This window comes from Mustela putorius, unplaced genomic scaffold (assembly GCF_011764305.1).
Source record: "Mustela putorius furo isolate JIRA1106 unplaced genomic scaffold, ASM1176430v1.1 tig00000874_pilon_pilon_pilon, whole genome shotgun sequence".
Classification (NCBI taxonomy): domain Eukaryota; kingdom Metazoa; phylum Chordata; class Mammalia; order Carnivora; family Mustelidae; genus Mustela; species Mustela putorius.
Genome location: NW_025421505.1, coordinates 7,461,897 through 7,603,797, shown reverse-complemented (window position 1 = coordinate 7,603,797; position 141,901 = coordinate 7,461,897). Strand labels below are relative to the sequence as shown.

The window sequence follows — 141,901 nt, the reverse complement described above, 5'->3', positions numbered from 1 at the left end:
ACCGCGCTGTGCCTAGCACCTTGGTTATGACGGCAAAGGGAGCCGTTGACGTGCTCCTGGGGTTTCCCTTTCCCTCGGTCCCTGCTTCCCCATCCCAGCCCAAACCTGGGCCTCCTCTTTCTCAATTCCACTTCCTCCCCGGGTTGGGAGCCAGAGAAAGGATGGCAGCCGGTCCGTTGGCTCTCTTTTGCCCCCTCGTGGATCTGGTGAGAACTATGGTGACTCCCAGATCTTTTGCCGCCACCACTCCCCACCCCGCCCCCAGCCCCCAGCCTACTTGTTTTTCCAGAAGTGGACCGCTGGGATTGAGGAGAGCTGGGATTGGGGTCTGGTAAACACTTGTAGCTGGCAAAGTTGAGGGTAGTTTTCCCAGCAAAGGCCATGGTAGGCTTATTGTGGGGAAATGTATGGTAATTTGGCTCAGAAAACCTTGAGGTTCGTGAGGACCAGGCACGGAAGGTGGGGTAAGGAGCTGGTTGATTCCGTGAGTGATTTCTGTGGCCTTGAGCCAAATATCCCCTATTTGGATCACAAATTCTTCTTATGACAAGTGGAGAGAATCAGACCAAATCCTGTAATCTGCGGTCATTGGTGGATTTGGTGTACTTGCAGATAAAAACAAAACAACAGGGACGCCTGGGTGGCTCAGTTGGTTGAGCAGCTGCCTTCGGCTCAGGTCATGGTCCCAGCGTCCTGGGATCGAGTCCCACATCGGGCTCCTTGATCAGCGGGGAGCCTGTTTCTCCCTCTGCCTTGCCTGCCATTCTGTCTGCCTGTGCTCTCTCTCTCTGATAAATAAATAAAATCTTTAAAAAAAAAAAACAAAAAACCAAAACAACAACAACAAAAAAGATTTATTTTAGAGAGAAAGAAAGAATATGAATGAGTGGGGGGAAGGGGCAGGAGAGAATCCTCAGGCAGACTCCCCGCCGAGTGCGGAGCTCCTGAGGCTGGATCTCACCACCCTGAGATCATGACCTGAGCCAAAACCAAGAGTCTGAACTTCACAGACTGAGCCACTAAGGTGTCCCAATGTAATTACAGATCTGAGAGCTTTGGTGTCTCAAGCTCTACTGATCTTGTTGCTGTGAATTTCCATCATATGTTCCATCTTAGCTATGCAACTTTATGTGTGATTATCTATTTTATTTCTACCGCGTAATGCAACCTCTTCCTGCTGGTCTTCCAGTGTCCACATTGCATACAGCAACTAGAAGTCTCTTACTTAACACCATGTGGGTATGACACAAAACCCTTCAAGACTTCCCTGTTGCACCTAAACACCCAGTTACGTCCTGTGGCCCCCTCAAACCCTTCATGATCTGGAGCTTGCCTCTTTCCTCAGCTTCACCCTTACACTCTCTTCATGCTTCCTCTGGTCCCACGCCTTTCTTCAGTCCTGTCACCAGCTCTTTTCCATCCCAGAATGTTTTCACTTGCTATTCCCTCTGCCTGGAAAATCCTTTTCTTGTGTGTGTGTGTGTGTGTGTGTGTGTGTCCAGCTCCTTTTCAATTCTTTACAGCTTAGTTTAACTATCATATCACAAAGCAGCTGTACCCAGTTCCCTCTATTTATTTTTCTTCATAGTAATTACCACAGTCTTACATTATCTTGTTTACATGTTATACCATCATCCCTTACCCCTTTAAAATGAGTCTTCCCGGGCTGCCTGGGTGGCTCAGTTGGTTTAGTGTCTGCCTTTGGCTCAAGTCATGATCTCAGGGTCCTGGGATCAGCAGGGAGTCTGCTTTTCCCTTTGCCTCTCCCCCTGCTCACACTCTCCTCTTGCTCTCGCTCTCTCTTTGTCTCTCAAAGAAATAAAATCTTTAAAAATAAACAAATAAAATGAGTCTTCCCATCCCAAGGTCATTGTAATCCCTAATGCCTAAAATAGTGCCCCCTATTCTTCTAATACCAATTAGGAATATGTTTGGCTGCAAGTAACAACAACAACATGTGACAGTGAACTTAATGAGGGTTTATTTTAACCACCTAGGAAGAAATCCAAAGGCAAGCCGATTGCCGTTATTGTTTTAGTGACCCAAAATACCACTGGCCCCACAGGCTCTTTCCATATTTCTCCTTCATTGTCCTTAGCATGTTGATGTTTCTCCCCTCATTTGTTATAAGATGGCTACTCCAGATATAGGCGTCACATCCACATGTAAGCTGGGGAGACACGAAGAAGGTGCTAATCATGTCCCCTTCTATGAGGGCAAAAGTTTTCCTAGGACTCCCTGAGCAGATTTTCCTTCACATCTCATTACCCATAACTGGGTCGCTGGTTCTGGCTTTGAGGGAGGCTGGAAAATGGATCATATGATGCTTAATTTTATGTGTCAACTTGACTGGGCCACAGGGTGCCCAGATATTTTGGTCAAGTATTATTCCAGGTGCTTCTGTGAGGGTATTTTTGGATGAGATTGACATTAAATTGGTTGACCCAGTGGAGCACACTGCCCTCCCTAATGTAGGTTTCACTCTGTTGCAGATATGAATAGAATAGAAAGGCTGACTCTCTCCCAAGTAAGACAGCATTCTTCCTAGCTGACTTCTTTCAAACTGGGACATTGACTTTTCCCCTGCTTTCAGGTTTGAACCAGGACATCAGCTCTTCTTGGGTCTGGAGCCTGCCAGCCTTTGGATGGGAACCACACCAACACAATCCTGGTTATCAGGCCTTTGGACTTAGACTGGAACAAAACCACCAGCTCTTTTGGGTCTCTACCTTGCTGACTCACCCTGTAGCAGTTGCAACTTGCCTTCTTCCATAATCACATAAGCCAATTCCTTAAAATCAATCGATCGATCAATCAATCAATTCTATTTATTTATTTCCACAGAGAACCCTAATATAGAATATTGTTATGATTGGTTCAAAGTGCTGTGCAACAGAAATATTTTTTTTATATATAATTTTTTATTTTTTATAAACATATATTTTTATCCCCAGGGGTACAGGTCTGTGAATCACCAGGTTTACACACTTCACAGCACTCACCAAAGCACATACCCTCCCCAATGTCCATAATACCACCCCCTTCTCCCAAACCCCCTCCCCCCAGCAACCCTCAGTTTGTTTTGTGAGATTAAGAGTCACTTATGGTTTGTCTCCCTCCCAATCCCATCTTCTTTCATTTATTCTTCTTGTACCCACTTAAGCCCCCATGTTGCAACACCACTTCCTCATATTAGGGAGATCATATGATAGTTGTCTTTCTCCGCTTGACTTATTTCGCTAAGTATGATATGCTCTAGTTCCATCCATGTTGTCGCAAATGGCAAGATTTCATTTCTTTTGATGGCTGCATAGTATTCCATTGTGTATATATACCACATCTTCTTGATCCATTCATCTGTTGATGGACATCTAGGTTCTTTCCATAGTTTGGCTATTGTGGACATTGCTGCTATAAACATTCGGGTGCACGTGCCCCTTTGGATCACTACGTTTGTATCTTTAGGGTAAATACCCAATAGTGCAATTGCTGGGTCATAGGGCAGTTCTATTTTCAACATTTTGAGGAACCTCCATGCTGTTTTCCAGAGCGGTTGCATCAGCTTGCATTCCCACCAACAGTGTAGGAGGGTTCCCCTTTCTCCGCATCCTCGCCAGCATCTGTCATTTCCTGACTTGTTGATTTTAGCCATTCTGACTGGTGTGAGGTGATATCGCATTGTGGTTTTGATTTGTATTTCCCTGATGCCGAGTGATATGGAGCACTTTTTCATGTGTCTGTTGGCCATCTGGATGTCTTCTTTGCAGAAATGTCTGTTCATGTCCTCTGCCCATTTCTTGATTGGATTATTTGTTCTTTGGGTGTTGAGTTTGCTAAGTTCTTTATAGATTCTGGACACTAGTCCTTTATCTGATATGTCGTTTGCAAATATCTTCTCCCATTCTGTCAGTTGTCTTTTGATTTTGTTAACTGTTTCCTTTGCTGTGCAAAAGCTTTTGATCTTGATGAAATCCCAATAGTTCATTTTTGCCCTTGCTTCCCTTGCCTTTTGCGTTGTTCCTAGGAAGATGTTGCTGCGGCTGAGGTCGAAGAGGTTGCTGCCTGTGTTCTCCTCAAGGATTTTGATGGATTCCTTTCACACATTGAGGTCCTTCATCCATTTTGAGTCTATTTTCGTGTGTGGTGTAAGGAAATGGTCCAATTTCATTTTTCTGCATGTGGCTGTCCAATTTTCCCAGCACCATTTATTGAAGAGGCTGTCTTTTTTCCATTGGACATTCTTTCCTGCTTTGTCGAAGATTAGTTGACCATAGAGTTGAGAGTCTATTTCTGGGCTCTCTATTCTGTTCCATTGATCTATGGGTCTGTTTTTGTGCCAGTACCATGCTGTCTTGATGATGACAGCTTTGTAATAGAGCTTGAAGTCGGGGATTGTGATGCCACCAACGTTGGCTTTCTTTTTCAATATCCTTTTAGCTATTCGAGGTCTTTTCTGGTTCCATATAAATTTTAGAATTATTTGTTCCATTTCTTTGAAAAAGATGGATGGTACTTTGATAGGAATTGCATTAAATGTGTAGATTGCTTTAGGTAGCATAGACATTTTCACAATATTTATTCTTCCAATCCAGGAGCATGGAACATTTTTCCATTTCTTTGTGTCTTCCTCAATTTCTTTCATGAGTACTTTATAGTTTTCTGAGTATAGATTCTGTGTCTCTTTGGTTAGGTTTATTCCTAGGTATCTTATGGTTTTGGGTGCAATTGTAAATGGGATTGCCTCCTTAATTTCCCTTTCTTCTGTCTTGCTGTTGGTGTAGAGAAATGCAACTGATTTCTGTGCATTGATTTTATATCCTGACACTTTACTGAATTCCTGTATAAGTTCTAGCAGTTTTGGAGTGGAGTCTTTTGGGTTTTCCACATATAGTATCATATCATCTGTGAAGAGTGATAATTTGACTTCTTCTTTGCCGATTTGGATGCCTTTAATTTCCTTTTGTTGTCTGATTGCTGAGGCTAGGACCTCTAGTACTATGTTGAATAGCAGTGGTGATAATGGACATCCCTGCCATGTTCCTGACCTTAGTAGAAAAGCTTTCAGTTGTTCTCCATTGAGAATGATATTTGCGGTGGGTTTTTCATAGATGGCTTTGATGATATTGAGGTATGTGCCCTCTATCCCTACACTTTGAAGAGTTTTGATCAGGAAGGGATGCTGTACTTTGTCAAATGCTTTTTCAGCATCTATTGAGAGTATCATATGGTTCTTGTTCTTACTTTTATTGATGTGTTGTATCACATTGACTGATTTGCGGATGTTGAACCAACCTTGCAGCCCTGGAATAAATCCCACTTGGTCGTGGTGAATAATCCTTTTAATGTACTGTTGAATCCTATTGGCTAGTATTTTGTTGAGTATTTTCGCATCTGTGTTCATCAAGGATATTAGTCTATAGCTCTCTTTTTTGGTGGGATCCTTGTCTGGTTTTGGGATCAAGGTGATGCTGGCCTCATAAAATGAGTTTGGAAGTTTTCCTTCCATTTCTATTTTTTGGAACAGTTTTAGGAGAATAGGAATTAGTTCTTCTTTAAATGTTTGGTAGAATTCCCCCGGGAAGCCGTCTGGCCCTGGGCTTTTGTTTGTTTGGAGATTTTTAATGACTGTTTCAATCTCCTTACTGGTTATGGGTCTGTTCAGGCTTTCTATTTCTTCCTGGTTCAGTTGTGGTAGTTTATATGTTTCTAGGAATGCATCCATTTCTTCCAGATTGTCAAATTTATTGCCGTAGAGTTGCTCATAGTATGTTCTTATAATAGTTTGTATTTCTTTGGTGTTAGTTGTGATCTCTCCTCTTTCATTCATGATTTTATTTATTTGGGTCCTTTCTCTTTTCTTTTTGATAAGTCGGGCCAGGGGTTTATCAATTTTATTAATTCTTTCAAAGAACCAGCTCCTACTTTCGTTGATTTGTTCTATTGTTTTTTTGGTTTCTATTTCATTGATTTCTGCTCTGATCTTTATGATTTCTCTTCTCCTGCTGGGCTTAGGGTTTCTTTCTTGTTCTTTCTCCAGCTCCTTTAGGTGTAGGGTTAGGTTGTGTACCTGAGACCTTTCTTGTTTCTTGAGAAAGGCTTGTACCGCTATATATTTTCCTCTCAGGACTGCCTTTGTTGTGTCCCACAGATTTTGAACCGTTGTATTTTCATTATCATTTGTTTCCATGATTTTTTTCCATTCTTCTTTAATTTCCCGGTTGACCCATTCATTCTTTAGAAGGATGCTGTTTAGTCTCCATGTATTTTGGTTCTTTTCAAACTTCCTTTTGTGGTTGAGTTCTAGCTTTAGAGCATTGTGGTCTGAAAATATGCAGGGAATGATCCCAATCTTTTGATACCGGTTGAGTCCTGATTTAGGACCGAGGATGTGATCTATTCTGGAGAATGTTCCATGTGCACTAGAGAAGAATGTGTATTCTTGTACAACAGAAATATAATGTGAGTCATTTGTGTAATTCCAAGTCTTCTAGTAGCCACGTTAAATCAAAGATGAAATAACTTGTGGTAATGTATTTTATTTAACCCAAGCTATTCAAAACTTTTACTGTGACCCAAGATCAATGTACAAATTAATAAGGAGATATTTTATAAATTGGAGAATTTTATAATTCAAAATCTGCCATGCATTCTATACTTACAACAAATCTCAATTCAGACCAGCCACATTTCAAGCGTCCAATAGCTGCCTATGGCTAAGGTCTACCATATTGGCCAATGTAGGTGTAGACCATCAAGATATATTATTTGTATTCAGAATATATAGAGAACTCTTAAAACTCAACAGTAAGAAAACCAACAACTCAACAAGATATGGGGAAAGATTTGAACTGATACTTCACCAAAGAAGAGATACAGATAGCAAATAAATGCACAAAAAGATGTTCAGCACTCAACCTAGCTAGTCATTAGGGAGATGTAAATTAAACCACAATAAAAATCTTACTACACACCTACGAGAATAACTGAAATAAAGAGAAAGACCACAACAAGTGTCATTGAGGGTGAAGGTCAACTGGAACTCTCACTCAGGGCTGTTGGGAATGAAAGTGGTACAACCACTTTGAAAAAGAGCTTGGTATTCCTTAAAAAGTTAGACATACACCTATGATACAACCAAGCCATTTCCTTCCTGTGTATTTACCCAAGAGAAAGAAAATGTTCATACAAAGACCTGTACGTGAATGTTCATAGCAGCTTTGTTTGTTTGTGAACAACCCAAATGTTCATCAACAGATGATTGGGTGAACAAATCATGGCATATAAGGGAACACTGCCCAGGAATAAAAGTAAACTATTGATACCTGTAACAACATAGATGAAACTCAAATAATTATGAAAAAAGTCATATTAAGAAGGTCATGGTAACTGGGTTCCAAGGTGGCAGGGCTACATTAGGTGAAGAAGGAGGTGAAGCATGTGTTTTGAAGGAATAGCCTTGGGTCTGTGCCATTTTGGGACCATGGCGTCTTTTTCTTTTAAGGCTCATAGGCTTCAGTGGAGCCATCTGCTTTTTAGAAGTGTGAACCTCAGCAGGCCACAGGATGACTGCTCTCTGCCATATGAGGGCATCAGTCACATACCCAGTGGTCACACAGTAAGGGTCATTCCTCTGAGCCTGGCATCGGTCATGGCTTATGCTGAAATTGACATACGGTGCAATGAGACATACAGGTAGGTCCAGGCCAAGATACATGACCCAAGGCCACATTAAGGAGGGCCTCAATCCCATACTCCTGTTCCTAAATGCCAACTATTGAAAATTCCAGTGTTGGCTGGAAAAATCTATTATTGATGATCTATTACTGATGCTTCAGTAGAACTCAGCATAGGCAGCATAAACCAGCACAGCTCATAACACAAGCACAAGCAGAACCAGTTAATAAGCCAAAGCAAGAGAAGAGAGACCTCCAGTGGTTGTGGTCATCACCTAAATACCCACTTGGCATGCCCGTTGTTGGGGTCCATCCTGCCTCTCTGGGGAGACAACATGTGTCGAACTGTTGCGGGGTGGTATGTCATGATGGCCACAACTGGCTTTGAAAAGCTGTATCCTTTTCAGTGGGGAGCCACTGAGGGCTTTAGACAGAATAGGGACAACATTGATTTGGGTCAGAGAAAAATCCCTGGGGTGAAGAGGGATGGTATGCTGCAGTGGGGAAGAAGGGTTGGAAGTGGGAGGAGCGTGGCAAGATGTGTTTTAGGTGACCATATTAGCAGTCCAATGAGAGTTGCAAAAATGTTCACTCTGTAGTTGGGGGAGGGCATGAGGGCAGGTAAGCAGAGTGCCTAGTGGCTTGGAAAGAAAAGGACATGGCTAGGAGGGCTCAGGTAGCTGTTGGCACATTCATTAACCTTGGCGTGCCTCAGTTTCTCTATCTGTACATTAAAAATGCATTAGTCTGCAAGGACCGCCATAACTCACTATCACAAGCTGGTTGGCTTGGACAACAGAAATTTGTTTTCTCAAAGTTCTGGGTCCAAGATCAAGGTTTTGGCAGGTCTGATTTCTTCCCAGGCCTCTGCTTCTAGATGATCCTCCCTCCCTCCACCTGGGACTATTCTAATTTCCTCCTCTTATAAAGACAGTGGTTATATTGGCTTCAGGCCCACCCAAATGACCTCGTTTGAACTTAGTTACATCTTTAAAGACATATCTCCAAATGCAGCCACACTCAGGTTTTGGCAGTTAGGACATCAAATATCAATTCTGGAGGGGAGGTAGGCTACAACTCTGCTCATACAGGAGGCTAATGAGAGAATTTACTTCACAGATTTGTGAGGATTAATTGAATTAGGATGTGTAGAATGCTTAGAACAGTGATAAAAAATATTTTTCTGTCATTAAAAAGGACATAGGAAAACGAGGCAGCCATTTCACAGATGTCTCCAAACTCCTGCCTCCTCCAGGAGGGGGATCCTTTGAATCCTAGCTGTTCTCTGAGCCCAGTACTCTCAGAAGCCCTCTTCACCTGCTTCTGGTGTCTCCCGTCTGAGACATCTGAGGTCACAGTTTTTCTTTCTTCTTTTTAAAAATTTTATTTATTTATTAAACACACACACACACACACACACACACACACACACACACACCACAAGCATGGAGGAGGGTCAGAGGGAAAGGAAGAAGCAAACTCCCCACTGAGCAGGGAGCCCTAGGCAGTGCTCTATCCCAGGACCCTGAGATCATGACCTGAGCGGAAGGCAAACGCTCAACTAGTTGAGCCACCCAGGTGCCCCCAAGGTCAACAGTTCTTTTTTTTTTTTTTTTTTAGGATTTTATTTATCCATTGACAGAGAAAGAAGGCATTAGCAGGGGGAGTGGCAGGCAGAGAGAGAAGCAGGCTCCCCAGAGCAGGGAGCCTGATGCGGGACTTGATCCTAGGGCCCGAGGATCATGACCTGAGCCAAAGGCAGACACTTAACGACTGAGCCACCCAGACGTCCCAAGGTCACGGTTCTTAAAGTCAGGATCCTCTTTAATCCCCTTCTCCTCACAGGACAGCTTGACCAGAGGGTGCCTTGAAAATAGCGAAGCCTGTGGTTCTCAAAGTGTGGTCTCTAGATCATGAGCATCACCGGGGAACTTGCTGGAAGGCAAAGGAAGCAATTCTGTGGGACTATCACCTGGGGGCAGCACAGGACCACTGGTAAGCATGGGCTAGGCCAAGTGCCCACAAATGCAAAAACATTCATGGCCTTTTCTGCCTCCAGTCTGGCCCCAAATCTCTCTGCTCTCCCCATAGTGCTGGAAGAACCTCTTGAGAGCCCCTAACCCGACTGTGTTACTGGTTCAGAAATCTTCCGCGGCTCCCTAGGGCAAGAAAGTCTGTCTCCTCCCTCTTGCATCTTCCATGTTGCCCCATGCTCTTTGTACGTTCCCTGGCCTCAAACTGACCTGGGTTTGAATTTCAGCTCTGCCATTTTGGGTGTGACCCGGGCAACACAACATCATTCTGAGCTTTGGTTTCCTTGTCCCTGAAGTGGGGGCAATTAATAAGAGCTTTTCTCATGGGTTATTAGAAGAGAGAGCTGGTTGATAAAGGGCTTTTAGCCCAGGGTCTCGCAGACTGTGTACTCCGTGCCCAGCAACGCCGCTTCCCTTTCTGCACTGCAGTCAGGGCGCCGAGGCCCACACCCTTGCCAGGGCCAGAGGGTGCTGTTGAGCTCCACCCATCTCCGCAAGGTCATGACTTCCAGCAGTCGGCTCCTCCCTCTCTTTGCCAGGGGCTTCCTCTGGCTGCTGGTACCCTGTGTGCGTCAAACTCTGTGCGATGAGGATAATACTTGTGTCTATTTCATGGCACTTCTGGAAGGGCCTGGTTATTGCCCCATGGAGAAGGGGGTCCTCAGATTTCTGCCGTCAGGGTGTAGACCTAGCGCTCGCCCTTCTTTAGCCCATCTCTGTGACTCCCCGTACCTACAGGAATGGCCTTGTCAGAATATCCGAGGATGAGGGATAGAGGAGACTCAAAGGGGCTTGGAGCTCTGGTGGCTTCCTGCCCCACCACTCCTGACCTCCTGCCCTTGGGCCACATGGGCTGGCTCAGGCTCCTCTTCCCAACCCACCCCCGCCCCGCCCCGCCCCAGACATCTAAGATGCCCCTGTTGATGTCATAGGGTGTAAGAGGACACCAGGCACCAGGGACTGCCAGATGACCCTGGCACCTTGGCCAGGGCAGCTGGTGCTCTCAGAACCTGGACTGTCTTGGGCTGAGGACCTGGAAGTGATGTGGCCCTTCCGCCTGCAGCCTGCCAGGGCTGGGGGCACAGGCCTTGTCCGATAGTCAGTGTCAGCAGAATTCCACAGTCCTCTATGGCTGTCTCCTGGGGATGGTTTGCCCTTGATCTCCCCGTTCTGTGGGGGGCTGCTCCTGCCCCCGGAAGCAGTAGACTTTCCTCTGCATGGCTGGATGTAAGGGACCCCAAAGTCACGCTCCTCACCCCACAGCTGAACTCTCTCCCCCAACCCTGGCAATCCGTGCTGTCTCTGCAGGAGGTCTGTGGCTGGGCACATCGCCCTCTTCCAGGTAGGCTTTGCAAAAGTTAGCAAACTGTAGCCAGGATCAGCTACGCAATCTGGGGCACTCTGCGCAACGCGAAAATGCAGGTTATGAGGGTTAGGAAATGCAGGTTATGAAATTATACAGAATTGCCAGACAATGACAAGGCAGAAGTAAGCCACGTGTAGGGCCCTGCGTGGAGGCCCCGGTGGCACTTGCCTACAGCCCGTCTCTGATGTGATCCTTCTTTCAGCACGCTCAAGTTAGTCAGAACTTCTCTTGCACTAAGGTGTGGCCCTGGAGCTGCTCAGAGAGGATACAAGAACATGGGGTCAAAATGTACCCCTTCCCCAGCTCAGAACATCTGTTGTCCCAATATGCAAGTATCCAAGAGATACTTGGAGCCAGTGTTCTCTGGGCAGGTGGCCTTTCTCACTGGTCCCCTGCCCCTGCTTCAGGGTCCTAGAGTTCTGACAGCCTGAGGGGCAGTTTCTGCCTCCCACCCAGTGGGTCCCAGCCCCGCCTACAGGGGCTGCTGTGTAGGTTGTGTCTGCTCTGGGGTATGGGGAGGATCCGTTGAGGCCCCTTTCCTTTTCCGTGGGCAATCATTAGACCCTTGGGTTTAGGTTTCAGCAGCCCCTGGAGAGCCTCCAGATGTATTCCTTGCACTCAGGGGTGCTCCCAGCTCTCTCTGGGCCCACCCTCCCAGCTTCTCCTCCTAGCTCTGTGCCCTAGGACCCTGGGCTGCATGATTGCCCCAGTGGACTACAGGCATTCTGGCTTCCCCTTGGAGTGGAACCAATGGGAGCAGTAGCAGGAAATTGAAGGGAAGGGGGAATGAAAGGGGTGGGGCACTTATTCCACCAGCTCCCTTCCAGAACCTCCTATCCTGACTGGCTCCCTGTCCCAGGTTCCAGCTTCTAGTGAGGCAGCTTCCTCCACAGAGCCATCCCTGCCTTTAGGGTCTGACTCTCCTAGCTGATAGCCCTCTGCCCTTGGCTGGCCAGGCCCTGGGCTCATCATAGAGTCCAGTTGTCACTACTGTTACCTCTCACATTCTGCCTCCCCCACCCCCAGATGTCCTGATACTCCACCCAAGGCTCTCTGTAAATACTCCCTTTATCAAACTCTCCCAGGATTTTCCTGAATTGAATTTGCATCTATTTCCTTCTGGGATCCTGACTGGTATAAGAATCTTTGTTCTCTGTTGTACTCCCAAATCTGACTTTGTAGCTCCCAGTCCCTTGGGACAGCTAGGTCAGGAGGTTAGTATCCAGGAACTCCAGTCAGGGCCCACTCTCTGGCTTCTTGCAGAAGTCGGACCCTCCCTCATGTTTTCCCAAAGATGTCCACTGGAGCCTCTGTTTACAGCTAACTGGGAAACAGGGACCTAGATGTTGTATCTTTTCCTTTCAGCTTCAGGGCCTGATGGAGGCAAGCTGGTTTCCTCAGTCAGCACCTCAGCGCCAGAGAGATCCCCTTTGATCAGGTGACTAGGTAATCAGATAAGCAGAGAATCAGATAACTAGGCAACCAGGTGAGTAGACAGCAAGGCAGATAGACCTGTGGACAGCACTTGCTGAAGAGCTCTTCCATTTCTAGTATTCTCATCCTATCTGCTCCTCTTCCTGTTAGTCCCCTAGCTTACCATTGACCTAAACCAATCAGCCAATCAGTCTTAATCAAAGCTGATCTCAGGACCTTTCTTACCAAGAAGAGATTCTTTCTTGCTGGACCTGCTGAGGGATAATGAGGTCTGGACCTCCTGACCTTAAATCCAGGACAGAGGCCAACCAGGAAGACAGCAGGGCTGAAAAGTAGATATTGAGCCCCATTCCTGAAGCTGGTTACTCTAGAAACTTTAAATTATATGAACAAAGAGGATTCCCTTTTTGCTTAAAGTCAGTTTATGTGGAGTGTAATAATAAGAAATACACGTATTTCGTGTTTGTCTCCATTCTTGGCACAGAGTATCTCGAAACCCTTCAAATTTCTTAGGTGATAGGAGTGTCTTTTGTTATTTGTAATGAGTCCTACTGATCATACTTGCGTGTATGCTAATGAGGTGATTTGGGGGGCTGGTCCCTATATAGTCTCTGGATGGGCTTCCCAAACTCCTAGGAGTTTCTTCATCTGGTTGCTAATCTGTATCTCTTCTATTAACCTGGTAATGAAAGTATAAATAAATATTTCCCTGAATCTGTGAGGCACCCTAGCAAATTACTGGAGCTGAGGAGGGGGTGTGGAGAGCCCTGATTTATAGCTGGTCAGTCTGAAGTAGGGGTGGCCTGGACTTGTGATTGGCCCTTGAGGTGAGGAGCAGTCTATTTGCCCCTAGCTTTATCGGGATGTAATTGACATATAACATTGTTTAAGTGGTATACATTGTGTTCATTTGATACACTTATATACAGCAAAATGATTATCACCCTAGTTGGTTTCTACTGCCATCTTGCTACAGAATTACCTTTTTTTTTTTTTTTTTTTTTTTTGGTGATCAGGACTTTTAAGGTTTACTTTCTTAGCTCCATAAGTGAGATCATACAGTATTTGCTTTTGTAGGGCTTATTTCACTTAGCGTGATGTCCTCAAGTTTCAACCAAGTTGTTGCAAATGGCAGGATTTCCTTCTTTCTCATGAGCTGAGCAGTATTCCATTTTACACACACACACACACACACACACACACACACACATCCCACATCTTCCTTATCCATTCATCTGTTAACAGACACTCCTGTTCTTTCCATATCTTGGCTATTGTGAATCATAGTGAAGTCAGAGGTGCAGATAATCTCTTGGAGATCCTATTTGCATTTTGTTTGGATACTTCCCCAGAAGTGGCCTTACTGGATCAGGTGATAGTTCCCTTTTAATATTTTTATTAATTAAATATGTTTTATTAATTTAATTTGCATATTAAAATTATTTATAAATAATTAATGATAATTATTATGAATATTTATATATATCATGTATAAATATAAATGATTTAGAAATAAAAGTTATTTATACATAATTAAGTAGAATTATGTATAAATAATTAAATATAAATAAATAAGATTTAATTTATAAATTAAAATTATAAATATAAAATGATAAAATAATAAATTAATAAATTATTAATTTTGTGTTGATAAAAATGAAATTTTAATAATTAACATTGTGAATTGGGTACTAGTTTTTACCTGTGGGGTCTGAGGCTACCCCCAGGTAGAGAGGATCAGAATGGAGTTAAATTTTAGGACAACCCAGTTGGAGGCCACTGGAGAAATTAATTGCATTGCCCTGGGGGCAACCCCATGCATCTGGTTTGTGAAGTGTTTTGTGTGAGAGTGTCCAGAGGGCTTCCCAGACCCTGCAAAGGCTAAGAGCACTGGCTGGGGTGGGGGATCCACAGATGCTTTGCGTCACTGGCCTGCCATTGAGTGTGAGAGGGATCAGGAGAGAACGGCCCACACAACAGGCCTCTCTTTGCTTGTGAGAGTCACTCGGGAGGCCTGGGATCAAACCTGAGTTTCCTTCTTGCGAGCTGGGTCCATGGATATGTCCCTTCTGCTCTCAGGTCCTGGCTTCTCATGGGTAGCTGTGGGAAGAACTTCTTGGCCTGCTTTGCCGCTGAAGGAGAGCACCATTCCCTGGGGGCCATTGGTGGGATGTGAAGGCCTGGAAGCTGCTCTCAGAGCCCAAGTCCTCGTGGCCTTCAGGAGAGAAGCCAGGGCTCCCTGTCCCTATTCTTCATTCAGAAAGCTCAGGCTCCCAGCCAGGGTAAGAGCCTCCTGCCGTGGCAGCTAAGCCTTCTCCACTGGGGACCTCTCCCGCTTTCTCTTTGTGCTTCCCTCAAACCCTGCCCGGAACTGGTGTAGCACAGGGAGCTGAACACATGTTAATGCCATTTTATCAGGAAAGCCCATCTGTTCTCACAACTCAGCCTTTAAGGGCTTGGGATCACTTGTCCTGAATGCTTAGAGCTGTGCTTCTCAAAGAATGGACTTCAGACCGGAAGGGAACTTGTTAAAATGCACATTCTCAGGCCCCACACCATACTTGGGTGGGGGGCAGCAATGTGTGTTTGCAGGAGACCCCCCCCAGCCCCGCCCTCTCCCCTGCCCCCAGAATGCTTGCTCAAGTGTGAGAAGCTCTTGGAGCTGCAGTGAAAACAGCATGCAGCCATTGCTGGTCCCCAAGGGGTAGGAGGGGAGGATCTGGTACCTGCTTAGATCTCTTGGATGTGCAGGTAACCCATCGCCTCCCCTGCCCCCTACCAGTGGGCCGCAGCCAAGGACTGATGGTTGAGATGTTACAGCCTGACCCTTTATCTCAAGGTGGGACATACTGGTGGGAATTACTCTCCAGATCCCCTCTGTGAATTGGGTCAAGGCTTTAATGGTTAGACTTTAATCGCACCAAGTTGCTACTTATCCCAAATGCCTAGAGCTGTCATTGTCATTGGTGCAACAGGTATGAGTGACCCCGTGACACTCTGATGTAGAAAGAAAATGTCTGTTGACTTGCTTTGGAAAAATAAAAATAAACTTGGCTCCAAGGCCTTGCCTACCAAGATGACTATGCTGGGTTCCTGTCCCCTGCAAGCTGGTTCCAAGTCAGTCAGGAGGGCCTTCTGCAGTCCTAGGAGCTGCCCTTCCCCACCCCCCTACCCACATCTCAAGTGCTGCTGAGCACCACTGCGGGGAGGGGGCCATTTTCCTCCTGGTCTCAAAGACTCAGCTTGATTGCAAAGAATCTGTCCTCAGTCAAGACATCACAGGGACATGTTTCCCAGGGAAATTAAAAACAACGACAACAACAACAACAACAAAAATGGCGATTATTCTCTTCCCCCACTGCCCTTCCTGAGAGGAGGGAGAAGAAAATGTTTACTTGCTGTCTTCAATGAGGGAAAACTAAACCAAACCAAACCAAACCAAACCAAACCAAACCAAACCAAAGGCAGGGCATGAATTAGCTTCCCCAGTGGGTATCAGAGCAGAAGGCGTGCGTGCATGTGTGCGAGTGTGCATGCAGAGGTGCGTGTGTATGTGTGTGTGTGCAGGGATGTGTTTTCAGGTGTGTACTTAGAGGTGCATTTACATGCTTGAGCCTGGGACTCGGGTTCCATTACAGAAAGATAGTAACCAAGGCCAGAAGTCCCATCACGACCCATCACCCACTCTACTAAACCCCCAGAAGGTGTCAGTCATGCCCTCCGTGTCGTGTTGTTTCTTCCCAGGGCCTCCCGACTGCTGACTGCTACCGCTCTCACCTGCTACCCTGTAGGAGCCCCCTGGGAGCATGGCAGCTGTTGCTGGACAGGACAGTGCGATGACCTGTCTGGGCTCCAGCACCTCTCTGCTTTGGGACGGCAGGGGTCTAACATCCTGAGTTGGGAGTAAAACCAGCAAAACCTGGGTTATTTTCACCCTAAACATATCCAGAGGCCTGGGGGTGACAGAGAAAAGGAATTTAGTTGAACAAAAATAAAAAAGATCAGACAGAAATATAGGAAAACATTTAGAGTCTCTTTTTCCCTGGGATCGGGGCTTCTGGGTGCTGTCTAGTCATGGCTTTGCTTTTATTTGCATTTAGACTTTCTAAAACCAGGATGAATTATGTGTACAATTAAAAATGAAACCACAAAATAATGACAAACACCCCCACCTCCCTTCCTTGAGTGCCAGCTTCCTTTCCTACCCCCCCATTATCAGAGGAAAGCTTTTACTTCCTCAACTTGGTCTTACACAAACCTCTCCGTACACAGAAAGAAATGGGAAGACTAGTATAGCAAACACCCATCCAGTGTGCAATATACCCCTCCACCTAAGTTCAAAAGTGCTAATTTTTTAAATCTTTGCTTTATTTGTACGTAGATACGTTTTTCTGAAACATTTGTAAGTAAATTGTGATGTGTTTCAACTCTGAACACATCTGAATACATCATCTACATTTCAAGATTCCAAAGACTCTAGGCACCAGTTTCATGTGGAATGTCCCACAATCTGGTTCAGCGACTGTCACCCTCCATCCTCAGCCTATTTGGCTCCACAGGATGTTTCTCTGGACTGCTTCCCCTGTCCAGATTGGCTGCAGATTCAGGGTCTATTGGAAGCCCACCTCCTCCACAAAGCCTTCCCTGGAGTTACCAAATAGACCCTGTTCTGTTATTGAGCTCTTCGTCCAACATTTCACGAGTAGAACAGTTCAGCCCGAGACCCAGTCCTGTTCTCTGGGAGCCTGCGGTCCCAAGCAAAGGGCAGGTAACAGGCAATTAGGCAGTGGGTGCTGTGGGACGCTCTAGGACTTGGTGCTGGGGGAGGAGTCCAGGGAGGGGAGCCTCCCAGAGGCTGGGAGTGGTCAGAGAGGGTATTTCAGAGAGATGGAGGGCATCCAAGCTGAGCCCTGAAAGATCCGTGGGGAGGATGGGGAGCCAGGCACAGGTCAGGATAGGCAGAAGTCGTCTTGGTTAGATGCTCACATTAGAAAAATTCCTCTGCCCACCTAGTCAAAAATACTGTTTGAATACACGAGCCACAGAAGAGAGAATGGGTTGGAGAAGGACAGAACTGGAAGTATTACAGTCATCCAGGGCTTAGTCGAAGAGTGGACCTGAGTAGATGGATATGAGGGTGTTGGAGAGGTCCACGCGGCAGGGGCTGGGTTTGAGTAGATGTGGGAGGGTGAGCAGGGAGATAAGTCAAACTGGATAAAGCATCCACACTTCTGGCTTGAGCAGCTGCACCGATATTATGCCTTTGATGAGTCAGGTAATTTAAAAAAAGAAATAGGATTTTATGGGTGGGTGGGTGGGGAAATGAGCTTCCTTTCGCGTGTGTTTTGTTTGAAGTTCCTGAGGCTCATCCAAGCGGAGATATCTGATAGTCGGGAGTTTATATGAAAGGTCAGGGGACTCATCTAGACGGCGGGTACAGATTTGTGGGGCTCCAGCAAATGCATGGCTAGTGAAGCATGCTTAGGAAGAAAGGGCATCTGCAGAGAAGTGGGCTGAGCCCTGCACTCAGAGGAACTGCCACATTTAAGAGTTAGAAGGAAGGGACTGAAAAGGAGTGGCCAGAAAGGTAAAGAGGAAAGCCAGACCCTGGTGCCAAGGAACCCAAGAGGGCTGCCAAGGAAGGAGGAAGTGGCTAGTGGGTCGGATGATCCTGAGGGTAAGTCAGACGAGGATGTGCAAAGGTCCTCTGAGGATGTTATCAATGAAGAACAGTTTCCACCAAGCAATAGGGGCAGAAGTAAGAGCTCTAGGGGCTGGAGTGCTAAGGACAATTAAGGCAGGGAGATGCCTTAATTAAGGCAGGGAAATGTAGGGTTTGCTCCTTGAGTGATAGGGAGGAGTTGAGAGTGGGGCTGGATGGGTAGAGAGGAAGGGCTAGAGATCCCTTGAAAGGGGTCTTCTGTTCTCCACTGTCCCTTAGTAAGTGGCTGGGGAGAAGGGAAGCTCTGATGGGACATGGAGGGGGGAGGATGTGGCAATTGCCAAATAAACACACCATCCAGGGAAGCCAGCCAAGGCTGGGCCCAGAATATCTGGAACGGAACCCATCTTCCTTCAGAAGCAGGAAGTGGTGCTGGGAGCCGAGTTGACCGTGGAATTTCCGAGCTGTGAGGATATTACCGGTGAATGCTTTTTATTTATTTATTTTTTCATTCATGAAAAAGAGTTGGAATTAAGTGACACCCCCCCCCCAACATTCCCTCCCACAGAGGAAGCGCTTAATTTAGCCTAATGTTCCCAGTTGAAAAATATCCTTGAGGTCTGGAGACGTTTGCTGGCTTGTTTGTCACCCTTGAATATGGCAGGATGTTAATGCCTATGGTAGGATCGGTCTCTTTGTGTCTCGATTTTAGCGGAGAGAATAGGTGGCACCATCCCAACGTCAGTGCCAAGGGGAAGTCCTGTGAGACCACCCACACAGGATGTGGGGAGAGGTGTCAAACACCAGCTTTGGGAACCTTAGATGACCCTCCCCATGCTGGCCCATCGAAAAGGGTTGGTGAGGCAGAGAGAGAGAGAGTAGAAGATTAGAATTTCTTTGCAGGCGCTCGTGCTAGGGGTTCTATCTCCCTTGGGATGAGGGAGAGTGGCGTTTCCCTTTATCTAGGGTCAGATGACAGGGGCCTGAATGATACTACTCAGAGAGCTTAATATATGCTCTTGGAACTTGTAGAGCACGGTAGACTGGCCTTCGCACCACCCAAGAGATTTGATTTGTAAAAGGACTGTGCCTAGAACTGATTATCTGTGATCTAAATGGGAATGTGCTTGTATGGGGAGTAGCTGTAGCCCCAGGGGTGGTGGGTTAAAGGAGCTAGGTGGGTTAAAGGAAGCAAAGAGGATTGTTTGGATCCCTCCCCAAGGGGTCACCTGGCATGAGGGGTGACACCAGCATGAGGACCCTGGAGGTGGGCCATCCCAGATACCTATTAAAAGGGTTTATAAGAGATGTATCCTTGAGAGGCGGTTTTTAAAAGGCATCCTAAGGAAGAGATAGGCCAGGATCCAAGGCTTTCTCAAGCATATATGGGAAGGGTGTTGGCTGTCCAATGGGCATCTGTCCAACAGTGAAGATCAGAATACAGCTATTGCTCTCCTATCTGTGATACTGTAATTTATCTTAGGAAATATATATTTAGTCTTTGTTCCTGGTTTCTGGCACAAAGCTCCTGAAATCCTTGGGATTTCTTAAGTGATAAGAGTAATACAGGCATCTTGATATTCTTAATAAAGCCATTTCAATCTCACCTGAGTTTATGTTAAGTGAGGTTTGGAAAGGCCCAAGGGTGGGAGCTGGTTGCCAGGGAACCTACCGTGAGATTAGAGGACAGGAACTTTCAGTTCCTGCTCCCCACCACACCCCACCCACCAAGTATTTCCAGGGAGAGGAGAGGGACTGCAGATGGAGTTCAATCACCAATGGCCAATGATTTATTCAATCAGGTCTACGTAACAAAGCCTCCATAAACCCCCAAAAGGACAGGGGTGGGAGGATTTCTGGGTTGATTAACACACGGAGGTGTTGGGAGAATTCGTACTTGAAGAGGGCTTGGAAGCTTCACACTCTTTCCTCCATACCTTATCTATGCATGCCTCTCTTCCATCTGATTGTTCCTGAGTATATCCTTTTTTAATAAGCTGGTAATATAGTGAGTAAAATGTTTCTCTGAGTTCTGTGAGTTGTCCTAGCAGACTAATCAAACCCAAGGAGGGGGCCATAGAACCCCCAATCTATATATTTCCACAGAAGGGGCACTTGGGTGACTCAGTTAAGTGTCCCAACTCTTGATTTTTGGCTCAGGTCATGATCTCAGGGCGTTGGACTCCATGCTAAGTGTAGAGCCTGCTTAGGATTCTTTCTCTCCCTCCTCTCTGCCCCTCTCCCAAGACATTCTCGCTCTTTCTTTTCAAAAAAAAAAAAAAAAAAAAGACACACAGAGGACAACCTGGAAGAGAGAGCAAGAGAGCACAAGCAGGGGGAGCAGTAGAGGGAAAGGGAGAAGCAGGCTCCTCGCTGAGCAGGGAGCCCGACATGGGGCTCCATCCCAGGACACTGGGATTATGACCTGAGCTGAAGGCAGACACTTACCGGACTGAGCCACCAGGTGCCCCACAGAGAGGACAACCTGGACTCTTAGTTGGCATTGGTATCTGAAGTGGCCAGTGGGATGGGGTGGGGAGGTCAGTCTTGTGGGGGTTGAGCCTTTAACATGTGGGATCTGATGCTATTTCCAGGTAGATAGTGTCAGAATTGAGTTGAATTGTGGGACACCTGGTCAGCGTCCTCTAAGAATTGGAGAATTCATTGGTAGTGTTGGGAAAAAACACACATTGGAACATCGAAGTCTATTATTTCATTTGCCCTTAAGGCAGTTACCATCAAATTGAATAAAAAGTTACGAGTTTTCAATTGTAAAAACAAAACAAGAACAAAAACAAAAACAAAACATAACAAAAAAAGATGGGGGCACCTGGGTGGCTCAGTTGATTAAGCATCTGCCTTTGGCTCAGGTCATGATCTCAGGGTCCTAGGATGGAGCCTCATGTTGGGCTCCTGGCTCACTGGGAAGCCTAGTTCTCCCTTTCCCTCTGCTGCTCCCCCTGTTTGTGCTCTCTCTCAAATAAATAAAATCTTTAAAAAATATATGTTCTTTAGGTAAGGTTACTTGAGCATCAAAATGGATGTGGATAAATACAGCTGAAGCCTTCTCGGGGTTTGAAGAGGCTGGACTACGAAAGAAACTCCAAGCCTGTTCTAAAACCCTTAAAACAACCTGAACCAGGTTTGTGACAAAACAAACAAACAAACCTGAAGCCAGCTTTGAAAGCTCTGTAGAGCCCTGGTCTTCGTGCAAATGCTTGAAAGTCCACTTTTTAACTGAAAAGAACTGATCTCCAAGGGGGCAATGTCAGGACCAAGGAGGAAATAGACCAGAACCAAATAAGCCAACCAAAAATCTCATGTCATTGTCAGGGCAGCGAGTCTCATGACTCTTCCCCTTGAGCTCCCCACTCTGTGAGGCTTGATCATAGCTTGAATCATTGACTACTGGGCAGGTTCCCTACTCTCCCATTTTTCAAAGGAGAGCTTTTGTCATCATTACCCCGTTTCCACTCCAGCATTGTCTATAGCCCCATGTGTGTTGGGGAACAGATAACATTTGTTTTATCAGCCACTGAACACAGAGAAGTGTATCAAGGCCTGATGGAGAAAGCAGGACATCTTGTAGGGTTCCTGACTTTTGAGCTGGAGTCATTCATTGGATAGGGTTTGGGGGTCATCTCCCTTGGGGTAGGGCAAGAGATTTTCTATGTGTGGATACAAGGGTTTGCATGGCAGAAGTGGTGGACTGTTAAAAAGATTACTAGATATATCCCATCTTCTCTATTTTCCTTTTATTTTATGGCAGTGGAAGGTTTTGCTAGGTACTTGGTTACTGGCCAGGACCCCATTTCCCAGATTCCTCTGTAGCTGGATGTAGCTATGTAGCTGAGCCTATGAAATACAAATGGAAGTGATGTATACAATTCCCTGGTTGTACTCTTAAAAGGACATCTGCTTAGTCTTCATTTCTGAAATGACTTTTTATTTTTACTCAAAATTCTCTAAGTGCTGCACCTTATTTCTAATTTTTTCTATTGTGATTTATGTAGCTATTTCATATCTTATAAAATCTCATTATCTTTTAGCTCATTTTGGTATAGAAGATTACATTTTATTTTTAAATTTATTTATTTGACAGACAGAGATCACAGAGAAGCAGGCAGAGAGAGAGGAGGAAGCAGGCTCCCTGCTGAGCAGAGAGCCCTATGCGGGGCTTGATCCCAGGATCATGACCTGAGCCGAAGGCAAAGGCTTTAGCCCACTGAGCCACCCAGGCACCCCTAGAAGATTACATTTTAAAATTTGTTTTGTGGGCACAGCTTTCTGGCTCATGTTCATTGTCTATGAAGACGTTATTTTGCTCCTTATCTCCTTCTTTCTTATAATAACATCATATGGGATTTGGCCTTGATATTTTTCTATTGGTTATTTCTATGTCAAGTTAGTTTTCCTGAACTTTTAGAAGAAGGTTAGCCAGGACTTCCAGTACAAATAAGAGCAAATGACAGTGGGTTTCCTTGTCTTATTATAGCATTTTTAGAGTAAAAATGTAACACTTCTCTCTTTGGTATTTTTTCTTTTTTTAAATTTAAATGCAATTAGTCAACATATAGTACATCATTAGTTTTTGATGCAGTGTTCAATGATTCATGAGTTGTGTATAAGTATGTTCTTTATTCTATTTTTTAATTTAATTTAATTTTAAAAAATATTTTATTTATTTATTTGTGAGAGAGAGAGAGAGAGAATGCATGAGCATGAGCAGAGGGAGGGGCAGAGGGAGAGGCAGGCTCTCGCTGAGCAAGGAGCCCAATGCAGGACTCAATCCCAGGACCCTGGGATCATGATCTGAACCGAAGGCAGATGCTTAACTGACTGAGCCACCCAGGTGTCCCTAAGTATGTTTTTTAAAAAGGATGTTGGTGGATATCATTTAGCAGGTTTAGGAAGTTCCATTCTGTTTCTAGACATTTAAGAATTTTAATTTTTAATGGACATGATTTAAAAAATTACTTTTCCATTTGAGATCATCTTGTGTATTTTTGAAATTTAATATTGAGGTGAGCAATATATATTAATGTTGAACTGTTTCTGAATTCTGGAGGTAAATCTAATGAGGGTACAATGTGTTGTTGTCTTAAATACATTCTTGTACATGGTTTGTAGAATTTTGTTTTGAACTCTTATATCTATGCTTATAAGTGATACTGGTCTGTGATACTTCTTTCTCATTTTATTCTTGTTTGGTTTGGGTATCAAACCCAAAAAGGTTTTTCTGACTTCATAAAATGATTTGGGACATGTTCTTTTTTATTTTCTGGAAGAGTTTGCTTGTGATTGGAATGATCTATTCCTTGAATGCTTTGAAGAAACTGCCTATAAAACCATCAGAGCTCCTTTTTAAGGGGATAGGTTTTCAAACATTTGATTATATTTTTCAAGTGTTTATGGAATTATTTATCTTTTCTATTTATCCTTGAGTCAGTTTTGGATACATGTATTTTCTAGGGAGTTATGCATTTCATCTAAGTTTTTAAGTTTAGTAGCAAAAAACTTCACAGTTTATAGCTGTTTACAGTTTAAATATTTGTATTTTCTATTATTATGCATCTTTTTAAATTTTTAATATTTTTAGGTTGTACCTTCTTATATGTTAAAAATATTCTTGTGATATAAAATATATTCTTATAATATAGATGATATATATCATAAAAGACTATCATATATATATTTTATACATATAAAATATATTTTATTTACATATCATATATATATGTGTACTTAATTCCCAAATTTTATTATTTCATTCCTTCTGTTTTTCCAGATTTATTCTATTATTTTCCCCTCATGTTTACTGTTGACTGATAAGCTCAATAATTTTCAGCCTTTCTTCTTTTCTAATATTATCCTTTATTGTTATATGCCAATCAAATGTCATGTTTCCTAGAAGTAGAGCCTGAGAAGGGAATTCTTGCATGTATGATTTATTGAGAGAGGAGAGGGCTTTCAGAATAAGGGAGCTGAGGGAAGCTGGCTATGGTAGAGGGAGGAGCTAAGCAAGAATATGATCTCAGCTGGAGCCCATCCAGGTCTGATCCATGGGGAGCTCTGAAGCATGAATGGACACAGAATTGGTCCCACTCTGAGGCAAGTGGGCTGAACTTTTATACTCTTACCCAATCAGTAATTGACTAAGACTGCTGTTAGGAGTGGGAGGGAGGGCAAATCTTCCACGTGGAGATGGCTCCCATCAACTGAGGGCAATTCTCTATAGAAGGGGCAGCCATGAGCTGCTGACAGGCACATTTACCATTAAGTGTGAAAAAGCATTATGTCTAAAAAACATACATATCTTAATTAAAAAGCAGTTTATTGCTAAAAATGCTAACCATCATCTGAGCTTTCAGTGAGTTATAATCTTTGCTGGTAGAGGGTTTTGCCTCAGTAAATGGCTACTGACTGATGAGGATGGTGGTTGCTGACGTTTGGGGTGGGTGTGGCAATTTCTTTCTGTTTTTATTGAAGTACAGTTGACATACAATGTTGTATTTGTTTCAGGTGTATGACATAGTGATTTGACATTTTATACTCACCGTAATAAGTGTAGGCAATTTCTTAAAATAAGACAACATTGAAGTTTGCTACTTGATTGACTCTTCCTTTCATGAAGGTCATGAGCCATGTTTTTTGATACAATTCACACACAGTAGAACTTCTTTCAAAATTGGAGTCAATCTTCTCAAACCCAGATGCTGCTTTATCAACTAAGTTTATGTAATATTGTAAACTCTTTGCTGTCATTTCAACAATCTTCACAGCATCTTCACCAGGAGTAGCTTCCTTCTCGTGAAACCACTTTCTTTGCTCATCCATAAGAAGCAACTCTTCATCCATTAAAGTTTTATCATGAGATGGCAGCAATTCAGTCACATCTCCAGGTTTCACTCTAATTCTAGTTCGCTAGCTAATTTTACTATCTCTGCAGCTACTTTCTCCACTGAAGTCTTGAGTCCCTCAAAGTTGTCCATAACGGTTGGAATCAACTTCTTCCTAACTTCCATTAACATTGATATTTTGACCTCTTTCTATGAATCATGAATGTTCTTAATGGTACCTTGAATGGTAAATCCTTCCCAGAATGTTTTCAATTTACTTTGTCTGGATCCATCAGATTGATCATTATCTATGGTGGTTATGGTCTTACAAAATGTATTTCTTTTTTTCTTTTTTTAGAGAAAGAGAGAGAGAAAGTGGCAGGGGGCAGGGGGAGAGTGAGAGAATCTTTTTTTTTTTTTTTTTTTTTAAAGAGCTGAGAGGGAGAAGAGGGCAGAGGGACTATTTATTTATTTATTTTAAAGGTTTTATTATTTATTTGACAGACAGAGATCACAAGGAGGCAGAGAGGCAGGCAGAGAGAGAAGAGGAAGCAGGCTCCCCGCCGAGCAGAGAGCCTGATGCGGGACTCGATCCCAGGACCCTGAGATCATGACCTGAACTGAAGGCAGAGGCTTTAAACCACTGAGCCATCTGGGCGCCCTGAGAGTGAGAGAATCTTAAGAAGACTCCATGCTGAGCTCAGAGACCAATGTGGGGCTTGATCTCACAATCCTAAGATTATGACCTTAGCCAAAATCAAGAGTCAGATGCTTATTGAACTGAGCTACCCAGGCGCCCCCAAAATGTATTTCTTAAATCTAAGACTTAGAAGTCAAAATTACTCCCCAATCTATGGGCTGCAGAAGGATGCTGTGTTAGCAGGCATGAAAACAACATACATCTTGAGTATCTCCATCAGAATTCTTGGGTGACCAGGTGCATTTTCAATGAGCAGTAATATTTTGAAAGATATACATCTTTCAAAAAAGAAAAAATATATATATTTTCTTTTTTCCCCTTAACAGTGGTTCTCAACAGTTGATGTAAAATATCCAGTATACCATGTTGTAAACAGATTTGCTGTCATCTAGGCTTTGATATTCCATTTATAGAGCACAGGCAGAGTAGATTTAGTGTAATTCTTAGGGGCCCTAGGATTTTGGGGATGTTCATGACTATTGGCTTTAACTTCAAGCCACCTGATGCATCAGCCTGTAACAAGAGAGTCAGCCTGTCCTTTGAAACTTGGAAGCCAGGCATCGCCTTCTCTTCTTCAGCTATGAAAGTCCTAGATGGCATCTTCTTCCAGTAGAAGGCTGTTTCATCTACATTGAAAGTCTGGTGTTTAGTGCAACCACCTTCATTCTTAGCAAGGTCTTCTGGATAACTTGCTACAGCTTCTACATCTGCACTTGACACATCACCTTGCACTTCGATGTTGTCGGGTGCTTTTTTCTTAAACCTCATGAACCAACCTCTGATAGTTTCATTCTTTTCTTCTGCAGCTTTCTTACCTCTCTCAGCCTTCACAGAATTGAAGAGAGTCAGGACCTTGCCCTAGAGTAGGCTTCGGCTTCAGGGAATGTTGCGGCTGTTTTGATTTTCCATATGGACCACTCAAATGTTCTTAATAACAGCATCAAGGCTGTTTCCCTTTCTGATCATTTGTGTGTCACTGGAGGTAGCACTTTTAATTTCCTTTGGGAACTTTTCTTTTGTGCTCATGACTTGGCTAACTCTTTGGCACAAGTGACCCAGCTTCCAGCCTATCTTGGCTCTTGACCTACCTTCCTCACTGAGCTTAATCATTTCTGGTTTTTGATTTAAAATGAGACATGTGCTATTCTTCCTTTCATTTGAGCACTTGGAGGCCATTTCGGAGTTAGTAATTGGCCTACTTTCAATATTGTTGTGTTTCAGGGAATAGGGAGGCCTGAGGAGAGGAAGAGAGATAGGGGAATGACTGGTGGGTGGAGCAGTCAGAACTCACAACATTTATTAAGCTTGTTGTCTTAAGTGGGGCATGGTTTGTGGTGTTCCTAAACAGTTACAGTAGTTAACATCAAAGAGAACTGATCATATCATATCATATTGTATTACATTATACATATGATAATTAAAAAGTGAGATATTGCAGGAATTACCAAAATGTGACACAGAGACATGAAGTAAGCAAATGTTGGGAAAATGGTGCTGATAGACCTGTCCAGTGGAGGGTTGTCACAAACCTTCAATTTTTAAAAGACACAATATCTATGAAGTGTAATTAAATGAAATCTGTCTGTACATGATGTTGGAGGAATTTCTGTAATTTTATTTTTTCTCACAAATCAACAAGGAGGGACTTTATGAAATAAAATAAAGATACCCATAAGTAGGTAAAGCCGTGTCATGGCCCAAAAGCTTGCCTGTCACTCACCATGCAATGCAACTCAAAGCAGGAGAAAATCCCAAACCCCTCAAATTGAACAAAAGACATTTCAAAAACAAGAGGCTGGTGTGATGGGTGGATCATGTGGGAGCTATTGCTGAAGCTCTGAAAATCAGTTTCCCCAAAGCTTTTTGCTGATTTTGAACAGAAGCAGTTTAATTTCTAGTGATGTGATTCAATCAGGGAAAAATGAAACAGTGATTTTAGGCAAGTAGGGAATGATGACAATATCACACATTCTTTAAAAACCTCAAAATCATACTGTCCATTCTAAAAGCACTAAAGAAATTAATATCATAAGCACAGGTTTCCAAAATAATGTAATCACTTTGATGATATATGTGGCTGCCACTAACCCCAAAGAGGCCATAATATTTAATGGGAATAAGGTGTTCATATTTTAATTTTCAAACCAGAATACTTATGAGAGTAAAAGAGGGGGTGTGGATATGGATAACAGAGACTGTCCCAAGTAAATTGGGTCACCCTGATTTTAAATTATAAAGCAATTTCTAAGAGTGGTATTTTCCCCAGAGATGTTATTGTGGCTGCATACTATAATGGGTAGATTCTGGCTGAACCAATGGAGGATTACCTAGTAGGCATTTAGAATAGACCTCAGGAGCCATTGGCAACCAGTCTACCCAGTGCAATACCCTTTTTTTTTAAAGTAATTTTTTAAAAAGATTTTATTTATTTATTTGACAGAGAGAGACACAGTGTGAGTGGGAACACAAACAGAGAGAGAAGGAGAAGGAGGCTTCCCACTGAGCAGAGAGCCTGATGTGAGACTCAACCCCAGGACACTGGGATCATGACCCGAGCTGAAGGCAGACGCTTAATGACTGAGCCACCTGGGCGCCCCAATACATTACTCTTGATACATGTTTTGGGCATTTATTTGAACGGTGAGATAATAAGTCAAGAGACAAAAAGAGGGAAAATACAAAGAGAGGTCCAGAAAGTGAGAGTACACAGTGAGAAGTTCTAATATATATTTAATCAAAGTTTCAGAAGTTGAAGAGCAAGAGAGACAAGGACAGAGGCAATGCTTGAAGAGATAATAGCTGAAAAATTTCTGAAACAATTGAAAGATACCAACCCACAGATTCAAGAAGATAAATTCTAGACTTGACATAAAAAGAAATCTACACTTAGCTACAGAGGGCCAAAGATACAGAGAAAAATCTAAAAAGCAGCCAAAGAGGGCAGAAAAGGACATAAATTTTAGTTAGCTGGTAATGGAAATGAGAAGAAAGTGAAACGGTATTTTCACTGTGTTGGGGAAAAAAAAAATCCATGTAATTCTATACCCAGATAAAACATCTTTTAAGAAAGGTGAAATAAAGGCATTTCCATTAAATGTAAAGTCTAAATTCTGAGTTTATCCCCAGCCAAACTTATTAACAATTGTTCAGTAAGTGCTTTAGGTAGAAGGAAAATGAACTCAGATGAAAGGGCTGAGAAGCAAAAATAGGCAAAGAGCAAAAGAAAGAAAATAAATAAAGAAAGAAAGAAAGAAAGAAAGAAAGAAAGAAAAAGAAAAGTAAACAAGTTTATGTATTTTTCCACTATATTCACTTTCCAACACCAGACACATTCCCTTTTCCTGGCTCCGCCATTTGCCCAATTCTCAAGAGCTTCTGAGTGGAAAATAAAACCCTGCTACCAAATGCTTTAGGAGGTTGAGAAAAAGTAATTTCAATGCCAGAGTATTTGGTACCATTAGAAAGACCATGACAACCTTTATTTTGAAATATGTGATGGAAGCCATGAGAGAAAAATACAGCTTAAAGGAAACACATGAATGGATCATTTCAAGGCTCTTCTCCTGATCAAAAAGTGGAATATAAAGAGAAGTCTCAATTCAATGATAAAACAAACAACTCAATAAAAAACAGGCAAGGATTTGAACAGATGCTTCACAAAAGAAGATATACAGGTGATAAAAAAGCACATGACAAGATGCTCAACATCATTAGCCATTGTGGAAGAGTAGATTAAAACTACTATTGAGATGTTATGACGCTATAGTCATATGATCCAGTGATCCAACTTCTAAGTATTTATGCAAATGAAATAAAAACTTATGTCCACATATAAATCTATATGCAAATGTTTATAACAGTTTTATTCATAGTCTCCCAATAAGTAATAACCCATATGTCCTTCAACTAGTGAACAATAAAATCTGGTATATCCATATAATGGAATACTACTCAGCAATGAAAAGGAATGAAGTACTAATATACACAACATAGATGAATTTCAGATGCATTAGGCTAAATGAAAGAAGCCAGACTCAAAAAGCTACATACTGTGTGATTCCATTTATTCCAGAAGAGGCAAAATTGTGGGGACAGAAAACAAACAAATGGTTTTCAGAGGCTGGAGAAGGGGGAGGGATTAACTATCAAGGGACATGAGGGAATATTTTGGGGTAATAGAACTGTTTTATATATCAACTGTGGTGCCAATAACATAACTTACATATGTCTCAAAACTTGCAGAACTGTATCTAACAAGGGTAAGCATTCCTGGATGTATTTTATACCTTACAAAAAACCAAAAGAAAAAATTGAGACATCCTCAGGGTATTTGATAATCTCATTTACTTTGACATGGAAGTAGATACGCTCATTATACACTTGTGTGCAATCCCCCACCCCCAACACACACCAAAAACATTCGTTGTTGTCATGTCAAATTTCCAGAACCATTTCCCCAGCCTTCTCTCTCCTTTTTGGCAGATGACTTTTTCACCTACTTTACCAAGAAGGACTGGATTAGGTGAATACATCTAACCTTTCTCTCCTCCTCCTCAAATGTTCTCTCCTTATTCATATGATGAAACAGACAGCCTCTAAACATCTCAGGGCATTTGCATTTTAGTATGGAAAGTAATTTTCAAATTGTTAAAAAGTACAGGGGCACCAATGTGTCTCAGTTAGTTAAGCATCAGACTTTTGATCTCAGCTCCGGTCATGATCTCAGGGTCATGAGTTCAAGCCCTGCACTAGGCTCCATGTTGGGTATGGAGCCTACTTAAGAAAGAAAGAAAGAAAGAAAGATAGAATAAACTTACCAAAAAATAGAATAAGCTCACCAAAGAGTATAATGATTTGGTGGTATGATGAGACACTGACACCCCTTTTTGTTTTGAGATGGTTTGAAGACCAATTAACCATTTAGGTTGAGTGAAAGAAGCCAATCTTAATACTATACTATTGTATACTAATATGATCTATATGCTGTATGATTCCCACTATATGACATTCTAAAAAAGGCAAAACTATAGAGACAGTAAAAAGATCAGTGGTTTCCAGGAGCTTGTGGGGAAAGAGAGGGGAAGAAGTTGGAGCATAGGGAATTTTTAGGACAGTGAGACTGTTATTCTGTATGATACCACAATGGTGGATACGTGTCATTATACATTTGTCAAACCATAAAATGTACAACACCAGGAGTGAATCTTAATGTAAACTATAGATTTAGTTAATAGTAATGCATCAATATTGGCTCATCAATGAAAACAAATGTACCACATTGAAGACAATGAAAACAAATGTACCACAATAATGCAAAATGTTCAAAATTGGGACAATTTTGGGAAAAATTGGGAGGAAGGGTGAAAGGGTATATGGAAACTGTATGTTTTGCTCAATTTTTCCTTTAAATCTAAAACTGTTAAAAAGTCCACTAATTTTTTATTTTTATTTTTTTAAACTTATTTATTCATTTATTTGACAGACTGAGATCACAAGTAGGCAGAGAGGCAGGCAGATAGAGAGGAGGAAGCAGGCTCCCTGCTGAGCAGAGAGCCTGATGTGAGGCTCGATCCCAGGACCCTGAGATCATGACCTGAGCCGAAGGCAGAGGCTTTAACCCCCTGAGCCACCCAGGCGCCCCTCCACTAATTTTTTAAGAAGTGATGCAGGAGAGTGAACTTTAGATGTGAAAATTTAGGAATACTTAACCAATTTTATGTTCCTTGATATGTCCTTCTTATTTATGCACAAGAATCATAAGCCATAATCCTTTGACCCCAAGATAGTTTTAAAAAGTCTCTGAATCAGGTTGCATCTTAAAATTGATGATATTTTAAATTCCAGGAAATATGGTATGACAAAATATACATCTAAAGAGGTCTCAAGGAGGCCTTTTAATAAGTATTAAATAAAAATCTAATGCTCAACGTCTCGGGAAATACAAATCAAAACCACCATAAGATACCACCTCATACCTGTCAGAATGGCAAAAATAAACACAGGAAACAACAGATGTTGGTGAGGATGTGGAGAAAGAGGAACTCTCTTACACCATTGGTGAGAATGCAAACTGGTGCAGCCACTCTGGAGAATAGTATAGAGGTTCCTCAAAAAGTTAAAAATAGAGCTGTCCTACTATCTAGCAATTGCACTACTAGGTATTCACCCAAAGGATACAAAAATACAGATTGGAAGTCGTATATGTACCCTGAAATTTATAGCAGCCTTATCAATAATAGCCACGTTATGGAAAGATCCCCAGTGTCTATTGACTGATAAATGGATAAAGAAGATGTGATCTCTATCTCTATCTATATCTATATCTACGTTACTCAGCCATCCAAAAGATGAAATCTTGCCATTTGCAATGATATGGATGAGCTAGAGTGTATGATGCTAAGTGAAATAAGTCAGTTGGAGAAAGATAAATATTATATGATTTCACTTGTATATGGAATTTAGGAAACAAAACAGATGAATATAGAGGAAGGGAAAAAAAAAGAGGGAAACAAGCCATTAGAGAGAGAGAGAGAGCGGGCGCGGGCGTGGGGGAGGGGCAGAGGGAGAGGGAGAGGGAGAGAGAGAATCTTAGCAGACTCCACTTTCAGCTCGGGGTCTGACATGGGGCTGAATCCCACGACCCTGAGATCACAACTGAGCCAAACTCAAGAGTCCAATGCTTAATGAACTGAGCCACCCTGGTGCCCCTATAAGAGACTCTTAAGGTCAGAGAGCAAACTGAGGGTTGATGGAGGGAGGTGGGTGGGTGATGGGCTATATCGGCAATGGGTATTAAGGAGGGTACTTGTTATGAGCAATGGGTGTTATATGTAAGTGACGAATAATTAAAAAATAAAAATAGATTAGGAGAAATAAAAATCCAAGATTAGAAAGTGTTGCATCGTAGTCTAATTGTCAGTGTTTTTCTTTTTAAGTGGGGCTTAAAATAATAGTGCATCTTACAACGGATGGTGTCTCAGGTTAGACGAGATATAGATTAAGTGAGCACTGTAAAAATTGGCTAGATGATGTATATTTAATTTATCTATTGTTGCCTCTGAAGGTGGGCATTAAAAGGAGATTACAATTTGAATTCTAGTGCTTTATTTCTTGTATTTGAAAATGACAAAGCAACTGACATGAAATGTTAACAAAGATAAATCTGAGAACTAGGAGCATAGCCTTACGTCTTTTTCAGCTATTTTATTTTATATATTTAAAAATTTTATACAGCAAAACAAATCGCTGAAAAAAAAAAATCAAAGAACACCTCAGAAACCTTCTCAGAGCTGGCCAACTGCCAATTTATTTGTTGGGGAGTTTTCTTGGGGCATTGGGGGATAGTAGAAACAGAGGGAAGAAATTGTCAGCAGGCAGACACCAAAAGACAAATATTCCACTTACATGAGGTACATTCCATAGTCAAATTCATAGAGACAGAAAGAATAGTGGTTACCACTGGCTGAGTGTGGTGGGGGAATAATATTAAATAATATTATTTAATGGGTACAGAGTTGCAGTTTGGAATGATGGAAAAGTTCTGGAAATGAATAGTGGTGATGGTTGCACAACACTGGGAACATACTTAAAACCACCAAATGGTACACTTAAAGATGATGAATTTTCTGCTATATACCCCCTCCTCCAACCAGGGTAGGGGAAAACAAGAGTTTTGTTTGGGCATGTTGGGTTTGAGATGCTAAAGGTAGTTGGATAAAATCCAAGCTCAAGGGAGGGACTGATCATGAGCTGTAGACACAGACTCAGCAGACAGCATGTTGACACCACGAGGCTAGAGAAAGGGGGGGGGGAGACCAGGGCCCTCCAACCCTCCAAGAAGTGGGGCCAAAGAAGCCATGAGCAAAAGGTCTTCCCAGTAAGAGGCAGCAGTCAGTGGTCTCAAAGGTTTCTGAGAGACCGACTGAGGTGAGGCCTGGGATTTGGTAATGTGGGAGTGCTGGGTTCCAGTGGAGTACTAAGTACTAAGTATTAAGTACTAAGTAAGGGGGAGAGACTCAAGTGGGTCAGGAAGGAGAAAGTGGCTATGGGAACTATCCCCAATATTTTGAAGAAATTTTGCTGTGAATATTAGGGAGATGGGGGATAGTTAGAGGCAGATGAGGTGGCCTAGGGTAGCTCACTCCCTGTTTAAAAAAAAAAATTGTATTTATTTTAGAGAGAGAGAGAGTGAGATTAGGGGGAGGAGCAGAAGGAGAGGGAGAGAACCTCAAGCTGACTCTGCTAAGTATGGAGCCTGACACAGGGCTTGATCTCATGACATCCAGATCATGACCAGACCCGAAACCAAGAGCTGGACGTTCAGCCCACTGAGCCACCCAGGTGCCCCTCACCCACCACCCCGAGCCCCCATTTTTAATAGATGAGAGATTCTAGAAAATGTTTGTATGCTTATGGGAATGATCCACTCTTCCCATTAGAGGGGGTAAGGAAAGGCATAGGAGAGGATAGAGAACTGAAGGAGGAGGGACACGGGTGGCATGAATGGCCTGAGGTGGGAGCAGACACTCCATTCTTGAGGAGCATGGGTGAGAGAGTGGGCGGTGGGGCTGAAGTTTGGTGGTGGGAAGGCGATGGGGTCAGCTTTCTGAGCTGAGCTGGGCCCACGCGGGGCTGCTAGAAGTCTGGGCACAGAGAACTTGTGAACAAGTCGTGGCAGAGGTGGGAAAGGCAACACCCTCCCTCAGGAAGTGCCATGGATCTACCCGGCAAGGCAGAGTGCCCTGTGGAGCCCTGAGGTCCAGACATCAGTGGAAACCAGTGACAAGGAGGTGTGGAGTGACTTTCCCTGGCAGGGAGCTCAGGCAGGTGGGCCTCACACACTCCTGGACCAGCAGCAGGAGCATCACCTGGGAACCTGTTAAAATGCAAATGACCTGACCCACCCCCAAATGCAAATAACCACCCCAACCCCACTGAGTCAAACACACGGGGGTGGGGCCCTACCCACCTTTGTACCCACCTGTGTTTGTCACAAGCTCTCCAGGTGATTCTGAGAGTTTGAGAAGCTCAGAACTAGCGTAAAGGAGCCAAGGGGACCTGGGGATGACCTGCCACTCGGAGGTGATGGCGGGCAAACATTTCTAGTGCTGTGAGCTCCCTGATGGATCTGGAAGCAAGCCCTGGAGACTGACAGGACTGGAAGGCCCTTTAAAGGAACTCTGGGCTTTCTAATGGGTGATTATTTCACAAGACAAACATCTTTCAAGTGTACTTTTTTTGGAGTCTATATTTGAATATTGAGTTTCCTGTCCACGGTGGTTTGAAAGGACCCCGGACTCTCTCTCTCTCTCTCCAGAACCTTCTTGGGGCCTGCTCCATCTTTCCACATGGCTCCATTGCAGTTTTCAGTTCCGTGGGGAAAACAACAGCCATTCCCCCATATGTGAGGCCTCTTCCTTTCCTGACGAAATAGAGACAAGGATGAGTCAGCCTCTCCCAACCTCCAGGATCTCCAGTCGTCCAGTGACTCAGAGGATGGTCTGTTTCGTGGGTAAGTGCTCCTCCCAGGAAGTTGGCAGCCCTAGCCACCCCCTACCTCAGTCACCCCCCCTCCCCCCAGGGCTTCCATCAAGACACATTACTAGCGAGACCCGGTGGGGGTTGGGGCAGGCCAAGAAAGGTCAGCCATAAGTGGACCAGGAAAGAGGGTGGGAGCTGAAAGGCTACGATGCAGGAGGCTAAATTTGTTTCTCATTTGGGGGTGACCTTGGATGGATCCATAAAGGGCTCAGTGTTTCTTTTCTTTTCTTTTTTTTAAAAGATTTTATTTGTTATTTGACAGAGACAGAGATCACAAGTAGGCAGAGCAGCAGGCAGAGAGAGAGAGAGGGGGAAGCAGGCTCCCTGCTGAGCAGAGAGCCTGATGCGGGGCTTGATTCCAGGACCTTGAGATCATGACCTGAGCCGAAGGCAGAGGCTTAACCCACTGAGCCACCCAAGCGCTCCAAGGGCTCAGTGTTTCTATTTGAAAATGGGAAAAATCGTACATCCTACGATGTGGGACTTGGTAGTGGCCCAAAAAGAGAGAAGATGAGCCTCTTGGAATATATCTGACTGGAGACATACTTTGGAACTTTTTTGTGCAAAAGAGAGGGAGCCCTGGGGATGGTTTATCCTTGAGGATGTCTTAGGACAAGCTACCATCTGAGCAGGGCCTGTAGGAGGGTGCGGAGGCCTCCATGGGAGGAGGACGGGAGGTCAGAGTTGGGGTGACTAGTCCAAGGCAGGGGAACTTGGCAAGTAGGGGCACCTTGGGGGTCACAAAGCAGCTGATAGAAACAGCAATCCCCAAACTGTGGGTTTGGTGATGCCCGTGTTGCTGGGTCTGTGACTCTTCTCCTTCACCCCTGTGTCCATCAGTGTCTCTCTCTCTCTGTCTCCTTCCCCTTCTCTCCTACGTCACAGAGAATAGTGAAGCCTCCTCTTCCCACGGGTTCTGTGTTTTCTTTCCTGTTTAGATGGTGACTGGCATCTATCTGTTTATGGAGTCAGCAATCAATCCATCCTGTTTACTTGTCGCTGACACAGTGCGTTGTGGTCAGTGAGGCTGTCCACAGCCCCCCAGGGTGGGGTGGGGACCAGGATGTTGACACATACACACACACACACACACACACACAGGCACACACATTCAACCATGACCAGGTCAGTTGGCTTCACCAGAACCAGGAGGTCCTGGTCTGTTCTGCTCCGATGTCTGGGATGCTGTGGGCAGTCAGCTGGGCCAAGGTCATCTCCCCCTGCTGCTGAGCTCCATGGCCAGCATGCTTGGCCCAAACTCAGGGCTCAGGAACAATCTCCTGACTGCAACTGAGTGCCCAAAGCACAGTTCCTCAAGGGTTTTGTGGGGTGTAGGGGTCTTAGAAGCGAGAAGGACAGTGCCGAGAGAAATAATGTCAGAAGGCAGCTTACTTATCATGCCCATTTCTACATGAAGGAATTAGGAGCAGAGAAGGTAAAGGAATTGTGGATTGGGTCACCATTTACCGCATTCTTTCTGCTCCCCTCTCCTGCTTGGGCCCCTCCTTCCTAATTCATGTGACTTGAGACCCACACTTAAGTTTGTTTTTCTTGGTTTCCCCAAATCCAGTGCAGTGGCACTGGTCAGGGTTAGACTGGAGATTGACGAGGTTTCCTGGGGTTTGTGGTGTGAGTGGGGAGAGCAGCAGGGGTCAGGCCAGACCTGTGGGGAGACAGAGGGGGGTGGTGATGGGCATTTAAATCGAGGTCTGGAGGACCCAAGCCTAAGAAGATGATGCCCCCTGTTTTCAAGGTGCTGGCCCAGGACCTGACTTCTAAACTCTGAGCATAGGGCCCAAGCACGCAAAGATTGTCAAACAAAAAACCAAGGAACAAACAAAATCCACATAAGCCAAGAGTCTAGGCGGATGCCCTTTGATGCTTCCAGAGGATTCTCGGAATTCCTGAGGTCATCTGGAGCTCACCAGGGTCTGCCTCATGGCCTGACTGTACACTGTACACCTACTAGACAGACCTGGGCTTAGGGGATGGCGGGGGGCTCAGCAGTGCCACTCACTCTCAGGGCGTGTGACTGGGGCCCATGCTTCTGGGAACAAATGATTCCTTGTTTGTCTGAGATTCAGACTGAACTGAGTGCCCTGTATTTTTCTTTGCTAAATCTGCCAACCCTTTTAAGCCCTCCAAACGTTGGTCCCCACCCTCAACTCCTACCTAGAGGCCATCAGTAGCAAACTCTGCAATATTCTGAAGTCTGGGATTTCACCTCAAAAATTCACGTAAAGTTTAAGCCCACCTGTCTGTTTCTACCCTTGTTTTGCTCTAAAACAGCTATTAAATTATCCTAGTTAAAAAGCAAACCTCTCCCATGTACTCACGCTGGATTTTGGGTTAGTTAAGGTCCTGCTCAGCCTGTCAGTCGGCTTTCCAGTGGATGGAAGGAACACTGGGGACCGTCTGCCCTTGGCAATGGTGAGTAAGGAAAAGAAGGGCAGGAGAGTGAGATTTTCAAAAGGGGATTTGTCCAATTTAAAGAACTCCATTTTTTGCCTCCCTATGCTGCCTTTTCAAGATGTCTTTCACAACATGGGAATCACTTTTTAAAAACATTTGATTCCCTTACATGGTAGGATAAAGAGTGGGCAAGCAGAAAGCCAGAGCCTCTAGAAATGTGGAGAGGAGGCAAGACAGTACATGCCCCCTGAGAACAGTGAGGGGTGCTTTTAGAGCAGTGGCTACACAGTGGGATGGCTAGGGTGCCCAGGTTTTCCCCAGACCCCTTACTTCAGAGCCTTTCAGTTCAGGGGTAGGGGGTGGGGGTGGGGGAGGACCTGGGCATCAGTGCTTTCAAAAGCTTCCCAAGATATCCTAGTGTGTGTTGAGACTCCTACCATTTCTCTGGAGATCTGACACTCAAAGTGAGGTCTGAGGACTGGGGGCAGCAGTTCCAGCTAAATCTCAAGCCCCACCCCAGACCTGCTGAATCAGAACCTGCATTTTCACGAGGTCTCCAGGGGCTTGGCGTGCCATCTGAGAAGACCTGCTAGAGCACACCTGTTGGGAACCTCAGCTTGATGGGGGTGGTCACAGCAGCAGCTGGCTTTCTTCAGGGGGACCTGAGGGCCACTGGTGCTAGTCTGTCTATCAGAGCCCACTGCACGGTCTCCTGCTCCTGGGTGTCTACAGTTGTAGGCTTACCCACACCGATGGAACTTGTATTCTGTGCCTGGGTCTGTTCATGTCTTTTCATCAATACATCCTTGTTCCATTGGGACAACTGTATGGTAGCCAAAGTTTTTGGCTGAAGAACAGGGACTCCTATCCTGGCGGAGAAACCTAAAGACGCCGGTCAGGATCTGTGGAGAGGACAGGCAGAAGCATACAGTGTGGCCTTGACTTCAGACGCAGTATTCACGTACTGCAAGGTTATGTAGGTCTGGTTTTAAGCCATGTAGTCTCTTGTTGTTTAATTCATTCTTCAGTCAGTTGGAATTGATGTAACTTTCAAAAAGCCTGGGTAGGCGAGATTCTTCTTTGTCTCTATCAGTTGGCTATTGTCGCAACGGTGCTGTGTAACAACCACAAGACCTCAGTGGCATACAACAATTAGTATTCATTTCTCATGGGTATGTGTGTTGCCTGGGATGACTCTGCTGAGGTCCTGCGTCTACAAGTTGGCTGGGGCATTTGCTGATCTAGGCTTGGATCAGATAGGTGCTTCGAGATATGGTCTGGGAGAGTCTGAGTGCTGGTCTGCTGCTTGAGTGTTCATTCTGCAGTCCTGGGCTGAAGGGCAGTGGCTATGCAGGGGAATGTTTCTAATGAAGGTGGAGGTGGAACCATGCAGGAACTCTTCAAGTGGAGGCTCCAAACAGACCTATTACCACTTCTATTTGATTTTACTCAAGCCTGACATTGGTGGGTGGGAAAATATACTCCATCTGAGTTGTGACAAGAATATGGAGGCAAAATACTACACAAGGAAGTGAACTGTGGCCAGTAGGTCAACCCACTGTATCTTCCAACCTGGAATGATATTTCCTTAGGGATATATGACCCATCCATTCCAGAACTTTAAAAAGCTCCCTCATTGTGGGGACTGCTGGCTGTTCACCAAAAATCACTTTCCTACCCTTCCTGGATTCCCATCTTGAGTGTAATTCCCAGGCTCCCATGTAGTTAGGTATGACCATGAGACTGGTTTTGGCCAATGGTGTGTGAGTAGAAGTGATCTCAGTTTTCAAGCGAAGGCTCTCTTCTGCTGCTGGCTTTGTGCAGGTGACTGCAAGACCCTAATGGTTGCTGGAGGCACGTGTTGGAATGAGCCTAGATCCCTGAATCACAACGTGGAGGAAAGCCATTAAGAAATGGGAATACCTCTTTATTGCATAGGTAAGATATTATGTTTGAACTGCTGTATTCTTGGATCTATTTCTTATAGAAGCCAGCATTACTTACAACTGATACATTTCTTAAAGCTCTTTTTCATTACTCTGGTATCTCCCTGTGGTGGTGGGTGTGGAAGTACTTGGTAAACTAGAAAGTGCTCCACACATGTGAAGTCTGACTGTGATCAATGCTTTTCTAATGTTTCAACACAAAGCTGAATCTAGATCAGCTGTATGGAGGTGACAGAGACTGATGCTAATAACCAGTGATATCTGGAGGGGAACTGATGGCTTGGACATCAATTTTTATATCCTTTATTCTTTTTAATCCTCACCACAACCCTGAGTGACAGGGGCCTAACATTACCCCCATTTTAAGGATGACAAAAGGGAGATTGTCAAACTTGCACAAGGCCTCACGGTTGGTCAGATCCCTACACCTGACCTCCTTCCCCTCATTGTTCTGGGAGGAAACAATGAGGAAACTTCTTAGCTCCAGTCCACTTTGCACCAATCAGGCTCCAAAGACCCCTTGGTGTGTGGGGGGATAGAGAAATAGGTTGCACTCAAGGCTGCCGGTGGTGGTGGAATGATTTGTAAGGAGCATTTAAAATTCCAGGCCCTAATCGAAACCATGTACTCAAGAAATCCATTCTTAAAGGTAAGGTATGGGGTTTCTGCTTCATGGTAGATTATCTTTATGATGGCTACCAAGGAATCCTCCCATTCGTGTATGCTCTTTTGTTATGGGTTGAATTATGTTTCCCCCATAGATACATCAGGTGTATTGGAGTTCTAATTCCCAGTACCCCAAAACATAACCTTATTTGGAGATCTTGTCTTTACAGAGGTAATCTGGTAAAAATGAAGCTATTAGGATGAGTCCTGATTCACTGGTGCCCTTGTAAGGAGGTGAAATTTGGACACAGAATAGGGACAGGCACAGAGGGGAACTTGTGTGAAGATGAGGGGGTGAGGACAGAGCTCAGGGTGATGATCTATAAGCTAATGACCACCAGATTGCCAGCTAAAATCGGAAACCAGAAGACATCGGGAAACAACCCTGCTGACACCTTGATCTTGAACTTCCATCCTCCAGAACCATGAGCATGAATTTCTGTTGATTAAGCCATCAACTTTGTGGGACTTTGTGGGACTTTGTTGCAGCAGTTCTAGTAAACTAATACAACACTGCACTCTTCCTATCAAGAGGTGGAGTCCATTTATCACCCCCTTGAATCTGGGCTGGCTTTGTGACTTTCTTTAGCCAATAGAATGAGGTAGAAATAATGAAATGGTACTTCTGGGTCGAGGTCTATAAGAGGCCTGGCTGCTTTCATCTCCCCCAGGAGAGAAACCAGCCTACCATGTCTTAAGGCCATTCTACAGGAGAGGTCCCATTGAGAGGGAAACCATTTGGATTGTTCCAGACCCAGCCAGGCTTCCAGCTGATGTCCCTAACCAACAGCGCATGCAGCAGAAGAACTGTCTAACTGAGCCCAGTGAACCCAAAGAGTTGAGAAATCAGAAATTATTGTTTTAACCCACTAAGTTTTGAGGGTGGTTGGTTATGCAGCGAAAGGCAACTGAAACGAACTTTGGCAAGTCTTCTAGCATCCCTGCCACAGTAGTCCCTACAGTGAGAAGCCTCGGGTGCCATCCTTGCTACTGTCCTCCCCAGTGGATTCTGGGTGCCGCCTGTTTCCTCACATTGCTCACTTCCTCAGAAAACTCTTCAGTGGTGCGTCTGGTTGCAGGGTCCCGGTGAAGCCAGCACCCCTGCTGCACAGGAGAGTAGGAAAGAGCAATTTGGCTTTGGAGGAGGAGGTACAGGATTCGTGACATGGAAAATTCCCCAAACTCAGAAGGATGTTCAAAAGCTACTGGGCACCCCTGAAATGATGAGGGCTCTCCACAAGGGCCAAGTATATATATATTTTTGTGAACTCTCTGTGTGCTTGGCACACAGCTCTGGACCCATTCACCTTCTAATTGTAAACAGTGCCCTGACATCACCCTTCCTCACTCCGCATCCCTGTGGTTTAGAATGGACCGACTCCAGGGCTGGGCATGTGATTCAGGCCCAAACAATGATATGTGATCCAGGTGGAGCCAACTTGGTGTAACTTTGGCTTTTTGGTAGGACAGTTGAAAGAAATGAGGACTTGAGCTGTGAAGGTGGACTTAGAAGCCCTGGTAGCCATCTTGCCACAGCAAGAAACAGAGAAGAGAGATGGGGAAGGGAAGACTAAGTCTTGACGGTATTTTTAAAGCCTCTTGGTACCCAGATCAGGCAGACCATGGGCATCTTCTCTCATGCGAGCGTATGTATGTCCTACTTGCTTACACCAAACCAATCTGAGTAGTTTTTCATCATTCGTCAAATCCGCATTAATGTTTTTATTTAATACAATGACTCTTTGGAGTAGGTATTATTTATTAATTCCATCTCACGGATGAGGAAACCGAAGCACAGGGAGGCCACATAGAGGCCAAATTTAAACCCAGGAAATTAATTTTGAGAGCCACTCAGAAACCTTCCTCTTCCACAGTAACAGGGAAGGATTCACAGAGGAAGGTGTGACATTTAACCTGATCTTTAACTCTAAGGGGACACAGGAATTGGTAGGGAGGGAGCGGAAAGGTTTTCTAGGTGAAGGGACTAGCCTGGGCACTGACCAGGACTTTTCTGCTGAGAAGAAACTTCACCTAAAATTCACCATCTCCCTGCCTTGAAGCCTATCCTCACATGGGTTCCTCCTGCCCAGGAACATCAAACCCCACTTCTGTAGAGACACCTCTGCTCTCCAGGCCTCCACCCGTGTGGACTTATGCTCTGCACTGGGGCCTGGCAGGTCCCCTGTAGGGTCTAGGTTAGATGAGGCACCCTCCTCAGCCTGAAAGACAGTTCAGGACAAGGGCCTGGCTTCCTCCCAACACTTCCACCCCTTGGACTTGGTCTCTATGGGCTCCAGGAGGCCCTGGAGATGCTCACAGGGTTAAACAGAATGAAATGGTACTAGACCAAGTGACCTTGCCCCTTAAAAGAGCACAGAGAGGGGCGCCTGGGTGGCTCAGTGGGTTAAGGCCTCTGCCTTCGGCTCAGGTCATGGTCCCAGGGTCCTGGGATCGAGCCATGCATTGGGCTCCCTGCTCAGAGGGGAGCCTGCTTCCTCCTCTCTCTCTCTCTCTTTCTCCCTGCCTGCCTCTCTGCCCACTTGTGATCTCTGTCAAATAAATAAAAATCTTAAAAAAAAAAAAAAGAGCACAGAGGAAAAACTGCACAAGGGATCAGAACAGTGCTTGCAGGATCTCAAATAGGGAATAAGTAATTTCCAAATAACTACGATTTTTAAAAAAGATTTAATTTATTTATTTGACAGAGAGAAATCACAAGTAGATGGAGAGGCAGGCAGAGAGAGAGAGAGAGAGAGAGAGAGAGGGAAGCAGGCTCTCTGCTGAGCAGAGAGCCCGATGCGGGACTCGATCCCAGGACTCTGAGATCATGACCTGAGCCGAAGGCAGCGGCTTAACCCACTGAGCCACCCAGGCGCCCCAAATAACTACGATTTTTAAAAGAAAATAAAAAGTGACCTTCACACCTATTTGCTTCGGTTTTTATTAAATCGACCTATTTGCTTCGGTTTTTATTAAATCGACGATGAGGCAGTGGGTACTACTGAAGGCTGTTTTCTGAAAGGCCAGCTCTGCTCCGCGGGCTGCAAAGGGATGGGCCGTGGCGGTGTGAGCGCCCCCTGCCACCTGCCCCACACCCCTCAAACGCCCGCTGTCTAGAGTTGGCGACTGAGGCACGGAGGTCTCAGAGGCGTGGTGGCAGGCGGCTGGAGCGGTGGAGGCACCGGTGTGGGGGAGAAAATGAGATTGGTGGCAGCCCCTGGGGACGAGCCCTCTGTTCCCAACCGAGATCCAGTGTCGGGTCTGCGCGAGTGAAGGCAGCTCCAGCAGGAGAGATGGACGCCTCTTCCCTCCAAAAGCAGGGTTCTGAACTCCGCGGGTAAACCGAGGCCCGAGCTCTGGCTCTGCGGGTCGTCTCGCAGGCAGCCTCGGCCCGAGTTACGCCCAGGACAGGGCAGGCCGGGCTGGGCTGGCTGCTGTTCTTTTGGGCCTGAGTGGGGACGTTTGGCGCCCGGCTAGAGAAGGGGGTGTCGGGCCCAGGTGCGGAGCGCGGGGTTGGACGCTTCGGAGGCGGGGGCCGGCCGGTCTTCGCCTCCCGCAGCCCCAGCTTCCCCGCCCCCGGCGAGCCCGGCCGGGGAGGAGCTCGGCGCGTCCCCGCCCCGAGGCGGAGCGCAGGGGGAGGGGGGGGGGCCGGGCGCGGGCGGACCCGGCGGGGTGGGCCGGGGACGCGAGGCGGAGCGGGGCTCCACACAGGCCGCAGCGGCTGGCTCGGGCCCCTACGGTCCCGGCGGCGGCTGGAGGAGGAAGCCAGGCGGCTGGAGGAGGAGGGGAGGCGGAGGAGGCCGAGGCTGGAGCGCCGCTTACCGCAGACTCACTTCCCCGGCTCAGCAGGGAAAGGTACCGCGCGCCGGCTCCCGGCCCCTGGCCCCTCGGCCCCGAGCCCCCCAGCTTTCGTTCGCGCCGGCAGGGGCTGCGGCAGCCACGGGAAGGCGAGGGGCCCCGAGCGGCCCCGAGGGCTCCGGCGGCCGGGGGCTGCGGCGGCCAGCGCGGCGCTCGGGCGGGAGGGCTGGGGTGTGCGGCAGCCGGCAGGAGTCTCGCGGAGAGCGGTGGGCGCCGCGCCCCCCTCGCTCGCGTCCGGGGAAGCGGTGGTCCGGCCGGGTGCGGTGATCCCCGGGCGGGGGGCTGCGCTGGCCAGGCCAGCGCACGGCGGTGGAGGGCAGGCCGGACCTCCGGAGCTGCGTGCGGCAGGGGAGCGTCCCGGGCGCCCCGCGGGCGCGCTCGGTGGGCGCAGACAAAGCCGGGCGCCGGCGCCCCGCGACGACTCGGGCGGTCCAGGGGGTGGGCGCTGGGGAGAGAAGAGAAGACGCCGGGGCGACTGCCGGGACACGGGGAGAGGCCGGGGCGCCCTCCCTCCGGCTGTCCGGGTGGTCTAAGGGGGGGGGGGAGCGGCGGGTAGGGTGGGGAGCAGCTCTCTCCGAAGGGCCAACTAGGGAGCCAGCTTGGAAAAGGGGTAGGCTGTACTGAGCGCTCACTTTGGGGGGAGGGGCTGAGAGAGGCGGCTGCCTTGGGGCTGGGGGCTGGGGCTCTGGTAGGGGAGGTGAGGGGCGCGTGTACCCCCTCAGAGCTAGCACTAGGAAGAGGCACAGCCCCGATGAGGTAAGTGCAGTGGCAGGCACCAATGGTGAGATGTACCCACAGGTAGTTTGTCGAACCTGCTGGTGGTGACACATGCCCTGCCGTCTGTGGGACGCGCAGCCTGATGTTCAGCAGGTGCCCCAGGGGTCGTTGGAGTGAACATGAATAGAAGGTTAGGTAGGCATGCGACTGAAAGTGTGTGCGGGGAAGGCCCTGTGTTTGTAATCTGGCACTTCTGCCCCCCTTCCTTCTTGTGAGGTGGGGAGGAAGCATCTCAGTTCCTTCCACAGACCCAGTCTGCCACTTGGGCTCCAAGGTGGTCTGCTCCTTGTCCCTCACTCCTGGATTACTTCCCCTCTCTCCAGTGTTAGAAGTGTCTTCTTTTTTCCTGGGTAAGAACACTTCTTGACACCCTCCTTCCCACAGTTATAGCCCCTCCCTTTTTTTTCCCCCTTCATCCTTCATTTTTCCTCCCTTACACACCTACTTCTCCACTTCTCTTCACAGCAGAACTTCTCCGAAGAGCTGTCTGCACCTGCTGGAGCACATTCCTTTGCTTCTGTCCTAGCACTTCACTGAAACTGCCCCAGTCAAGGTTTCCAGGGATTTCCACACCCCCACAAGCAGGTCTTCCTTGACCCCCGCTTGGTTTTATTGATCTTTTCTCCTTTAGAATCAATATCCTCTCTTGACTTCTGGTTTTCCTTCTCCTTCCCTGGCTATGCCATCTTTAGGGATCTTTGGGGACAGCTCCTTCACTCAGCTCTAAATGTTGTAAGATCCCAGGGCTTTGTCCTCAGTCCCTCCTCTGTCCTGACTCCCTACTATTTACCTAACTTCCCAGCTCTCATTCTTTCTTAGGATTTTTAAAATCAAGCAGTAGTTTACAAACACACTGATCTTAAGTGTACATCAGTTTCCTTCTCAGGATTTTAAGTAGCAAATTTTGTCACTGGCTCCAGCTTCTCTATCTCGCTGCCCATCTGTTGATTTGGGGTGTCCTGGATGTCTCATAGGTATGAAAACTTCATATGGATGACACAAAACCCTGACTGCACTCTCCAAAGGTGACCCTCTGTGGGCCTTCCCATTTCTCTAAACAGCCCATAACCCACCCACCTTTAAAGACAGGAACAGGTGGCACCATTCCCACATCTAGCAAGATCTATCTCAGGCCTGTTCTTCATGCTCTGACTCCACTGCTGTGGCCCCAGGCTACTGCCCCAGGACAAACCACCTTTTATGTCTTGCCCCAGTGCTGTAGTAGCTGCTCTCTGCTTTCTCCAAATTCCCATTTGCCCACCTCTAATCTATTGTAATTGAGCAGCAAGAATGATTTAGAAAAATAGTGATTAGATAATCACATTCCTCTAAAACCCTTGATAGTTCCCTATTGCACTAGGAATAAAATTTTAAAGCTTACTGATCAGACCCTCCATGATCTGGACACTATTGATTTCCTCCCGCCTTATCCTGACCACGTCCCCTTTGTATTCTTCCTGATAACCAGGTCTGAATCACTTCTGCCCCCTGAACACCAGCTCTTTCCTGCCCTGGGCCTTTGCTTGTGCCATTTTCTCTGCCTGGAATGTTCTTCTGGGGTTTTCTACGGGGCTGGCTCTCAACTTAAAGGTGCCTTCCCTGGGGCGCCTGGGTGGCTTAGTGGGTTAAGCCTCTGCCTTCAGCTCAGGTCATGATCTCAGGGTTCTGAGATCAAGTCCTGCATTGGGCTCTCTGCTTGGCAGGGAGCCTGCTTCCTCCTCTCTCTCTCTCTCCCTCTCTGCCTACTTGTGATCTCTCTGTCAAATAAATAAATAAAATCTTTAAAAAAAAAAAAAAAGAAAGGTGCCTTCCCAGTCTTCATAGAGGTCCCCTCCCCACTCCCCTGTAATGCATCATAGCACCTTATTTCCTTTCTTTACTTTGTCCAGCTTCTCAAGGGCTGGACCTTGACTGAATGGCCTACGACTGTACCTGGAGCATCTAGCAGAGTTCCTGGCATGTAGCTGACTCTCGGGAAGTCTTTTTTTTTTTTTTTTTTAAATATATATTTTTTAAGATTTTATTTATTTATTTGACAGAGAGAAATCACAAGTAGATGGAGAGGCAGGCAGAGAGAGAGAGAGAGAGAGGGAAGCAGGCTCCCTGCTGAGCAGAGAGCCCGATGCGGGACTCGATCCCAGGACCCTGAGATCATGACCTGAGCCGAAAGCAGCGGCCTAACCCACTGAGCCACCCAGGCGCCCCACTCTCGGGAAGTCTTGAGCCAGGTGGGAAGGTCAGGGCTGGGTTAGGCAGAAAGACATGGGTATTGCAGTCAGTGGACGAGCCCCCTCTTTAAACCTTAAGTGCCCCTGAGGATTTTTATTTTCTGTCCACAAAAGAAGTTGTACAAATTGCTATAAAATCGGACTGCTAGTAGGATGTGAAACAGGAAGTGGGAAAGGTTCAGGCAAGCTCAAAAGCCAGGCCTGTATGCCTAGAGGGGGATTGGGTAGGTTTGGGGCATATGGGGTTGATGTGGATTGTGGTGGGTGGGGCATCAATGATTTCAATTGCTCTCTTTGGTGGAAATCCAGGCTGGGTCAGCAGCGAGCTCTGTGTGTGTGTGATCTAACTCAGGAGATGGGGGCAGTCTGGGCAGACAGATTTATTTCAGGCCTATCCCTTGGGTACCTGCTGGGTGCCCAACCCTGGGGGCAGGGAGTTGAAGGGGAAGAGGCTGGGGCTTGGGGTCTTTCTGTAGGCCCTTGTCTCTGCACCTACAGCTCTCCTCTTTGTACAAAGGAGCCGGCTGAGAATCCAACTGTGTGACTGGTGCTCTCAGAATGGAGAGCTGAGAACCAGGGGACCTGAGCTCTGGGAGGGCTCTGGATAGAGGGACTGGTGATGGACCAGTGGGATGGTGTGAGGGGAGCGCTGGAACTAGGGACTGGGGGTTCAGACCTAGGGTCGGGCTGACATGCCTAGGAAGAAACTGGAACAAGGGGAGTATCCTGTTGGGAGAAATCAAGCAGAGCACGGGAGGCTGGCCCAGGGCCCTGGTATACTCATTGGATGCCAGGCAGTTGTTTAAAGACTTTGCAAATATTAACCCCTTTCATCCTCTTAACAGCTCTATGAGGTGGGTCTTATTCCCATTTTATAGATGGGAAGACCGAGGCACAGTCATATAACTCAGTAGAGATAGAATGAGGATTTGAACTCAGGGAACCTGGCTCCAGAATCCATGCCTTAAGCCACTCCACTCTGCCACTTCTTTTATGCCTCTCAGATCCGCACCAGCTGAAGGCTTCTTAACAAACAAGGGCTTTTTCTGACTCCCAAAGGTTCCTGGCCTTGAGGGGGGGCAGGTAGGAAAGTAGTCATACATTCTAAGGTAGAAGTGGTCCTCACTCAGAGTGGGCAGCTGAGATTCTCTGCTTCATGCCCCATTTTTTCCAGGAGGGGCTCCAGGCCCAGGCCAAATAGTTGGATGTCACGGAGACTGTGATTTTGGGGTGCTGGGGAGGTCAAGTGCAAAAACAGCTCCCTAAAAAACAAAACAAAACAAAACAAAAATCAGCTCCCTGCTTGGGATGCCATTAGAATGTCACCTCTCACTCTTAATCTCACAAACTGAGGGTTGTTGGGGGTTGGGGGGGTAGGGAGAGGGTGGTTGGGTTATGGACACTGGACACGGTATATGCTATGATGAGTGTTGTGAAATGTGTAAGCCTGATGATTCACAGACCTGTACCCCTGGGGCAAATAATACATTATGTGTTAATAAAAATAATTAAAAAAAAAAAAAGAATGTCACATCTCTGGGTTTAGCATTGCCCATTGGCCTCATCATCTGCCTTTGGAGAACTCAGGAGGTCAGGTAGGGGCTCTGCAGATAACCTGCTTTGGATTACTTCTAGAATGTTGCCAGGTGGAGCTTCAGACATGGCCTTGGCTTTGAGCAGAGCTGGGGGCACAGAGAAATGATACTTGAATAGAGCTTAATCCACATCACTACTCATCCTGTCCTTACCTCTTTTTGTCTGTCTGTCTGTAAAATGGAATGGGAGAAACTTTATCCTTGCCCTCCAGAGGTTGTGGAAGCTGGGAACTCCTCGAGGTTACATGCTTCAGTGCCTTCTTGTAGACCCAGCATAAGGGAGTAAGGACTTCCCATGAGGTGCCAGCCCCAGGAACTGGGCCAGGAAGGAGGGAGGCAGGTAGAGGGTGTGGCAGCCCTGTCCTTCGAGGCTTTCCTGTTTGGTCATGAGGATGCCTCTGGGCAGGTGACTTGGCTTCCTCAGGGCCTGGCTGGCTAGCCGAACAAGGGATGCTGACCATATAGGTATGGAGTTTCTGCTCCAAATTCTGAGTCCCAGATTCAGAGATCTGCTCCTCTATCTTTGCAAATCCTGCCAGACCCCCAGGAAAAGAGGGAGGAAGGGTTGGTGGCATTCTTTTCACTTTGGGAAATTGAGGAAAAGAGGGAGGAAGGGTTGGTGGCATTCTTTTCACTTTGGGAAATTGAGGCACAGAGTAAACACACCACTGGCAGAAGCTCACCAGGCCCATGGTTCTTGGGAGTGCCCCTTCTTGGGCAGGGACACTTGTCCATACTGAGTCCTTGTCTGCTGGGTTGAGGTGAAGACGGTGGCAGAGCCTGAGGCTGGAAGGCTGGAGTTGAGGGTGGACGTCTCCTCAGCTGGACCTTGTTACCTGTGGTCAGCACCTATGCTCCTGTCTGGTGCTCAGAGCCATTGGGAACATGAGAGCTCCACTCTGCAGGAAATGAGTGAGCCATGCCAGATGTGATATAAGGAGTTGTAGTTCAGCCTGCTTCCTGGAGGAGGTGATGCCTTAGAGGGCCCTGAAGTTCTGAGCAGCATTAGCCAACAGAGGAGGAGATGGCATTCCCAAGGTGAAGGGAGAGTCAAGCTTGGAGAACTGGGTTGAAGCCAGGTCAGGGAAGGTCTTCACTGGTTGCTGAGTCTAGACTTGATTCCCGAGGCCCTGGGGGGCCATCGAAGGTTATAGGCCTCAGGTGCGATGACTTGATCAGACCAGTGATCTATAAAAGTGCTTCTCAAACTCTAACACGTAGATCACCTGGGCATCTTGTTAAAATGTAGGCTCTGATTCAGTGGGTCTAGGCTGGGGCCTGAGCCTCTGTATCTCGCACATGCTCCCAGATGGTGAAAACCTGCCGATCCAGGCCGTGTTTGTGTGGGGAGGGTTGAGACTGGGGACTCAGGGCTCAGGCAGGCAGGTACAGTGACAGGTGCAGCTCAGGTGGGACCAAGAACAGGTAAAGGGACCCATCGTGGCTCCCATGGACTGTGTGGTAGGAGGCATAGGAGCTACGTGTGTGTGGGGGGTGGGGGGGGCGCTGAGGGAGGGGAGTACATAGAGGGTGTGGGATGCGCGGACCACTCTGCTGGGAGGGGGTGCTCGGAGTCTGGGTCTCAGATGGTTAATATAGGCCTGATTTTCCCAGTTACCTGACTGTGAGGAACTCTCAAGATCACGAGAGGGTGTCTCAGGCGACTTCCCCAAGGCAGGGTGACACAGGGCCAGCGTAAAGGGGACCTTATCTTTGCTGACAGCTGAGCCTGGCCCTGTGGGTAGCCAATCTGGGGTGAGCACTCTTCCTCCAGCCAGGGTGGGGCCAAGAAGATTGGGGAAACAGCCCCAGACATGCCATCCTCTCCTAAAAGTCCCCAAAGTCATCCCAGCCTCTGAGCTGTCACCCCCAGGGTGTGCATTGTACCTCACTCTGGCCTGCGTGAGTCCTGGCAGCTGGCACTGATGGTTACCTGAGCTGCTTTTGGGGTTTTATCCCACCTGGTGACCTCCCCTCCACCTCTGTACCTGGAAGTGAGGAGGCCTGGATGCTTCTCTCTGCCCTGCCCCTGACCGGGCAGCCACAGGCAAGTGTCTGCTCCCCTCGGAGGCCCTAGTTTTCTGTAAATTGAAGGAGTCCATTCCCTCCCTGGGAAGTAGGGCAGGGTGGGGGGAGAGGGTTACAGGGTTTGCTGGGTGGGGCACGGCATCTCAGAACAGCAGCTTCATATGTTTTAATTTTGGTTTAATATTAAAATTCAAGGCTAATGATGGAGTAGAAATAAGCAGTTTGTCCAAAAGCAGTGTCCAGCTTGCTCTGGAGATTTCCCAGGCCGCTTGCTGTCTGGGTCCTACATGGCCTGGTGCTGTGGGAGGAGGGTGGTATCTGAGGGCCCCAGGCAGATGAGGTCCCTTCCAGACGCTGGCAGGAGGGGAGGCAGTCACTTCACCCAGAGGAAGGTGGAAAGGACAGAAACTGAGGGCAGCACTGAGAGGGACTCTCGGGCTGAGTTCGTCAAATGTCCCATATATGTCGTAAAAGGATACCTGTGATCCCTGCCTATCTGACCTCTGCCGTGCCAGGCTGTTCTGTAGGGGTTGAGGGGGGGCAGCATTTCTTAAAGACTGTTCTGAGAAACCCCAGGGGTTCTGGGACAGGTAAGGGTAGAAGCTGGGAAATTCGTTCCTCCAGCCTGTGGGAGATTCAGAATGCATGTAAGAGAATTAAAGGTTCTGATAAGTCCTGCAGAAAAAGAAATCTTTTGTTATTTCCTAAACTGATTTGACCATGAAAATCTTTGTTGGAGAAGACTGCCTAATAATATGTCCCACTGACCAGGAAAGCACCCAGTGAGAAGGGCTGTTGTGGAAAGATGCTGCTCCACAAGAAACCACAAATAAGGGTGATGGGTGGGGCTGGAAGTACAAGGTAGGGAAAGAAGGATGACACTAGTTTCCTGGAGGAGGTGGGCTTGGTGGGGTGGGTACTATTTGGACCATAAGTGGAAGAAAAGGGCACTGCAGAGGGAGGGTTGGTCTGAAGGGGAATCTGGGCCCAGACCCAGCCCTCCCTTCTTGTGGCAACAGCTCTGCTCCACTGCACCGGGTGGCTGAGAAAGGTACCTGGGAGGGCCCTTGTGGTAGCTAGGCCTGGGTCTCTGTGATTCTGGGATGGCCTCTCACCACCCCTCCCCTGCCATCTCCTTGTTCTACAAGGTCTCCCAGCCTTTCATCTCAGAGGGTGGGGTTGTGATCTCTGGTCAAGAAGTGAAACTGCTGTGTGCCTCAGTTTCTTCATTTGGACTGTGTGGATGATGTGACTTCCCTTGTAGGGCCATTGTGACACTCAGATACTGGTTGGCTGCTCTCCGTGTGATTGACATGGCTGTAGGCTGTGTCTCTGGTGGGGACCCAGGGAAGGGGACAGTTGTCAGGGACATGAAGAGGTACAAAGGCCAGCAGAGAGCATGGTGAGGCTTAGACCCAAGGAGTCATCTTCTGTAGAGGGGAAGGAAGAGGGATGGTGAGGGTAGCCCGGACCTGCTGCTTAGAGGAGTGGCCCGCAGGGTGGGGACATTCTGACAGATTGAGATGTCACAAGCTTAGCCTGGGTGTAGGAGTCAGAAGGTTCCCTGAGTGCACTTAGGAGATGGGGTGCCAAGCACAGGTGGAAGGTGGCAGGGGCCTGCCTTGGGGAGCCATCAGAGGTCTTTGAGCAAGGTAGTGGTTTGATCAGAACAATGCTTTAGTGCGAAGCATGGCACGGGTGTGCAGGGATGGTGGGATGGTGGACAGGCCCTTCAAGTACACACATTGGGCTTCCACACAGAAGAGCTGTGTCCCTGAGCACGGGAAGGGAGCAGGTTGCTTATATGACCCTTCTGCTCAGAGTCTCAGAGCTCTGAGTCATTTTCCCAAAAGGTTAAGAATCTCCCCTTGTCGCCTTCCAGGAAAGGGTGTTGCCAGTGCTGGAGGGGGAGGGGGCGAGTCCCAGGGCTCCTGCTCCCTGCCTCTCCCTTTCTGCTGCCCGGTGGCTGGTTGGGACAGTCAGGGAGGCCACCCTGCTTCACCCCTTGCCACACCTCATTTCCTCTGAGGTGTGAGGGCTCTTTGTTCGGCAGCTCAGGTGGAGGAGGTGGGGTGTGGCGGCTCCAGCAGTGACCCAGGAGAAGTTGCTGGAATGGTGCGCGGGGGCAGACCTGTGGACAGTGACGAAGGCGCTCAGGAGGCCCTGGCAGAGGATGCCCGGTGAGCGTCTTCACCCAGCCCAGCGCCAGGCTCCTGTCCTCCTCTGCCCTGGCTCCTTCCTCCTCAAACAGGCGGGCACCAGGGTCCGTCCTGCTCTCTCTGCATCAGAGACTGAGAGGACGAAAGATGAAGAAAAGCATTTAGGTTTGGCCAGAGTGGCGTGGCCTGGCTCTGGGGGGAGTGGAGGACCCTGTCTGCTCTGTCCAGATTCCTTTATCCTCTAGCTGCTTCTTGGGGGGAGAATGGTAAGGAAGGTATGATTTAAGACCAGGGGGAGAAGCACTTGGAAATGATGTGTAATTTATTAGGAAAAAGAAGAAAGAACCTATCCACCCTCTGTCAACTTGATGCCAGGCCCTGGCAGACCCATAGTGCCTGTCCTGGCCACACCGCCCCACCTGGCATGAGCTGTTACCCCATTTCACAGTTGGAGACACAGGCAGTGCCAGCAAATGGCATGACTGGGTCTCACAGCCAGATTCTTGGACATCTGGTCTGATGCGCCTTCTTTCCTGCATAGTCCCCCCAGAGCCTGTCCCCAAACCTGCAACCATTCCTCCTTACCCACAACCAGACTTCCTGCCCAAGCCAGCCCAAAGTCTAGACCCCAGGGAGGAGGGGCTGGCAGGTCCTTCTTTTGGACTGGCCAAAAAAATGAGACCTTAAGTCCGCTAGATTTTAAGGTGATTCAAGCAGGAGACACTCAGGATCAACAATGCGCAGGCATCCTTAGGAAAGATTTTTAAATGAGGCTTTTAAATATTAAACACAGAGATCCCTTTTACTCTCTCTCTCTCTCTCACTTTTATTTTAGGAAATTAAAAAAATCATACACAATGTGTGCAGTTAACTTTTGAGTAAATCTGAAAAGGTAGCTCAAGAAAAGACAATGAACTTGACTCATTCCTTGGTCTTACAAAAGAGTAGAGCCTGAGTGTTAAGATCTTACTAAGTGAATTCTGGAGTGCATTATGCCAGATGGCAGATTATGGAAGCTCTCCGAGCCTCAGTTTTCCCCTTCTGTGGAATGGGGATATTGATGTGAGCATCAGCTGATATATTCCTCAGTAAATGCTCAGCACTGGGCTCCGTACCTCACATGCGCTCAGCAAAAGTAGTCCTAACGATAATAACAGAATTTATAAGAACAGACGTTTCTTGATTTCAAAAGCTGGTGAGTTATTAAGTCTGTCTTTGAACTCAACAAAAGGACTTAAAGAATATGTTTATTGTCCAAGCCCAGCGTCTTAACTCTGTAGGTGTTTTATGGATTAAATCATGGGCTCAGGGCCCACATATGCATTTTGAAATGAATACCATTGGCTTTCCAGACCTAGTTCCAGCTCTTCCTGGGGGTGGGGGTGGGGGTGGGGGGTTTCTGCTTCAGGGTTGAACTTTATGGAAAGCGTTTTATTGGGTGATCCAGTGTTAGGACTCGTTAGGACAGCACAGCTAAACTGCTCTGAAGTTACCAGGAGGGGGAATGTCTTGGGCCAGTGAGAAAGGAGGTGACTGTTTAGAGGCAAGTTAGAGTGAGTTGCTCTTAGAATTTTCTTTTGTGTAGGCAAAGTGATCAGACCTCCGTTTCTGTTCTTGGTTATAGAGGACAAAACTGAGGGCAAAGGGCTGTGGCCCAGCCCAGCGTCGTGCCTGGCAAACCCTAAGCCAGCCCTCATGGGGTAGGGTAGTTGGGGGGTGTGCAGCCCGCCCCACCAGGGCCTTGGCTGGGAGGCAGGTGGCCTCCCAGTGGCAGCCCCAGGTTTTGGCAGTGCAGCTGGGCTGAGCAGCCAGGCCCGGGGGATGCCTCCTACCAGCCCCCGAGTGCCTGGCACAATGTGTTCAGTGTCAGTCTGTGGGGAGGGTAAGACAGGAGATGTGCCAAGCAGAGGGCAGTCCTCAGGCCTGCTGCCTGGGAGGCTGAGTGGGAGCCTGAGAACCCAGCGAGCATGGGGGCAGAGAGAGAGGAGCTCAGGGTTGTCAAGCCCTGCTCTGCCCCTCACTCTATCCGGGTGGCCTCCCTCCCATCTGGGAACCTTTCTGAGCCTGTTTTGTTCATCTGTAAAATGGGCAGCAGGATGTTGTATTAAAAGATTCAGTGACCGGAGAGGCGAGCCCCCAGCATGGGACCTGGCACACAAAGGGCTCCCTATATACAAGTTTGCTATGGAGTGTATCTGGTGGCTGGGTGTTTTGAGGCTGTTTTCCTTTTCTTTTCTTCATTTTGGGACGCTGCATGCCACCATTGCCCAGTGATAAACTCTGGTGAGTGGGGGCATAGGAGAAGGAGCTTTGCCCAGAAAGAGTTTACTGCAGGAAGGGGGACAGAGTCCTGCTAAGCCTTTCAGGTCCCCACAAACACTGTGGGCAGCCCAGCTCTGCCCTTGGGGCGGGGTGCCTCTTTGGGGGCAGGGTGTCCCCAGCCAGGCAGCACGGGGACCCTGTGGCTCAGGAGAGAGGATGGGCTTGGAGGCCAAGCACAGACGGGCTTTGTGCAGTCACGAGGGGCCTGCTGGCGGCGGCGGGAGTGGGGGAGTAGGGGGGTGGAGGGGGGGGAACCGTGCCCAGGCTGAATTTGTCTCCCAGCCTCGGTTCTTGTCAGTGGTTTTGAAAGAGTCAGTGGAAAGTGCTGACTGGGCTGTCCTCCTTCACCCCAGAACTGAGGCTGCTGCGGCTCCTGGCAGGGAGAGGGGAGAAGCCCCGCAGGGAAGCAGCCACCTCCTCCTCGTCCACCAGCTCCGCCTCCCAGGCTTGGAGGACGCCATCCACAGAATGGGTGGATCTCTGGGTGCTGGTGGCTCACCCGGGTCAGAGGCTGCAGGGAGCTGGGATAGCTCCCCCCCAGGGGGGCCCTCCTGCTCAAGGATCCTGCACCAAGTTCTCTGGCCTCAGTTCTCTTCCTCCTCCTCACACGCTTGTGGTGAAGGGTGAGGGGATGGCCTGTTCACGCAGAACTTGTCAGGGTTTGCCGGTGTCATGTCTGTCACCCAAGTCATCCTGATCCTGCCCTCACCCCCACCCCCACATCCTGTCATTCAGCCGGTCCCCAGAGGGTCACCACAGCACTCTCATCCTCTGCTTCCCTCCTGCCTGTCACGTCCTCTGTTCCTTGTCACCGTGTGGGCCAGACTTCCCTGACCTCCCCATACAGAGCAGCAGCCTCTCCCCTCACCCTGCTTTTGTGTGGTGGCACTTGTCACCCCGGACCCGTTGGACCCTGTGGGGCGTTCGTGGGGGAGGCTTCTGGCTGTCGCTGGATCCTGGCTACCTGCCACAGAGTAGCACTCATGGAACATTTTTGTTTCTGTACTTGTTCTTACTGTTTCTATTGTGGTAAAAGATACATTACATTAAATTTACCATCTCGCCCATTTTTAAGTATACAGTTCAGTGGTATTAAGGACATTCACTTCTGCACTCCCTCCTCACCATCCATCTCTAGAACTTTCCTTCATCTTTCAAAACTGGAACTATTCCCATTAAACATGAGCTTCCCCATCTCCCCCTCGTCTCAGCCCCCCGCACTCACCACTCTACTTTCTGTGTCTATGGATTCCATCACTCTTGGTCCCTCATAGCAGTGGGATCACACAGTAATTGTCCTTTTGTGACTGGCTTATTTCACTTTGCGTGATGTCCTCAAGGTGCATGACGTTGTAGCGGTGCCAGAATGTCCATCCTTTTTAAGGCTGAATAATATTCCATTGGGTATGCCGACCACATCCTATTGCTCCATCTACCGATGGACACTTAGCTGGCTCCCAGCTTCTGGCTATTTTGGATAATGCTTCTATGGATGTGGCTGACTACCTATGTCTTTAAGACCCTGCTTTCAATTCTTTCACACACACCCCCAGGAGTGGAATTGCTGGATCATACGGGAACTTCAGATTTAGATCTTACATTTATTTATTTATTTATGGGGGGGGGGCAGAGAGAGAGGGAGAGGATCCCAAGCAGACTCTGCGCACTGAGCTTGGAGCCTGATGCCAGGCTCCGTCTCAGGACCAACACTGACAGTCGGCCACTCAACTGGCGGAGCCATCCAGGCGCCCCTGTATTTAATTTTTAAAAAGCCCCTCCACCCTGCCTCCCATGACAACTCTGCCATTTTACATTTCTACCAACAGTGCGCAAGGGCTCCCCTTTCTTCGCATCCTCACCCAGCCTTGTAGTAGCCATCCTAATGGGTGTGAGGACAAAATATTTTTGCGTGAATGAGTGAAAATCTGCTCCTGCTTCCTCCCGCCCCCATTTTTGCCCCTCTCCCCTCAGGCCTCATTTTCTCTCTTATCTTGTTGGTGTTCATCTCTGTGGCTTCTCCACTGGCGACACCCTTGGCCTGGAACATACCGCCAGGCTTCAAGAGGCAGCTGACACATCCTGCCCTCCTCACTGCACCCCTCCCCGCCAGGTCTTGTGCTCACCCAGACTTCTCCCCACTCTTCACCCTGCTCTACTCAGAGTCTGCAGTGCCTGTGTTGTTGCTGAGGGACAGTGTGACCATCCTGCCCCTTTCTCTGGAGGGCTGGGGTGCTGTCTGAGAGAAGTTGCAGCCCTCTGGGGAGCCAGGGCCATCCTGCCCCTTCTCCTGGGTGCCCCTGGCTATGGGGCGGGGGGGGGGTGGTGGGGGGGAGCGACAAGCTTATGTATGCGGCTCAGTCACCTGGGGAAGCTGAGGGGTGCCTTGCAGGCCTTCAGAGCAGCTCAGGTGGGGGCCGCTGCGGCAGCAGAGGAAGGTCATGTGAGGGCAGCCACGTGGGGCCGGGGGCTCCCTGGCCTGGAGCTGGGGCGGATGAGTCCTAGAGTGGGGGAAGAGTGCTGTTGAGAGTTATCTTGGAAGCGGTGCCCCTAGAGCCTTTGCCCTTCCCCCACTGGAGCTCCTTTTTTCAGGACTCTTCTGGAAATCTCTGACTCCTCTCCCTGCTCCCACGAGGTGCCTGTCCCATCTTCTCCCGCCGTCACCGGCACAGCTGTTATCACAGCCCTATCCTACCTTCTCTCTTTAACCCATTGCTGTGTCTCAGGAGAGGCAAAACATATAGATCTCTCTGAAGACATCTGAGGGGGAGCCTCAGACCTGTGAGAGATCAGAGCAGATACGATGGCAATCACCACTGATAGGCGAGGAAATAGAGATCACTGAGGATCCCTGAGAGCTAAACCCTGTCTTGCACGGGGGATCTTCTTGAGGGGAGCAGTCCTCCTGGGCAGAGGTTGGACTTGTCTGGCGGGAGGTGCAGAAGAGCCCTGGGGCCCGCATAGCAGGGAAGCAGGGGAGGGGAGGGAAAGGGAGACCCTCAGCCCAACTAGGGGAGGGAGAGGATCTCAGGTCTTGCTTGGCCTTGCTGTTCTTTCTGCCTCCTTGTCCTGCATGGGCGGATCCTGGATGTTCCGGGCTGGCCTGGAGTCTGCACTGGGAGTCTGCCCCAGAGCGGTGATTCTCAGTCTTGGCTCCAAGTGAACCTCATATAGAGCCCTTATAATGTTCAGTCCCACCCCAAAGAGTCTGATTTAAATGAGCAAGCATGCGGGGGCGGAGGGGTGTCGGTAATTTCTAAAAACCTCCAGGTGAGCCTACTGACTGTTTGTGTCTCCTGGGCTTGTAGGTTGTAGGGCCTGGGTCAGACTGTCTTTCGTTCCAACACAGCCCTGAATTTCAGGGAGAAAAAAAAAGGAGCTGGGATCCTGAGGAGAATGGGGAGTCTGCCTGGGGGGGCGGTCTTTACCTTCGGGGTGACTGGGGAGACAGAATTACTGACTGTGTTAGTTGCCAATTGCTGTGTAACGAATGGCACCACACTACAGTAGCTTAAAGCAGCTGTGTATTGTCCTCAGATTTCTGTGGGTCAGGCATTTGGGAGCAGTCTCGGTGGGTGTTCCTGGCTGGGGTCTCTGGGCAGGTTGAGTCAAGATGTCAGCTGGGGCTGCACACACCGGAAGGCTTGACCAGAGCTGGGGGATCTGCTTCCTGGTGGTTCACTCACAGCTTGGCAAGATGGGTTGACTATTGGTAGGACTCAGGCTGTTGCAACACGGGCCTCTCGGTAGGATTTCTGGAGTGGCCTCTCGAGGTGGTGACCGGCTTCTCCTCTGGTAAGCAGCCCGAGAGAGTGAGGTTGAAGCCACAGTGTGTTTTCTGACCCAGTTTCAGAAGTCATGCTCTGTCATCTCTAGGACATCCTCTTAGTCACACACGTCAGCGTGGGAGGAGACTGCATTAGGGCCCAAGTACTAGGAGACAAAGGTCACTGAGGGCCATCTTGGAGGCTGGTGACCACATGGATTGCCCTTTTGTTGTGCTTTTGGCCTCCCAGCCTGGAAGGCTCAAGCCTCCCCAGTAAGTGGGGTGGCCCTTCTCTCCTAATGCTCTGTTCCTCCCCTGTTGTCGGCTGGGGTGGTATCTCTGTGGGGTGGGGTGGTCGTCTCTGGAGGTCTTGCTCTACAGTTATCTTGCAGGAAGGTCTGTGACTTCTCTACTGGTGTAGCCACCCCCCATCCCCACCACATGGTCTCCTGGCCCAGGCCATGCCCCTGCCCTGTCCCCCGCCGCCCGCAACCCTGACTAGCATGCACTTGGGCCCGTAGGAAAACAAACATAAGAACTATTGCTGTTCCATGCCTCGCTCTGGGCTAAGTATTTTGCATTGTCGCACTCAGCCCTGTGAGGCAGGCATTCTTTCTGCCCCACTCTATTGAGGAGGTACTGAGGCTTAGGTCACTCATCTCATTCGTGGTGAAGATTCAAACCACTGCTGTTAAAAAACAAGTGATCTGATCCCGGGGAGGGCCTGTGTGAAAGCCATGGTGCTTTAGCATGTCCTCAAAGGAGGGGACTCTTTATCAAGCTAGATCATCAAGTGAACCATAAGGAAGTATATTTTTGTGACTGTATATGTGTGTGTGTGTGTGTGTGTGTGTGTGTGTGTGAGAGAGAGAGAGAGAGAGAGAGAGAGGTGGGGGAGAGGAGAGGAGGGAGGGATATACGTGTCTCTTTCTGGGGTTTCCCAAGGGCCAGTGACTTGGCTGCCTCAAAACAGGGCTGGCAACTTGGGCTTGAGGCTAATTTTCTCTCAAGCTCACCCTTTCAGGAGAACTTCCTTCCAGAGGAGTGAGTCACCGCAAGCGCCATCTCCTTCAGCTCTCTGTGCCCACAGTCTGGTCTGCTGTCACCAAGGGCAGTCCCACAGCAGTGTGGTCACTAGGCCAGTGATTGGTTCTGTGGTCTCTTACACTTCTATGGTTGATGACTTCCTGGAGGAGGATTCAGAGTTTGCGTGTGGGGTCCTGCTCAGAGGGAGGAAATCCAGGCCATTGGATCTTATCCTAAGGGCTGCTGAGGGAGCCACAGTGAGACCTGTGCCCTTAGGACTTTGCTGGGGGACACTGGAGGCTGGCTCATAGGGATTATTGCCATTTTCTTATTCCATTTTACAGATGGGGAAACTGAGGCTCAAGGGCTCACAGTCTCTCCCAGGGCCACCCTGGTTGGGGCAGAGGTTGCTGTCTGGGGGAATTTCATCTTCTCCAGGAGCATCCAGGAGTGGCAGTCATCATCTCAGCTCCCTGACCTGTCTTTGGGCCGAGGGGGCCTGGGGTTTGCCTTTATCTGGAAGCTCTGGGATCTGAGGGCAAGAACATGGGCCCTGCTTGCAGAAAGGTGGCAGCCTGCCGGGCCAGAGAGGCTGTGTGGTGCAGTCAGGCACAGAGATGGGAACCCAAGGCACAGGCTCTGGGGAGCGTGGGTAGGAGATTGAAGCAGGCTGGCCTGGAGTTGGAAAGGCCCATCACTGATGGTTCAGAAGCCAGCCCTGACCAGCCCTGATCTGCTCTCCGGTCAGAGTGTGACCCAATTACTTTTGCTTGGGGTAGGATGTCCAGGGTGGAGTGTGGACCAGAGCTGTTTGAGTGTGGCTGTGGGGGATGGAAGGCTGTCCTGGGTTCTGCCCTGGCCCATCTCTACCTCTATTTCTCTCTGGCTGCACGGTCACTGAGGCTACCAGCTGAACTTCAGGCCCATCAGACGGACTCTCCCTGTTCTCTGGCTTCTTTCCAGCCTTGCTTCCCCTCCTCCACCTCCAACTAGGCTTTGAGCCTGGGCTGGGTCATCTCCATGGTCTGTCTCTATGAGCAGCTATAAGCTGGGGTCCTGGAATGATCCTCTTGGGTCTATCCTGTCTTGGAGAGCCTCCAGGGAAGTGGAGAACAGACCATAGTGCTTACCTTTCTAGGAATGCCTCCCCCTCCTGCCCACCATCACCTGTGTGGGCCACACTATTGGCTTTGTCCCCCTATACACCAGGTCTGCGGCTGCCTCTCTGCATGCAGTGTAGGCTCCCTGCTTCCCCTGAAAAGGATTACAAATACTTTTAAAGCTGTGCTTTCAGGGACTTTACACATCTGGCCGTGAGGAAGAGAGATGGGTAACAAAGGCATTGTGTTGGGAGAGAAGTCTAAGGGCCAGGAAGGAAGATAGGGCCTCCGGAGCTCTTGACTCATGTTGGCCTGTGAGAGCCAGAGGACACTGCTGGTGGGTGGGTTCTGTGGAATGAGGCTCCCACCCCTTGCCCCTTTTATGAACCTGGGGTTAGCTGGTGACCATTGTCTCTGATGCCCGACCCTCCAGAGTTGGGTAGAATGTAGGCTGACTCAGAGGTGGTGGGGGTCAGTGAAACATAGGCTGTGGTGTACTCTGATTGATATCAGGGTCAAGGTCTCGTCTGATACTAGGGCTGGGGCCAAGGCTGAGGTTTGGGTCTGAGCTCAGACACTAACTGGGGTTCTTCCATAAGTGAGATGAAGCCCTGGGCCCCAGGAGAAGCTCCCATTTCTGTCCTGGGCTCTTCAGGGGTCTTCCTCCCTCTGTGCTCTCTCAGAGATAGCCCTGGCAAGGGGCCACGTCTTTTGCCTGTGCTGTCTCATTTAACCCTCCCAGCTGTCCCACCACACAGAGGTACTGACACCCATTTTACAGATGGGAAAGCTGGAAGACTAAATGAAGCAGTTGAGCAAGTGATGGGGCTTAAACCAATATGTCCAGGAGGTGGGGTACAGATGCTGTGTTCCTGGGGTAAGTTCAGAGGTATTGGCCAGGTGGGACCCGGAGAAGGGATGACTCTAGTCTAGGGTCACCTGATAAGGGAAAGACTGGGCTCCCAGGCTGCCTCTGCCCTGTCCCCATGCTTCCTCTGTCTCACTGCCCACCCTCATGCCCCTGTGGCTGGCCTGGCCTGACCCTGCCTCTTTCACTTCCTGGCTGCCTGGCCTGGGTGAGGAGGGCTGGGGAGGGTCTGGCTGGGAGGAGTTTGGGCCCAGCCCCTCCCTGGGGTTGAGGGGTGGGCGGGGCCTCGCTTGCAGACAGAGCCCCTTTGTCTGGGTCGCTGTGCAAAGCAGCTGGTCTGGGATTTCTGGGCGTTTTTTACATTTGAAGAATAATTGCATTGTCTGGGGGGCCCAGGAGAATCCAAATCCCTCCCAGACCTGTCAGGCAGTCTGAAGAGATTCCCCTGGACCAGCCCCCCAGCTTCCCTCCCCCTCCCTCCCTTCTGTTAGAAACCTGAAGCAGAGAGGGGTCGGGCCCTCCAGGGAAACTGAGGTAGGGCTGCCACCCCTGTTAGGAGGAGAGACTTGCAAGTCCCCAGGGTTGGTTAGGGGAGGGTCCTGGGGCCCCCTAGAGCCCTGCAGGAACAAACATGGGCCATATAGGAATGGAGAAGGCAACTGATTGGAAGCGGTGGGCCCACTTGGCAGTGCTTCCGCTGGTGGTGTCTGGACTCTTACCGGTGAGGTCAGGTGAGCCAGGTGCACTAACTGCCTCGGCCATTCTCTTCTCCTCTGGGAAATGGGTCATTCATAATGAGGTGACCTTGAGAAAAGGAAAGTGAGGCAGACACATTTGGGAGTAGCCTGTGTTCAGAGGGGAGCCAAGGAGAGTAAGATTTTTTTTGTTGTTTCTCATGAGGGGAGACTTTGGAAGGGCGTGGGGGCACCTGGGATGCTGGCCCTCGGTGGCAGTGGCCACTGTGGGGGGAGGGAAGTGACCTGCTGATTGCTAGGTGAGCAGAAGTGGACTCCAGTCCTGAGGAGGAAGGGGTGCCCTGCATGGAGCTGGGCCACTGACCCTCCTGGCGGTTCACTCCTGCATAGCCTGGGGCCATACCCTGCTCAGTGGTGGGGGGCTGCAGCCTCATTACCAAATCATAGCATAGTTTTTGCTGGGGTGAGATGTCCATGCTTTGGGAACAGAAGAATGATGGGGGTCGGGTGAGGGGGGTGATCACATAGCCCAACTAGTGCCAGGAACTCCCATTTCCAGGGTGTCTGTTGCTTCAGGAAACATCAGTAGAGCAGGCCTTGTGGGTGGGTTCAGCCAGGCACGGAACCCCCCAGCCCCAGTGCCCTGCACAAGGGTGTGCTTGTTAAGAGAAGACAGAGCCAGCTTCTCTGACATGTGTGTAGGCCGGGTGTCTCCTCTTGGCATTCAGCAGGGCAGCACGGAGGATCCCAGGACCTCAGCGAAGCTGGGGTATATATGTATGTTTGGTGGTGTCTGAGTGAGAACTAAAGCTAGAAAGGTCAGCTGGGTTCAGCAGGTAAAGGGCTGACATGTCGAGGCCTTACCCATTCTTGGTACATGGTTAGTGCTCAGTGAATATTGTTATGTTATGTTTCAGGGTTATGTTCCTGGTCAGTGGGAGGCCTGGGCCTGCAATCCTTGAGGCAGGCCCAGCAGTTCTCTAAGGGTACAGTTCAGAGGGAGGAGGCAAGAAGTACCTCGGGAAAAAGAGGGTAGAGGCCACAGTGATTCTGACTGCGGGCTGGACATGGCTTGACCTGATGGAGAAGGGCAGTCTTCCCTTAGGGACACATTCAGCGTTGAGCCTGGGGACGGGGGAGCGGTCCAGTGGTGTTAACCATGATGCAGAAGCACAGGGAGATACGGAGCTGCCCCCAGCTCAGTCCTGGACATTTGCAAGAGGGGCTCTGGAGGAGCCCAGGACTAAAGCATGTTTCTGGTATTTGGAGATTAGGAGGCACTTCTTGGAGGGTAAATTGGAGGGGGATGCAATGAAACTGGCGGGCATGCTGAGAGAAGGTATGGTGGGGAGGGAAAGTGGACACACACTGGCCTCCTCGTCTTTATCCTTCTTTCTTGGGGAGCCTGCCACAGGAACAGGGCCTTTCTTCCCTCTGTTCCTCTCTTCTTCCCCTGCTGCTGCCTTCTTTCCAGACTGGCTTCTTGGGCGGGTTCAGTCAGGACAGTGTTGGCTTTGGGCCGCAGGGGGAGGTGTTGGCTGGCAGGCCAGAGCAGGGGTCAGGCAGTGGGGCATTCAGAATGAGATGGGATGCTCACACCATGCCTGGACCTGATTTCTCAAAGCTACCAGGCTTGGCCTGTCTGGGGACATGGGAGCTCCAGGCTCCCACCCTCATTTTGCCATGGAAGTAGGATCAAGAAGACAAGTGTCTGTTGCCCTGGGCCTCCCTCCTCCCCCACCCCTCCTCCTCCTCCCTGCCTGGCTGAGCCAGCACTTTTTCTTCTCTCCTTTATCTGCATGAGAAGTACAGGGTGTTCTGTTTCTCCTGTGCATACAGATCAAGGAGCGGATGTTATTTATTTATTTATTTCCCAAAGGCAAGAGAAGAACAGGCAGGCAATGGGGTGTGTGTGTGTGTGTGTGTGTGGAAATTAAGTGTGAGTCTTCTTCCTCAATAAGCCATTTTCTCATAAAATTTAAAAAAAACAAAAACAAACAAAAAACACCTGAAAGGAAAAGATGCCACAAGCCAACAGAAAATAAGCGGCTTCTCACCCCTGCCTCTACCCTGGCCGGAGATCACAGAGCACTGGAAGGTCCAGTTCAGGGTTTAGCTGAGGGCCTGGCACACAGTAGGTGTTCCTGCCTGAGGTTTTCTCTGTCCCTTTCTGTTTGGACCCTGTGGTGTACTGGCTCCATGGGCTGATGTGCAGGGCCACAGGGGGACTCCTCCCCTCTCTGTGTATAGGGCTTCTCTGGCTCTTTCCGGAAGGAATTGGACTATGGGATTCCTTGTGAAGATCAGAGGTGCGGGTGGCCCTTGCTTGCCTATTTCCACCCCTGTGTTGCTTGAATTTAAGGTCCCTGATACATTGGGAACTCGGGGTTCTTTCTGTGTTCCTCTTAAAGGCAAACTGCCCACCTGCCACTTCCCGCCGTGCATTTCTGAACCCTCCCCCAAAGGCCCTCTGCTTATAATTTAGTTACAGAAACTTACAGGTGATTGCCACACTTGAGGGTCTTATGAGTATTGTCAATCTGTGACATCCACACAGGGCCTTATTTGACTATAGCAATGTAGTGAGGACAAGACGGCCCTGTCTGAGGCTAGCCAGGAAGTTCATGTAGCTGGCTGGGCAGGCGCTGTGTCCCAAGTATGCTTTCCCTGTATCAGCTTCCAGCCTAACTAGACGCGGGGTTTTCAGGGGCAACTAGACGCCGGGTTTTCAGACGCGGTGGCCCACAGAGATTGGGGTTCTGTGAAGAGATTTCAGAGGGGAGTGGGGACCTCCTCACCACCACCATTTCATCCCAGTCACACACGGGGCCCCACAGGAACTTTTCAAAAAGGGGTCGTCACCAGTCAGGTGTGAGACCCCTGCGGCAATCCCCTCCTTTATTATAGGAGCGGGGCGGTTTTGGAGGGTGCCCGCCGGAGGCAGGTGGGGGGGGTGGGCTGCAGATGGAGCCTGGAGAGCAAAATGGAGGCCTCCCCGCCCCCACCCCCACCCCCCAGTTCTGGGGACTGAGGCATGCGGGCGGGGCGGCGGCAGCTCCAGGTCGCATCGAGGGGTTGGAGGCAGGTGGCATCCACGGGCCGCTCTGAGCATCCTGTGTGTTTACCAACCTGACGCCAGCCCGCGTCGCCTCGCCGACCCTTCCTACCCCGGCCGCCCGGGCCCCGCGTGCAGGCAGCCGCACCCTCGCCTCTAAATTGAGTCCACCGGAAGGAGAACCTGGGCGAGGGCAGGGTGGGAGGGGAGGACGTGGCCCACCGGACCCCGTGCTCCCAGAGGCCAACAGCACCTCGCTGCAGGGAGCCGGCGGGGACCGGAGGAGGAAGGAAAGGTTGTGCTAGACCCGGCTCCGCTGGAAGGGGGCGGGGAGCCCCGGCCTCCGGCCGAGACTTCGCCTCGGAGGGGCCCGCGGGCACCACCTTCCGGCCGGCAAGCGAACTGCCGGTCGCCGAGGCTGTCGGCCTGGGTCTGGGGGGCTTGAGGGGAGTTTGTGGGTGGGAGTCCGAGGATGCGGCCGTCCTAGGCCGGGTGCCCAGGAGTGGCCTCGGCAGGCGGAATGATGGAGGCGCGAGGAACAGCTTCGCAGCCTCAGCGTATTTAGAAAAAGACCCCTTTGCTAATCCTATCATAAAGAGATGTTGGAGGGCGCGGTGCAAGCTGGGACGGAAGCCTCAGTGGTCAGACCAGGAGATGCGAGAAGGAAGCAAGTGCGAAGCTTCCCCCCGCCCCCCGACCCCCCGCCCCCCAAACCACCCCATCCCAGCCATCCCCCACCTTCCCGGGCAGGGATGGATATGCGAATAGTTACTGAGGCGCATGCATATACATACAACAAATGGCACAAATCCTGAATTCCCCAAGTTAGTGGATCTTTATATATACACTGTGTAGCCACCATTCAGATCAAGGTACATATCCCTTCCGCCCCAGAGAGTTTCCTCCTGAGGCTTTTCAGTTATTCCCTTCCTCCCAGTCTCTCTTCTCTCCTCACAGGTTCATTTTACCTCCTCACGAGCTTCACGTAAGTGGAGTCATACAGCACGTACTCTTTGGTCTCTAGCTTCTTTTGTTCAGTGTAATGTTTGAGGGTATCAGTACTTTGATTCTGTTTATTGCTGAAGAATATTCCCTCGTAGGAAAATGCTACGATTTATTTACCCATTTTCCCATGGCTGAGCCTTTGGGCTGCTTCTGTTTTTTGGCTTTTGTAAATAAAGCTGCTATGAGCATTGTTTGGCATGTCTATTTGGTGGAATGTGCCCTGCTTCTCTTGGGCTTATTCTTGGGGGGTGCGGCTGCTTCGTCACTGGAAGGGTTATGCTGAGCTCTATTAGGTGTGGGAGACAGTTTTTTTACTTTTTGTGTCCCCTGCCCACTTCACTGCCCAGTAGCCACCTTCCGCCCACCCTTCCTCTTCTGTTGTTAGGTCCCGGGTACTATTAGAGTCTGGAGCTTCTGCCGCTGAAACTTCAGCAAAGATAATTGAAATAGAAGTTGCTTGGGTCAGGGAGGGAACAGGGACGGGATTAGAGAGGAGTGGCCCCCAGACAATTTCAAACCCTCGTGGTCACTATAGGAATAGAAGGGTAGCTTCTCCCAGCACTGGGGTGATTCAGGGACCACCCCCCCACCCCCCACCCGCCCCGCCATCAGCTCCCTAGCCTGGCGTCTCTGAACAAGCTGGCTTACTGTAACTGTCAATTTGATGTCTGGCCTCTGGTGCCATGGGTCCTCACAGTCCACCGTTTCCTGGGCTCCTTGCTGCTTTGCGGTGACTGAGGGGCTGAGTGGCTGAGGAAAACAACCAGAGACCTACCCGGAATAGCAGAGGCTTGTCTGATACCAGCCTCGTGGCACTTTCTGGGGGGGGGGGGGCGGGCGGGACTATGTCCTGCCCACCAAATTGCCACTTCATTCAGCCTGTGAAAGACTAACAGAAATCAAGAGGACAAGAGAAGGGGTAAAGGAGAAAGAGTGCCAGGGGAGAACCACACAAGGGAGGGAAAGTAGAGGCTCCAGCATTGTGTGTGCAAGAGTCCTGAGGTCTGTGTGAGCATCTTGGGGGTCCTTGTGAGCATCCCGGAGTCCATGTGAGCATCCTAAGGTCTGTATGAGCATCCAGTTTTGGTGTGAGCTGGATCACAGCAGCTGGGCTGGGGCAAGCTGGTTCAGGGTCAGCAGGGTCAACAGCTTCTCCTGACTTTGGCCTTTTTGCTCATCCCCTTCCTGGCTGGTTCTTGTCTCAGGTTTGCTGAGCAGGTTTGGGATGGGATTGATGGGTTTCAGGGGCTTGGGGCAGGCTCCCGGCAGCCCTGCTTCTTTGCAGGGCCCAAAGGTTCCTCTGCTCCACCTTTCTCCTTCTCTCTGTCTGTCCTTCTCCCTCCCACGTCCTTAGGAGATGGTTCCTTTCGTCCATGGCTCAGGAGGAGCACAAGGACTTGAGGTTACCCCCCTGAGAACAGAGCTCAAAAGTGTCCCTTAGGGCAGGTAGGAAGTGAAGGCAGAGCAGGTAAGCCATGACACCCCTGCCCCCCCTCTCCCCGCAGGTTCCTAGGAGGCCAGTGCGGACGGTATGCAAAGTTGTGAATCCAGTGGCGACAGTGCGGATGACCCTCTCAGTCGTGGCCTACGGAGAAGGGGACAGCCTCGTGTGGTGGTGATCGGCGCTGGCCTGGCTGGCCTGGCTGCAGCCAAAGCACTTTTGGAGCAAGGCTTCACGGATGTCACTGTGCTTGAGGCTTCCAGCTGCATCGGAGGCCGTGTGCAGAGCGTGAAACTCGGTGAGTGGGCCCCCTCCCCCTGACTCCTAGGCCAAGGTCATCTTTTGTCCTTCAGTGCTCTGGCCCTGCCTGGAATCTCATTATTTTGGTTTTCCCGCCCATGGTAAACGTTCCATCATGCATGCTGCCTGGGCATCTGGCAGAAGCTTCCTTTGCCCTTTGAGCAACCTGAAGGGCCCTGGCTTTCGCTTTTGACATATGACCTGGAGTGCACAGTGTTTAGGAAGGAGAGGACACGCAGACCAAACTGTCTTGGCAGTGGGTGGACCAGTTTCTACTTCTCAAGAAGAGGAATTCTGTAAGTCTTTATGAGTCATTAACTCTTGAGTGTGAATTAATATATCACGACTGAGAGCCAGTCTTGGGGCTAGGGAAGTAGAAGGAAGTACTCAGTAGGAAGGAGCTCAGGGAAGTAGAGGTAGATGGGATTTGTGGGTGATGGGCAGATCTTAGGATCATCTGGGAAGAGGATCTGTCTGGGTCGCAGAGTAATGAAGACCCTAGAGAAAGGAGCCAGGAAAGAGACTTACCCCAGGGGTGGGCAGATTTTTCCAGGGGTCCTAATGGGTGGGGAACTTGCCTGAAATGGCAGCTGGAAGTCAGCGCTTCCCAGCCAGGGCATCTATCAGTGAGAGGCCAAGTGGGCAGGGACCACACCTGAAATCCTAAGGCATGTGCTACGTTGACCCTCCAGAGGATTTTGTATCTGGGTCAATTCCTACACGGGGCAACAGGGCCACGCAGTTAGGATGCCCACATTTGATGGACACGGAGCCTGGCTCAGAGACGGAGGTGGTCAGGCTTAGAATGAGCAGAGGCTGAGGATGCACATGGGGCCCTTTCCTCTTTCAGAAACTTTGATGTATTGAGAGTCTTCTAGAGCATTTCCTGGAAGGCATATATAAGGTTGCGTCCGTCTCCGGCTGGCACACACAGGAGTGTATGTTGGCAGTGAGGATGGAAGTGCCGTCCAAGGTGCTCGTAAACCTGGGGAAGGCCAGCAAGGAAGCCCTGGGACTCTTTGGAAAGGGGCAGCTCCTGTCAGGATTCTTGAGTCTTGATAAAACATTCAGTGTGCCACACAGAAGCAGAAGATGAGAGGACCCGTGGCCCCGTCTCATGGGTTGCTGACCACGGAGACACACCATGCATGGTACAGGCAGCGAGGCGGAAGCCTGGGGCTGCAGGAAGCTGAGGGGAGCTACCATCTGTTGGTGGCAGAAGTCTTTTTGAGCTGGGGGAGCTTGGTGCTGGGCGGAGATGAGGGGAAGGAGAAGTAGGAGGGAGCCATATGCCTGGAGTGATATATGCGAAGAAGATCGAGGCAGACCCTGCCAGGAGAGTGGACAGCACACCTAGGGAAGGGCAAACTTGCCCCTGTCATGTGTGCAGACTTGCAGGGTGGAACACCCAGGCTGCAGTTGGACCTCCTTCAGTGTGAGACGCTAGCTGTGAGTCTCAGTGATGTTGAGAAGGTGTTGAGGGCCAGAGGCTCGGGGACACCATGGGACAGATGAGGAGATGGGGTTGGTGCCCTTGGATGCAGGGGTGTCAAGGATCACGGCGGCCGAGGAGCAGATGGGAGAGGGTGGGAGATATCTTCACACTGGGGCCTGCTCACCCCACCTCCTTGCAGAGCCTGACCAGTAGGGGTGGGATGCCAACCTTGCGGCTGACCTCAGGCTGATCTCAAACCCGCTTTTGCCATGTGTTGAGCCAGGAAGGGTGGCCCGTGCCTGGATGTCCCTACCCTGTGGCAGTGGGATTTGGAGTTCCCTGGCATGCCCAGAGGAGGGCCCAGGCCCCTCCCCGAGGTGCTGGTCCCCTTCTTCTCTTGGGAGCTCAAACTAGGCAAGACACCTTGGGGAACCCCAAGCCTGGAGGCAGGCACTGTTTTTTGTTTTTTTAGTTTTTTTTGTACCTCTCTGTCTGTCCATTTTTCCTGGACAAAAGGACGTACACATTCCTGCCTCCTCCTCTGCAGACACAAGGAAATTCTGTCTCACTGGCTGTGGCATGAGGTTGTGGCACAAGGCCATGGGCTGTGGGATGCTTTTTCTCTTGCTCTGTGTTTGGTACATAGTATATACAGGGCTATTGTTAGTAACTGGTGGTTTAATTAGAAACAACCCAAGAGAAGGAAGGTATGCAAAACAAGAATGTCCAGTTTGAGGGGTGATACTGTTGTCTGTTACGATGTATTCAGAGAGCGATTGCTACCTAACAAATCACCCCCAAATGTAGCAGCTGAAGGCAGCACCGTTTTATTTGCTTAAATTCTGTGGGTCGGGAATTTGGGCTGGACTCAGCTAGGTGGTTCTTTTGCTGGTCTTGCCTGGGATCTCCCACTCAGCTGCAGTCATCTGGTAGCTTGACGGGGGCTGGTTTGTCTAAGACAGCCTTACCCATTTGTCTGTCTGCTGGTTGGCACTGGCTTTTTGGCTGGGCCACATATCTCTGGCAGGAGAGGCCTCTTCAGGGTGGTCAGATTCGAAGAGCGTGATTGTGGAAGCCATGAGATCTCTTGAGGCCTCGGCTCTGAAGCCACGGATATCACTTTCACTGCATTCCCTTAATCAAAGCAAGTCACGAGGTCAGCCCAGATTCAAGGAGGTGGGGAGACAGACCCCACCTCTTGATGGGAGGATTGGCAAGGTCATATAACAGGCCATGTGTACAAGGATAGGAGGAATTATTGTGATCATCTTTGCAAAAAACTTAGCTGCACATGATATCTTGAATCAGTCCTCCAAAACAAAACACAACACACAAAAAATGTTCCTCTGTTTTCTTCCATTGTTTCAACATCCTTGGGAGCTAGGCAAAGAAGGAGACAATGTGCCACAGTCCCTGCAGCATCCGAAGAGGAAACTTAGGCCCAGGCACAGATGCCTCAGAGTATCTGGTACCGGGGCTGTGGGTGGGGTGGTGGAGCCAGCCCCGGGCCTGGTCCTGCCTCAGCTTGGGTCCGGGAGTTTCCCCTTCCCTAGTCAGACTCCCAGGGTTCTGCCCTCCTTCTGTTCTTCTGCCTTAGGATGAGAGAACTTAGTTTTCTCTGGAAGTCTATTTTAGACTGCCTTGGGGAGGAGTCTTCCAGACTGTAATGTTTGTTCTCCTCTGCTCCGGACTGAGTTGGGAGGGGGGCCACTTTCTCATCTGGGACAAGGGTTTAGACCATGAGATGTGGAGGAACTGGAGTCAGGTGAGGACCTTGAGTCAGAGGCCCTCTTCCTGGGTCTCCTTATCGGATATTATGGATGACCTCCCTTCCCTCACTGGGACCACCGTACCCTCAGGTGCCCACAGAATGTCTCCTGAGGGAGAGTCACCAGTGAGGATGGAGAGGCCAGTATCTGGTGTTGTGTTAGACAAAGGTGGAATGCAAAAGGAGAGCCTTCCAACTATCCAGTGAAGTGACTCTGGGACAAATCACAGAGTCATTTAGGGTGGCCATTATCTCAGCTGAATGGTGGAATCCATTTCATGCCACATGTAGTTTCCACTGGGAACTTTTCACTGAAGACTTTGGTTGCCACATGGGACCCAACTCCCTTTCTGCCCTGTTGTGGGCATGGAAGGAGGCTCTTGAAGGAAGAAGGGTGAGGCAGTGTTCTGGCCCTCTCCGAAGAAGCCCCTGCCCTTCTAAGGGCCTGTTGTTGTCACCATCAGGACACGCCACCTTTGAGTTGGGAGCCACGTGGATCCATGGCTCCCATGGGAATCCCATCTATCATCTAGCAGAAGCCAATGGCCTCCTGGAAGAGACAACTGATGGGGAACGCAGTGTGGGCCGTATCAGTCTCTACTCCAAGAATGGCGTGGCCTGCTACCTCACCAACCGTGGCCGCAGGATCCCCAAGGACGTGGTTGAGGAATTCAGCGATTTATACAACGAGGTGAGGTGTTAGCAGGGCAGTTGGGCACATGGGTGTGGGAGGCAGGGAGCAGCTGGTAATATGGGGGGAGGAGTTGGGTGACCTGTGGGGTCTTCTGTGATTCTGGTCATGTTTTTGCATCCTCTCTGGGCCCTGTATTTGGAAAATCAGGACAATTTGAGGACAGAATGAAGATGATGAGTGGGGAAGTACTAGGTAAGAGACCATCGATACAGATGATTAAATATTTCTTCAGAAAGACCTTAAACATCTTTTATTAGGGGGGCATCTGGATAGCTCATTTGGTTTAGTGTCTGACTCTTAATTTTGGCTCAGGTCATGATCTCAGGGTCCTGGGATCGGCTGCATGGGGCCCTGCACTCACCAGGAAGACTGCTTGAAGATTTCTCTCCCTCTCCCTCTGCCCCAACCCCTGCTCTCTTTCTCTCTCTCAAATAAATAAATAAATCTTAAAAAAATCTTCTATTAGACTTTTTTAATAGGTGCTTGGGTGGTGATTGTTGTTACTGCTTTTGGATACTCTTGTAAGTGGTAATTTTTTAAAAGTTTACTTTCTACTTTTTTCCAGTGTGTAGAACTATAACTGATTATTACATATTGATTTAGCTACTTTGGTAAAGTATTATTTTAATGCTAATATTATATCTGTTAGCCTTAATTTATATTCTAATAATGCTTTGGAATTTTATGTACATACTATACCAAAAAATGGCAACTTTTTTCCTTCTTTCTAATCCTCAGACCTGCATTATGCAGTAGAACTTTCTACAACAATGGAGATGTTTTAGACCTGCATTATCCAGTAGGGTAATCACTAGCTACATGTGGCTGTAGAGCTCTTGAAGTGTATCTAGTAACACTGAGGAACTAAATATTTAATTTAATTAATTTTAAATTGCCACAGTAATAGTTAATTACTATTACATTATTATTTATTATTAAATTTATTATTATTACATAATAATAATATAATATATATACTATAATATTATAATTATAGTTTATTATTATTACATTATTATTATTATTACATAGTTTGGTGGCTATTGTATTAGACAGCACAGCCTGAGACAACTTACTTCTTTTCTTGCCATATTGCACTGGCTAGTGTCTCCAGTATAGTGTTGGGTAGAAGTGGCAATGGCACACATCCTTGTCTAATTCAGGTTTTTAAAAAAGTGTTCATGTTTTTAGTATCTTTCAGTGTTGCTGTGAATTGCACTTAACAACCAAGGTAGCATGGGGGCCTTGCCTTCTGATAGCTTCTCGTTTATAGTGTAATGAACCTTCACCGCAGGTCAGCAAGTTGGCTAACAAGCACCTATTGCACATTTTCTGTCTCTTGGGTGTGGGGGAGGAGAAACAACTCTCGCTTTGGGGATAGTCCTTGCTGAATGGAAGGTAGGCACACTGTGACTTCTCTGTGTGCACCCACAGGTATATTGTGTGTTTTCACTCACGTACAAAGAGATTGAATTGTTAATGAGCAGATAAGAACCAGTATTCTCCAAAGTAGACCTTTCTGGTCTACTGGGAATTAGTCACATCCTGATTTCCAGGTTGTAGTGAGTGCTTTAAACATGGCTGCCTCTTGAGAAGGACTTTCAGGGTCTATGACCTGCTTGTTCTCTTAAATGTGCTTAAATGTAGATCATCGTCAGCTTCTGCTTGTGGTTTTGATTTTTTAAAGCTACGAGTGTGAGCTATGGAGAGCAGGATGTTGAAGGTGGGTTATCAGTTGGAGTCAAAATTTGGGTCAGAGGGAAGAGATGTTAACCATGAGGAAAGAGAGATTTCCTTGTGTGGCTCTTAACCAGAGCTGGAGGCCATTCTGAAGAGACTTGCTCTAAGCTTGGGAAGCCCTGCCTGAGAGTGGTTTCATAAGAAATATGTAACCTTCCTCCAAAGGTGATGACGACTTTGAAGGGCCGCTCATTTGAATCTATTCTGCTTGTTAACAAATAAATGAGTTCATGCTCTAGTATCGTATAGAACTTAGTCCCTGGAGAAAGACTACCTTGATTCAAATATTACTTCTGCCACTTATGAGCTATATGATCTTGAGCAAGCTGTTGAGGCTCTCTGACTCTTACTTTCCTCATCTATAAAACGGACAGTTAAAACTACTTCAGAGGGTCATGAGGATTAAATGAGATCCTGATGAAAAGTACTTACTGAGAATCAGGGTGAGGGTTATCAGCTGGTATAGTGCCATTTCCCTAGGTCACATTGGGAAGACGTCATTTAATTCAGGACAGGCGACTGTACCCCTATGCCAAGCCCATGTTCAGTGAAGGCTGTCCAGTTGGTGGCTGACAGAAAGAATCATGTAGATGTACTAAATTTATCACTCCCAGCTGCACATTTCAGCCTTTAGTCAACATAAGCTAAGGACTGGCTACCATGTTGCTTATTGCCTCAAGGGGGAAAAAAAAAAAAAAAAAGCCAGGGAGGAAGAGGCCAGCCGAAAGCCTGACTCCTTGGCAGTGGTGCTGGGTGAGGAATTTGCTGAGGATTCCAGTTAAGGTCAAATGTCCAGCATCTTGTGACTGGAGGGAAGAAAAGCAAACAATTTAGCTCACTTTCTTTTTCATACTGTATACTTCGGAGATATGTTTAATTCATATTTCTAGCTCATGGGGAGGCTTTTCCCTGGAGTGGGATGATGAACAATGGTCAACGTCACCTTCCTTCTGCTAGGGTTCAGCCACAGGGCCCTGTCCCGGGGCTGGGTTACAGGGCAAACACCCATTCCCATGAACACGTGATGACCAAATTCAAACTCACTTTAGGACGGGGAACACACGACTAATTGACACCAGCCCCAGATGTTTGACCAAGGAGCCCACAGTTGCCGGTGTCCTGGGAGGGAGAGTGTGCCACCCTTCAGTGACACCAGGGTCCAGAGACCTTGACGTGACTCTTAGTCCCTCGTGCCCTGCCCCTGCCTGCCTTTTCACAGTCATCTCTTGTAACCTTCTCTTTCCTCGCTGCCTACTTGGGCAAGACTGAGCTACTTACGTTCTCTCAGGGCCTCTTACCTTCCTCATCCTTTCCTCTCTTTCTCACTGCCAGCTGTCCCAGGTCATCGGGGTCGATCCCACAGCCCCTGGGTTCTAGAAACAGCCCAGTTATGATATCTCCCCACTCCGAGCTAGGGCAGGGGAACGTTCTTGCTCATGATTATGTTCTGTGTTTGGCACAGCCCAGTAACTGTTCATTGAGTGAATGCTGGGTCTCAGACCTTGCCTGCTGGGGATGCCATGCCTGACCCAGGGCTAGCTTCCTTTTTGCCAGGGAGACGAGTCCAGTGTTTGGTGGGAATTATGTGCCAGGCAGGGAGGGGAGGCAATAGGACCATGCTCCAAGGGACGGTTTGTTGCTTTCTGTTGATAAGGTGTGGGTAGGAGTTCTTGCCAAAATATGCCTGTGAAATGTATTTTCATTCCTCGGCACCCTGGGGCCTCCCTCCCCACCACATGTCTTGCCCCAACATAGCCATCTTGCTTAAATAAATCTGGGTTCCACAGTAAAAACACTTTGTGTGGACCCGGGAAGCGCTAGGGAGCATCTCCTGGGAGGTCAGATTTCAGGGCTCCTTCTGCTCTCTCTCCCCCGAGAACACCAGACAGGCCAGTTCAGACTGCCCTCCTGGGAGAGGGGGAAGCAGATACACTTGGCCAGGAGTCGTGGGGAAAGGGTTTGGGCATTTGGTTCTGGGAAAAAAGGAAATGCGTGCAGACCTGGGTTGTCCAGTGGTTGGTCGGCTTTGCCACAGATCATCCTTTGTGGGAGGGGGCGGTTCCTTTCCCACAAGCCAGCAAACATTTTGCTTTATTTTCAGCAAGGGCCCAGCAAGAGGGCCTCCAGGGCTCCCTCCTGCTCCCAACAGACCCAGCGGGTCTTAGAGGGCAGTCTGGAAGCAAGGAGGCTGGCTGCCCAGGGCAACTTGTCAGCCTGAACCTTGGCCCTATTGGTGCAGCCCAAGTGCGGCACCCAGGGCTACACAGATTCACCAAGGAAGAGGCGCTGTGGGCTCAGCATGTCCAGAAATACCTAGAAGGTGGGGACTTCTGAGTTGGGGTTCTTTGGTCTGAGACGGAGGTTGGAAGGAGGGAGTGTGTTTTCAGCATCCTGGGGGTCTCTCTGGCAGGTCTATAACTTGACCCAGGAGTTCTTCCGGCACGGTAAACCAGTCAATGCTGAGAGTCAGAACAGCGTAGGGGTGTTCACCCGGGAGGAGGTACGCAACCGCATCAGGGATGACCCTGAGGACCCGGAGGCCACCAAGCGCCTGAAGCTTGCCATGATCCAGCAGTACCTGAAGGTATCCTTGTCTGCCCAGAGCTTTATTGAATACAGGGTGGTGGGAGGAAGACCCATTCTGAGGAGTCTGGGTCCAAGGAGGGTGGCACTGCTTTGAGGTCCTCTTTCCACCTCTGCCCTGCCCTGGTGGTCACCTGGCTCCTCTCTGGCTCTTCCCACAGGTGGAGAGCTGTGAGAGTGGCTCCCACAGCATGGATGAGGTGTCTCTGAGCGCCTTCGGGGAGTGGACGGAGATCCCCGGGGCCCACCACATCATCCCCTCGGGCTTCATGCGGGTTGTGGAGCTGCTGGCCAAGGGCATCCCCGCCCACGTCATCCAACTGGGGAAACCTGTCCGTTGTGTGCACTGGGACCAGGCCTCGGCCCGCCCCCGGGGCCCGGAGATTGAGCCTCGGGGCGAAGGTGACCACAACCATGACGCCGGGGAGGGCGGCCAGGGGGGAGAGCAGCCCCGGGGGGACGGGCGGGATGAGGACAAGCAGTGGCCGGTGCTGGTGGAGTGTGAGGACTGTGAGGTGATCCCAGCGGACCACGTGATCGTGACCGTGTCGCTGGGCGTGCTCAAGAGGCAGTACACCAGCTTCTTCCGGCCAGGCCTGCCGGCCGAGAAGGTGGCAGCCATCCACCGCCTGGGCATCGGCACCACCGACAAGATCTTTCTGGAATTCGAGGAGCCTTTCTGGGGCCCCGAGTGCAATAGCCTACAGTTTGTGTGGGAGGACGAGGCGGAGAGCCGCACCCTTACCTACCTGCCTGAGCTCTGGTACCGCAAGATCTGCGGCTTCGACGTCCTCTACCCGCCTGAGCGCTACGGCCATGTGCTGAGCGGCTGGATCTGCGGCGAGGAGGCCCTTGTCATGGAGAAGTGTGACGACGAGGCGGTGGCCGAGATCTGCACGGAGATGCTGCGGCAGTTCACAGGTATGTACCCTCTCCTCCAACTCCCTGTCCACCCCCGCCCCCAACCCCCTGCAACCCTCTACTCGGCCCTCTGCCTCTCCTGCACCTGCTGTAGCTCTCCGCAGCCCTGGATTGCTGTGTCCAACGGGAGAGCTGCCGCAGGGCGCCTGGGCTCCCAGACGGTGGGCTCCTCCCCGCATCCCCCCCTTTGGAACTTGAAACACTCAGAACCTTGGGCGCTGTGTTTCTTCTAAGGGCTGATGGTAAAAAACTCAGGTATCACCCGCAAACCTCAGATTGTCCATTTCCTACCCATACTGTCCTGCTCAGAGATGGATTTGCGTTTCAATGTCTGATTCTTTTAGTTGAACATTTTTTCGTCCACTACCCCTGAAGTGGGAAGGGGATACGTGACGATCTGGAATATTTTTTCGTACAGGAAAATTAGCCCCCCTCCCCCATGAGCTGTTTTGCTGGGAGTGGCCACAAGGAGGCGCTGCGGGGTGGGGGTGGGGAGGGTAACTGGCTGGAGCCCCCAGCCCGGCTACCTCCTCCTGGGTCTTCCATACCTCCCTGCGGGGGTCTGGCCTTCTTGCAGCCCTGCCGGAGGACTGTCAGTTGCTTGTTCAGGGGCGTCTTCCGTGTACAGCCATTTCTTATCTTCCTTCCCCTTGGCTCTTCCAACTCCCCAACAGGGAACCCCAACATTCCAAAACCTCGGCGAATCCTGCGCTCGGCCTGGGGCAGCAACCCCTACTTCCGAGGCTCCTATTCGTACACGCAGGTGGGCTCTAGTGGCGCAGACGTGGAGAAGCTGGCCAAGCCCCTGCCTTACACAGAGAGCTCCAAGACAGCGGTGAGCGTGGGTGCAGGGGAGGAGGGCCGGAGTGGGGCTGGGGGCTGTGGGGCTGGGGGTAGGCACTTTGGATGCAGGTTTGGTTGGCGGGGAGAGGGTGGGCCGTGCTCACTGAGGGGTGCCAGGGGGAGACACAGGAGTAGCTCTGGTGTTGAAGGAGGAAACAAGGACACGTGCACTTAACATCTGGAAGAAAAGATGGAATCAACAGTGAGATGTTAAACACTTTATTGAGGTGGTAGAAGCTGAGCCATTTCACGCTCTGCCATCCCATTGGCCACATTTCATTGAAATTATTTAAAATTGAAATTTATGTATTAAATATTTAGTTCCTTGGTTGCACTGGCCACTTTTGAAGTTTGATAATTATGCGTGCCTAGTGGCCACGGTGTCGGATTGTGTAGCTAATGGGGCATTTCTATTGCCACGGAAAGTTCTCTCGGACAACACTGATTGCATAGAAGTAAGTTTCCCCAGTATGTTTTATTTACGTCTTTTCCCTAATATTTTTCAGAAAAGAAATTTGAGAATACTGACCCTCCCCCAAATTATATCAACTATATAATAAATCATAGAGAAAAAGAATAAATCTGAGAGAACCAATTATTATATATTTGTATATATAATTATTTTTGTTTATATATATAATTATTTTTATATTATATTTGTATATACAATTGTATATATTTCTGGTCTTATAAAGGGGATTTCGAGTTTCTCCCAACAAGTATACACTTGTTAAATACATGTTACAACCCCAGCAGAATTACACTGGGAACAATTCTTTGATGTGAAGGACGAAAAAGACTCCCAGCGTGTATTGTGCATGCCCTGGTTGGGTTCAGCGGGAGAGAGGAGCAGCAGGCCCTTGCTGCTGCCACAGCCTCCCTCCCGAAAACCAGACCTTCTCTTGTCACCTGCATCAGTTAGGACTAGTGCCTACAGCACAAAGCAACATGAAAATAACTGGGGCTTACCCCAGACAGAGTCTCTCGTTCTGTCATATAAGGGGAAACCCAGAGGTAGGTATCAGGACCCAGTGTCACTGTCACCCGGCACCATCTTCAAGGCCACTTTGTGGTTCTAGAGGGCTGCGAGGCTGCCACTCAGATCTGGGACAGGCAGAGTCCCCTTGGGGCTTAGTCAGTTCCCCTAAGAAGACAGTGCACTTGAAGCTGATTGGCCAGAACTAAGTCATCTGCCTAGAGCAACTGCAAAAGGGGTTGGGATTGATCATTTTTTATTCTGGATGGCAATGCACCCAGTTAAAGATCAGGGCTTTGTGATGGAGGAGAAGGAGGACCTCCAGCCTAACTGCCTCTGCAGGCTCCTCCTTGTTGGTGGGTTAAAGCTTCCCTACTCAAAGTGAGTGGTCCGTGGACCAGCAGCACCAGCATCATGGGGGAGAGTCTTAGAAATGCAGGCTCTCAACTCCCTGGACTTGCTAAATAAGCAACAACAGGGTACCAGGGTCCCCTGTGGGTGCCTTTGCACATTCAGGTTGAGACACAGTGGGAAAAAGTCCCAACTCAAGCTTGGAAGGCAAGCACTCGTTCTTTACCTGGACCCCACCTAGACAGCTTCTGCTTTCTCAAGGTTGAGCCCCAGCCCTACCAAAGTTCTCACTGTCCCTTGCTGTAGTGCATTTTTGCCCCCATTTCCCCCTTCTTCCTGAAATGTCCTTTGCCTGTTTGTTTACCTAGCATCTTCTGAGATCCTGTCCTCTGGGAAGGTTTATGTGGTCCCCCTTACAGTGGGCCTCTTTTCTGGGCTCTCAGCACCTTGTCCAAACACCCATCATGTCACACGTGACGCCGTTTAGTAATTGGGTTTCGTGTCTGGCTTCCCCACCAGCAAGGAAACTCCTCAAAGCAGCAGCCCGGTCACCTTTTATCTTCCAAGTGCTCAGAACAGTCCCTGGACCCTAATAGGGGCTCCATAAAGGTTTGTTAAATTACCGCCTAACTTTATCAAGTGCTTATGTTCTTCTAGGTTCTAAGTGCTTTAGATACATTATTTCCATTAATCCTTACACCCACCCTCAGAAGCAGGTGGTCTGAACCCAAGTGGCAGGTGACCAAAACCAAGGCATAGGGAGGTTAAACCCCTTGCCCTGAGTTCACGAGCAAGGGGCACAGTGAGCCTTTGAGCCTGCAGAACCAGGACTCCTAATAGGGCCCAAGTGGAAAGAATTGAGGCCTGGATGTCTGGGGAAGAAGCAGGGGAAGGTGGCCAGGTGGGATGGGCAATTCCTCATCCCGTGGAAACAGCAGTACCTGCATCTCAGGTGCGGCTGTCTGACCTGTGGTGTGGATGGGGGGTTCCCGGGGCAGACAGGTAGCCTGCCGGCCTTTCTCGCTCCTCCACGCTCACTTCCCCGTCCCCCGGCCCAGCCCATGCAGGTGCTGTTCTCGGGTGAGGCCACTCACCGCAAGTACTACTCCACTACCCATGGTGCTCTGCTCTCTGGCCAGCGCGAGGCCGCCCGTCTCATCGAGATGTACCGGGACCTCTTCCAGCAGGGGACCTGAGGGCCCTCTTCACTGCCCAGCGTGTTCCTTACAGAGCCACTAACTCGTGACTGCCAGCCCTGCCCCTCGCTGCTGTGTGCTCCTCATTTTCTAATCCGCTGTAGACTGGATTTGTATCTTTGGTAGAGGTAGACACCCTGACTGGCTTCAGGTCTGGTCCTGTAGCTCTTCCTTTTCTCCATGCCAGTTGGGGACCAGGGTGGGGCCCGTTGACTTACCTCTGTGCTCTGACCTCCCCTCCCCTCCCCCCTGCCTTGTTATTGTAAGTGCCTTCAACACTTTGCATTTTGGGATAATAAAAGAGGCTTGCCCTTCCCGTGCTCCTCAGCTTCTCTCTTCTTTCATTTACCTTAGCCTCTTCATGTGTATGTGTGTCTCTAGTTGGTTTTTGTTGTTGTTGTTGTTTTGTTTTTTAGCCCATCCTTTTTGAGGGAGGGGATGGTGGGAGGGCTGTGACCTGGCTATGCCCCCAGAAGGTAAAGTATCTGCCTTTACTGGAAGGAGTACCCCCTTACCTCAGTCTGTTTGTGGTTGTTTGCCTTCCTGCTGGTGAGACCCCTCAGGGCTCAGGGCTCCTCACTACTCAGCTCAGCTCCTTCGGGATGGGCCTGTGTCTGCCCACTGGCCCTTTGCTGGACCTCTCAGAGCCCTACTGGGTGGCATGGCCACATGGAGTGAAGGTGAGTTCATGGGAGGGGACATCTGCTGTGGCTCCATGCCAGCTCAGGGGTATTAATTAGTAGTGAGTGTCACCTGGCCTTGGGGCCCTAGGTCTGGCCTTTGGGGTGGCTGCTGTTGACTTCTGGGAAGGAGGAGAGTCTGGCCATTTTTGGGGGGAATATTCTGAATTGTGGCCCACCTGCTGTATTCCAAGGGCCTATCACTTATTGGGGGTGTTGGTCTTTTCGGCTTTTTTTGCTGAACGAACCCCCCCCGGTGCACACACTCAAACACACACACACACAACCCCCTCCCACTGGCACGCATGCGCACACATACAGACACACTCACCTGTGTGTGTGTGCACACATGCATGCACATATGTGTGCGAGCACAGATGCACATCTACACATACTCTCACATGATACACCAGCCTGCACCCTTTCACCAACACACAACCTCATGTACACGCACATGCAAAGAGCCTTAAAGAACATTTAGTCATGTTCTTCTTTCAGACTGCTAATGACAGAGTTCTAGAAGTAAGGGATTTGGGTGGGGGAGGACGTTGTGAACCTCCAGCTGGGCCTGCGTGGTTGAACTCTGTGAACTTAGGTTGGGTCCCCTTCTCAGAAGCAGAGGGCCCGGCTCCTGCTGTGACCCCATGTCCCCTCCCCCCTGTTGCCTCCAGTGATGATGGAGCTGTTCCTGCCGTGGGCACATCTATACCGTGGCCTGCCTGCGTTTGCGACACACACACCCCCGCACCCCCCCACCCCCCACCCCAGCACCTGCTCTCGCTCACAGGCACCCTTGCTTTGCCCAGGTGGGTCCTCCTGGAGCTCACGTCGGGGACTCGTCATCATCTGGCACGTAACTTAGAAAACTGTAAGCGTAGAAACATTTTTTGAGAAGAGGTTCCATTGACGTGGTGCAAGCTCAAAGGTCATAAAAGGGCGCCTAGGACCGTCCCCTCCCACATCGGTCCCCAGGGGTCTGGCTGCTCCCCACCGCCCATGTTCTTAGAGGCTCCATTTCCAGTGTCCATGTAAATAGGGGCCCTTCTTGCTCCCTTTTAACACAAAAGTGACCCAAGTATTCATCCCGTCCTGCATTTTGCTTGTTTTCGTTAATGTAATATATCTTGGAGATCTTTCATAGCGGTGCTTTTATGGAGACAATGTAAATTTGGACTTTGCTGTGGTCCAGGGGGAGGTGTCTCCTTCCCGGCCCACAGTCACTTTGTAGGAAGCGCTGTCTGTGGACTTCACCTCGGGAGGCCCTGACCCAATGTGCACCCTCCCGTGTCTTCGGTTTTCCCCACTGGCTAAGGTGGGGTGAATCGAAGTGGCCTGGAACATAAGGAAGGGGGAAGAAAGTAATAAGTAGATACCCCGGATCATCGGCAGAGGAACTTTAAAGGGCTCCGTGAGGTGAAAGTGTTCTAAGTGTTTATTCCGTGATTGCATGTTGGGCAGCTTCAGATGTGGGCAAGGGGGAGGGAGGGAACGTTCACTTAGAGCCATCCATCTGCCAGGCAGGGCGTCCGTTGTGAATGCTGGGCACACGGGCCTCTTAATTTGATATGGAGGCCAGCTCAGGCTGGGGAGGGGGACTTATCCCCATGGGGAGTTAAGTAATGGCCCCCAAGGTCACTGAGGTCTGACTCCCATTGCAGGCTCTTCCTATTTACTGCACTGAAAAGAAGAGGCTGGTGCCGGCAGGGGTGGGGGTCGGTGGGGGAGGAATCTGAGGCCATTGCTGGAGAGATTGGCTATGGGTTATGCCGTACTGGGAAACTGTGTGTCAGATTCCGTCAATAGAACCAGCTGTGGTACGTCCATACAATGAATACCATGTACCAATAGAAAAAAAACAAGCCGTTATTTTCAACATCAGTTCATCTCTAAAACACGAGGTTGAGTGAATGAGGCCAGACACAAGCCTATATATACTGTATGATTTTTTAAATATGAGGTTCAAGAACCAACAAAACTAACTATAATGTAAGATATGAGAGGACGGGTAGTGCCTGGGAAGAAGTATGGGTAGGGGTGCTTTCTGGGTTGCAGAGATGTTCTGTATCTTGACCTGGATGGCGGTGGAGTGGGTACATACATTCGTAAAAATGCACTGGGTTATACGCTGAAGACTAGACATCTTTCTGTGTGTATGATATAACTCAATTTAAGAAGTTTAAAGAAGAGTCTGAGGACACCCATCCCCCCACCGTCCCATCCCAAAATACACGTTTGTGTTGACCCAGTGAATTTCGACCTTGCAGCGGAGAGGACACATGCCGAGAGCAGATAAAGGGAGGAAGGACCTACTTATGTCTCCCTGGCTGCCTGGTGATAAGGACTGGCCTTGTGCTTACTAGCATGTCTTGTGCTTACTAGCATGTCACCCTTTATCAGATCCCTGGCTTAGCTTCCCTCATCTGGGCATCAACAGCTGGGTGAGGGAGGCAGGGATTGTCTCACAGCAGAGGAGATCCGGGTTCTCAGAACAGTTTGGACTGTGCAAGGCCACGCAGCTTGGAGCCCATGCCATCTGAGTGGGAGTGAGCCACCCTGGGAGGAAGGTGGGGACAGGTGCGGGAGGGGCGGCCCTGGAGAGTGGGCCACAGCCTTCCGGGATGCCACCTCTGCATCGAACAATCATGTAATGTGGGGAGCATTTATGGTTTGCAGCACCACACACAGATGTGAAGCAGATAAAAGCAAGGGCCATTCAGAAACAAGACAGACTAGACGCACCGGGAACAGAGGCTGAGTTCCTTGCTGTGACTAGGTCTCTGAGGCAGCCTTGGCACTGAGGGACACTCAGAGGCCTCTCTCAGGGGTGGCAAATGTGGCATGCACAGGCCACCACCCACGTCAATGCCTGCTCAACAATTCCTATCCCCCACAGAAAACACTTGAGAGGAGATGTCTCTGGCCCAAGATTCTAGTAGGATGGTTGTGGTGCTGTGGGCATCGGTGAGCCGTGGGCCAGGTGTTCAGTTGTGGTCTTGTGGAAGCCTCAGAAATGTTCCTTTCAGGGGCCCAGGGGGTACTTGGCAGGTACTGTGTCTTCCCACCTTGGCTGGTATGGGACGGGTTAGCAGTTAGCTCCTGCTTCATGGGAGCCACTGGAATGTCTGTGCTGCCCACAAACAAATGTGGGAGAGAAGCATTTCTGGTTTGAGTCACCCTACATTTACCTGGGCCTGTTGAGATGAGCCCGAGGGTAACCCCAAGGTACAGAGCGAGGTGGGCTGCTGGTTCAGTTCTAGAAAACCACCTGCTTAATTAATGGTCTGCCAAACATAATGGTAGAGTTATAGGAGGCCGTGCTGTCTTATAATGACTGGCTGGGCTGTTTGTTGGGGCTACTCCTGATTTGTGTAGGGTAATCAAATCTCAACGGATGGGAGGCACTGTGGCCCTACTAAGGTGGCCTCCAGGACATCTAAGCTCATGGAGGGCACATGATAGAAGAAGGGAAGGGGCTGGTCACAAGCCCTGCTTCATACTAACTGGAGATGTGGATACAAAAGCTGATCTTGCCTTTCATGAGTCTGGAAGTGGTTGTTGAACACTGATTTTTTTTATAGGGACTGATTTTCAAAACCTGGCTTTCTGTTAGAAGATGCAAAATGCCAGACATATTTTATTTCAGTAAGCTCAATATTTGAGCAATTTTAAGACAGCCCACCCCCACCCCGGGTGTCCCCTGTCAGCTCTCTCCCTTCATCCTCTGAAGCCCCTGTTTCCTCACTGTCAACCGACAACAATGTCTCCTGCTTCATAGTCTCAAGAGAAGCCACCGGAGGCAACTTCCTTGCCAAATCTACGAAGAGCTCATCTTCACGTCCATCCTGATAGGGACCACTCCCATTGCTCCCTACACAAGGAAATCCGTGACTCCTGTGCGTCTCCTGCCCAAACTCAGGGACCTTCCCGCATTCTTCCCTCTCCCCCTTCGCTCCACTCCATCTTTTCTGTCCACATTTCAAGACGCCCTTGTCTTTCCCATCACCCCATCCTCTTTCTACCACCTTCCTTTGCCTTCCTTTCAGCCAAGCTTCAGATGCTAGCATTTTCTACACTTGGTCTCTCTGCATCTCACTATCCTTACTCTAGCGGTTGTCGGTGGGGGTCCTTAGGTTGCAGAGAGAGGCACAGGAAGGGCCGTGCTGCCTCCCCTTCTCACCAAGGCTGGGAGAGGTGGGGAGAATGTGCGGCTGATTCCAGGGTATCTGGAAATGAGGGCAAAGTCGTGGTCTGAAACGGTCCTCTGGCCCCATCTGGTGGTCATCTGGGAATACAGCCCTCTTGCGGCAGGGAGAACAGGTCTATGCTGGATTCTTCTCTGGGGGCTTTTCTGAATTCAACACCAAGACCACCACCCAACAAATAAGTATTTTCAATTTACATAGAATAAGTGAATAAAATAAGATTGTAATTGTAACTTATTCTAGAGTAGCATTTATTTTTCATTTTTTTTTAAAAAGATTTTATTTATTTATTTGACAGAGAGAGATCACAAGTAGGCAGAGAGGCAGGCCGAGAGAGAGGAGGAAGCAGGCTCCCTGCTGAGCAGAGAGCCGGATGAGGGACTCGATCCCAGGACCCTGAGATCATGACCCGAGCTGAAGGCAGCGGCTTAACCCACTGAGCCACCCAGGCACCCTATTTTTCATTCTTAACGGTAAAAAGAGACCTTGGTGGCCCCAAGGTAACATTTTCTCTCTTTACTTCTCTTTCTTTCCTTCCCTCCTCCCTCACTTCCTCCTTTCATTCTTCCTCTCTCTTTCCCTTTCTCCCTTCCCTTTCTTTACCAGACCTTCAGCGCTTTCCTTTTGCATGTCAGCCTCAAAAAGAATTAATTACGCTTTAATAAATACATTCACTAAAAAAATAAATAGATTAAACATTGAGCCTATTTGTCTTCCAAACAAACAAAAGTTGGGCTGTATGATTTGAATTCTTTTAAATTTGTTGAGTTTGCTTTATGGTCCAGGATATGGTCTATCTTGGTACATGATCTATAGGGCTTGCGAAGGATGTGTATTCTGCTATTGTTGGGTGGAAGTTCTATGGATGTTGATTAGATCCTGTTGGTGGATGGTATTATTGGTTTCTTCTATATCCTTGCAGATTTTCTGTCTAGTTCTAGCAATGGTTGAGAGAATAGTGTTGAAGTATCTAACTATGGTTATGGATTTATTTATCCTTTCAGTTCTAGCAGGTTTTTTTGTAGTGTCAATAGACTATTTTAGAACAGTTTTAGACTTAAGAAAATGTATATATATAGAGTCCCTTGCCTCCAACCATTTTTCCCTATTATTAATATCTTACATCGTTATTGTATGTTTGTTACAACTAATAGAACCAACAATGGTGCATCATCGTTCACCAAAGTCTGTAGTTGATTCAGATTATTATTTTTTTTTTTTAGTTTTTACCTAATGTCTTTTATCTGTCCCAGAATTCCACCCAGGATACCAAGTTCCATTTAGCTGTCGTGTTTCCTTAGGTTCCTCTTGGTTGTGACAGTTTCTCAGACTCTCCCTGTTTTGGACGGTGTTACCCATCTTGAGTGTGGTTAGGTAGGATGTCTTCTACTGGAATTTGTCTGATGTTTTTCTCATGGCCAGACGGGGGTTATATGCTTTGGGGAGGAAGACCACAGAAGTCAAGGGCTGTTGTATCTCATCATATCAAGGGTACCCACCACCAACATGATCTATGACTGTTGATATTGATCTTTCTCACTTGACCTTGCTCGCTTGACTATTGGTCAGGTTTCTGCACTGTGAAGTTATTCTTTCCCCCACTTCCCATGCTCCAGTCTTTGGAAAGAAGTCACTATGGGCAGCCACAGGTAAGGAGTTACGTTCCTCTCCTTTAGAGTGTCTACCTTAATCTGTTGGAGTTCTTCTGCACAGAAGAATTCTTTCCCCTCTCCCCCAGCCTCCTATTAATTTATTCAGTAAATCATGTCTATGTATCAGAGATTTATTTTATGCTTGGGATTATCCAATACTACTTAATTTTGTTATTAAGTTGTTCTAGCTTTGACCATCGGGACCTCTTTCAGTTGGCTCCTCTGTCTCTTTGACATACCCCTATCAATGTGTGTGTGTGTTTCATCTTTTGAACACTTATTTACTTTTTAGCTCTACATGATATTCCAGGCTCAGCTGGCCTATGTCCCTGCCCCAGTCATAGAAACAGCCACTTCTCTAAGGAACCCTAGCTCCTTTTGATAGAGGATGGTGTTAGAAACCAAGGTTTGGGTATTCAGTGTGCTTGTTGCCATGGAGATGTCTCTGCTTCTAGGCTCTCTCAGCTGACAGCTATGTATACACTAACCATGTGCATATACATATCTATGGGCATTTTAATATGTAACTGTTTGTGTCTGTATTAAGTATGGATTCTTAGGGATCCCTTCCTCACTACAGGCATCATTCTATCTGCCTCCCATCCCCTTCATTCCCGAAGGGTATTTTCACTGGATGGAGGGTTCTGATGGACAGCTCTGTTCTTAGAGCCCTTAAATGCTGCGCTTTTTGTCTGGCTTATGTGATTCTGATGAGTAATCTGCTGTCTTTAGAACTGTGTTCCTCTAGAAGAAGGTGTCATTTCTCTCTTGCTTCTCTCAAGATTTTCTCCCAAGTTGCCAAAGCCTTCAGACTCAGTATCCAGGTAATTCCCTTTAATGGAGCTTTCTGGTGATGTTACTGTCTTGTCTATAACTCCTGCCCCTTCTGGTCAATTTCTGTCTTCTGAATTCCCCCAGCACTGCAGTTTGCTTCTTTACTGTGCTTCTTCACTGTACTTGTCTTGTTTGCTAATAACATGACCATGTGTCTTAGGTGGTTCACAGAGATTATAACATCCTTGTATTCCTCAAGTATTTAAGTATTTAAGTATTAGCATCCAAGTATTTAATAAGGGTGCAAAAAAAAGTTTACTGACTGGTGAAGGTAATAATAGAATTGGTGTAAAACCTTCTGGCTTTTAAAAATTAATTTTTAGTGATATAAATAGTTGTGAAGATATTCTCCTAAAAAATAAAGGAACTTTACAGAAAAAGCTAGAGTTGCCTGTGATCATTTCCTTAATTCTAAGCCCCCTGCCCCCTTAAGGATTTGGTGTTCGTCCTACCAAAAAATACAAGAATCTGTTTCTACATCCATAATATGTGAATGTAAATTATATTATATTTCGTATATCCATGTATTTTTAGATAAATAGAATTGCCCTGTACATACTCTCTTTCAATTTGCTCTTTTGTTCACACAACAAAAGAACTCTCTGCTTAAATTATGTATCTCATGTATTCCTTTTAGCTGATAGATAGCCTTTCCTTGTATGACCATACTCCATACTTCACTTTGTCAAGGATGGGCATTTTGTTGTTTCTAGTTGTTCGTTATTATAAACAATGTTGCAATAACAAGAGACAATGCCCCTGTGTGCACATGTGTAAAAGTCCCTGGGTCATAGGGCATAGTATTTTCAGTTTTGGAAGACACTGCCCAATTATCCTGAGAAGAGGTTTACCAAATTTACACTCCCACAAATAGAGTATGAGAACACTTGTATTTATGCCATTTTGCCATCATTTAGTGTACTGAAAAACCCATGTTTTTTATTTTTTTGTCATCAGCTAGGTAAAACCAGGTGTCTTATTTTTTTCCTTAATTGTATTTCCCAACTAGTGATATTTTTTCTTATGATTATTAGACATTTGGGGTTTTCTTCCCCCCGGGTGTTGTCTGTCTTGTCCTTTAGCCCACATTTCTGGTATTGTCTTTTTCTTAGCGATTTATAGGAGTTTATAAAAATATATTTAGGATAATAGTCTTTTTGTCCATGATATGGATTGCAAATATTTTCTTCTAGTCAGCTGTATTGTTTATGGGGTCTTTTCACATACAGAAGCTTTACATTCACAAAAGAATGAACTTATCAATCTTTTTTTGTTTTGTTTTTAGAGAGACAGAAAGAGTGCGAGTGGGAGGGGGAGGGGCAGAAGGAGAGGAAGAGAGAGAGAATCTCAAGCAGGCTCCACAACTCTGCACAGAGCGCACAGAGCCTGACCCGGGGCTCTATCCCATGACTGTGACATCATGACCTGAGCGGAAACCAAGAGTTGGATGCTTAACTGACTGAGCCGCCCATGTGACCCATCGATTTTGTGCTTTTTATAACCTTTTCAAGAATATGCATTTCTATCCCAAGCCATAAAGCTAGTATTCTGTGTTTTTATTTTTTTATTTTTATTTTTTAAAGATTTTACTTATTTATTTGACAGAGATCACAAGTAGGCAGAGAGGCAGGCAGAGAGAGAGGAAGGGAAGCAGGCTCCCTGCTTGAGCAGAGAGCCCGATGCGGGACTCGATCCCAGGACCCTGAGATCATGACCCAAGCCGAAGGCAGTGGCTTAACCCACTGAGCCACCCAGGCGCCCCTATTCTGTGTTTTTAAAAATAATTCTTAAGCTTTTATATCTTTAGATCTTCAATGGACTTGTGGTATGAGGCAGGGGTGGGGCTTCGTGCTGGTTTCTCATTGTTGGCTGCTTATCCCAAAATCACCTGTTGCATGAGTTACCCTTTCCCCACTGATGTGAAATGTCATCAAATGATTATTGTTGGGGAATAGGAGGGCTATTTGTTTTTGAATATTGGTTGATGCTTGGCTACACTGCAAACTCTTTTATTCGTTTCCATTATTGATCAGTTACTTTGCTTGGATGTTGTGGGTAGAAGATCATATTAATTGCAAAATTAGATAGTCCTGTTTCTTTACTGCCAATGTACTTGTTTCTTTTTCTCTTTTCTTACTGCATTAGTAGAGCTACCGATATAATGTTGAGTAAAGGAGTGATAGGAGGATCGTAGCCTTGTTTCTGACTTTAATGGGAATGCTTCTGAAGTTTCTAATAAGTATGCTATTTGCTTTTGTTTTCTGGTGGGTACCTTTCATCAGGTCAAAGAAATGCCCTTCTTTATCTAGTTCGTCATGGTCTTATTATAAATGAAAATTGAATTTTATCAAATGCTTTTTCTGTATCTATTGGAGAGTATCATAGGGTTTTTCTCCTTTTACCTGTTCATGTGTTAATAACATTAATATTCTGATATTTTCCTTGTATCATGGGGAACAGTCTTTACGTTGTTGTACCAGTCAGCTTAAGCTAAATTCTGCTCTGGTAACAAGCAATCCCTAAATCTTAGTGAATTACAACAGAGGTTTATTTATTGCTCATGTCATGTGGGCACTAAGGATTGATTTCATGTCTTCTTAATTCTAGGACCCACGTTGATGGAGCATCTCATGGTAGACGGAAAAGACAGATACTGGAGCATCTTAACATTTCTACTCAAGAGTGACATATATTACTTCTATTCACTTTTCCTTGGTCCAAGCCCATCAGTGACTAAGCTTGATGTCAGTGACTAGGTATATAATCCTGTGGAAAAGTGCCCAGCAAGTTGGGGCAGTGGATGTTTTCATAATTATAATATAATTTATCACACTGGTCATGATATAGTATTACTTTAATTTGTTGCTGGATTTCACGTGCAGATATTTATGTAGGCTTTTGTATCTATGTTCACAAGTGACCTAAGATGTTTTTGTCTTGGGCTTTCCCAGGTTTTTTTTTTTCCTTCTTACTCTCTTGGGCTTTTAAAATAATTTGGGTAGCTTTGCATCTTTTTAGTATATCGATTGCAGAAGTCTGTATAGAATGTTAATTACCTGTTTCCTGGAGTTTTAAAGAGCTTACTTGCAAAACTGGTTGGACTTGGTTTTTTTTTTTTTTTTTGAAGTAGATTTTTGACGGATGTTTTGATTTCTTTTATGGTCGACTTTCTGTGAACATTTTCTACTTTTTGAGGGGAGATGCAATTTTGGCAATTTATAGTTTCCTAGAAAATTGGCCTTTTCGTGATGGTTTAAACATTTACTGCTTACAAACTGTTCACAGTGTTCTCTGTGACTTTAGTCATAGCCTCCCAACCCCCACTTTGTTTCAGAGGTGTTCTTTTTCATTGTGTTTACGTTGACTGGGCTTTTTCAAAAGGTACTGTTTTAAAAGAAGCTAAAAGTATCTGCCTCTTGTGTATAGGCCTGAATGATACCCTATTTAGGTTAGAAAATCACGGTCTCTCTTTATCACTCTCTCTGTTCTTCAAAGCCCGTGTACAACAGGGTATCATTTGCAGTTCACCAAAAACTGTGAGCTGGGCCCCAGTGAGAGGCCAGGAAACCCAGGGCTAGGGATGGTGAGGTGGGGTCCCTGTTCTAGGCCAGAGGAGGGGGTGTTCCAGTCTGGACCAGCCTTTGTTCTGGCTCAGGGCAAGAACCAGATTGGTGTTGCCACTTGTGGTAGATGATGACGAAAGTGACCTGACCTTGGTTCTTCCCTTCTCCCCGTGACCCGAGGCTTTTCTAGATGACCTTGCATCTCCTGCCACAGAATAGGTTACTGTGGGCTGGATTGGGTCCCCCACACATTCATAGGTTGATGTCCTAACCCAGCTACATGCGATGGATTGGAAGATTAATCAGCAAATACTCGGTCACTCTCCTTTCCCTCAGGGAGCAGTTTTGTTTCCTGCCCCAATCATGTGAGGCTTGGCCCTCTGACTTGTTTCAGCCAATGGAATGTGAACAGACACGATGTGATATGAACAGGAGTTTGAAATATTCTTGTACAGCTGTGTTGTGCTTCTCATGTACTTGTCTTTGTCATGAGAAGAACACGCCCCGGATAGCTGATGTTTCCTAGAGGTTATGGAGGAGCCCATGGAAGCCTGGAACCAAACCCAGGCCCTGTGGACAGACACACAAGCAAGAAAAACAAACACTTTCTCTCATAACCTGTGAATTTAGGGCTGGCTTGTTTTGCAACCTTATTGTGGCAATAGCTGACTGATACGTCTCTCTTTGGGGGAGTCACTCAGCCCCCAAGAGGGATATTTCTAGGCACCGGCGATAGGACGAGCAATAGGGCCATAGATGGGGAAGCCACCCAGGGTACAAGGGAGGCTCAGTCCTGCCAAGGGGCCTGGCAGGAATGGGCCAAGGATTTCAGTTCCCTGGAGGAGATAGTACATGGCATGATGACAGGAGCCGATGGGCATTCTTTTAGTTCTGTTTTACCAGTCTGAGGAAAGATCTACCCCCAACTCCCCAGTTCTCAGCTAAAGAGGAAGAACTCTGTTCTAAAAATTCAGAGCTACTGGCCACTCTTCTTCCATCAAAGGGAACATCTGAGAAACTACACCATCCTATTCTGCTCTCAGGTCTCTTCTGATCCCAGATCCATAAGCCCAGATAGTCCAGTGAGCAGGAAGTCTTTGCTGAGGGTAGAAAGTTCCTGCAGGAATCAGGAGGATGGGGCTGTGTCCTCAGCTTACTGTGTCCTCAGCTACTCAGAGAGCAGTCTTTGGGCCATGGAGCAGGGACTAATTGGGTGGGCTCTTCCAGGGGTTACGAGTGGGGAGCAGGGAGATACACAGTGAAGAAGGTAGAGCTTTTTCTTACCAGCCAGTGGTGCCTCTGTTGCAGAAGGGAAATCTCTGGCAAGGGCCCCGGAGTCTCTTTTCCTCCGCTGAATTTCCTCAGCCCTGGAATTCCCACTGTTTCAAAGTGGTTGGCTGATACCCTTACTTTTCAGACCTGTTTTGAATTTATGTCCTCTTTTTAGGTCTTTGGTGGTGTTTTAAGGGGGAAGGGGTCTTATAAAGGGCTTGAACAGGATGGCGTTTTAAGTCGGAAGTCTCTGTTCTTGATTTAAAAATTCTTTGTTACACCAACTGTGTGTATGAGTTTCAGTAGTAAAGTGAGGAGAAAATTTGTGTATGGATGACCACAGAATTTGTGTATGGAGGTAGTGCTGGGGTTGGAAATGTGGCTTTGGGATATGGGTATTCCCATGGATGGCAACAAGAAAAAGAAAAAAAAAAAACCCCAAGAATAGAACTTTAGGACATGTCTGTGTATAAGGGGTGACGGAAGAGGGACAGGAAAAAGAAAAAGCTTTCCTGAGTTGTTCGGGGCTCCTAACAAGGCAGGCAGGTCTGGATGGTAGCCTGGGAATGCTGAGTGTGGGGACGGCATGTGGAAACGCCATCCCCAGAATCTCCTGGACTCTACCTCTTCTCACCATTCCTCTCCATCCCCGTGGCCAGTGGCCCAAATGCCACCATCTCTTGCCTGGACCGTTGCGGTCACCTCTCTTCTCTAACTAGCCTCCTGCTTCTGCTCTAGTCCCTCTTTCTCTTTATTAGCCCAACACACAGCCAGAGTGACCCTGTTCACCCTGAGTCTGATCCTGTCTCTTCTTTGCTCAAGCCTGCTGAAGCCCCACCTGACTCCCTTTGTCCCACCTGGAAAGCCAGGTTCCTGCTGTGATTTACACGGCCCCGTGTACTTGGGCCCCCATCACCTCCTGTGGCTGGCATCTTCAGTGCCTACTCCCCTCCTTTGCCTGACAGGCTCTGCCTACTCGGTCCTCCTTGCTAACCTTCAAACACACCAGGTCTCCTCCTCAGTTGGGACTTTGGCAGCTGCTCCTCCCTCTGCCTCCCAGAGATCTGCATGGCTCACCCCTTTACCATCTTCAGGCCTTTGTCCTACATCACCTTCTCCCTGAGGACCTCCCTGGGTACTTGGCCTCAAAGTGCATTCTCCTCCCCACCCCCAACACTTCTGTTCCCTTTCCCTGTTATGTTTCCTTGGCTTGCCACCATCTACTGTCTATTTTTTTCTTTTTTTTTTTATGTCGTTTACCACCCATCACTCCTGTCTCTTCTGAAATGAGGACGCTGTGGAGGTAGAGATTTTATTCTTTTGTACACTGATGCCTCCCTATCTGCTGGGCACATAAGTAGATGCTGAGTAAATATTATCAAACACATGCACTGCTTAGCGATCATTATTTGTTATTGGCTGGTGGGGACTAGCTGGTTGAAAGGCATCAGAGGGTTCCGGGGCCCCACCTGTGCAGTTCACCTCTGGGGTTGGAGGAATACCAGCTGCATAATCTGCAAGAGGTCCAGGCATTTGATGCTTGTAGGCTTGCCTTAGGATGACTCTAAGTTGTTCCCTGAGAGCTGAGACATAAAAGCTCTCAAGATTGGATTCTAAGGGTTCCAGTCTGAAATGGGTCCATGACAGATGAGACTGGAGGCAGGTAAAGTGAACTTAAAGGTGTAGAGAATGACAGAAGACTGGGGCTGGAGTCTGAGTCATTTGGATGAGAGGACATATCATGGGAACAGAGGTAAGATGTGCAAGGAGGTGAAGATGTGGACTAGGGATGGAGCCCTATGCCAGAGGTCTCAATCAACACCTCTTCCTATTAATGTCTCTGCTCAGCATCTGAACTCACTAAGGGACTTTCAGACCACAGTTTGGCTTCCCATCAAGTTCATTTGTCATCATGAAGATATTGGCTTGTATATATAGTTAGGCTGTATTTCCATTAAAATTTAGTACATTGGGGTGCCTGGGTGGCTCAGTGGGTTAAAGCCTCTGCCTTCAGCTCAGGTCATCATCCCAGGGTCCTGGGATCGAGCCCCGCATCGGGCTTTCTGCTCAGCGAGGAGCCTGCTTCCCCCCCACCCCCGTCTGCCTGTCTGTCTACTTGTGATCTCTGTCTGTCAAATAAATAAATAAAATAAAATAAATTAGTACATTGGTCATGGGCTTCTGCGCCTGACATCCTAGTGAGTTAGGCTGACTTTGTCTGCTTATAGGAGTCTGGTCACTCTGGAATCCTGACCAGACCCATTTTCTAGACTTGTACTATCAAGGACTGCATACCTTGGCTGGGCGCAAGTTCATAGAGCAAATAATACCTCCTTGAGCTTTCTGAGACACAGGCGGTGGTGATATTTCCTGCTACCCCCATTTCCTTTTCACAGGACTCTTTCAAAATCTTATACATTTGGTCAGTCTGGGAAGATGTCCTCAGGGCTGAGGGCTTCCAGAAAAAGCCCTTTGTGTCAGGTTGCTAGTTAGAGGCGGAACTCTTCATTTCTGCTGTTGCAGATTAGGTAACAGGATACAGGCTGAAAATGTGTTGCCTGGCATAGGGAGTAGGCACTGCGAGCTGCCCGCTCCATAGCCATTCCTTCTTTCTTCCTCCTGCCAGAATCCTGATTTTGTTCAGGATAGCATTGTGCCCAATGCAAGGCAGTGATCCTTGTTGCCCTAAAGTAAGGATTGACAAAGTTTTCCTGTAGAGGGCAAGACAGTAAAATTTGGGCTTTGTGAACCAAGAGGAAACCTCCATGTAATTTTTCCATCGTGACATTCTTTGGATTTCCTCCCCACACCCCCCGAACCTACCCCAACCATTTAAAAATGTAAAATCCATTCTTAGTTTGTGGGTTGTACAAAATCAGGTGGTGGGTTGAACGCCCGGCCTTGGAGGTTAGCCGTGTCCCTGGTAGGTCTGGCCCACAAGACCCAGCGGAGGTGTGCTGAGGGAGGGGTTCTGGTCTGGCCCACAAGACCCAGCGGAGGTGTGCTGAGGGAGGGGTTCTGGGAAAGCTTTTCTTACCTTGATGAAAGCAGACCTTTCTCCTTCACCCCTCCCCCTCGTCATTTTGAATAAGAATGTGGACTATGGAAACATTGATCATGCATTAGGCAACAAAGAGTATACAGGTCAACAAACCAGAGATTAGAATGCAAAGGCCTGGAAGGGAAAATGCTAGCAACCTCCCGCCTTGTAACTTATCAAGTGAGAAAAGTAATGACCCGGGTTTAAGCAGCAGTCCATCAGCGTCCGTATTCCTTGTAGTTGCATTCTGAACCCGTCTAGCTTGCTGGAGTTGTCCATGGCTGTCTGCCCCTGCCCGATCTGGGAGCATCACTCCTAGCCGTGGACACTGGTCCCCAGGCTGGTGTGTTTTGTACCATGTGATCTGACCCACCTCCATCAGCTTGCCCAAGCTGATCGGGCTTGGCTTCCTAATTAGCCAGTCCATAGACTGACCAGTGACCCATGTGGCTTGGCTCAAGAGATAAGTGGGGCCAGTCTGGGTCACTCTCGGGAATGGGAATGGAGACCCCTTCTTCAGTTCTGGGCAGGACAGAAAGAGCTAAACACACACGGAATAGCGGAGTCCAGTGAATGGTGGGGCCCTAGAGGGAACATTGCAGAAGTCTGGGGGGAGGTGCTTCCAGTTGCCTCCAGCATATCCCTCCCTCTGCCCCCCCCCCCCCAGCTCTGCGAGCTCAGGCTGCTGTGGCCCCAGTTCCTGGATTTCTCCTTGATTCTAAATGCCTCCTGCGATTCTTGCGATTCTTGCTTCGTTCTTCCTAACCAGAGTAATTTGAGAATGCAGCATGCCTTTTGTTTCCCTGCTCTTGCGAAGGGGTGGCTGGGGGAAGGGCAGAGAGCCAGCTCCAAATGGTGGGAGAGTCCAGGGCAGCCCCCCTGCCTGAAGGCCCCACTGCCGCTGGCACCACCTGGGTCGGCAGGGCTCCCCAGAGAGCGACTCTGAGCAGAGCCTGCGGGACCGGTTTAGCCTTGAGGAGCATCTGGTTTTGTGCTTCTCTGGAGCCACAAGAAGTAGAAAAAAAAAAAAAAAGGAAATTCTTTCCAAGTGGCCGGTGAACATGTAAGTCCCTGGGGCTGTAACAGGATGGAAATAGAAACAGGGTCAGGAGGGCACGGAGGAGCAGGGGCTCTGACAGGTCACGGAGGGGAGGGCGACTGAGGTCTCAAAACTTGCCGGGACCTGTCAGCGCCTGGAGCAGGAGGGACTAAGGGTTGGGCTGGGGCTCCAGGTGGAGGGTTGGGTGGGCTGGAAGGCACAAAGAGCAGGTGTTCCGTAGAAGTCCTGGGCACATCTGGCTCTCTGGCTGGGGAAGGGCACAGGCTCTAACCTTGTGAGGGCTGGTGGCACCATTGGGGGTGAGGGTCTTGCAAAGATAGTGATGTTGAGCATTGGGTGGGCAGTGGGGCAGTGTCCCAGGGAAGGGTCAGTGGGCCAACTCCATCAACCCAGGATTTAATGAACACTCACACCCAGCCCTGAGCAGCTCTGGGGACAGGGAGCCCTCTCCCCATACAGAGGTAGGAATTCTATCAGTGGCCTCTAGACCTGGATGATCTTGTGTGAGCTACTAGTGAGGCCAAGGGACACTTGGGGCTTGTTTTTGAGCAGGGGATCTGGGGAGATCTCGGGAAGATGAAGGAATGGAGAAGGTGGCAGGCTCAGGCCTTCCAGGAGCTTACGGCCTCAGCACCAGTGTCCTTACCTTGCCCACATGGAGTCGAGAAGACGGCCTCGCAGCAGGTGAGTGGGCTTGAGTTTGGGATGCTTGGGAAGCATCCAAGGGGAGGGTGAACACACATCTGGAGTTACAGACAAACCCTAGGGAGGCATTTATGTACAAGTGGTCATTGAGATGATTTGGAGTGGATAAGATTGTGTGGACAGTTGAGGAAAGGGAGAGGAAAACCTTGGGAGACATATAAGGACAGAGAGAGAGAGAGAGAGTAGTCAGGGGCCAGAAGAGATCCCAGGGGCGTGGCTCGGGCAGGGAGAACATCGCAGCCCCAGCGTGGACTGTGGCAGAGACAGAGGGGAGGAGATGGAGGAAGTGAGATGTCCCAGGTGACTTGCAAAAGCAGCTCTGGGGGCTGCTGGGGACAGAGGTCCCTGAAAGAGTGTGGGAAGCAAGGCAAGATGGGTGGCAAGAGCCCAGCTCAAGACGAGGGCGGGCAGAATGGGCTGGGGCCTGGAGCTGGAAGCAGGAAGGAGGCTTTCTAAGGATGGTGAGGGGCAAAGGGCTTAGGCAAATGCCAGTGAAGTTGGAGGCTCATTCTGTCCCTGTCCCATCTCACGGGGCCATCCCCTTCCCACTCACAAACTCCCTCAAGGCCTCACCCCATTCCTTGAAGATCGTAAAGGAACAATTATTCCCATTTTGAGGAGCGCTGAGAGAGTCTTCCCACTCTCCCAGTCAGCCTGACATTTCATAGGACTTCCTGGAGACAACAACTTCATTTTCTGTGTGTACCTCGGAGGCAGTATCTCTAATCAGATGTGTGGACTGGGGTGCCCGAGGACTCAGGAAATAGTGTGGAGAATGTGCTTCTTCCAGATGTCCCCAAATCACTTGTAAGAGGATTCCTCCTCCAGAAGGGCTCTTGCTTTCCCTCCTTTGCTCTGGGCCACTCTACGACACTTTGGCATGTCCTGACACCAAGGTCACCAACTCAGTGCTTTATTGATGATTATAACTGGGTCCCTGGAGGGTCCCCGTGGCACAGCCTCTCTGGGGGCTCTGTAGCTCTCTCTGATCTCCTGGAGGCTTGGTGTGGAGGTATAGGAGGAGACAGCTGTGTGCAGAGGTCCCCTGTGCCCAGGAGATGGGGGCTGAGTCTTGAACATCAGATACATTTTGCAGATTAATCCTTGTGCCAACTGGATGTACTGGGCAAGCTGCTGGCCCCACCTGCCTGCACACCTACTGGGTTATCCAGGGCAAGGAGGACCCCCTAAAATCCCCCTTATGAATGTTCCCTCCCCAACCTGCTCCCTTGTCTGCACTGTTGACCTCCTGTGGGCTCAACTGCCCTGGCTTGTAGGAGCCCACGGTCGCCTGCTCAGAGACCCTCCCCTGCTACTGGAACCCCTGCCCAGTAGCCCAGTGTTCAATTCTCCGACAAGGGGGTGAGCCTCTTTGCTGACCCCTGATTTGAGGGATGGCTCCCACCTCTGTGAGAAGATAGCAAGGACTGTCCCTCAGTGTCCCCAGCTTTAGGGTGGTCAATGTGCTATAAAGTGGGCCCTTTTTGGGGTGTGCATTATATTCCCAGCACCTGCCTTAAACTGTCCTTCCTGTGCCTTGGGGGGATGCAAGTCCTGAAAGTCTAGAACCTGCTGCAGACCCACAGTAGGAAATGTCTGCTCTTGGCTATCTTTTTACCTTATAAAATGGGATGAGAGGTCTAAAATTGTGGTGACCTTCCAAACAGATGACTTCCTCAGTACAGGATGGAAACTTCTGGTTCAAAATATTGGTCCATGTTGGCCCCAGCAGCTGGCTCTTCCAGTTTTAGAACCTTCCTACTTCCAGACACCCTGGGGTATCACCTAACCAGCTTTCCACTGGATCACAGTCATCAACACCACTCTGACTGTATGTATGTGGTTGATGTTATCCAGCTGAAGACTGAATTACCTGCAATCTCTTGAGAATGCAGCAAGTGTTGGACATTCACTCAAAACCAACAAGCATGGTTTAGGTAGGTGTTCTCTCACTCACCATGTATACTTGTCTACTTGGGCTTGTATATTTTTTCACGTTCCACCCATTTAACTGATGGCCACCTTCCTCACGGAGGCCCTCAGGGCATCACAGTTTCATCTGGGGAGACTGACAAAGCAAAAACTTATGCTTACGATTACTATTTGGTTCCCAAGACGAATCATGTAAATTTTAAAAGCCAACAAAACCCCTGAGTCCTTTGGTCATGCTGAAAGTCCTAGAGGATAGCAGCCATCAGTTAAAGAGATAGTTAAGTTGAAATTAGAAAGGTGAATGCAGACCCAATCTATCCTCTTGTGGGGCTTTAGAATTTGAAGGAGTTCAGGAAAAAAAAAAAAAAAAGGGTGGTTCTTTATGGGTTTACAAGCTAAAGAGGGACTGTTTGCACAGTTTGGACAAAATAGAAGTACTCTTACCAATAAATATGTCTCAAAATGACAAATAAAACTCTCCCCATTTGATGGCTCCAGATCCCGGCAAGAAGTGATGGGCACAGGCACTATGTACAGAGTGTAAACAGTAAGGCCCTTGGGAGATAATGAGGGGCAGGGCCAGGTGATGGGGTATGAGTGGAGGAGCCTCTGTAGGGGGAGTGGGTCCATGGGTAAATACAACAGGCTTGTAGGACAGTCATCCAATCTGCCACGAAATTGATGGTGGCAGCAGGTCCACTGGATTCCTCCAGGCAGTAAGGAGAAATTGTGTCCATTGAGAAACCCTGGTCCCACTGACTTTTTCCCTAGGGGAGGACTGGAAACAACCAGGCAGGGCCTTTGCGCCCCATCTCCCCCAAGAGGAGGGGTGGGCTTGCCTTGCCACACTTGAGGTTGTCTGTCCAGGGTTCAGGGCATGGATGGGGCAGTGTTTCTCAAACGACTGGGAGCAAAGGCCCCCCCTCCCGGAACCTGCAGCCCCTTCCTCCAAAAGGAGGAGCTCCAGGCACCCGTGTCCAGGAGGGGGCCACAACTTTTCACGTTTCCCCGCCTCAGTTCCTCGGGGAGGCCCCAGAGCAGCCACCCTAATCAGTGTCCCGTCCCTGATCCGGCCGGGGGCCTCTTGAACAAAGCCAGCCTCCCTCACCGCCCCCTACCCCCGTTCCCCCACCCGCAGCCCCTTTTCTCCTCCCCCAGCACACTCCTCGGCCTCGCTCAGGGTCCTTAAATATCAGTCTCCCGGAGGTTACTGTAGTCCGCCAGTTCGTAGGCCTGGCAGGTGGCGCCCTCGGCCACGTCGTGGGGGACTCCCAGGGACACCGCCTCCACCTCCGCCCGCAGGGTGCTGGCGGCCTCTGAGCGCGCGCTCCCGGCGCGGATCTTGTGCGACAGGCTGGAGACCTTGGCACGCAGCTGGGTGGTCGGTCTCCGGAATGGCCCGAGCAGCCGCCACTCGAGGAAGGCGCAGGACGGCTTTCGACGACCGGCGACGGGAGCCTGCGCCTCTGGCGTGTCGGGGGAGCCGGGGGCCGAGGGCGCGGTGAGGGCCAGCGGGGCCCCAGGGGGCGCGGCGTCGGGGCCGGGAGCAAAGTCAGGGCGCGGGCCCGCGGTCGAACCCCGCCAGTGGTGGCCGTAGACGCGCCAGAGGGGACGGCGGCGCCGGCGACGCCGGCACTGGCAGCGCAGCAGGCGGAGGAAGGCGCGCTTGAACTCGCGGCTGGAGCAAGGGTAGATGAGCGGGTTCACGCAGCTGTTGAAATAGCCAAGCCAGAAGATGACCTTGAAGACGCCCTCCGACGGCTTCAGCTGCGGGAACAGGGAGCCTGGGGAAGGGGAGGGCAGAGAGTCACGCCTGTTAGACGGAGGCTTGGGGAGAGGGAAGCCTAGGTAGCCCCTGGGCACAAAGGCGTCGTGAACTCGGGTCTCTCAAGGTCTCTCTTCCCAAGGGGTCCCTGATATAATTCGAGGGGTCCATGAACTTGGATGAGGAAAAATCATTTTCCATTTTACTCACTTCTACCCGATACTGTTCATTTCCCTCAAGACGTGTGTCGGCAACAAACATGTGCAGGAGGAGACCGAGCCATATGCAATCAAGGTTCTTGGAGCTCAAAACGGGTGCAAGATTGGCAGTTTCCTAGGATTCGACCTGCTATGAGCAGTTCCTGCCAGATATTTTCCTGTCACATTCAGTTGTTGCAGACGCTTTGAAACGCTGTCCACCCTGCTCACTATTTGGAAACGACAGACATCCGAATGCACCCCTAGATCCTTTTACTGCCCTAACCTAGAAGCAAATGACTTACTAACTCACAGATTTCATTCACAAATATTTTGATGTGTTCGACCAAATCAGTTTTCTTTGCAATTTCTTGTATTTTAGTTTATGCATTTGAAAGCATAACCCTGAGAAGGGCCCCCTGCCAAGCTTTGCCAGATGCGCAGGGCTGTCTGTGGCACTAAAAGGGTAAGCGCCTTTGAATTAAATGTTGACCAAGGCATGCTCCACGTCAGGCACTGTGCTGGGCTCACATCAAGCATGGCTGCATTCCCTGAGCACCCATGTGCATAAACTACCAAGGAAATGAAGACAGGGTGATGGTAGTGCTCAGCATGGAGGCCGGGGAGCTTCCAGGGTTCTCAGAGGATGGACAGGAGTGTGGTGAGATGAGGAGGGACAGAGGGAGACAGCAGAGGAGGGGACAGGTGGGCAAGAGGAGTACACCTGGGGGCCTGGGAATGTCCTGTGGGATACACCAAGAACAACATCATTTGGGATAGATGGTAAAGGGCCTGAAGTACTGGGAATTTCCACATGTATTTGTGGGTAGTTCGGAGCCATGGATGTTTTCAAGCAGGTGGGAGACAAGAGCCTAGAATTAAGCCTCAGTAAACACAATGCCCATGGCTGTTGGAATGGAGGTCAGTGGGGCCATCCCAGGGGAAGTGGTCAGGGAGGGCTTCTGGGGGTAGCTTTGAGGGAGCTGAGTGCCAGGCAGGTAGGGGTGTGAGCACTGTCAGAAAGATCCTCCTCCCTGCCCACTTCTCCCCTGTCATCCCCATCACTGACCTGAGGGGGTCATGTCTTCAAAAGACACCGGACAAAACGCAAGGGCATGCATGACGCAGAAAGCCAAAACCACTCTCGTTCTCACATCCTCAGCAGCCGCGGGGGAGGGGACCGTGACAGGGACATCCCACCAGGGACAAAAGTTGTAGGTGCCCGTGAGACTGAGTGGGCCAGGGCCAGGGGGCCTTGACAAATCTTGGGCCGTGCTCTCTCCTCCCTTGGCCCCCAGAGAAATGAAAGCAGGTCCCCTATTGAGGGGGCAGAGGCACCATTATCCCCTCTCTGACCTGGGAGCACTTGCCCATCACCCACCTCCTACCAAATAGAGAATTCTTGGTGCCAAGACCCACGGTGGCAGTGGCAGTGGCAGAAGAAGGAGAGTTGCCCAGCGTCACGAGGCACAGGCCATTGAGACCGCAGTCACGCAGCCCTGAGCAAGTCTCACGCTTTCTGCGAAATCCAGTAACAGTTCTCTGGAAGGGATGTCGTGAAGATTCACGCATTTCAGGGCGCAGAACTTCGCAGGCTCTTAATAAACACTAGTGTTGCTTTACTTCCCCTCTCCCTCTTGGGTGGCTTTTGAGGGAGGACAGCTCCGCCCCAGGAAGAGACCAGTTCCCGGATCTGGAGAGTAGCCAGAAATAGAAGCCAAGACCTGGTGGGTTTGGGGGAGGCAGGGGCATCTGTCAGCATATGCTGAGGAGGCAACTTCCCCCTAGGAGCGGAGTTAGACAGTTGTCCCTGGCCCTGGGGGCCACCAGGGTTGACTTCAGCCCCCAGGAAGGTGGCCCTCTGAATAGCATCCCTCGGTGGCCGCAAAGTAAGACACAGTGCTCAAAATAACTCTGACTCAGGCCATGGTTCTTTTATATTTAGCCCAGGATGACAAATCAGTGGACTATGCGTTCAGCTGCAAGCCCGGAGCCGGCCGAACAGTGCTGTTATCGGCGTGGTTTTTGCTCAGATTTGTGGGCGACACAGCATATTGTGAGGATGCCCTCAGCCATAATAAACACTGTTCTATTTTATGTTCAAGCAACCTGTGCAGAAGCTTGCTGCAGACCTGGGATCCACACTCAGCCTTCCTGTCCCCAGATTTTCTTCCTTGTCCTGCTGAGCTTCTTGCCTTACTTTGGGCTTTGGAAGCAGACCCCGAGACAAGGATTCAAGGGCAAGTTGCTCATTGTGAGCAACTGGGGTGCAATGCCACTGGGAGCTCTGGGACACCAGGAAGTCCAGGAACCTCAGAGTGGTCCCAGCAGCGGGGTGAGGGAGGCAGGGTGTCTATACCCTCATTCATCAGGCACGGGTTGTGCTGCTCCCTGAGGTGTTCATTTCCCACGCTTCCTGCCTGCTGTGTACGTGGATGATGAGAGTTTGGGTAGGTGGAGCCGGGCAAAGATGTGGGCAGGTTTTTGGATGGAAATTGGTTGATGTGGCCTGAAGGTCCAGGGGATGGCATGGAGGGGACACTGACAGCATCTGGTGTTCCATGTGCTTAGCTTGAACCTCTGGCCAAGACCTCTGGGTTCCAGGGGGCTGCGAACCCATCCCTGCTCTTGGCATGCATAGATGAAATGGGGAGCTGCCCTGAGACCCCTGAGGATGGGCCCTTGGCTCATGGGCATTGTCCCTGCAATGTCACCCAGCCGTGGGGTCATCAGTGGACAAGCCCCTTTTTGGCCACTCCCAGCTTTCTGCTCTCCCAACCCCTCTGACTTGTGGTTACTTAGGTCAACCTTGCCTATATGCCTTCTCTCTCTCCAGCGGCCTGGCACCCACCTGTGCCAGCCCCTGAGCCCAGCTACAGGAAAGCCCCAATGAGCAGTTGGGGGCTCTGAGACAAGGCCACTGTCTCTCAGTGCCTGGCAGCCCCCTTTCCTGCCCTGACCTGGCTCCCTCTCCCACAGACTTCCCTGCCAGCAGAAAGCCCAGTCCCGCTAACTCAACTTGGCAACTGTCACTGGAAACAGAGGCCTGTGTGGGGCAGCCTCCCTTAGCCTCCCACCGCTCCTCTGGCTCCCGGCTTCATACCCTCGCTCCCCTTTCTCTTATGGCTCCTACTTCCCTCAGCAGTCTTTCGTCTTCCTGTGCATCAGCTGAATGGCTGCGCTGACTTCTCGCCGCCTTCTGACCACAGTGGCCTCCCCAGGCTTGCCTGGGTGCTTTTGCTCCTGCTCCTCCCGGATTGTACTGCCTCCTTCCACCTGTTAGTGCCAGCTCCAACGACACCTCCACCTGGAAGCCCTCTGCACACCACCCTTCCCAACCCCACAGTTAGGGGTACTTTCCCTATAGCACATCTTCTCACGTCTAAGTGCCAAGAACATAGCAGGCGACTATCAGTTTTCTGTCTACTTTATCTTTAAAAGAAAAAAATGTTTATTTATTTAAGTAATCTGTATACCCAATGTAGGGCTTGAACTCATGACCCTGAGATCAAGAGTCAAATGCTCCTCCCAGATAAGCCAGTCAGGCACCGCATGCCTATCTCATCTCTAAATGGTAAGCTCTCCACATGTACTTGGCCCATCACTGGTGCTTCATACATTCCAACCCCTCTCTCTGTCACACCCGGCATCCCATCCATCACCAACTCCTATTGGTCCTGGACCCTCCCCCCTTTATGCCACCCCCTAATTATAGGATTATAAAAACAATCCTTTTATTATTATTATTTTTATTTTTAAAGATTTACTCCTCTATCTTGGAGAGAGAAAGAGAGGGGAGGGGGACAGAGGGAGAGAGTCTCCAAGCAGCTGAGCTTGGAGCTGATGTGGGGCGATTCCACCACCCATGAGACCATGACCCGAGCCCAACCAAGAGTCAGATGCCCAACGAACTAAGCCACCCAGACGCCCCTGGTGGTGGTGGGGGGGGGGCTTTTAAAAGATAAACCTGAGCATTTCCTTTCTTCACTTAAAACCTGTTTTCCACTGCGACTGCAGCCTCTCGTCCTCTCTTTCTTATTTGCACTTGGACTTTCTGCCAGCCCTTGGATTTCTCCTATCATCCCTGCTTAGCTGAGTCTCCTAGTCACTCACCACTCCCCCCATGTTCCCTTCTCAACCCTCCCATGTCCACATCCTTCTGGATTTGGGCTGTACGTATTCACCCAGACTTGAACTCTGGAGTGATTTACCCACTCCCTGAGTATGTTAGGGTTCCCGAACTCAGCTCTGTCTGGGGCTTCCAGGGACCTGGCTCCTCACCCTCAGCCTGCTTTCCCCAAGTCCAGCACCATCTCTTTGAGCCTTTACTCCACCCTTTTGCCTCTTCCTGAGCCGCCGATCACTTCCCATTTCACAGAGGAAAGAGCAGCCAAGAAGTTGCGCACTTGCTCAAGCCTTCCTCACCTTGCCTCCTTGGTAAGAAGGAGGTTTCTCCTGCCCAGGGTCAGCATGCCTCCTTGTGTGGTGGTACCCTCCGTCCATCGGTCCCCTTCAAGCGTGCCCCTGTCCCAGCTGCACCCTCTCTGCTGGGTCTCGGGCTACAACCTCATCCCCTCTCTCTTTTCTGCCCACACCTGCCTACTTCCCTTCCCCACCTGCTTTTCACTGCTCTGCTATAGAGCCCTGCTCCTCCTGTCCTGCGAACACAGCTCTCATCCACCCCCTCCCTCACCGACTCCTCTCGTCTCACCCGGTGCCATCTCATCTCCCAGGGTGCTACACTCTTGGATTTTCTACTCCGTAGCCATGACCTCTGCTGCTGCTTCTGCACATCCCCACTGCTAAATGTAAGAGTGCCCTTCTCCGAAGTCCGGAATCTCTTCCCTTCACATTCTCCTGGTGATTTCATCCCAGCTCATGGGTTTAAATACCAACTTCAGATGAGAATGCCCATAAGTTCTATCTCCAGCTCAGACGGTTCTCCCCAGACTCAGGTCTAACTGCCTCCCAGACCTCTCCACTTGGGTATCTATGGCCATGTCACACTTACCCTGACCTCATGAAGCTTACATTTCACTAGGCCAGGCTGGCAAGACACAGGATAAACAAGGAAAATGCAAACATATCAGATAATTAAATATGCTAAGGAGAAGTAAAGCAGGGAAAGAAGCTAGGGGGTGTGTATTTGTGTGTCTGTGTGGGGTGGGATAGATTTTGGATAAGGTGGCCAGGAAAGCAGGACATCCTGCTGAGGATATCACATTTGAGGAAAGGGCTGAATTGAGCATGTGGACACATGGGGGGGGGGAGCTTTTCAGGCAGTGAGAATAGCCCGTGCAAAGGCCCTGCAGTGGCCCTGGCATGTTTGCAGAACAATGCTGAGGGTAGTGGTTACAGAAAGGAGTCACCGAGGGCAGAGAGGAAGGACGCAAGGTCAGAACTCAATAGCTACCCTCCTCCCCGTGCGTATACCCTGCTTTTTATCCTCAACCCAGGAGCTAGAGCGATTCTTTAAAAATATAAATGGATGGGGCGCCTGGGTGGCTCAGTGGGTTAAAGCCTCTGCCTTTGGCTCAGGTCATGATCCCAGGGTCCTGGGATCGAGCCCCACGTCGGGCTCTCTGCTCAGCAGGGAGCCTGCTTCTTCTCTCTCTGCCTGCCTCTCTGCCCTCTTGTGATCTCTCTCTGTAAAATAAATATATAAAATCTTTAAAAAAAATGGATCAAGTCACTCCTTAGGTTCCAAAACCCTCTAAGAGCTACCCTTCCCCCTCCCGGTAAAAGCCTACAACCTACACAGCTCGACATGTGGCCCCCCAACCCCTCTGCCATCCTCCCTTCCTAACCCCCTGACTCTATTCCAGCCATACTGCCCTCCATTTTACTTCTTGGATATGCCAGGCACACTCCCACCACAGGGCCTTTGCACTTGCTTTTCCTCATCATCTTCTTTGCCCAGCTCGTGTGCTCAGCTTTGCAGTGAGGTCTCCCTGGCTTCTCACGTAAAATCGAATTGCCCTCCCCCACCCCAGCACTTCCCATCCCCCTCAACTGGGGCTATTGCTCTCCGTGGCACCTACCCGCCTCCTCCCATACTGTTTGAGTTTTCATTTTGTCCAGCATCTCTGTCTGCGGCCAAGTCCCCAGGGCAGCACTTGTGCCTGTTTTGCTTGGCACTACATTCCCATGGCCCTGAAGCCCTCCTGAGCACACTGAACACACAGTAGGTGCTGGGCACTTGCCGAGTTTGCTCAGTGAGTCCCTCTTCTCTACTCTCCGTGTCCAACTGGCCATCATGCCAGGTGCCTTTGATTTTGTCTCTAGCAGGGTCCTTCCCTTCACCTCATTCCTGAGGCTTTTGCTTAGCCTGGCGTCTCATTTTGTTTGCATGGCTGCGTTGGCCCCCAAGGGTCCTGTGGCCTCTCCACTCCGCACACAGCTGCTGGAGGCTTTTTCTAAAATTGGTTTCTCTCCTTAAACCTCTGAAAACTGCAAGTGGCTTCCAGCGGGTCTGAGGACTAACCCCAAGCTTTCTTGTGTTGCAGTTGCAGTCAAATTTTTTTTTTTTAAAAGATTTTATTTATTCATTTGAGAGAGAGAGAGAGATCACAAGTAGGCAGAGAGACAGGCAGAGGGAGAGGAGGAAACAGGCTCCCTGCTGGGCAGAGAGCCTGATGCGGGGCTTGATCCCAGGACCCTGAGATCACGACCTGAGCCAAAGGCAGAGGCTTAGCCCACTGAGACACCCAGGTGCCCCTGCAGTCAAGACTTTTTAGAACCCAGTGCTGTCTGCGCTCCCCTCCAGATTTGGACAAAAGCTGAGAGATGAAGCTGAGAGCAGGTCCTCCCATAGGGGGCTGGGCTCCTTCTGCCTTTCTGCTTGGCCCCAACTGTTTCGTCCTTCCCAGCCCTCGAGCCTTGGGGCTGGCGTCCTCCCCAAGGTTACCTCCCTGGGTTACCTGCTCTTTTATGCAAGTCCGCAATTTAATAAAATTTGTTACTGTTCCATCTACCCTCCTAGATGATCAGTTTCTTGAAGGCAGCAATGAAACTGATGGCTGTTTTCATCCCAGCCTCTAACACAGGTGCCTGACCCTCAGCGGGGGCTGAGGGATCACCTCTAGGCACCTGTGAGGAGTAGTAAGAACACAGGTGGGAGATAAGCACAGACCCAACTCCTGCTTGCTTCTCTCTTCTCGGCCTTGCTCTCATGTGAGTGTCCCATCAGTCTTGCTCCCATCTGCTTTCCCCCATTTCCTATATTGGGGCGCCTCAGTCAGGAGTCTAACCTAATGTTGAGGGGAGCTGGGTAGCCACTAGCCACAAAAGGCAGGGCCTCTCTCTTATGTCAACAGGTAGGCTCATTCTGTGGCATGGTGGCCGGGCCAACCAGGCCCACACATTGTTGGGGAAACTGAGGCAGCCCGTGAGATTTGTGTTTGCAGCCTTGATGATCCCCAAGCCAGCCTCCATGCCTAAGGACCAGAGATGTCCAGGTCTAGGAGATGGAGATGCTACTGAGATGCTGGTTAGGCTAGAGGCGGCCGAGCTGGCCGAGCCTCGCTGGGGAATGACAGTTGTGAAGCCATGGGGCGGGCTGTGTGATTAACAGCTTTCTTCTGGCACCACCAGAAGGGAACTTGTTCTTGGCAGAATGTCAGAATTCACAGCCAGGCTTGCTCATAACTTGCAGCCGACCATGAAATATCAGGCTGCACCCCAGCCTGCCCCTTTCCCACCCATTCCATCACTGGGGACTTTTCTATTCACAGGCAGCCTTTCTCTCTGGCCGGAGAGATAGAGTGCAGTTAGAAATACCACATTCTCCTGGATGGTCAGGTGTCTTCTCACCAGTAGGGCTGGGAGAGAAGGAATTCCCCACCCCATGCTGCCTTTCTCTCTCCCCTTCTCTCAACTGCTTGCTCAGTGGCTCTGACTCTGAAGCTCAGTAGTTCCTCTGCCAAGAGAGCCTGGGACATCTGCTGCCGGCAAACCTCTTTGCTATACTGTAAAGGGTCAAATAAACCTCTCTAATCAAGCACACTTGAGCTGAGACCTAAAGACCCCGAGGGGGGACTGAGCCACACATCAATGTGAGGAAAGAGAATGCCAGAGAGTGGAAGGGCATGTGCAAAGGCCCTGAAGCAACAGGGAACCTGAGATGTTGGAGGACAACCAAGATGTTGGGATCACTGGAACAGAGAAGGGGAAGGGGAGAGTGGTAGGAGATAAGGTCATTTTGAAGTGGGCACAATCATGGAAGGCTGTCAGGAAGAGGTGACCGCCCGAGGGGCCTGGTCTCTGCTGGATTGTGTGAACATGAAGGGGTGATGTGAGGGCACCATGGGGCCAGCTGTGTCAAGCCAATTCTCTTGAATTCCTTGCAGTGCCAGTTTTCCATGGTGAGAGGTAATCGACGGATACTCTGGCTCAAGATGGACTGGGAATAGATCAGAAATCCTGTGCCCCCGTGTTTGCCTTAGGACTCATGAACTCTGTGGGGCTGGCAGAGAACTATTTGTCTGGCCCTGGATGCCCTTCTGCTGTTGGGGGGATGTGGGCGGAGGGGCGGCTCCTAGGTACATCCCGTTAGTGGTGTACTTTTTTTTTTTTACAAAAAAAATAAAATATACTAGCTCTGTCTGCTAATTCAGGGGCCAACTTAGTCTCACTGAGCAGCTGAGAGCTCAGACGGTGATCTCTAAATGATCATTTACCACTAAAAGGGACCGAGGCTCTTTGAAGAAATGGTTGCTTCTAGGTTCTGGGGGAAGAGAAGTACGAGCAGAACCTGAGACGTCTTATCAGGTACCGGGGCCACTGACCACTCGTAACAGCACAAAAGGGAAGAATTCTTGGTCCAAACACTGAAACTTACTCTGATTGAGCCGGTTCACAGGAAGTACACGGACCAGACGGACACACTGAATGGCCCCACGGGGACACAGACTCCAGACCGTGGGCACCTGTTCGGGACACATGATCTGGTTTCTTCACTAAGTAAATTGCAAGGAAAAGGTGGGAGGAGGGGAATCTTACCAATTAAAGAGACCAAGTGGGCAAATCAACCACATGCAACACAGGCACCTTTCTCAGATCCTGAGTCAAACAAATGATACATTTATGACGCGACTGGCAACATCTGAACACTACGAAGACCATATTTGCCCTTAAACAACTATTTCTATGTGTTATAATGGGTTGTGGTTATTTTTTCAAAAAAACTTCTTGAGTTCTAGAAATGTATATTGAAGAACTTATAGATGAACTGATAAGGCTTCTGGATGTTCTTCAAAATAACCCTCAAAACCAAAATAAGACAAAACAGAATAATTCTCAGTGCTGGGATGGTGGATGGAGGTTGGGATGCACCAAGGCTGGGCTTGGGTTGACATTGTGGAAGCTGGGTCCTTGGAATCAGAGAGAGCAATGGCAGGGGCTGGGAGGAGGGGGACTAGGGAGCTGCTGATCCATCAGCATAAATGAAGTTTCAGGGGCGCCTGGGTGGCTCAGTGGGTTAAAGCCTTCGGCTCGGGTCATGATTTCAGGGTCCTGGGATCGAGCCCCGCACCGGGCTTCTCTACTCAGCAGGGAGCCTGCTTCTCCCTCTCTCTCTCTCCCTGCCTCTGTGCCTACTTGTGATCTCTGTCAAATAAATAAATAAAATCTTAAAAAAAATAAATGAAGTTTCACTTAAGATGACTACATTCCAGAGTTCTACTATGCAACACTGTGTCTACAGCTAACACAGTGCATTGTACACGTCACAACTTGTTAAGAGGGTAGATCTCAGGTTAAGTGTTCTTATCCGAATAAAAGAAAACCAAAAAGAAAGAGTGTACTGTGCTTTACCACTCAGACCCTTGGCATGGGGGATGTGAAGAGGCTATGAGATCCACCACTTCTGCCTTCTACACATGTTTACTGAGCACCTACTATGTGCCAGGTGTCACAAAGGCACAGTTAGGAGATGTGATGCCAGCCCTTTTTTCAGGCTTTTGGGCCAGGAGATATTTAATGGCATTGCTGAGGACCTGCCACCAAGCATCCCTTACCAATCCCCCTGTGACTGTAGACCCCCACGTGACCTCAGGGAACATCTGCAGAGGAGTCCTTTGGCATTTGGCCAACACTCAGATGCACATGAGGAATCGACCCCCTCTAGCCGGCTGCCCACGCGTGTTTGCCAGTCTGGACACTGACTCCTCGGCGTGGCTAAAGCCTGTCTCCTGCCTCCTCCCGCCTTCTCTCTTTCTAATTCAGGCATCAGATTATGACAGTCAAGTTATAAAGTTTTAAGAGTATAGCTTGATGACTTACATATGCACATGCTAAGGTAGTCCCTGCCCAGACCAAGATCTAGAACATTCTCAACCCTTCGGAAGGTTTCTTTGCTCCCTCTTCCAGCCAATACGTATACCCACCAACCTGACTTTAATCATCAACTAGTTTTGCTGGTTTCTGAACTTCATATACACAGAATCGTGTAGATTGTGTGCTTTTAATTTCAGATCTGGCTCAGCTGGTCCAGCATAGTGTCCCTGAAATCCATCCACATTGCGTTATTTTTCCTAGCTGTATAGTAGTTCAGCAAATTTAACAACACAGCACAATTTATTTACTCCACCTGTTGATGGCATCCTGTCTCATCTCAGGACTCCTCTTGCCATGGACTCTCCACTTCATGCCTCCAAGGCGACAGGCCCCTCTACTTTTCTATGTCTGTATTTGTATAGTTTCCTCTGTCCTGCCGCTTTGTGATATGTGTAAGAATACTAGCAATTACAATGTCCTGTCATCAAAGCATGTACAGAATATTTGGGGAGCAGGAAGGAGCCCCTAACTAAATCCAGGGGTGGGCAGGATGGCGATATCACAGGGCCGAGCCTGACCGGCCGGGAAGGAAGCCCAGGTATGGCTCACAGATGGCTAGATGTGGGGTCTGGGACAGCAGCTGGGCTGTCCCAGGACTTCTGACATCAGCCTCCAGACAGCTTGCCCACCTTGAGGCGTGTTTGGGAGGGCGCCATGGGCTGTGAGCCTCTGAGGCTACTTTGCACGAGCGTGCACATTCAGAGGCCAATCAGGCTCAGTGACCTGCCCAATGGAAGGGAGCTTGGAGGCAGGCGGCGGGGGGGGGGGGGGGGGAGGGGCTGTCATGTCCGTGTGTATGTGTATGTTCCAGGGGACAGGTCCACCTCTGGGGATGGCTAAGGGGGGACCTGAGCCTGATGCAGTGAACCCACAAGAGAAGATGCGTCTGGAGGTGCCTGGGAGAGGAAGAGAGCTCTTGTGCAGATGGGCACTTGCTGGGGCAAGGTTTCTCCCCAGTTTCTCTGTTCCTCTCTTGCTCGCAGGGATTTCTGCCCCCAAAGGCTGGCCCAGACCTCTGGGGGTGAGAAGCCTCTCGCACGAAGTGCCCTAGGGCAGAGGCTTTCATCAGGGGCCCTTCCCACCCGCTGCACCCCTACCAAACCCCCTTTCCCCAGGGAAGTCTGCAGAACTGCTGCCCCTTTCCATATGTGCATTCTGTAAGTTTGGGTTCCTCTAGGTGTCAGAAGGGACTTTTACACGACATCCTGTAATTTTCTAAGGCACCCAGTTCCACGTCAGCTTGCTGAGGTGAGAGCAGGGACTGCCTGCCTGTCTTGAGAAGGGCTGCCCAGAGCCCCTCCTCCAAAGGCCCCAAGGATTGGTGACCCTATATTCTGTCATTCAGCCTGGAACACCTTTGAGGGTGAAAGGGGAGCATTGCTAGTAATCATACCACTCGGCAGGCATAACAGGGCTGTCCTGGGCACTCCAGGGGGCGTGGGCACGCGGATGGAGTGAATGGCTCAGGCAGGTGGGGACCCCCTCATGAGGGCAAGTGATGCCTCTTGCATCCACACACAGCTCCCGGGGTGCCCCGGAAGGAGCCAATACCTTCCTTCCTGGCCTTGTTGACTGGCATCTAAAGGTCAGGCAGGTGACAGACTGCGGCTGTGGCTTGTGCTTCTTCTTGGTTTTGAGTGTGGACAAGCAGGGAGGGGCACCCTGGGTCTGTTGGACAACCCCTGGGTTGTGGACCTACTAGGTGCCTTCATTTCCATGAGCTATAGCCCTGGCTGGCACACACTGCTCTTTCTCAAGCCCTCCACCTCCAGTGCTCATCACACCTGGCCCAGGAACAAGGGTCCAGGAGGAGGGAGATGCCACTCTTTCTGGTGGCCCCCTTCTTGACCTCTTTCTGGTTCCTTCAAAGTGGGTGCTCCCCAAAGCTCTACCCCTAGCCCCGCTCTTCTTTTTGCCCCTCCATCCTCTTTCTGTCCCCATGCTCCTGCTTCGGTAACCACCCCCTTCTTGGTCCCCTTTATCCAAGGTTTCAACCTCCTCCACCCTGGCCATATCTTGGCACTCCCCTACCAGCATATGCCAGACCCTTGGATTCCACATTCCTCCCCAGAGTTGATGCTCTGAATTGTCCCTGCTCCTTCAAAGGAACTTCCCTTCTCCAGACCTGGGCCCAATGCTGGGGGTGGGGGGGTGTCTCAGGACCTCCTGGCTGGTTCTCCTTTCTGCACAGCCCTCAAGCCACTGCCACCCCCACTGCAAGCACCGCCCTCCCAGCCACACCATGGCAGAGGCAAGATCGGAATATTCTGTCTCCCTGCTTGGCCTCTGTCCTGGTTGCTCACTGTTGCCAGATTCCACTCAATTTGGCGCCACCCGCGGCCCTGGGCTCTGCTCTGGGGCTCGGGAGGCTGGGCACAAACCAGACTGGTAGGAAGGAAGAGACAAGGATACGCCGGGGGGGGTGGGTGGTGGCCGACGCCAAGTGTGAGGAGCAGCAGAGATGGAGGGATTGAAAAAGAGCCAAAGGCCATGGAAAGTTAAGGATGACTTCCTGGAAGAGGAGCATGCTCTGAACCTCAAAACACCCCCCACAACAACAAAAAAACCCAAAACAAAAAACCCCAAAACAAAAAACAAAAACAGTAGGAGCCCTTTGCAGTGTTGACCAGAACAGTGAAAACTATGAAAAATCAAATGCTCAGCACAAGACTGCGTAACACCCCATGGAATATTCTCGAATGGAATACTGTACTGCTGCTACAGTGAACCAGCCCAGGTAAATCTCAGCGAGGTAATGTTGCATGAGAAAGGCAAACTGAAGAACGGTGTGCACGGCATACTGCCAATTCTACACATCCTAAAGGCAGACAAGACAATACTATACATTACTATGGATATAGATATTTGCGGTAAGAGTATAAAGAGATGAATGGGGTGACAGATTCCAGATTTACCTCTGGGGAGGGAGGGAGCAGAGGAGGAAGGGACCGCAGGAGGGAACTTACTTTTGTCTGTGTTCTATGTCTTTGTAAAGAGAAACAGAGAAAGGGATCTGAGGCAAATATAGGAACACGTGAACAGCTGTTCTGTATGGGTGATTACGGGTACAGGGACCCTCGGCCTAGCATTTTCTCATGATCTGTGCATCATTCTGTAACTGGAAATTTTAAAAGAAGTTAAAAGAACATTATGGGAGGTGGCCTTCTGTACACAGCTCCATCATTCCCTATGGGGGTGCAGTGTGAAGTGGGGGGAGGGGTGAATGAGGGTGGGCATGGATAAGGAAGGGGTTGGTTGATGGGAGGAAAGGAACCTGAGTGGGGAGCTTTGTGGGGAGGGTACTAAATCTGGGGCAGGTTTCTAAAGGAGTGGGGACACACTGACTTTCTCCTGCCTGCCTACTTGGCCCCCAAGTGTGTTGCTTAGTGTCCATGCCTCCCTACACCCTCACAGCAGCCTCTGGCTGGCTGATTTTCAAGTCAGCGATGTACTCAGAGTGACTACTACAAAAGCATTAGCTCTCAGGGAGCCCGTGACAAGCAATGGTTAGATTTACACACAGCAGCTTCCTGAATTCTCATGGTGGGTCCCCACGTGGGCCCTGCTACCATCACCATGACCTTGATTTTCTAGACGAGGACGCAGAGGCACAGAGACGTTCGGGAACTTCCAGAGCCAGTCGGAGCAAAGCTGGAATTTGAACCCAGCCTGTCTGGTGCCAGAGCCTGTGGTCCTTGTTGTGCCACATTGTTCCTCATATGCCAGGCGCTGTGCCGGCACTGTGGATTTGAAAATGACCCCAGGCCCTGCCCTTGAAGAGCTCTGGGGCCAGTGCAGGGCCGGGACACCAAACAAGCAGCACGCAGGAGACAGTAAAGAAAGAGAAACTTGGGCCCCAAGGGAGAGAGACCAGAGAAGGACACAAGAGGGCTGAGGCATCAGGGAAGACCTCTCTGAAGAGGGGACATTTAAACGGAGACCTAAAGTTAGCCAGGAGGGGTTGTGGAGGGCAGGTGGGATGGAGGGAAGAGCAAGTGCAAGAGCAGGAGCTCGATGTAGGTAAGGAACCGGAAGAGGGTCCGAGAAGCCAAGGCATGCAACAAGCAAGGGGCAGGGAAGCAAAGCCATGAGGCCATCACCCGGGGCCCTCCTTCCAGGAGGGGAAGCACATGTTCGGGTTTGCCCCCACTGTCCCGGTTTGTGCCTGGGATCCCAGCATAAATATTCATAACGTCTCGTTTTGGTTTGGACAATAATAAATTTGAAGGTCACCCTCTCACAGGCCATGGTGGAGAGTCTGGATTTTGTTCCCAGGGCAGCTGGAAAGCATGGAGGGGTTTTAGCAGAGAGTAACACTCTAATTTATAATATAAGTTCACTATGGCCGCTGTGTGGAGAGGGCCTGCAGGGGAGCAGAGGGAAGCTGTTGTCCCCTTCCTGACTCCGCTGCACAGTGTGGAAGGAGCGAGGCCTGGGCAAGACAGGGGAGGCCCAGCTTGAGCCAGCCGGGGTTGCAGCCATGGGCAAAATGACTCAGGGCAAATACGTCCCCAGAGACGATGCTCCCCTCCTCCTCCCTAAGCTGACCCGGCCCTGAGGTTTCCAGGAGGGACCTTCAGGGGGTGGGAAAAAGCCCCTGAGAACAGCCGCCCACCTCCCAGGACTGCAGGGAAGCTGCTGAGAGAAACAGGAAAGTTCTCAAGAGAGCTAAAGGACTCAGTCAATGTCAGAAGCAATGATGAACGATATTAACTTTGCATTTGATAATTTGTCCCTATCCCCTTCCTTCTGATCCCACACAGCCCCCTCCCTACTTACAAGAAGAGATTTCAGAAGTGAGAGCCCAGAGCATTCACAGACACCAGAAAGGGAGGGTCTCCTGGCCAGGAACTGAATGAGTTCCTGGAGAAAGCAGGTGGCTTCGCGTCCCTGCTGAGGTACGGGCTTGGGACACCAGCATGCACTCTGACCCCACCACTGGGTGCTGGCATTTGTGTCTGTGAATGTGTGTGGCGTGTGTGTGTGTGTGTGTGTGTGTGTTGGGTGGGGTATTTAGAGGAACATGTACACTGCTGACCACATCCTATGGAGCAGACATCCACACAGATGCCACAGATCTCTTATATTTAGGGGTTTGGGAGTGTGAAAACAAACCCTGGGCTTGTCATGGCCATTGAGAGGGGAAGGACAGAAGTTCAAAGCTTGCAAAACGAACCCTGCAAGCACGAGGGGCCTCTCTTTTGTCGACCACAAAGCGCACCTGCCCAAGACACCAGAGAGGTTGCTAAGTCAACCTTGTGGGCCCAGGTGGAGAGTCACCTTCCGCCTGGGAAGGCCATCCCAGTCCGGGTGCCGGGAAGGCACAGCTGCAGGCTCACGGAGCAAAGGAAGGGGCCGGTGGGAGACGGGTCACTCACCAAGCGGTAGGACGAAGAAGAAGGGGAACCAGCAGAGCACGAAGACGCCCACGACGATGGCCAGCGTCTTGGCCGCCTTCTTCTCGCGGGAGAACTTGAGCAGGCGCACGGATAGGGAGCTGCGGAAGGTGTGGCCCTTGGTGCTGCGCGGGCCGTGCGTCCCGTCGGCAGCGCCCGTGCTGGCTCCGCGACAGTGGATGCGCAGCACCACCTCAGAGGCCTTGCCGCGCTCTCGCTTGACGCCCGCCTCGAGGCTGCGCGTGGTGCTTCGCGCTACCACGTACACGCGGCAGTACATGACCACGATGACGGCCATGGGCAGGTAGAAGGAGCACACGGAGGAGAAGACGGCGTAGCCTGCCTCCTCCGTGATGCCGCAGAAGCGCTCGTCAGGGGGCACGGGCTCTTTCCAGCCCAGCAGGGGCCCCACGGACACCACGAGGGCCACGGCCCAGAGCAGGGCCAGGATGGCGGCCGCCTTGCGCTCGGTCATGATCGCGGGGTATTTGAGCGAGTGGCGCACGCCCACGTAGCGGTCCACTGAGATGGTGCAGAGGCTGAGGATGGAGGCGGTGCAGCACAGCACGTCCACGGCGGCCCACACGTCGCAGAAGGCCCGGCCGAAGGCCCAGAAGCCCAGGACCTCCATGGTGGCTGAAAAGGGCAGCACCGTGGCGCTCAGCAGCAGGTCGGCCACGGCCAGGTTCACGATAAAATAGTTGGTGACTGTCTGCAAGTGGCGGTTGCAAGCCACCGAGAGGATGACCAGCAGGTTGCCCGCCACAGCCGTGAGGATGAAGGCGGCCAGGAAGACGCCCACACCCACGCCCTGTGCACTCACCACCAGCCCCCCGACGGCCGCTGTGCCGTTCACCTCGCCGCCCGCGCCCGCGCCCCCAGGCTCCCCGGCGGAGCTCTGGTTGTCCTCGCCGCCGCCCGCGCCCACCACGCCGCCGCCGCCGCCCGCCGCGGCTCCCGACACGCCGCCCACCGCTGGGCCCTCCGAGGCTGCCGCGCTGCCCGCGCCGCCCCCGCCGCCGCCCGCGCTGGAGCCCCCCGCGCTGCTGTCAGGGCGGGGTCCCTCGAAACTGACGCTCAGGAGGTCGCGGAAAGTCATCTCAGCGCGCGGCCGTCGGGGGCCGGGCCCGGGCGCAGGACAGGCGGCTGGCCAGGAGAGGGGCCCCGGGCATAGCCGCGGGGCTCCTGCTGCAGCCCGGCGCGCGGGTCCCGTCGGGGTCCTGCCCGAGTTCCTGTAGCGCCGAGCGCCGCTGTCCGCGAGCGGAGCGGGGCTGGCCGGGGCAGCGGCCGGAGCTCCCGAGGCTGGCGGCGGAGTCGGACCGGAGAGCCGGGGCCGGAGACGCGCGCTGCTCTCTGAGCGTGCCCAGGCGAGCGGGCAGAGCGGCAGCTCAGGGGCCGGGCAGTGCAGGCAAAGCCACTGCGGCGCTCTCGACCGGGCGCGGGGGGCGGGACGGAGGAGGGGCAGCGCGGGGAAGGAGGAGGGGGCGGCCGGCGCGGAGGGAGGGGGCGCCCCACGCGCTGGGAGAAGGGGCAGCGCGAGTCCGGCGAGCAGCAATTCCGGGGTCCGGAGGGGTCGCGGCGCTGGCGCCCGCTCCCACCCCGCGGCAGCCACCCCTGCCCTGCCGCGGGTACCCACGACCGCCCTCTCTTCTCGCCGTCAGCAACTCGCCCCTTCCCGCGCCCCTCGCGGGCCTCTTCCCTTTCCCCTCCGCCGCATCCCCTTTCCTCCCGCCCTTTTCCCCAGCCTCTCGGTCACTCGCTGGTACCCTTGGGCGCGCGGAGCGGAGACGGCGCGATTCTCGGGTCCCGGGGCTCCCGGGCTCCCGGCTCCGGCCGCCAGAGAGCAGCAAGCACCCGGGATCTGCGGACTGCGGACCGGAGCGCGCAGTACGGCGGCGGTCGCCTCTTGGGACTGCCTGGAGGGATCTGCTGCACTTCCTTACTCCTCTCTGGCCACAGGCCAGGCGAGTGTCTCAAACACCTCTGTCCAGTGCGGTGGAGTGGGGAGAGCCCGGGGAGGGATCAGGTGCCACTGCTGGTCTGTGATGGGAAAAGGAACAAGAATCCATTTGGTTATGGCTCTCAGACCCTGCCCACCACCCACTGGTTTATGTCTACCATCTTCGGCATTGTTACTTGACTACGTATCAGATATCGGAATAAAACTTCCTTGTTACACAAATAAGTAGCCTTCTGGGGAAGGAGGAAGTGCTGGAGGGTGGGAAAGGGCGCTTGGCCTGATGGTTACAGAGTGGGGGGTTGGCAAAATGTCTGGCTCCACATCTGGGCTATGTACCCTAGGAGCTCTTTGACTTTTTCATGTCTCAGTTCTTCATTTGTAAAAGGAGGGTAAGAATAGATAAGAGTAGTGTCTACTTAATGATGTGAACATTAAATTAGTACATTGTTAAGACCCGAGAGCAGTGACTGGGTTTGTTGGCTGCGTGGGACTTGGCAGGCCAGGATTTGGACAGGGAGGACAGAGAGCAGGGGGTGTGTGGAGCTGGTTTGAATGGGGGACACAGGTGGAGGATTGGCTTTGAGGAGCCTCTTGCTAACTAGCGGGACTGGGTAGGAAGAGACAGAAAGAGATCATTCATTTGACTGCTGTAAAATTACTCACCAGGGCGCCATGCTGGGCATGTTGGGTAGCAGGAGGAAGGGAATTGCAGGGAAGATAATAGAACCATGTAGGTGCTAGATGAGGAAGGCTTGAGTTGTGCCAGGGAGGTGAGGGTTCATTTGGAGAGCTGTCTGGGAAGAGGTGGAGAACTCAGAGCCTTGGCACCCACTGGCCATGGATGACCGAGGCAGGAGGTTGGAGAGACCTAGGTGGGAATGTTCTTTGGAGAAAAAGCAGAAAATGGTGCAAATGTTGAGAGATGGGTAACACCTTATACTGGCCTCCCCAGCCCGGAAGCTAAAGCTCTTAGAGTCCAAGCTTAGAAACAGCTCTTCCAAGGCCCTCAGTTTCCCCATTCCATTTTCCATCTTTTACTTGGGTCTTTTGAGAATTGACTACAGGAAAGTAGGCATGAACAGCAGGGGAGCCCTGGTGACCCTGCTGATCTTTAGGTTCTTTGTGATCCAGTGGCAAGTCTTGATTTAAGATGGATCCCTAGCATTTCTCTCCCCTCCTTTGTGAGACCCCTTTAGAGCCAGCATAGAGAAAAAGGAGGAGTTCATCCTCCAACAGAGAAGTTAACTCCTAGGCTGATAAATCTGGACTTCAGCTTCCTTGAGAAGTCATGAGGGGTTGGAGGAGATCTGGAACCTCCTCCCCTCTTCTGAAGACGGTGCAGGAGGTTGTCACTTGCCGAGACAGAATGCTGAATGGGACAGAATGTGGACAGAGAAGGTGTTCCTGATGGGTATCCTGTTTGGGGGGGGGGATCAGCAGCCCTCAGTTCCCTCCCACCCCACCAACCTTTATTTGTCCGTTCAACACAAATTAAACAACAGCTATATGCTTGTAACAGTTCCGGGCACTGGAACCACATATATGATGTTGAATAAAGCAAAGTCCCTCCTGGAGCTCACATTCAAAAGGCAGAAAGGGTCTCTAAACATTAGGAAGAGAGCTAGAACTTGCTAATGACTATTAAAGCAATCTAAGCCTTCCTGATACCCCTAATTGTATCATTTAGTCCAGTTACTTCCTGTGGTCAAGGCTTGGGGCTACCATCTCTCATCTGCAAGACAGCAGAGCTTGGTGTTTAGGAATGGTGCTTCTCAGTGATCCTAGGTCAGGGAAAGGATGTCATTTGTAAGGAGATGCTTGGTAATCTTTCCTCCCAGCCTGATCAACTAGGGCTGCTGGGGACTTGAAGCCAGTTATGATTTGACAGTTTATGCTAATTTTTGCTTAAAATTAATGGAGTTGGAGGCTAGTGATTTTATCTCCCATCACAGTGGAGATGGTAGAGGTTGGGGATGGGCGCAAATAGAACAATATTCCACTCAGAGACTGGCGAACAGCTCTGCAGACCCTTGGAATGGCTGTTAGCTTTGCAGCTGTGTTTGCTTCTGCTCCTAAGAGAGAGACTTTTGTTTCTTTTTATGTTCTTTCAGAGCGGAAATAAGCTGGGAAGCAGGATATTGGACAAAATCGGAAGACACACTAGCGTGGAAAACTCCCCGAGTGGGGCAGAGATTAGTTGTCGTAGGTTAAAAGCTGTAATAAGCAATGCCAGTGGCTTAGCGCAATGAAACTTTAAATCTCTTCTACTCAGCGTCCAGTGCGGATGTCCCTGGTTGTCAGAGTTCATGGACAGATCATGAGGCAACTCGGGACCCCTGCTTCTTCCAATGCATGACTCCCCTTTTTCCCCAGAGCCTGGGAATTCTCCAGGATCCTGGAGACCTCTTCTAAATTGTCAACATCCCGTTGCCCAATGAACAGAGAGGGAGTATGGGGGATTATGTGGACATTTGAGGAGCCACACCCAACACCTCTGTCCGAGTCCACTTAGAAGCAAGGGGGAGATGTGGTTCAGCCAAGTGCCCAGGAAAAGGGAGCAGACTTGATGACCATCCAGCCTGTTCATGCTGCAGAACAGAAGAGCCTTGGCAAGACTTGATTTGGACATTAGTCAGGCAATATCTCATGGACGGATTGTGAAAAGAGCAGGTAGATTGGCTGAACCCCAGCCAACACTCCACCCAGGCCCAGGGATTGCTGTTCATGTGGCTAGTCTTTTCTGACCAGGCCCACCATGCACCATGCTTCCAGAACAGCTTGTTAAAAAAAACCCATGAGAGTTGGAAATACCATTTGGGGATGAGCTGGTGATGATGACAGTCCCAACTTTTCCAGCTCTGGTGATGCACAAGGAGATTGAAGTGGGCAGTGGAGACTCAGCTAGCTAGCATTGCTTTAACCTTCGAGGAGAATTAGCAATCCCTTTCTAGTGGAATCCACCCAGTGCCAATGAGAATCTCTCCCCTTCCTTGCCTAGAAGTCTACTCCTATAATCTGGGTCTCCGAACTCCAAGAATCACTATTTCTCATTCCATCACAGTTTCTTTGTACCTCCTAGTACAAGAGACATACAAGCTTACTACCTCCTTCCGCCCCTGAGATTGGGTAATGCAAGGAGTGAGGAAGTCGATCCGTAGGGATATTCTGTGGGAATGAAAAGGAAGATGAGAAAGTTCCAGGGATAAACTTTGCAAGCCTGACAAATTCTCTGACCCTCAAACAGAGCCGCAAATGCTAATGAGGGAGATTTCCTAACACAGAATTAAAATAGGCCAGTCAACTCAGAGGAAGTGGCCTATAATCAGCTTGAGAGGCCAGGCAGGGTTGCATGACTCCAATCCCACTTAGGGAGGCAGAGACAACTCCTGCTGGGATGTCAACCTTCCAGCTCACAAATAAGATGGCCCAAAGCCATTTTCCATTTCCTTTCTCCTGGGCCAAGATTCTCTGGAGAAGACAGTGAAGAAAGGAGGATTTCCCTTGATAATGATTCCCTGGAGAATAGAAGGTGGAGGAAACAAACAAACAAACAAATCCCAAGTGTCCCAGGAAAAATATTAGGATGCAAGGCTGGCCTTCGACACTTTGGTCTTCTTCATGCCTTATCCCTCCAGTTCCTACCAATTCTCCCCTTCTCTCTCTTCTGTAGGCTAGTGACTGATTCTCGGACCCTCCATTTCCTCATGAATGTAAAATGGTGGTAATCACTGTCCCACGTGGGGATTAAGTGTCTACAAAAATCCCGCTCCCCTCCCTCGTTGGGCCCCGCATTGTCTTTGATTTATTCCTCTGCAGTGCCTTGTAATTTCGTCGTTTACCTGTAGTGTCGGGAAATCGCGGCCTTCTTGGGATTTTCAGTGACTGTGACATACTTGTGTCTTTGTGCCCAGCTCTGAGTGCAGGCCTGGGCTCTGGAAGTTGCTCAGTGGGTTTGTTCAGTCGGTGGATGAACGTGTGTATCAACAGGTGAAGACAGGAAGCAAGGGGGAGATGTACACCGCGTGTCACTGAGAGGCACTGATGGGTGCCATCCTTTAGCAAGAGGCGACAAGGAGGACCTTCACACATTCTGGGAGCCTGGTCTGTTTATGGCAGGAGTGGGCACCTTTCTCCCAGGAAGAGGGTTTCTGGGAGGCACCAGGAGGAGCTGGATTACAGTGATATTGCCCCTGCTTCCAAAAGGGACTAGAAAGGGCCCAGGGTTGGAATGTGTCTGACATGTTCCTGTAGTTTTTAGTTTGGGCTCTTGTCTAGGGCTTCAGGCCTTTGGAGGAAGGTGGTCACTGGACACTGCAGGACCCAGTGACTTCTCTGATCGTTGCAGAAGGCCGCTCTGGGTTGGTAGCTACATTGCAGAGGAACATCGATGACTTGTTCAGCCTATACCCATTTGAAATCATCTGGTCCCACCAAGACAGGTTGAATGAATCCCCAAAGGATATGTTCATGTCTTAATCCCTGGAACCTGTGAATGTCACCATCTTCAGAAAAAAAAGTCTGTGCAGATGTAACCAAGGTAAGGACTTTGAGATAAGAAGTTCTTTCTGGATTACCCAGGTGGACCCTAAACCCAATGATAAATGTCCTTATCAGGGTGAGCCAGAGGGAGATGGGACATGCATACACAGAGGAGAAAGCGACGTGAAGACAGAGGCAGAGAATGGAGGGATGTGACCACAAGCCGAGGAGGCCAGAGATTACCAGCTGCCGTAGATTACCAGCTTCCGGAAACAGGAAGAGGTGAAGATGGCTTCTCCCCCCGAGACTTCGGCAGGAGTGTGGCCCTGCTGACATCTTCCCCACTAGGTCGTGTGGGGGTGGGGTGGAAAATCCAAATCTGTAGCACAAGCTACAAATTCAGGTAAGAGTCGACGTTACGGGCCTCAGTCTGAAATCTGTAGGCAGGCGGCTGCAGGCTGGAATCCCAGGGAGGGTTTCGATGTTAGTCTTGAGGCAGAATGTTTTCTTCTTTGGGAAACCTTGGTTTGTGCTCTTTAGGCCTTCCCCTGATGGGGTGAAGCCCACCCACTCTATCACGGGTAATCTCTATTTCAAGCCAACTGATTGTTGATGTTCATTACATCTACAGAACACCTTCACTCACACATCTGGATGAGTGCTGGAGACACAAACAGCCCCACGAACAACAGGGACCCAGAGCCTCACTTTTCTTCCTTTGAACAATCGCATTGTGACCCAGGGGGGTTTTTATTAGAAAAGTTTCAGGGATGGTTTTTAGGGGATCTTGCTCTATTTTGGACCCTGTTTTTGACCCTCAGGTTTATTGTGGTTCAAGAGAACCACGTCAGTTTAATTAGCTCCTGTCAACCAGGGTTTAGCCCTGAGGGTCTGACCCTTGTGGTTGAAACTGGTGACAGCTCAGGTGACCCAGGCTCCCATGTATCCAAACGAATTCTAATTCTTCTACGAATAGTTGCTAGTTTTCTCTGGGTTTAGGGAAATCTTTAATTATAGTTACCCATTCAGTTCTGGTTAATTAGTTAATTCTACAGTTATCTCCATACTTGGCTCATGGCAGGCGTGAATATTTAGAGGTGACTGGAATTTAAGGATCTTAGGAGCTTTTGGGGAAAGAATAGGGGCTAGACAGGGGAGGAGGAGGAGAGGTCCCTGGGGCTGTGGAGGGAGGCCGTGGAAGAGTAAGGGGGGCGAGGCAGGGCTGCATCTGGGGGAGTAAGCGCAGGACAAGGAGGAGAAAGATTAAGGGCAACAAGTCTAGTTGGCTGTTACTTGAGTTTTCAAATTGCTCTTTAGCTTTGGCCAAAGAATCTTCCAGTGAAGCAATTTTTAAATCAGAATTTACTTTGGGGACCTCTGCACACTGATAAAAATATCTCTCTTGTTCCTTTTGTTTTCTAAAGGTGTCTCTCAAATGAACAATTTTGTGCAAGTCAAGCATTCCCTGGAGTGGCCACTGAAAGTCCAAATGATCCTTGGCAAAGTTAGGCCGTTTGGAAAACAGGCACAAGGATTTGGATTCTAAAGAGAATAATCGGTCAGAGACAGGAGTTTTTCCTGGAGAAGGAGAGGACTTGGAGACCCCATGGGAGCTGGCCGTGGTCTGTAGAAAGGTGATGCTTTGACACCTTGTGTCTGTAGGACCTCAGCCTGAGAGTTGGCTGTCTCCAAATGCAGACCTGACAATTTGCACTCCCTGTGGAAAACCAGAGAGCAGACTCTCTCTGGACAAGGTATTGAGATGGAAGGAGACCCTCATTCAGCTTTACTGGTCACCCACAGCAGTTTGTCTGAATGGATTCTGGTGCAGTGAGAACCACAAACTCACCAGTCTATGAGGCTGGCTTGACCTACAACCTACAGGGGGCCTCTGTCTGTGTTCTGCCCTGTGATTCTCCATCTGGTGACCAAGAGTTTTGACAGAACAGCACCAAATGGAAGCACAAAAGAGAGGAAAGGCTCAATTCCACCAAGAATGCAAACAAAGGAGACCCAGTCAAAAAACCTGGGCACTAAACTGGTAAGACGTAGCTAAGGACTCAATACCAAGGGGGGTGTAACTCAGACTAAGTGTTGACTCACCACCCTGGGGTGGATTTGACAAGTCATGAGTGGCAAGGCACAGAGGGCTCATATGTTGTCTGCAAATAATGCCCCTGGCCAAAGGCTGGGGTCAGCAAGATGTGCAGTGCAGACTGTGTCTTGTTGGGCCTGCCAGGAGAACTGTGGACAGAAGCGAAGACCTCCTAGATGAGAACAAACAGAGGCTGTTTATTCAAAGCCCTGTTACAGCAAGGGAGTCAGCCACCATTACTTTGTCAGGGACTTAAAGGCAGGCAGGGAGTGGAAGATGTTCTAGCACAGAGAGGAAGGAAGGCTTCAGGTGTGCCATGATTGGAGGCTGTTGGCATGGGGACCTGGAGGGAGCCCGACTAGAAGCCAGGCATCTTGTGTGATTGCTGGGGGAGCCCATTTGCCTTTATTTGGTGGGCTCTGGGTGGGAAACAGGAAGCTGGACATCATGGGAACAATTTCTGACCATACCAGGCCAATTGCTTTGAGCATTTGGCTTCCTGAACTGGTTGTTACAGATGGTGGGTAAGAGTTCTATTGTCATTTATGGTCTGGCCATCGTCCATTTGTATATTCAGGTTCTCAAGAGATATTGGTGTCTTGCCCCAGCAAGTTCACAGTATGGGTAATGAAATCAGATGTACTTTGAAGGGCAAGACGTTATGTGTCTGGAATCGGAGGGTCCCTCTGAGGCCAGGCAGGCTATGGGCAGGTGGCTGGTCAGGTCAGACTGACGGGGTTGGCCAATGGCTTCCTTCCGAGAGCAGGTTACCAGTGTGGGGCTGACCCAGGGATGCTGGCCTTATCTCTGACCAGCCCTGATTTAAGCTCTTCCTACTTTTTACACATCTCCTTTGGCATTGAGAGATCTTCCCCAGCTAAACCTGGTACCTTTCGGGGAGTATATTCTAAGGTTGGGGAGGAAGTGGTATGGTTTTGATAATAGGGGGCCAGGGCGCAATTACAGCCTGCAGTTTCTCCCTGCTGTGTGGGGAAAGCATTGTCACACCTACACACAAAGACGCTATGACAGTCACATCCTCTGACAAGCCAGAGCGGCCCCTGTGCCATTGTGTTAAGAATCAAGACGCTGTGACATCACAGATTTCCCAGGTGGGTAGGGGTGCAGAGATGGCAGGAATTACAGGGGCCTTGTTCCTTTCATTGGGCAATTTAATGCGTTTCCTTCCCCTTGGAAGATTGGCTCTAGGAGTTTCTCTAATTCCTGATGTCCAGTTATTGCTAATCTAGGGTGACTGAATGGGGGGCCACAAAACACAGGAATTCTTTTGTCAACAAAACCTCACTGAATGGCTTGCTACATTGCCTGAAAGGCCACATCCTGGCTCCACTCTTGGGTTGATCATTGCCTTCCATTTCCCCATTCATTCATTCACAAATATTTATTACAAGGGTGCACTATACACCAAGCCCTTTGCTGGGCAGGGGGATAAAATGTTGCATAAGATACAGCCTGGATTTCCCTGGATACTGTAGTATACCATGGGAGACAGGTGGTAAGACACGGAAGTACAATGAAATCAGATGTACTTTGAAGGGCAAGACGTTATGTGTCTGGAATCGGAGGGTCCCTCTGAGGCCAGGCAGGCTATGGGCAGGTGGCTGGTCAGGGCAGACTGACGGGGTTGGCCAATGGCTTCCTTCCGAGAGCAGGTTACCAGTGTGGGGCTGACCCAGGGATGCTGGCCTTATCTCTGACCAGCCCTGATTTAAGCTCTTCCTACTTTGCAATGAGGAACATGCACAGGGCACTGTGTCAGGATGGTGCGGGGCACTGGGCCAGGTAGATGGAGCAATGAGGTCGAGTGTCTCTGAGAGGATGCCATTTCGACGGAGACTGGATTTTTAGAAATACTGAGTTTGTGAGGAACAGATGAATGCACCTCAGGCAAAGGAAAACCACGTAGAAAATTCTCAGGCCGGGACAATTACAGCATTCCTGCCACCAAATGAAGGCTAGTGAGCTTAGAGCACAGAGAATGAGGACTGAGGACACGAGCGACAGCCACAGAGGAAGGGGGGGGGGGACACAGAGAGAGGCAGAAAGGTGTCTACATTTAATTCCAGCAGAATATTTGAATCAAAGGAGAATTTTCCAGGAAACTTTTTACTAAAGCATGATGTATGGGGAGAGAACTTACTGTGGGTAAATGGCTTGCTGAATTTTCATAAAGTGAACCCACTTGTGTAACCATCACCCATATGAGGAAATAGTGGGACCCCCTACTCCTATCCCATGGGAGGCTGCCATTGGGCATCTGGACCTCGCAACTGCCTGGTCCTTGTGTGGCCTCTTGGTCAGGAGCTCCTACGGGATTGTCATTGCTCCCACCCGACCCTGGGCTGATGACACGGTTCACAGTTGCTTCTTTCACTAGACTTGAGGCTGCCTAAGGGAAGGGGCATATCTGTTCTGTTTACCCTTGGATCCCCACTCTGGGCTTGGATAATTTGTCATGACTGACCCACTGACCATCCAAGGTAGAGGCCATTCTTTTGACTTGAAAATCCCCCTACTCATAGAGAGTCACTCCCATTCCCCTGCACCTACCCTCCCCCAGCCTGGGCAATCACTCATTTACTTCTTTCTTTCTTCTTTTTTAAAGATTTATTTATTTATTTGAGAGAGAGGAGAGGAGCAGAGGGAGAGAACCCTCAAGGAGATTCCCCGCTGAGCACAGAGCCTGCTACAGGGCTCAGTCCCCAGGACCCTGAGATCATGACCTGGGCAGAAATGATGAGTCAGAGGCATAACTAACTGAGGCGCCCCCCATCTACTTTTTATCTCTATAGATTTTGCCTATTCTGAACATTTCATTAAAATGGCATCGTGGATTGGCTTCTTTCACTTCACGTAGTACTTTAAAGGTCCATCTGTGTTTTGGTGTGTTTCGGTACTTCACTCCTTTTATGGCTGAACAGCATTTCACTGTTTAAAGATACCGATTTGAAGTCTTTTCTGGTAAGTTCATTAGCTGGGGTTCCTCTAAGGTAGTTGCTATTGATTACCGTTTTTTCTATGGATGGGTCCAACTTTCTCATTTCTTTGTGCCTCTCATAGTGTTTTTGTTGAAAGCTGTACTTTTAAAATAATACAATATGGCAGGTCTGGAAATTGAATTCTGTCCCCATCCCCCATGTCGGTTTTTGTCGCTGTTTGTCATAGATGCTGTTGTTTGCTTAGTGACCTTTCTGAACAAATTGGGGAAAGTCTGTATTCTTGATTGTGTGTGGCCACTGGAGTCTCCGTGTGGTTAAGTGGTCAGCCAGTGACTGGACAGAGCGTTTTAAATGTCTGGAGTCGACGATTGTTAGCCTGGAGATGTTGAGACTTACAGTCTTTGCCAGGGGACTCTGGGTACATCTTGGGGCCCATTTCCAACACTCAACCAGACCGTTGACACCCCTTCCTTAGCTTTCACTTGGGTGTGTAGATCCTTAGAGTGAGTCAAAGGTGAGAGCTTAGGGCCTTCTCAGGACTTCCCTGAACTCTTGGCCAGCCTTATACACCCAGGGAATCTTCCAGACTCTCAGGAATATGTCAGAGATTTTCCAGGTACCTATGGGTATCTCATTCCCAATGTCTCACTTTATGTTTTTTTGGTTAACCTAATACTGCTCCAACTGCTATCCACCACCCTAGGTAGTGTGGAAGTTAAACATTTGCTTTTAATTGTTTTTAATGTGCCCCCAGGGGAAAAAAAGCTTTTCACTTTTTCTTTCCCCTGGAAAAGCACAGAGTCAGGTCAAAGAGAGATAGCTTGGTAAGTGGGATCTTCCAGAATTAACCAGACAGGTCAGATAATGATAATTCTTTAGGACTGTGGCTTTGAAAGGGCTCCAGCCCTGTTCTTTCTTTCTGGGGTCTGCCAGGCTGCTACTTTCCACAGCAAGTGCGGGCTGTTATTTTTTAAAGACTATTGGAGCCGGAGAGTGGGGGATGGGACGAGGGCAAGTTACCTGGCCACACAGCTCACTGTTCCTAATGAGATTCGGCCGGCTTTCTTTGAATACATGCTCTGTTAATAATAAACTCAGGTGAATTTGCAGAGTTCTGAAAAATGTTGATTCTGATGATTCTGCTTTTATAGAGGAGAGAATTTTCAGAGCTCCTTACTCTGCCATTTTTGCTGGTGGTCCATCCTTGTACAACTCTAGGCATTTTTGTACTCATCTAGGCATTTTTCGATGTTCTTTTTCTGCATTTCTGTTTTCTGTGCTTTTCTCTTTTTTTTCTTTAGCAAGTGTACATTATAGGTTGTGTTAGGTACTTCACAACCAATAGCCTAATGTGCCATAGCCGGTTGTCACATTCTTCGGATGTTAAAAATAAACTATGGATTCAGGAGTCGTCAGTTGGTCTGTTGGTTACAGTTTCCCCACAAACATCACTTGAAGATTTATGTAGTCATTTGTGGCCTCCACTCATTATTTCTTCTGGGGTTGTGAAATTGTGATTTTTTTGAAATCTGTCATTCCTTCTGCATTTATGAGCTGTGATTCCTCTATGAAGAACTTACATCAATTATTGGGTTATTCTGAAATACACTTTGCAAGGAAAAAGAATAGAAACTCGATTCTTTTGCTTTCTTTCTTTTTATGGTGATAAAATTTACAGATAACATAAACTTTGTTGAACCTAACATGAAATTGATCATCTTACCCATTTAAGTGTATAGTTCAGGAGTGATAAGTACATTTATGTTGTTGTGAAACAGAGATCCGGAGCTTTTTTTACCTTGCAAATCTGAAATTCTGTAACCATTAGACTGCAGCTACCCATTCTCCTTTCCCCCAGACCCTGGTAACCACCATTCTACTTTTTATGAGTTGACTACTTCAGATACTGCATATAAGAGGAATTATTCTGTATTTGTCTTTTTATGACTGCTTCATTTCACTTAATATAATGTCCTCATTTCACTTAACATGTTCTCAAGATTCACCTATGTTCTAGCATGTGACAGGATTTCCTTCTTTTTAAAATTTTTAAAAAAAGATTTTATTTATTTATTTGAGAGAGAGAATGCAAGAACACATGATGGAGGTAGAGAGGCAGAGGGAGAAGCTCATTGAGTAGGGAACCTGATGTGAGCCTCAATCCCAGCAGCCTGAGATCATGACCTTAGCTGAAGGCAGATGCTTAACTGACTGAGCCACCCAGGAGCCCCTCTTTTCATTCTTTTAAATAGTAGCCATCCTAATAGGTGTAATGTGATTACCTCATTGTGGTTTTGATTGACATTTCTCTGATGTTGATATTGATCATTTTATTTTCATATGCCTATTGGCCACACAGGGTTTTTACTTAGACTTTATATTTGTACCTCTTTTATCATATGCTGAAAATCAGTTTGATTCCTTATAACTTTATCAGAAGTACTTATTTGTTTTATCTTTGTGTGTATATATAGGTGTTTATATCTGTAGATGTGTGTCTATTTCAAAATAACAATACTGAATTTGAGAGGCAGAATAATCTATCCCTCACTCCCCAAAGATGTCTATGTCCCAATCCCTAGAAACTGAATGTGTTATGTTTTATGGCAAGAGAAAATTAAGGTTGCAGATAGACTTGTTTACTAGTCAGGTGACCTTAAAACAAGCAGAGTACTTTGGGTTTTGCAGGTGGGCCCAAGGGAGTCCCAAGAGTCCTTAAATGATGAGGAGGGAGGCAGAAGAATCCCCAACCGTAGAATCAGGAGAAAGATTAGACTGGCCATTGCTAGCACTGAAGACAGAAGTGCATCATGAGTCAAGGAATGAGGGAAGCATCTAGAAGCTGGAAAATTAATGCAAGACAATAGGTTTTTGCTAGAACCTCCAGAAGGGAAAGCAGCCCTGTCAGACTTCTAACTCTAGAATGGTAAGCCAATAAATCTGCCGTTTGGGGCCATGATAATTTATTATAGCAGTGCTAGGAAGCTCATACAGATTTTGGTGCCTGGACGCAAAGTGCTATTGAAATGAATACCTAAAAATGTGGATGAAGAAGGCTGGCAGCTGGGAGAATTTTTAGAGCATGATAAGAAAAGAAAAAAAAGTAAATTGCCCTGAATAAGTTGTTAATAGAAATATGGATGTGATTGACTCTGTTAGTGCTGACTCAGAAGGAAGTGAGAAGCAGGGTAATTATCTCAGAGGGTACCTGAACCGTCCTGAGCAGACTGCCGATAGAAACATGGATATTAAAAGAGCTGTCGGCAAGGCTCAGATGGAAATGAGAGACATGTTCTTGGTAGCTAGTGGAAAGGGAATCAGCTGAAAGCACTGAATTGGGTTGTGCAGTTATGTGGAAAGCGAAACTTGTAAGTGACGAATTTAGATATTTACCTTAAAAAAAAAAAGATTTTGTTTATTTATTTAGCAGAAGGATAGAGAGAGCCAGAGAGCACAAGCAGGGGGAGCAGCAGAGGCAGAAGGAGAAGTGGGGTCCAAGCTGAGCAGGGAAGCTGATGTGGGGCTCAATCCCAGGACCCTGAGATCATGACCTGAGCCAAAGGCAGTAACTTAACCGACTGAACTGCCCAGGCATCCCGGCATTTAGATACTTAGCTAAGATTTCCAAGCAGGGGGTTCAACATGTGGCGTGGCTTCTTCTTGCTTCTTATAGTGAGATGTAAGAGGAAAGAGCTAGGTTGAGAAAGGATTAAGCAAAAAGGAACCAGAACTTGATAGTTGGGGCAATTTTCAGCTTACCCAGATTGCAAAAGAAGCTAAAATTAGGAGAGTCACCATCAGGAAACATAGTCTGGGAAGAAATTGAAGGGTGTGGATGGACAACCTGTTGTGAGTGCCTTGGAGGAGCCATTGTTCAGACTCCCCAGTCATACGGGGGGCTCCGTGAAGGTGTGTGACTCATGGACCCCTCAGCTGCCTCAGCAGAAGCCGGAAATAGAGATGGGATTATCCAGGAAATTTCAGTAGGGGAGCTTCTTGTATAATGGAGCAAATCCCTGAGATAAACCCAGGAGATCCACAAGGCTCTTGCAATGTATTTCAGCAGAAATACAGCCAACTTGGACTGAAAGGTACAGAGAAAGGACAAAATGAAAGAAGACTGCTGGGCACCAACCCCCCATCCCCCAAATTCTACAGGCGAGAAACAAGTTGATAAAACTACTAGACTGCAAACATGTGCTATTTTTCTTAAAATAAATAAAAGATGACTCCAAAGGGTGGGGCCACAAACGAGAGAGGATTATTCCCAGACCATGGAACCAAATGGAGTTTTTCTGGCTGGATTTTGAGATTGTTTGGGACATGTGACTCTTTTTTTCCCCTCTTCCATTTTCATCTTCTTTGAACCAAATGTCTAATTGTTATCTTATGCCTGTCTTTGCATTATACTTTAGGAAGAGACAACTTGCTGCTTGGGTTTCATAGGTTCACAGATTGAGGAGAGGAATTGTGTCCAGAGGTACAATTACAAGGTGAGAAATTTGTATTGTATTAGACTACTAAATTTGTGGTCATTTGTTACCTCGAGCAATAAGAAACCAATACTCCAACTTTATTGTCAACAATGAGACTACTGTGTGCAGTTGTTCATTTCGCCTTTAGAATGTCACTCACTAGGGTCACACGGTCAAAATACTAGTTTTCTAAGTCATTGGAAATATTTATTTTCTGTATGGTTGTTCTCCCAACCTCATATACAATAAGGTCATTTGTTGAAGCTCCTTTTTTACATTTAGAGATGCTTTTTTTCTTATTGAATTAACTTTTTTTAAGTTTTTTTTTTTTAATCTTTCATTTGAGAGAAAGAGAGAGAGAGAGAGCAAGCAGGGGAAGTGGCCGAGGGAGAGAAAGAAACTCAGACAGACTCCCTGCTGAGCACAGAGCCTGACAGGTAGCTCAATCACATGACCCTGAAATGACCTGAGCTGAAATCAAGAGTTGGAGGCTTAATTGACTGAGCCACTCAGGCGCCCCCCTTTTAAAAAATTATATAAAACATTTACATGATTCCAAAATTGCATTCCATCTCTCAAATTCTTTCTTTCCCCTTATCGCTAACCATTTTAAAGATTAGTTTTGGCTTACCTTCTGTGATGAATGGAATGTTTGGTTACTCCAAAATTCATAGGTTAACATGAATGCAATGGGATGATAATTGAAGACGGGCCTTTTGGAGGTAATTAGGTCATGAGGTAGGGGCCCTAATGATGAGATTAGTGCCCTCATAACAAGAGACATGAGAGATCTTGCTTATTCCTTCTCCCCTCCATGTGAGGACATAGCAAGACGGGAGCTGTCTACAAGCCAGAAAGTAGTTCTCACTACAGGCTGGATCTACTAGTACCTTGAATTTGGACTTTTCCAGCCTCCAGAACTGTGAAGAATAGATGCTTGTTGCTTAAGCCATCCAGTGGATGATTTTGTTAAAAGAGCCTAAACTAAGATACCTTCTTTTCAGATAAACACACACACACACACACACACACACACAAACTACTACCAGTGACACATTCTTTCCTTTCTTACACACGCCCTGCAAACAATACACATTATCTTGTACCTTCTTTCTTCTTCTTCTTTTTTTTAAACATAAAATATTTCAGAGATCATTTTTTTATTGGAGATGCAGGTCTTCCTTGTTGCTTTTTATAGGGACATAACACCCCACTGTACAGATAGACTGTAATTCATTTAGTCACGCCCCTATTGTATATTTAGCTTATTTCTGGTCTTTCACCATTACAAATAATGCTGTTTTATGACTAGCTTTATTCCTACATCTTGCTATATTTTTGCTAGCTGTATAACATTTTGTTATATTTTTGCTCTATTGGGTTAGATTCCTAGCAGTGAGATAGCTGCAACAAAGAAGTTAACACATACATGAATTTTCCTGGGTATTGTCAGGGAAAGAGCTTTTTAAAAAAAAATAGATAGCTGTCCAGAATTACCTGTGTGATGCCCAGGTCCAGAATGTGACAATAGTTGGTTGAAGAAGAGGAAGGGAGAGGAAGTGTCACCACGAAGAGTAGGGTTTTGAGTGGGGATAGACCTGAGGATGCTAAATTCACAAGAAATACATGAGAGCAATACATGAGAGGAATGCTGTCAATAGGTGTTATGATTATTAGCAAATGAGAGGAATGACTAGGAGGTAGATGGATGGCAGCAGTGGGGAGAAGCGAGGGGTGACAAAACCATTGGACCCAAAGTCTCAAAGGATCTGGAGTTTCAACTAGCTAGTGGGGAGAGCAGAGTCGGGAAACACTAGGAGGAGGATAGCTGTCTTTGTCAGTTTGGGCTACAATAACAAATTACCATAGACTGGGTGGCTTAAACAACAAATATTTATTTATCACACTTCTGGAGGCTGCGAAGCCTAAGGTCAAGGTGCTGACATATCTGGTGTCTGCTGAGAGACCCCTTCCTGGTCTGCAGATGGTTATCTTCTTGTTGTATCCTCCGACTAGAGAGGAGAGAGAGGGGGGAAGGAAGCTCCCTCTTGTTTTTTCTCTTAAGGGTGCTAATCCCATTCATGAGGGCTCTACCTTCATCACCTAATCACCACCTCCTAATACCATCCCATTGAGAATTAGGATTCGAACATAGGAATTTGGGGGTGGGCCAACACACATCTTCAGTCCATAGCAATTACCCAATCCTGAGATGCTGGAGGTGTTAGAGATGAAACAGGGAACTACTAGAGAGGGCCTTGGGGAAAGAGTGTTCTAGGGGATGCTAGATTTGTTAAGCAGGAGGGGAGTGGAATGCCCCGAGAGGAGTTTCACAGTGCAGGAGTGCTTCTTATGGAGTGGGAGGACACACTGGGTGTGTTTGGAAAGGCAGGGAGAGGTGGTTATTTGCATCATTAAAAAGGAGACCCAGGAAGTTGTTGAACTAGGGATGTGGGAGCTGGTGGAAGACAGACGCTAACTGAGATGATCAAGAATGTGCGGTGTAGGGGCGCCTGGGTGGCTCAGTGGGTTAAGCCTCTGCCTTTGGCTCAGGTCATGGTCTCAGGGTCCTGGGATCGAGCCCCACATCGGGCTCCCTGCTGAGCAGAGAACCTGCTTCCCCCTCTCTCTCTGCCTGCCTCTCCGCCTACTTGTGATATCTGTCTGTTAAATATTTTAAAAATATTAAAAAAAAAGAATGTGCAGTGTAGATATAGTTGACTGCTCACCCAACATCCATCCTTCATTGTGCCTCCCTGCCATTCTTCCTTCCTGATAGAGCTTTGTGGTGGTTTAGCTATCTATCTTCAAGCCTTGTGCATGTTCCTTCCCTATTCTTAGGAAATGGGTCTTAATTGGTTAAAGCCATCCCGGAAATCCTGTTCTTAGACCCAAGGTTTGGTTTAGGCATTGACAAGGGATGAAATTCTGTTAAATGGGAGCAAGAGGATGTCTTCCAGAATCTTCTGGGAATGATTTTCTAGTTCTTCATAAAAGACACAAGGAAAAGATAACCACTCTTCTGCTTCTAGAAGTTATTGTTTCTGGTAGAGTGTTTGGAAATCCTGCAGCCATCCTGGGACCACGAAGACACCGATTAGCAAGGTGATATGCTAGGGCTGGCACAACAAAATGATTGAAGGAATCTGGGTTCTTTCTTTCTTTCTTTCTTTTTTTTTTAAAGATCTTATTTATTTGACAAACAGATATCCCAAGTAGGCAGAGAGGCAGGCAGAGAGGGAGAGGGGGAAGCAGGCTCCCCACTGAGCAGACAGCCCGACATGGGGCTTGATCCCAAGTCCCCGAGATCATGACCTGAGCAGAAGGCAGAGGCTTAACCCACTGAGCCACCCAGGCACCCCAGGAATCTGGGTTTTTGATGACTGTATGAGCTGCTGAATCAACCAGCCTGGAAGTTGCCATGTTGTCATTGGAAACTCTTAGTTTCGTGCCTTGAACTTATGAGGAAACTATCAGTTTCCTCATAGGCTACTTTGAGTTGGGCTATGTATCTTTTTATCTTCTTCTTCTTCTTCTTTTTTTTTCACCCATAAATGTCAAAATGTTAACACGTGTTGTGAAGAGGTTGGGAAATGTACTTATTTGTCAAGACATATTACTATTCCCAACAATATAGGGATTGGTCACTAAAAACATGTTAAGAAATAGACATGTTGATAGGTGTGTGTGTGTGTGTGTGTGTGTGTGTATAGATTATTTCTCAAAGGATTCTGTGAAATTGATAGCAGTGTTTACCTTTGTGGAGAGAAATGCCTCAGGGGCAAGGTTGGAAGAGAGATACTTTTCACGGTTTGCCTTTTCCTTTTCTATTTTGCATCTTATACATGCATTATTCATTCAAGTAAGGCAAGAACTCAATAGCATAAAATATGCATTGAAAGTGGCAAAGAACCTAAATGACATTGTAGAAAATAAAATTAGTAATGGATCAGCAAACTAAAGATAATCTAGAATGCCATGCAACAGGTCAAGAGATGAACTTGATGAGAGAGAAGATGACAACTCTGAAGAGAAAGCATAGAGCCCACCACAAAAATGGAACAGATGAAAGAATTAGAGGCAAATAGGATGCTTTTCTGAGATCAGAAATGATGAAGATCAAAAAACCAAATTGTACACCCTTAAATAATAATGTGCAAGAGAAAATAGTTTTCAACATAGTGGTAGGAAAAAAGTAAGAATTTTATTATTAGAGGTCATCTATCTCCTCATTTCTTTCTCTATTATTAAGAATTGTGATTATGGGGCGCCTGGGTGGCTCAGTGGGTTGAGCAGCTGCCTTCAGCTCAGGTCATGGTCTCAGGGTCCTGGGATCGAGTCCCGCATCGGGCTCTCTCCTCCGCGGGGAGCCTGCTTCCCTCTCTCTCTCTGCCTGCCTCCCTGTCTAGTTGTGATCTCTCCCTCTTTCTGTCAAATAAATAAATAAATAAATACATAAATCTTAAAAAAAAAGAATTGTGATTAGACAATATCACGAAGTCCAATAAAATATAACTAGACTGAATATAGATGTATCTTTTTTTTTAACCCAACAGACACTTTCAAAGGTGTCAAATATTTGTAGGTGTTTTCATACAATAAAATAATATGTACCTTTCTGAGAAAAAAAAAAGATAAGAAAGTTGGAGAATCTTGGGGGCCAGAGACCGTGCGATATAAAATCAAATTTTCTAATTATTGAATAATTTTCTTAGTGACTTGTAGTTTTGGAAAACAGTTTCTATAAAAATTTAAATAAAGTGAGAGAACTACAGTGAAAAAGAAGAACTGAATGTATTTCAATAAAAGAATAATAATAAAGAACCTGGTATTTCAGTGTATCCTGGTGAAGATTTCATACTTTGGGATATTAAGAAATGTAATTCAGTGTGGACTCAGGTTTCTCCCTGATAAAGACAGTGGAGTAAATGTCAGAAAATCATTTTTTTCTTTTTTTATTTTAAAGATTTATTTACTTATTTTAGAGAGTAAGAGAGAGCAGGAGGGGCAGAGGGAGAAGGAGTGAGAATCTCAAGCAGATTCCACGATGAGCGCAGAGCCTGATGCAGGGCTTGATCTCATGATTCTGAGATCAGGACCTGAGCCAAAACCAAGAGATGGAGGCTTAACTGGCTGTGCCACCCAGGTGCCTCTAGGAAACCATTTCTTAAGCAGATGTTATATCCATCACTGTTGTGGGAGACTGTGATGGGTATGCTCTGAAAGACACATGCTTAGGGAGTACTATGGAATATATATATATATATATATATATATATATATTTACAAACATTAATTTAGTAATAAAAAAAAGGGTTTATCTTTGTTTATCTTTGTTTACCCGTATTTCCCAATAGCAAATGTTATGCCTTGGGGCGCCTGGGTGCCTCAGGTTAAGCATCTGCCTTCCACTCAGGTCCTGATCTCAGGGTCTTGGGATCAAGCCCCCGCATCGGGCTCCTTGTTCAGCAGGGACCCTGCTTCTCCCTCTCCTCTGCCTCTACCCGCTGCCCCTGCTCCTGCTCTCACACTCACATTCTCTCTCTCTCAAATAAATAAATAGGGTCTTTAAATCAAAAACAAATGTTATGCCTCTGCTAATATCCATAGATAATTCCCACCACAGTACTTTGGAAATTATTTATCAGCAGGGTTCTAGGATTGTGATCCAAAAATTCTTGGCTCCACTAAGTTGTTGTTCATATGTAGAGGTATCAGGAATATATTATTTACAGCCGAGATATGCAAAGTCTTAGAAAATGTATCATTCCACACCCCTCTCCTGTAAGGACACTGCCAACCTGAACTTGGGCTACATTACTGTGCAGAGTTCACTTAGAGATGGGAATGACCATGGTGGTGGGCTGTAATGGAGAGAGTACCAGGCCAGGAGTCAGCATATCGGATATTAAACCTAGCCCAAGGTGTGTCAGTTACTCATTATGTAATCTTCAGCTGGTTATGTTAACTTTCAGGATCTTAATCCATCATCTAAAGAGTAATTCCATTTTCTTAGGATTAAATAGGATAAAACTTATGAAATTTAACTTGAAAGGGTGATAATAATATATGCATAATTTCAATTAGAGTTCCCCCAAAAGTAGACTCTGAGATAAGGATGCATGTACAAATAATTTATCAGGGAGGTGATCCTGGGAAGCACTTGTTGAGGAAGAGGGAAGTGGGACAGAGAAGGGAAAGCATCCCATAAAGATGAGTTCTCAAGTCAGTCACCACTGTAGGGACCTGGGGCTCAATCCCTCCGGGAGCTCTTGGACACTGTGAAGAACAAGGACCTCAGGTTATCCCATCCGTGGGGTGAGGGAGGTGGGGTATCTACACACCTGTTCCCATCAGTCAGTGTGGCTGCGGGGTTTGGGGGTTAATTTGCTGTTATTTGTAGCCTGCCCCCTACTCATGCTCCAGCAGCCCATGGGAACCCCTGGAAGAGAGTTGCAGTTGCTGGCAGGTGAAGTTCTGGAAATGGATGTTTCCAACGGGATGCAGGTGGAGCTCCAACAGCATCTACTATGTTAGTCATCTTTCAAGTTCCATTTCAAGCACTATGCTAAAAATGATCGAAATACATATTTGGAAATATTTCCCCAAATCTCTTTTCCTGAATATTATCTCAAGACCTACTTTGTGGGGACAGCTCCAGCTTATACTTGCCTCTGGACTCCTACCACCCCACGGTATGGCCCTTCTTTCTTGTGGGTCTCATCTTCCATGACATCCTCCTCTGTTCCCCTCCTCCGCCCCCTACCCCCGGCCTGTAGCAAGGGAGTGGGAATGCACAGATGTTTGGGAAGGACTTGTTAACTGATGGGAATAATTCCAGGATGCGACTTGGGTCTTAAACTCATATGGATTCCCCTTCCATCCAGAAACTTCATTTTATTTATTTTTTAAAAAGCTTATTTATTGATTTATTCAAGAGAGAAAGAGAGAGAATGAGAGAAAGAGCACGAGAAGCAGGGGAGGGTCAGAGGGAGAAGCAGACTCCCCGATGATCAGGGAGCCCAATGCAGGGCTCGATCCCGGGCTCCAGGATCATGACCTGAGTCATGCTTAACCAACTCAGTTAACGCTTAACCAACTGAGCCACCCAGGCGTTCCCTAGAAACTCCATTTTAGAAGCAGAAGACACCCTCTGATGAGAATGGGGTCCTTATAGAAAACTCACGGCTGATAGCCAAGCTGGATTCCATCTTTTTGTCCCAGTAAAATGCTTAGCGGAACTGCTCACACGGAGCAAAACAGACCGGCTTGAGTTACGTGCCACTCTGAAGCTACCCTCTCGGGACATTCCTGATTTCAAAACACCCTCTTATCTCAGAATCTTCTCTACCCCCAGATGCCAACCACTCCTTGGCCTCTTGGTCTCTGTCTCCTGGGTGCCGGCTCCTGTGCTTGGGTCCAGGGCTCCTTCAGCCTTTGCTAGTTTGGCTAACCATCCAGGTACCTCCTTCGTTCTTCCTAACCCATGTGGGGAACCTTCCAAAGCCGCTTCTCAGCTGGAGAAGGTGACCTCACCAATCAAAGACAACCCACTGGCATAAGACCTGCTGGGACTAAGGGTGACAAGGGTGACATAAGTCCATCCCTGTGAATATTTCTGCCTCCCCCCTTCTCTGAGCCTGGCGCCTTGCAGCCAACCTCACTCCTGGGAAACAAATGAGGGACTTGATTTTTTTTTTTTTTTGGTTCACAGAAGGTGAGAGCCTTAGAAAAACTCAAAAACAGTGCCTAGAACAACCCACTGCACGTCCCCCAAAACACCAGTGATGTGCTGGTGGCTTTATTTTTTGATAGCTCGCTCCAGAGACGCCTGCATTTTTTCCCACTCAATTGAGTGACTTTTTGATGGATTTGACTGGTTGTTTTGGCATCGAGGAGGCACAAACTTGAGCCGGGGCTCCACAGAGGCGGTGAAATCAGACATGAATAATAATCATAATAAACCTTCACAACATTTGAAAATTTCCAAAGAGCTTTCCCGTGCCTTTACCTCGTTCCATCCTGAAGTGCCCTGGGACACAGGCAGGGCTGGGAGTGTGGTTCCCATTCTCCTCACGGAAGACATGGAGGCCCAGATGTGGGGCCCAGCTTACGCCCCTGATCCGACCAGACCTGGATCCCTTGTCTGGGGCTCTTTCTATGTTGGGGGGAAGAAAGAGAGAGAGAAAGAGAAAAAAAAAAAACCTGCCTTGTGGGGTCGACATGGCAAGGGGTTGGGCAAGGCCTCTTCAGAATGTTTGCTTGGAGAGTAGGGCTAGTTAGGATTCAGGGAATCAGATT

The 141,901-nt window shown here is 48.9% G+C and overlaps 2 protein-coding genes, 1 long non-coding RNA gene and 1 pseudogene across 7 annotated transcripts; 2 read left to right on the top strand and 2 right to left on the bottom strand.

Annotated features, from left to right (window-relative positions):
* Window positions 1–55: 55 nt before the first annotated feature.
* LOC123393573 lies at window positions 56–16,512 on the top strand. The gene is made up of 4 exons (XR_006608406.1): window positions 56–206; window positions 9,519–9,668; window positions 14,586–14,788; window positions 16,251–16,512. It is a non-coding gene; the product is annotated as an uncharacterized LOC123393573 (long non-coding RNA).
* Window positions 16,513–24,747: 8,235 nt separating this feature from the next.
* On the bottom strand, window positions 24,748–26,883 carry LOC123393569 (annotated as a pseudogene).
* Window positions 26,884–43,924: 17,041 nt separating this feature from the next.
* Window positions 43,925–100,082, top strand: SMOX (spermine oxidase). 5 transcript variants are annotated; one of them, XM_045086037.1, is made up of 8 exons: window positions 43,925–44,126; window positions 68,256–68,489; window positions 72,159–72,385; window positions 76,539–76,712; window positions 76,873–77,632; window positions 78,307–78,467; window positions 80,322–80,411; window positions 80,861–81,325. In XM_045086037.1, exons 2-8 carry the CDS (start codon window positions 68,282–68,284, stop codon window positions 80,996–80,998), a joined length of 1,758 nt encoding a protein of 585 aa, XP_044941972.1. In that variant the 5' UTR covers window positions 43,925–44,126; window positions 68,256–68,281; the 3' UTR covers window positions 80,999–81,325. The 5 variants fall into 5 exon arrangements, with proteins under 5 accessions (XP_044941972.1, XP_044941974.1, XP_004772891.1 ...); XM_045086039.1 differs by lacking the exons at window positions 43,925–44,126; window positions 80,322–80,411; window positions 80,861–81,325 and adding exons at window positions 50,490–50,776; window positions 97,854–97,985; window positions 99,674–100,082; XM_004772834.3 differs by lacking the exon at window positions 43,925–44,126 and adding an exon at window positions 50,497–50,776.
* Window positions 100,083–101,033: 951 nt separating this feature from the next.
* ADRA1D (adrenoceptor alpha 1D) lies at window positions 101,034–119,754 on the bottom strand. Its single transcript, XM_045086040.1, has 2 exons — window positions 117,614–119,754; window positions 101,034–101,722 (listed from the first exon to the last, which is right to left on the bottom strand). The coding sequence occupies exons 1-2, from the start codon at window positions 118,728–118,730 to the stop codon at window positions 101,124–101,126; spliced, it is 1,716 nt and encodes a 571-aa protein (XP_044941975.1). The 5' UTR covers window positions 118,731–119,754; the 3' UTR covers window positions 101,034–101,123.
* Between the last annotated feature and the right edge of the window lie 22,147 nt (window positions 119,755–141,901).

What these genes read in the sequence shown, in the direction of transcription:
- SMOX (XM_045086037.1), top strand. Translation starts at nt 68,282, where the DNA reads ATGCAAAGTTGTGAATCCAGTGGCGACAGTGCGGATGACCCTCTCAGT. An exon ending in TGTGCAGAGCGTGAAACTCG is followed by an intron (nt 68,490 to 72,158) that starts GTGAGTGGGCCC and finishes TGTCACCATCAG; the next exon opens with GACACGCCACCTTTGAGTTG. An exon ending in CTAATAGGGGCTCCATAAAG is followed by an intron (nt 80,412 to 80,860) that starts GTTTGTTAAATT and finishes CCCCCGGCCCAG; the next exon opens with CCCATGCAGGTGCTGTTCTC.
- ADRA1D (XM_045086040.1), bottom strand. Translation starts at nt 118,730, where the DNA reads ATGACTTTCCGCGACCTCCTGAGCGTCAGTTTCGAGGGACCCCGCCCT. An exon ending in CTTCTTCGTCCTACCGCTTG is followed by an intron (nt 101,723 to 117,613) that starts GTGAGTGACCCG and finishes CCCCTTCCCCAG; the next exon opens with GCTCCCTGTTCCCGCAGCTG.